General features: G+C 33.4%; 14 protein-coding genes, 2 non-coding genes and 1 pseudogene across 20 annotated transcripts in view; 11 read left to right on the top strand and 6 right to left on the bottom strand.

Annotated features, from left to right (window-relative positions):
* Nucleotides 1-2,238: 2,238 nt before the first annotated feature.
* On the bottom strand, nucleotides 2,239-3,063 carry LOC145619938 (RNA polymerase II C-terminal domain phosphatase-like 4). The gene has a single exon (XM_081674615.1). It carries the CDS (start codon nucleotides 3,061-3,063, stop codon nucleotides 2,239-2,241), a length of 825 nt encoding a protein of 274 aa, XP_081530741.1.
* A 2,066-nt stretch (nucleotides 3,064-5,129) lies between these two features.
* On the bottom strand, nucleotides 5,130-7,455 carry LOC145619939 (RNA polymerase II C-terminal domain phosphatase-like 4). The gene is made up of 2 exons (XM_081674616.1): nucleotides 6,675-7,455; nucleotides 5,130-5,275 (listed from the first exon to the last, which is right to left on the bottom strand). Exons 1-2 carry the CDS (start codon nucleotides 7,453-7,455, stop codon nucleotides 5,130-5,132), a joined length of 927 nt encoding a protein of 308 aa, XP_081530742.1.
* A 3,361-nt stretch (nucleotides 7,456-10,816) lies between these two features.
* Nucleotides 10,817-11,702, top strand: LOC145619940 (putative F-box/FBD/LRR-repeat protein At4g00315). Its single transcript, XM_081674617.1, has 2 exons — nucleotides 10,817-11,512; nucleotides 11,625-11,702. Exons 1-2 carry the CDS (start codon nucleotides 10,817-10,819, stop codon nucleotides 11,700-11,702), a joined length of 774 nt encoding a protein of 257 aa, XP_081530743.1.
* Nucleotides 11,703-15,190: 3,488 nt separating this feature from the next.
* LOC145619941 (coatomer subunit delta-like) lies at nucleotides 15,191-22,206 on the bottom strand (annotated as a pseudogene). The gene is made up of 9 exons (XR_014108175.1): nucleotides 22,070-22,206; nucleotides 19,905-19,948; nucleotides 18,521-18,744; nucleotides 18,030-18,272; nucleotides 17,745-17,913; nucleotides 16,704-17,005; nucleotides 16,052-16,241; nucleotides 15,799-15,951; nucleotides 15,191-15,596 (listed from the first exon to the last, which is right to left on the bottom strand). The product of XR_014108175.1 is annotated as a coatomer subunit delta-like (transcript).
* A 2,105-nt stretch (nucleotides 22,207-24,311) lies between these two features.
* On the bottom strand, nucleotides 24,312-27,463 carry LOC145620985 (putative histone H2A variant 3). Its single transcript, XM_081675724.1, has 2 exons — nucleotides 27,146-27,463; nucleotides 24,312-24,861 (listed from the first exon to the last, which is right to left on the bottom strand). The coding sequence occupies exons 1-2, from the start codon at nucleotides 27,251-27,253 to the stop codon at nucleotides 24,565-24,567; spliced, it is 405 nt and encodes a 134-aa protein (XP_081531850.1). The 5' UTR covers nucleotides 27,254-27,463; the 3' UTR covers nucleotides 24,312-24,564.
* A 1,033-nt stretch (nucleotides 27,464-28,496) lies between these two features.
* On the bottom strand, nucleotides 28,497-31,907 carry LOC145619942 (uncharacterized). Its single transcript, XM_081674619.1, has 6 exons — nucleotides 31,817-31,907; nucleotides 31,459-31,611; nucleotides 31,071-31,241; nucleotides 30,797-30,951; nucleotides 29,728-29,885; nucleotides 28,497-28,922 (listed from the first exon to the last, which is right to left on the bottom strand). Exons 1-6 carry the CDS (start codon nucleotides 31,905-31,907, stop codon nucleotides 28,865-28,867), a joined length of 786 nt encoding a protein of 261 aa, XP_081530745.1. The 3' UTR covers nucleotides 28,497-28,864.
* TRNAL-CAA (transfer RNA leucine (anticodon CAA)) lies at nucleotides 30,246-30,329 on the top strand. The gene has a single exon. It is a non-coding gene; the product is annotated as a tRNA-Leu (tRNA).
* On the top strand, nucleotides 30,462-30,545 carry TRNAL-CAA (transfer RNA leucine (anticodon CAA)). Its single transcript has one exon. It is a non-coding gene; the product is annotated as a tRNA-Leu (tRNA).
* A 5,747-nt stretch (nucleotides 31,908-37,654) lies between the features above and the next one.
* On the top strand, nucleotides 37,655-38,961 carry LOC145621400 (uncharacterized). Its single transcript, XM_081676138.1, has 2 exons — nucleotides 37,655-38,017; nucleotides 38,295-38,961. The coding sequence occupies exon 2, from the start codon at nucleotides 38,301-38,303 to the stop codon at nucleotides 38,769-38,771; it is 471 nt and encodes a 156-aa protein (XP_081532264.1). The 5' UTR covers nucleotides 37,655-38,017; nucleotides 38,295-38,300; the 3' UTR covers nucleotides 38,772-38,961.
* A 4,497-nt stretch (nucleotides 38,962-43,458) lies between these two features.
* Nucleotides 43,459-52,488, top strand: LOC145619278 (phosphatidate cytidylyltransferase 1-like). 2 transcript variants are annotated; one of them, XM_081673944.1, is made up of 13 exons: nucleotides 43,459-43,666; nucleotides 44,901-44,999; nucleotides 45,226-45,479; nucleotides 45,586-45,737; nucleotides 46,885-47,026; nucleotides 48,359-48,515; nucleotides 48,789-48,836; nucleotides 48,934-49,020; nucleotides 51,158-51,286; nucleotides 51,371-51,427; nucleotides 51,630-51,713; nucleotides 51,823-51,933; nucleotides 52,156-52,488. In XM_081673944.1, exons 2-12 carry the CDS (start codon nucleotides 44,949-44,951, stop codon nucleotides 51,910-51,912), a joined length of 1,251 nt encoding a protein of 416 aa, XP_081530070.1. In that variant the 5' UTR covers nucleotides 43,459-43,666; nucleotides 44,901-44,948; the 3' UTR covers nucleotides 51,913-51,933; nucleotides 52,156-52,488. The 2 variants fall into 2 exon arrangements, with proteins under 2 accessions (XP_081530070.1, XP_081530069.1); XM_081673943.1 differs by having other exon boundaries at nucleotides 43,460-43,666; nucleotides 52,151-52,488.
* Nucleotides 52,489-57,743: 5,255 nt separating this feature from the next.
* LOC145619277 (boron transporter 4-like) lies at nucleotides 57,744-64,020 on the top strand. 2 transcript variants are annotated; one of them, XM_081673941.1, is made up of 13 exons: nucleotides 57,744-57,874; nucleotides 58,710-58,833; nucleotides 58,974-59,056; nucleotides 60,791-60,983; nucleotides 61,090-61,228; nucleotides 61,320-61,652; nucleotides 61,768-61,941; nucleotides 62,052-62,147; nucleotides 62,243-62,359; nucleotides 62,444-62,760; nucleotides 62,973-63,252; nucleotides 63,394-63,504; nucleotides 63,634-64,020. In XM_081673941.1, the coding sequence occupies exons 2-13, from the start codon at nucleotides 58,739-58,741 to the stop codon at nucleotides 63,664-63,666; spliced, it is 1,971 nt and encodes a 656-aa protein (XP_081530067.1). In that variant the 5' UTR covers nucleotides 57,744-57,874; nucleotides 58,710-58,738; the 3' UTR covers nucleotides 63,667-64,020. The 2 variants fall into 2 exon arrangements, with proteins under 2 accessions (XP_081530067.1, XP_081530068.1); XM_081673942.1 differs by having other exon boundaries at nucleotides 57,771-57,874; nucleotides 58,727-58,833.
* Nucleotides 64,021-71,234: 7,214 nt separating this feature from the next.
* LOC145621321 (boron transporter 4-like) lies at nucleotides 71,235-76,150 on the top strand. 2 transcript variants are annotated; one of them, XM_081676060.1, is made up of 13 exons: nucleotides 71,235-71,370; nucleotides 72,097-72,231; nucleotides 72,337-72,419; nucleotides 72,574-72,766; nucleotides 72,869-73,007; nucleotides 73,125-73,457; nucleotides 73,589-73,762; nucleotides 73,867-73,962; nucleotides 74,046-74,162; nucleotides 74,245-74,573; nucleotides 74,773-75,052; nucleotides 75,145-75,255; nucleotides 75,685-76,150. In XM_081676060.1, exons 2-13 carry the CDS (start codon nucleotides 72,107-72,109, stop codon nucleotides 75,694-75,696), a joined length of 1,992 nt encoding a protein of 663 aa, XP_081532186.1. In that variant the 5' UTR covers nucleotides 71,235-71,370; nucleotides 72,097-72,106; the 3' UTR covers nucleotides 75,697-76,150. The 2 variants fall into 2 exon arrangements, with proteins under 2 accessions (XP_081532186.1, XP_081532187.1); XM_081676061.1 differs by having other exon boundaries at nucleotides 71,241-71,370; nucleotides 72,101-72,231.
* A 6,257-nt stretch (nucleotides 76,151-82,407) lies between these two features.
* LOC145621583 (boron transporter 4-like) lies at nucleotides 82,408-86,680 on the top strand. The gene is made up of 13 exons (XM_081676306.1): nucleotides 82,408-82,441; nucleotides 82,863-82,982; nucleotides 83,126-83,208; nucleotides 83,343-83,535; nucleotides 83,632-83,770; nucleotides 83,872-84,204; nucleotides 84,392-84,565; nucleotides 84,661-84,756; nucleotides 84,859-84,975; nucleotides 85,094-85,413; nucleotides 85,716-85,999; nucleotides 86,094-86,200; nucleotides 86,309-86,680. Exons 2-13 carry the CDS (start codon nucleotides 82,888-82,890, stop codon nucleotides 86,342-86,344), a joined length of 1,977 nt encoding a protein of 658 aa, XP_081532432.1. The 5' UTR covers nucleotides 82,408-82,441; nucleotides 82,863-82,887; the 3' UTR covers nucleotides 86,345-86,680.
* Nucleotides 86,681-102,911: 16,231 nt separating this feature from the next.
* Nucleotides 102,912-109,726, bottom strand: LOC145621411 (coatomer subunit delta-like). Its single transcript, XM_081676145.1, has 12 exons — nucleotides 109,572-109,726; nucleotides 109,104-109,174; nucleotides 108,345-108,384; nucleotides 106,835-107,058; nucleotides 106,344-106,586; nucleotides 106,059-106,227; nucleotides 105,018-105,319; nucleotides 104,378-104,567; nucleotides 104,124-104,277; nucleotides 103,857-103,919; nucleotides 103,633-103,729; nucleotides 102,912-103,355 (listed from the first exon to the last, which is right to left on the bottom strand). Exons 2-12 carry the CDS (start codon nucleotides 109,104-109,106, stop codon nucleotides 103,266-103,268), a joined length of 1,575 nt encoding a protein of 524 aa, XP_081532271.1. The 5' UTR covers nucleotides 109,107-109,174; nucleotides 109,572-109,726; the 3' UTR covers nucleotides 102,912-103,265.
* Nucleotides 109,727-122,876: 13,150 nt separating this feature from the next.
* On the top strand, nucleotides 122,877-127,498 carry LOC145620311 (putative boron transporter 6). Its single transcript, XM_081674954.1, has 12 exons — nucleotides 122,877-122,980; nucleotides 123,232-123,314; nucleotides 123,629-123,821; nucleotides 123,952-124,090; nucleotides 124,234-124,402; nucleotides 124,603-124,763; nucleotides 125,036-125,209; nucleotides 125,313-125,525; nucleotides 125,738-126,051; nucleotides 126,206-126,482; nucleotides 127,096-127,317; nucleotides 127,475-127,498. The coding sequence occupies exons 1-12, from the start codon at nucleotides 122,877-122,879 to the stop codon at nucleotides 127,496-127,498; spliced, it is 2,073 nt and encodes a 690-aa protein (XP_081531080.1).
* A 4,593-nt stretch (nucleotides 127,499-132,091) lies between these two features.
* Nucleotides 132,092-136,063, top strand: LOC145619943 (boron transporter 4-like). The gene is made up of 12 exons (XM_081674620.1): nucleotides 132,092-132,195; nucleotides 132,294-132,376; nucleotides 132,587-132,776; nucleotides 133,038-133,176; nucleotides 133,294-133,462; nucleotides 133,684-133,850; nucleotides 133,940-134,113; nucleotides 134,221-134,433; nucleotides 134,734-135,056; nucleotides 135,274-135,562; nucleotides 135,695-135,904; nucleotides 136,040-136,063. The coding sequence occupies exons 1-12, from the start codon at nucleotides 132,092-132,094 to the stop codon at nucleotides 136,061-136,063; spliced, it is 2,085 nt and encodes a 694-aa protein (XP_081530746.1).
* A 5,642-nt stretch (nucleotides 136,064-141,705) lies between these two features.
* Nucleotides 141,706-143,274, top strand: part of LOC145621021 (BIIDXI-like protein At5g11420) — a 3,679-nt gene continuing 2,110 nt past the window's right edge. Inside the window, exon 1 of the mRNA XM_081675759.1 lies at nucleotides 141,706-141,815. Coding sequence (XP_081531885.1) covers nucleotides 141,749-141,815 — 67 coding nt within the window. The 5' untranslated portion in view covers nucleotides 141,706-141,748. The remainder of the gene's footprint in view (nucleotides 141,816-143,274) is intronic.

Consider the following 143,274-nt stretch of genomic DNA (forward strand, 5'->3'; position numbering starts at 1 on the left):
CAGTAGAGCAGTGTCGGATATTTGTCACTCGGAAATGGGTGATTTGCTATGGCAGTAAGACACTCATTTTGGACCGGTTTCGTGCATATTTCTCATATTATTGCTGTTTCTGACAAGTCGTGTCCGACACTTGTTGAGTCTGTGTAACATAGTCGGTACCAATCATATCAACTTCAGTCACCTACTTCACACACTCTTCAACATTATTATAGTTTCAAAGTTTAACAATGCCAATGAAAAAAGCAAAATCAGGCAGTAAGATAATTATGATTATTTCAAAAAAAAAAATAAAAAAAGAGAGAAGTGAAGATAAAGTTGGTGCAGTATTTTCTTTTGGGGTAATTGAATATATTGAGTAGTTCCACTGACTACTCACTCTATCCACAAATAAGTCTCTTAAGGTTTTTTGGCTCAAAGATTTAAATTTAGACATGTAGGGAGTAAGACTTTGTATAGATAGTGTAAAAAGATCAACCTTTTTCTTTTAAGACCCACATCACTTGATAAAATTAGGGTGAATATGCCATGTATAGTAACTTGACTTATTTGTGGACATTCAAAATATAGTATATATGATTTTGATTTGTAGACCGAGGGAGTATAACTTGATTATACCGGGTGGGTGACAGGTTTGAGAAGGTGGGTATTGGGGCAGGGTGGGCGGGTATAGGGTGAATAGCTCTTAATTTATGCCTGGTACGTGGCCAATGGCTGGGTATTAATTTCATCTCCTTTATTTACGTCACTAAACAATGAACTCCTGCCCTTAGTGTGGTCTGTTGTCTCTCCTGCCGTTTCCTTGGTAATATGTGACATTGCAATCTTGCATGGATGTGTTTGAAGTGTGATAGGAGTGTAGGAGTCCAAAGTTTTTCATTCTTTTATTTTCAAAAGGCAAAATTGTGATTTTTGTCATTGAGACAGGGACAAGCAAAAGAGTTTTCACACTGTCATAGCCAGATGATGAAGCATCAAACAGATGAACTTAATACATCGGCAGTAGATGCAACTCTTGTACACGAATCGTCAGATGCACCTCCTGCACTCAAATCAGATGAGCCTAATATAACTGCAGTAGAAGTTACTTCTGTATCAGAATCTCCTGTTGAGAGGCCTCAAAGTGCATCGCATCCAACTTTGTTGTGATATTTAAGGTAAGCGTTCTAAGAATCAAAAAATTCTCTCTTAAACATTTACTGTCACATTTACTGAAGTGCCTTGTTCTACCTCCAAATAATTATATAGGTTGGACAATTGAAGAGTTTTGTGTACAGAAACCCGGAAGGATTCAGATTGAGCTAACTACAAATGTGTGCTTGATATGATTTTGGATGTTGAGCACGATATATATATATATTTAGGATGTCGCCATTTGAAGAATTTGCAGGTTGCAACCCTTTCATGATTTCATCTAAGCATAGTTTCTCAAATAGAACATAGGAGCTGTATAAATGCTTTTTTGCTACAAACTTGATCTCTTTACTATTTCTGATTCAATGTAAATAACTTCCTCCTTGAGTTCACAATTATAAATTCTGTTGATCGTAATTATAGATTTTCTCCCTTAAAAATTTCTGTAATGAGTAATGACCTATGTGTCATATTTTATCTATGAAATGATCATTTTGCAATTGAATTATCCAATGATCAGCTTTTGATCTCCAAATGTCTGTATCATTCGTTAACCTCTAAATCTAATAAGATTACTGTCGTACATACAGAAATATATTAATGAATGTGGAGGAGAAGAAAACTTTAATGGAACCTGCTATAAACTTAAAGGCGATCGATATGAGAATAGATCCTCTGATTGTTTTCTTGTACTGTCACAAACATGTTTTATCAAAAAAAAACCCAAAACTTAAAGCATTAAATAACAATACTAAAAAAAATTCAAATCATATACTAGTAATTGACTAATTGGTAAATGAAGATTGAAGAATTCATACTTGTATTATATTATCATAATAGCCCTAATCATATAGGCGCAAATAAATCCTAGTACAATTTTTCTAAGATAAAAAATAAGAAATCCTAATTGATTTAATGAACACGCGAATACAAAAACCCTAGGTATCGGATCATCAAAGGGTCTTTCCAATGCCTAGAAATTTAACACAAGAATTAAAACAACCCATTTTAACAATCCACAATACTTAAACACATTAACAGCACATTAACGAACACATTAACCCATAATTACCCACATTTAGTACTACACTAGCCAATTGGACAGAATCAACAACAAATATCAACTGTCCTGCTTGTCTTCACTTCTGTCTGAACACAAGCCGTACTACTATCTCTCGACCTCTTCTTGCCACACACTGCATCATCATCTCCGCAACCCGAAACCGAGCTAATCAAAACCGCCTTGAGCACATCCCTCACATCCTTCGAACCATACTCCCGAGACCAACCATTGTTGATCACAAAACTATCATCATAGAACAAAGTATGAACCAACATCAAAACCCGAAAAACCCTAGCAAGTTCCGTGTCCACCACTTCTTGACCATCAAACCCTTCCTTGATTGGAAAGTAATCATACCTACCAATTTTCAAAAGATTTCTCTTACAAGATTCCTCCCAAATTTCCTCCGTATCATCAACAATTAAAACAACTTGTTCATGTGACAACACAACATTATCGAACCCCTTTTGCCTCTCCTTCACACAATCCTCCCTCGCAACAATCGAACAATTACTCGGAAACCCGGCTTTAGACACAAGCATCTCGTGCACTTTTCGAGCGTAATACCGACCTCCCATGGTGTATATCGACAACTCGAACATCGAACTAACCAACTTAATAAATTCACGTACACCCGGCCTTAACTTCACCACACATTTACCATTGCAAATCTCATAAACATCCTCAACCGATTTCGTGTTCCTGTCAATAGCTTCCTTCTCAGCAGACGTGAGTTTGTGCATCAGTCTAGAGTGGACTAGGGTGTGGTCCAAGTCAAGGATTAAGTGGAGTTTCTTCGACTTTAACAAGTATTCCAGATTAAAGTCTCGAATACGATTAATCTCACTTTTTGTTGTTGATGAATTCATTGTAATTTTTTGGAAAGATGAAATCTTTAGAATTGTTTTAGGGAAGAAACAAAGAAAGAAAGAAATTTTAGGTTTAGGGTACTTTATAAAGGGAGTCCAATATAAAGATCATATACGACGTATAATAGGAAATTAAAGCTATGTTTTGATTAACAAAAATCTATCTGTAAAATACTTTCCATATTTCAATCCCTAATCCATCTATGCCGCCTTAAATTTTATTACAACCAATCTGTCCTTAGCTTGTGATTTAGATCTTACACGGTTTTCCCTTAAAAAAAAGATCTTACAAGATTTTGTTGCACCGTGTTTTTTTTTTTTTTTTTTTTTTTTTTTTTTTCCTAGACTAGATATAAATAGATAAATAAATTAATAAATTAATAAATAAATAAATAATTTCTTGATATTCAAATTGCGAAAATAAAATTCTAAATTGTACTGTAGATATTATTTTATAGAAAGTATATCATTTTTTTTTTTGAAACAAGAAAGTATATCATTTTGAAAACTAATGTGGAATAAATTTAACATTTAATTTAAAAACTTTTTGTAAGACAAAATTTGTACTTGATAATTGATACTCCCTCAATTCCATACAAAACCTTTTGCATGCACCCGGTTTACAATAATTTTATTGTACATCGAACATTTTACGAAAAGTGATCCTTTTTTCTTATAAAAGTGACCCTTTTTTCTTATAAAAGTGACCCTTTTTCCTTATAAAAGTGACCCCTTTTTTTTTTACAAAAGTGACCCATATTTTCACAAAAGTGACCTTTTTTTTTTTTTTTTTTTTACATAAGTGACCTATATTTTCACAAAAGTTACCTTTTTTTACACAGAAGTGACCCTTTTTTTCACAAAAGTGTCCTTTTTTTCCACAAAAACAGAGTATCAAAATTAAAAAGTTATCCTTTTCTTCTACAATTAGCAAATATTTTCCTCCATTTTCTCTCTCCTTTAATGGTGAAATCAATTATGGTCTGCCTTTACCACCTTCTTCCCAACAATACAATTCAATACAATTATCCTCCATCATAGGAGTATTCACTTTCCTCAAAATTCAACCATTTTTCTTCTACAATTAGCAACTACAGTACTTCTCCCTCTACTTTCCTCCATTTCCTCTCTCCTTCAATCCTTTAATGGCGAAATTGATAAAGCCAGAGAACAACAACCCCTTCGACCTCCTCAACGAAGAACTCCTCTTCATAATCCTCGATCATCTCTCCATTGACGACCACCTCGCTGTTAAATCATTTTCTCTCTCCTCAAAATCATTTTTCTTGGTGATGAAGTTGCCCAGCCCAGCCCAGCCCGATTTACACAAATTTAGTGTAAACCGGGTGTTATTAAGAGTTTATTGTTGATCTTATTAGCAATAATTTTTTTCCAAGACAAAATTGATCGAAATAGAAATTGAAGTGGTTTGATTCTGGTCCCAAAATTTGTCAGCACAAATTTGTCAATGCACAAATCTAACTCTTAATATCTTTAATTAATTAGGAAAAATTATAAAAAGTTGATATGTTGAAAATACATATCATGATGAATCTAACAAGATCTCACATGACTAAATTATTCAATATGTGTAAAGTACAAAACACAGTGAACAACATTGATTTTTATATATCACTCTTTTAATTGTCCCGTACACACGTTGACTTTTATTTTTTCAATTTTAATTGACTTTTATTTTGCATCATATATACCACAATACCACATGTGTAAATGTACTTACATCAAACATCATGGTTTCAATGTAAAGTATATTCAATTCTAAAGTATTAAGAGCATGTTCACTTCAGCTTAATTTCAGTTCAGTTCAATTCTTAATTTCATTCTCTCATAAAAATGTCCACTTCAACTCTATTCAGTTCAGTTCAGCTCCAATCAGTTCAGTTCAGATTAGCTCCAATCAGTTCAGTTCAGCTCAGTATATGTGAATGGGCCCTGACTTTTAATAATAAATTTGACATACACATACAATACATATTAATAATTAGTAATAGAAAAAAGAACACATCTTATTTATCGTACAGGTTAAAACCTCCAAGTCAACCATATTACAATGCATTGTATTTCTTTAAGAATGCAACCAAATTCCAAAGGAGGAGCAAGACCCTTCGAGCACAAATCTTCAAAAATCCGCTTCCGTGGATGCAATGTGCAAAAGGCATGTCTCGGCACAATAGCTTCACAATGGCGATAGCTTCACAAGACATAATATAATTAGAGATTTTAATATTAAAAAATAATTAGAATATCTTATTATTCTACTCCGTATATAATTTATCTGTAGCTTGGTTTCACAAAAAAAAAAAAAAAAAAAAAAAAAAAAAAAAAAAAAAAAGACAGTATGTTATTATGTAATTATCTTTTATTTACCTAGTCAATGTTGTTAGGATTGACTTCCTTATTTTTAGGTTAGTTAGTTATAGTTATTCTTTATTTTGCTTTGTATGACTTAGGCCCTGTTCTCTTCACCTTAAAAAAAATAATATTAAGGAAAAATAATTTCAGTTCAATAAAAATAATTTCAGTTCAATAAAAATAATTTCAGTTCAGTAAAAATAATTTCAGTTCAGTAAAAATAAGTTCAGTTCAGTAAAATTCAGTTTTTTTAAAGAAGAATTATAATAGAAAATCAGTAAAAATAATTTCAGTTCAGTAAAATGAAGTTCAGTTCAGTTCAGTTCAGTAAAAATAATTTCAGTTCAGCAAAATTAAGGTGAATCAAACAGGGCCTTAGTCAACTAGCTAGGGTAACTCTTGTTTGCCTATTAAATAGGCTAATACTTATTAGAATAACTTTACTCCAAAAAAAAAAAAAAAAAAAAAAATAAATAAATAGAATAACATATTATACACGCACGTTGCTGAATAGAATAACATATTATACATGCACCTTGCTTGTTTCATTAGATTATACGTACACAAAAACAAATAATAGTGAAATTTATTGAATCTCCCTCTTTCTAATTACAGCACATTTTTATTTTTAATTTTTGACGAAAACCAATTTTTTATATTACTCAAGCAAATTTGCAATGTTACTAGACTCACTACAAGATAATCATCTTTAGAATATCTGATCTTTCTTTATGCTATTAATTTATTATGTAAATATCTTTTATTAACTTAGTCAATGTTATTAAGATTGACTTCCTTATTTTTAGGTAGGTTAGTTACAGATATCCTTATCTTGTTTTTTATGACTTAGGGTCTGTTCAGTTCAGTTCAGTTTCGTTTCGTTCCAATCAGTTTAGTCCAGCTCTTAATTTCCCACTCACATAAAATATTCATTTCAGCTCAATTCAGTTCAGTTCATCACCAATCAGTTCAGCTCCAATCAATTCAGTTCAGCTCAGTAAATATGAACAAGCCCTTAGTGGGGTAACTCTTATTTGCCTAATTTGAATAATAAAAGTATCAAATCTTGCTTGTTTCATAAAATTACACATACACAAAAATAAATAAAAGTGAAATATATTGAATCTTCCTCTTTCTAATATGCAACAATAATCCAACTTATTTCCTAATTAAATTAATTAAACACAAATATAATTTAAAGAAATAATAAATAGATTCAAGACATACCAAGAATCTACCGATCTTCCTTGTGACCCGATTCAAAATAGTTAACGGCCTCCTCATAACACTTTTGAGCACATCTCGCACATCTCTTTGATCAACATACTTGAATTTGTCATCAAAATAAAATAAATTATGGACTTTCCTTAAAACACTCAAAACCCTAGTTAACTCTTTGTCCATTCTTTTTCCTTCTTTTTTGCTAGGAAAATAAAAATAAGGTTCAATTTCTATTAAATTTTTATGACCACAATTTTTCCAAACTTTTTTTCTATCATCCACAATCAAAATAACCCTTTCATGTGATAACACAATGTCTAAACCCTTTCGTTCCTCCTTTAAGCAATCCTCCTTAGCAATCACGTACGAAAACATCGAGTCACCACCGTCCTTAGAATCGAGTATGTCACGCATGATTTGACCATAGCTTCGCTCGCCTCGAGTATAGATAGACAAATCAAACATGGAACTAACTTCCCTAAGGAATTCACGAACACCGGGCCTTAACTTCACTATAAAACTACCATCAAATATTTCGTACACATCGTCCAAGTTTTTAAAGGATTGTTTCTCCTCGGACTTGAATGTTACGATCTCCCTTGCATGAACTAGTGTGTGATCTAAATCAAGAAGTAAATGGAGCTTCTTGCGGGTGTAAAGGGATTGTAAATTATCGTCTCGAAGACGTTCGATCTCTTCGGGTGTTAGGGTTAATTCCGGTTGGATGTAGGGGAAGGTTATAATTGCGGGATCATCGTTTATGTTATGATCATGCTCACTTTTTGTTTCTGAATTCATGGTAATTTGCAAGTTTGTTTGTTTTTTTTAACTCTAGAATTCTTTGAGGAAGAAAGATTAAGAAAATTAGGTTTGGGGTGTTTGAGCGAGCTGAGCCGAAATTAATGTGATTAAAAGAAACTTGATGCGGAAAACGTGATGGCAAGGTCCAATCAATGAAATTAAAAAAAAAATTAAAAAAAAAAATTAAAAATAAAAAAAAACAATAAATTAGTGTGGACCAGGTCCAGGTCCATTTAAGAATTGAAAAATTTGTCTAAAATAACACCACCTTTGGACGGTCTTTTAATAATACCACGACCTTTTGATTATTCCAAAATAACACCATCTTTCACATGCATTTGCCAAAAATGAAACAAAAAACTGGTAACCTAAGTTACAGTTAATCCTGAGACACGTGTCCTAATCTGATTGGCCAATTTATTTATTTTTTAATTTTTGATTTAGAAAACCTAAAATAAAATAAATAATAAATAAATAACCCCCTTGCTCACCCCCTTCCACAGGCATCCACCACCCCCACCAAGACCACCAACCTGAAACCACCCTCTCCCGCCCCCTTCCTAGTTTCCGGCACCCCTTCTCCTTCCCGGCCCATTTCCGGCACCCCGCTCCCCTACCCGACCCCTTTGTAGCATCCCTCCTCCCCTTCCTAACACTGTTTCCGGCACCCCCTCCCCTTCCCGACCCTTTTTTATTGGGAAGACCTTCGATGATCCGATTTCTAGGGTTTTCGTATTGACGTGTTCATTAAATCAATGAGGATTACTTATTTTTTATTATAGGATTTAATTGTGCGTGTTCATTCCTTCATTATTACTTTCTCTACAACAGTGCATTATCCTAAAATTTTTTATTATAGGCATTATACATCGTACGGTTATACACACACTACGTACATATGCAATAATTTATGCTCAAATAAAAAGAATGTACATAGTAACAATTAACTATCACTATGTATAATGTCAAGTTTTTAATATAAAAATTGAATTAGTAATAAAGTAATTCTAACAACTCTAACAAATATCTTATACAAATTGAATTAGTAATAAACTAAACTAATAGTACAGAATTCATAACCTCGCAAGATTGTACAATTAATGAAGAGTTGTAACCTTGTAATAACCTTAAAAAATTGATATTCTATTTTGTATATATCACCATATGTAACTATTTTTACTCATCAATATATCACTAAGCTAGCTCGGTCTCACTTATATAGGTATGATAAGTTATCGATAATTATTCAATCTCAATTTTCCTTTGAAATAAAAATTATACATAACTTGATCAAATGAGAAAACTAAAACTTCGTGCTTCATAATTAATAATCATATTGAACCAATAATAAGGTAACAACTCAATAATATCTCTAGATTAAAAATAACCTTATTTGGTCAGCTCGACCAAAATCCAGCCAAACACAAAAAGGAATTGAATCGAAACTGACCATTTAATGAATCAACGGATCAACCTTATCTTAATCAAACTGAAATCATCCGAACCGAAATCAACCCGACCCAAATTCATCCGACCCGAAGTTATCCGGTTAAACCCGTTTTAAACCTGATCCAAATTTATCCGAACCGAAAGTGAACCGATCTGGAGTTGACCCGAACCATATCCGACCGGACTCGATAGACCATGACCCGAATTTGACCCAACCCGAATTTGACCCGATCCGAGTTAAAAGGATAATTTTGATCCGAATATATCCGACCCGAGCAGACCCGACCCGAACAGACCCGACACAAACTCCATCCAATTATCCGAATTGACACCTTTACTCTTGTCGTTTCCTATCTATTTTCTCCTTCCTATCACTCTTCCTCGCAACTTTTTGTTACCCTTTCCTATATCTAGCTCATGTTTTTCTGTCAGAACAATTTAGCAAGTTTAATTCGAATCGCCTCGTACTCCAAATTACCTTTTTAAGTAGCCATATTCAATTTATATTTCATCCTTAATCTCATTCTAGACATGGCCTCCTAAAACTATAAAGTTTCATTAGAGTGGTTATTAATTTAATTTTTTTTTTTATTTTTTTTTATTGTTCTTCATTTGTTTTTACGCTGATTCCGAACTAGTCATCTTAGATCTACCTAATTTCAATCATTTCATTGTATAAATATTTCAAATAGCTCGAAAATTTGAAAGTTAGTAGAACAATATTTGAATTTTAACTCAAATTTCGATTTCAATTGAGTTTTTTGAGCTCCATTAATGACGGTTAGCGATTGCGCCATATGCGAGTCCATTGAGTAGTCTACATCGGATCCATGTTCAATCTACTCTCTTATATCCGGATCTATTCGACGTCAGGGAATGGGGGTGAAGAGGAGGGGGTGTTAGGGTGTTCGTGGGGGTTGGGGGCTATTGGGGTGGGCTGTTTTTTTTTTGACTAATTACTTAGTGACATGTGTCACTTAAAAAAAATAGAAAAAAAATTACTCAATGTATAGGTTACCGGTTATAAGGTACTCTCTCCGTCTCTAAATTACATTCCTCCTATCTATTTTTGGTATTCCAAAATTACATTCCTCCTTTTTATTTTTGGTAAGTTTTTTTTAGTAAATCAACTCTCTTTTTCTGTTTTATATTTAATGCTTTCTCACTCATCCTTTCCTAATCTCACTCATAATCCTAATGCTAAATTACAATGAATATGATTGGTTAAAAATTTTCAATTAGGAGCATGTGATTGGTCCTTTTTTTTGTAAAGGATTGATGACATGTCACTCCCGTGTAAGTTTCCAAACATGAATGTAATTTAGGGACGGAGGGAAAATTAATAGAAGAAGATGCCTTATACAGGTAGGATTATTAAATAATAGATGAAAGGTAAGATTATTAGTAACAGAGCAAATATTGGATTATTAGAATTAAATTTTGAAGGAAAAAGTATTCCCCAAGCTATATAGATTCCTACGTGAATTAGGTTGCTTGGCCTTCTATATATATTCTGATAACCCCCTCAAAGAAAAAAATATTCTGATAAAGAGATCAGTGAGACCTTGAGGTTTATTTTACAATATCTGATCCGTTTATTATACGATCTCTGAAACTCTAATCCATTGAACAGCAGTGTTTTGATATTCCTATCTCTATCCTCCATTGAAGCTGCTTTTTGTGGTAAGCTCTGTTTTCCTTTTGTAATCATCAAATATCAATTTCAAAATCTCAATTAACAATTCAAAGTGTTATTTTTAAACAAGGGTTAGGGTTATTTATTGATTGATTGTTCATCTTCTCTATATACTAACTCTCGAGTTGTTTTGCATTATAAATCAATCAATTTGATCATAAAGGCATTGGTGGGTTTTATTTTTTATTGATCCAGAGCAGGTATTGGTTGGGTATGGATCGGAGCTTGAAGAAAGCATGTACTACTGTATTGAATTTTAATAATGACAAAGTGTTGGTTGATAGGCTTACCAATTTGCCTGATGAATTGTTAATTCGGGTGATTTCGTTGCTACCCACCAAGGATGCCGCTGCTACTTGTTCCTTGTCTAAGAGATTGAGGCGTATATTCCCTTTGCTCACTAGCCTCGACTTTGATGTTTCACCTATATCTCTTTGTGTGAAACATCCCTATGCAATTCAAAGTTTCCCCACTTTCGTGAGCTTTGTTGACAATGTACTCCAACCACACAAATCGCGGTATCTTACCAAGTTTAGACTTCAAGTTAGCAGCGGGGACTTTCTTACAGTCTACTTCAAAGGTTGCATTGGTAGTGGGTGTGGTGAAGGTTCCCTCCCTGACTTGAAATCCCCCCAACTAAACGCGTGGATCTCTTATCCATTGACCCTTTGTAGCGGCCTTAGGGAGCTTGACCTCTGTATTCTGGTGAAGGAACCAGGTGACGCGCAGCTGCCCCCAGCTATTTTCACTTGTGAAACATTGGAGGTGTTGAAGCTTGAGCTTAACATTGGTCTCGATCATGTTTTTTCCATGCCATCTTATCGTCTTCCTAACTTGAAATTGCTCCTCTTGACCGTGGAATTCATTTCTGATGATGCCTTTCTGTCGAGGCTAGTTTCAAGCTGCCCTGTACTTGAAGACCTTAGATTTACAACCTATTCGAACGATCTCAACATTATAGAGATCACATCCACTTCCCTACGAAGATTGTCTTTAGCCGTGCCTAAGTATGATCATCCAGAATCTGCAGAAGTTCACAGGGACCTGGTGCTTATCAATGCTCCCAATCTGGAGTACCTTTACTACGCTGATGATTTAGCAAAATATTACTCGCTCCCAATTATGCATCGTCTTGTTAAAGCACTTCTGGTGGTAATTCAGATGTTAGATTATGATGAGTTGTCTTTTCAAGAATCTTTTCAGCAAATGATTAACCTCATTAGACCCATGTCTTATGTTCAACATTTATCATTGTGCGGTTACTTAATGCCGGTATGTCTCAATCTCTATATTTGCCTGAACCAAAATTATCTATTTGGTTTTCTTCCTTTTGGAATAATGTTTGATTTAACCTATGGTTCGTTGTAGGTGTTCGACTATGTTGATGATAAGGTCTTAAAGGATCAACTACCGGTGTTTCCTAATCTTAAACATCTAGAGTTGGGTAGAATTGATTTAAATTGCTGGAACAAAGTGTTGTTGCCCTTTCTTAATTGTTCACCTGCGTTAGAAACACTTGTTTTTGAAGAGGTTGGTGTGTGGTTTTAGTATTATCTTATTACGTACATGGTATCAATTACATATGAGAAATCTAATTATTATAGCTGTTTATTTTGTAGGGATTCAATATGTATGAAGTTCCATCTGTATTCAGTCCTAATACTAGAGAGCAACTGGTGTTGGAACGAGAACGAGAATTTTTTAGTACAGATCATGAAATTCCTGTATGTTGCAGATTTCATCTCAAAAGAATAGTGATAAAACAATACTTTGGAGTAGAACGTGATTTGGTAATAACCAAGTTTATTCTGAGACATGCATTAGTTTTGGAGGAACTAGTCATATACTTATCCCGAGATAGAAATGCAGTTCCATATCAGAATCAGATGTCAGTCGAGAACACATTGAATAATTTACCAAAAGCCTCAGTCACGTGTTCGATTCAAGTATTATGATCACCATGGTCCATGTTAGCATCGATTTATTCATTGGTGCAAGGTTTTTGTGCTTCCAAGGATACTTCCTTTTCTTTGAACTGTTCGTGCTCAATAAAAGTAGCTGCAAGATGGAGTCTAACAAGCTAGGCTACACTCTGCAGATTATTGAACAATGGATTTCAGTTTGACGGTTTTGCACTTACTATATTAATCTTAAGAACGAATAGATATCCTACTATGTAGTCTGATTAGAAATAATTAGCATTTTTTTTCCTATAATTTTTTTTTATAGTGATATAGTGATGAAAAACACATGTAATAGCTAGGTTTGGTATGTTACATGTCTATTAATTACAGGTTTGATGTTAACTTGAGTAGTTGAGGATCTTCTTAGGAGGGCTGGCTATGCTTTGCTCTGCTTGTGCTTTTTTGGGTTGCGTTACCATTATTACTTAACTACATGACTTTTGTTGACTTTACACAAAAATTATAATCTTAGAAAATTTAGTAAGAGAACTTAGCTTTAGCTTATTTTGAGACATACAATTAATAGAAACTTATTAATGATATTAGTTATTAATTATTTATCAAATTAAATACCTTATTATATAACTCCCCCGGAGGCATTCGTTAGCAAGATACATTATTTAATTTTGTACCAACAAAATTTATTTACTGGATTTCCACAAATATTAAAGGTTGTAGAATTCATGTTCATACAATAATACATCGATAAAGAAATTCAATCAATCAAAAATAATTCTAATACAAAGTAGATTTTTTAATCATTTAAATGATTTGTATCTATCTGTATCATTTTCACATTCGTTAGTCAATTTAATTTATACTCCGTACATCATACGTTTGTTTCACACAAAAAAAAAAAAAAAAAAAAAAAAAAAAAAAAAAAAAAACAAAACCTATCATACGTTCTACTCCAATGTATCTCAATGTATGGTAATTGGACACTTTTTTTTTTTTTTTTTTTTTTTTTTTCAGATAACGAAACAGATGAAGCTTTCAAAATTCTTTCCTTTCGTAGCAAAAAAGTTGCACATAATTTTTACAGACAATTTCCTATCAATATTCTACAATGAATTTTTTTTCCTAAAGCTTGCTAACTTGGTTCATTTTCGAGTTTATAATGTATGTGCATCTCATCTTTCTGAATTTCGACCAAAAAATATTGTGACATCCCCCTCCTTACCAATCTGCATGCTTACTTGCATAGGCATGCGATTAAATTTCACATAACTCTTTGATCCTCTTTTTCAAGGTTTGAACTTTCTTATGCAAAATCTTTCTGAATGTCTTTTGTATAAAAGCTATCTTTCATCATCATCTTCGTCATCATTAGCCTTTTCCATCTGCCTTGTACTATGCTTGTGTTTTTTATTCTGAACTAGTACTATTCTCTTGAGGATGAATCTGGAATAAGCACAAGAAAAAGGATTAATGAATAAGAGTTTAAGAACAACTATGTTATTAAAGTACAGGATAGAGTAAAAAACAAAGCAGCACTTTTGGTTCTCACCTGAGGATTATCAAAGCTCATAGCTCTGATCTTGAACTCCCCTCGACAAGTAGCTAAGGGAATTCAAGATCAGAGCTATGAGCTTTGATAATACTCAGGTGAGAACTTAAAGTGCTTCTGTTTTTTACTCTATCCTGTAAACATAGTTGTTTAACCTCTTATTCGTTTAATCCATTCTCTCATGCCTATTCCAGATTCATCCTCAACAAAGTACTCGTTCAGAATAAAAAAATACAAGAACAGTACGAGGCAGGTGGGAAAGGCTACGGTGACAAAGATGAAGATGAAAGTTAGCTTCAATTCAAAAGACATTTGAAAAGATTTTGCATAAGAAATTTTAAACTTTGAAAAAGAGGATCAAAGAAATATGTGAAATTTAATGGCATGTTAATGCAAGTAAAAGCATGCAGATTGTAGAGGAGAAATTACACAATATTTTTTTAGTCGAAATTCAGAAAGATGAGGAATGCACACAGTACAAACTCAAAATTAGTTAAGTTAGCCAGCTTTAGGAATCATTGTAGAATATTGATAGGAAATTCTGTAACAAAAATTGTGCAACATTTTTGTTGTGAAAGGCAAGAATTTTGAAAGCTTCATCTGTTTCATTATCTAAATTTTGTGTCAAATTATCACATATGGGAGATACATTGGAGTCTTCTTCCCTCCATCACATGGGAGTCCAGGCCACATAGATTTATATTGACGAAATAACACTCGATTTGCGACAAGGAAATCTAGGCCTTAGCGCATCAAACATCTATCAATGATCATATTATTTTCCCCCAGCATTAGTACCCTAGGATGCATGGACACTTCACCCTAAAGCTGGTATTAAAGCAACAGCACCCTAATAGATAGAATTTAAAACACAAGTCTACACAAAGGGGTAATATTAAGGCCATAATCTACCACACATTAGGCAATGTTGCCGTTCCTTGAGGAACAAATTGAGTGAACATGCCACCAAATTAAACTTCCTGTTTTGTTTTCAAATAAAAAAAAAAACGTTTAATGAAAGAGCCTAACTCTGTATTTCATTCATACGTTTATTTTCAGGAAGAGAAGATTTTACAAAGCCTGAAAATTTACTTCCAACAATTAAAGTTTTAACCTATTACAAGATGCTATTCAAATATCCGATGTGCTAGTTTCAACCAGTCCTCACAAAGTTGTATAACAACCAATCCTCAACAGTGGGCGACTACACAAAATGCAAAAATAAATCACATGTAAACAATTTAACTACATGCAACAACAATCAAAGCATGTAATGAAAAAAAATCCATTAAAATGCTACGGTGCACAAGCAAAACCATATGACAAATGATGCCAAGATTGTGGATCCATCAGACGACTTGGTAGTTTTCTGTGCAAAGCTGGGTTCTTTGTGAAAATTTGGGAGGAGCTCCACCTTTTAGTGGCAAAATGTTGGTAACCTGCACAATCACAAGAATTTCTGGGATTAGAGTCACCAATCAGAACAAGGGACCACTCCAATACAGAATTTCTGGGATCATATCTGTCAAAGAGATATATGCAGAAGCGTAAGATTCCAGCACTGTAAATATATATTGGACCCCAACAACATGAAAAAACTACAGCAATGCCAGCAGAAAGCCAAATCATTCATGAGTAGGTATACTAACTATTGATCTCATGCTTGACATCATTAGCCAAGATTATAAAAATTACTTAGTGTCATATTAATCACTTTCACTCACCTCCAGTCCCCTTCAATTTGCGTAATATTTGGTGCCTCTCTAAGAGCAGGAAGGGGTACTGAGATAACAACATTTTGTAGATCAAACATCCTTAAGCTTCATACTCAATGCTGACGTAAGTATCACTTCCAGAAATGGAAGGCCAGCAATTGACTGCCATAAAAGATAAATCATGAGAAGATGAAAACCAACAAAATCAAAAAGCCCAAGTGTAGATATTATAGATAAAAGTATGCAAAAGCAATAAACTCACTTGTCAAAGGAACAGCTGTTTCATCTGTACTCTGCATTCTCCACCTTAGAAGGCCAACACCATCTCCTTGGCCAGTGGGAAAAGGTCTGTTAGGATCTTTAAGACCCAAAATACCCTCATTTGAATACAGCTCTTTGTTGATGTTAGGGTGCGTTTTGAACAAGACACTAGGATTGCCACCAGACTCGACCTGCATATTGCATAGCAGATAAATTATATATAGCAGAGAGCATGATATCTGGCATAAATAGTTTAGAATTTACGAAGCATATGCAACTTGAACTACTACTAAATACAATGAACCAGGACTAATCCATCCTATTATGGGGTGTTTGCTTGGAGGACTATAGGCTTAGTTTATTATTTGTATAGTTGTATTCCCAACCGCTGGCATGAGTCTTTTTTGTTGGGGATTGGACGGGGATTAAACCCCACTATCCCAACAGATTAACCATGGGAAGAATCTTAAGGTATTATAGTAGATTAACCATGGGAAGAATCTTAAGGTATTATAGTAAATTTATTACTTATTTCCTAACTTCATCACATGCCAAATTAGAGACTGGGAATTCATTTATGAGATATGGCCTTGAGGGGAAGGTTAAGACTTGGGAAGGCCACCAAGTAGAAAAGTCGGAGCAGAAAGAAGTACCTGAACTTGGATAAAAGCATCTTTCTCCTCAAGAATCTGAAGAGACAGAGTGCCTTGCACATCAAAGTTACTGAGACTTCCATCTTGTTTGAGTGTCACATTGAGCTTCTCCTCCACAGTCAATGTTAGCGGATCAGTAGGAGGTGGAGCAGCAGCCTTAGATTTGCTTAATGTTGGTGGGACATCCTCAACAATCATTTCCCCTTCTGCTTTCAGGGATTCCAAGAATTTGTTTGTTCCTTGTGATTTACCAAGCTTCATACCAGTATTCTGTGGAGCAGAAACAGGAGCTGCTGGACGACCTGATACCACCAATTTAACAAAGAGGATCAGCAGTGGTAGAGTGAAAATCAGGTAACCACTTTACCAAGAATAATAGAACAAACCAAAGAATGCATCATGTACAGGAAACACAAAATACTGGCAAGACCAACAGTTAAGACTGGAATTCATTTATGTCAACCTTTGACATGACAGAGACACAATATCAGCAGCCTATATCAGACACCAAACAACTAGACCTTAATTTATACAGCTGGCATTACATTCTAGATATGTAACAATTGGATAGCCATATACTTCTAATGATGCAATTATTGACAACAAATCAACAAGAGTCAGAAATTATAAGTCAACTTTAAAAATATGAGATCCTCCACATTACATATACTTCCTCCATTTCTTTTTAGTCAACACCTTTTGACTTTCAGCACTACTATTCACATATGTCACTTTGACTTCATTGCATGATTTATTCATAAGAAACAAACATAGTCGCGTGGAGTCTTGTTTGATTCGTCTCAACATCTATTATCCAAATATCAAATTTTTATATTTTTTGTTATACATACGTCAAAGAAATTAATATTTGAAAGTATGCATTGGCAAACATGCCTAAATGAAATATGTCCAATAATTATGAAAAAGAGTTAGTATAAAATACTCATTACCTTCACAAGGAATCACAACCTTACCCTTACCTTGATGATATTGTCAAAAGATTAAGTATTTGAGCTACCAAATAAAGCATCTGAATCATACCTTTTGGCTTGGTGGAGAATGAATCCAGATCAGTTGATGGTCCAAACCCAGAATTACTGCCAAATCCACTAGTACTGCTAGACATGCTCATGTCACTGAAAGTACTTTCCAGTCTTGAAGAACCCATGGATGACATGTAATTACCTTTGTCACCCCTGCTCTTTTCCATCTGCCAAGGTCATACATCGTTTTATTGATAAACCTCCATGAATTCAACAATCTAGTTGCCCGTCTATCACTGATAGAAACAGCATAGAGGCAGGAAGAGGCAAAAGAAAATGATACCTTGTTCTTCTCAATTTCATTAGCTTTGCGCTTCATTATATCCTTGGTTTCATTGATCTTACTTGCAATCACCAGCTTGTGCAACTTCTCTTCATGACTTTCCATCTCACAGTACTGTTTCACCAGTGCAACGGTGACAGTTTCTTTGTGCCCAAGGGCAATAATTTCATCAAAGGCGAATATGAGTTCAAATGCTGCTCTACATATTCCTTCTTCATCCAAAGAGTAAGCATATTCTGGTACCTTTGTATGCTTAAGGAATAACATTCATTAGACAGTAAGATTCAACTAAAATCACACCCAGCAACATGAAAGAGGAGGAGCTTTATAGTACTGAAGGAGCAATAGAACACACAAAAACAAGAATAACAGCAGCACAGACATGCACACAAGTAAGCAAGGAAATTAATCTAGTTTCCAGCAATTCAGTCAACAAAAATTGAAGTAAATTGTTAACTTATAGTCTATGAGGAAGCACATATGAAGGATACAAGTTTAGAAAGCATCCGTAAAGTCTCCAAGTCCTCCAAAATATTACTTTGCTTGTTAGTAACCACAAGCAAGAAAAGAGCTTCAATAGGTTGGTAAACGTATCGGACATTTTCTGTCTCAACATAAGTATGCTGCTTTCCAGTCCCAACCAGCTTAGGAAAGGCAGCAAGGAGGCCTTCAATTCTTATGCGAGTCATGTCCACAAATTGCCTGGAGACAAGAGCTGCAAGGAAGTTGGGAAAAAGAATTAATGCCACTACAACAAAAGTCAGACATAAACACAGAAACAAAGTTTCATCAAATACTCTAAGACTCCCTGCAAAAAATTATGCTTGCAACATCTATTCCATACTATCCACGAACCTTATCCTACGATACCTTCAATAAAACAAAGAACAGAAACTAAAGAGCCCCAAGCATATTTCAGCTATATGCAGGCACTAATTCTAATCTAGACTAAGCATCAATAGTGAGATTCCTCCAAATCTGCATTGATATACAACTAAACTGAAACAAAACACAATGCAAGAACTTCAAAACTACAAAGGATCTATAGGACAGCATACATCATCAACATATAAAAAAGCTCAAGGTGCACTAGAGCAATAAAGGTCCTTCTGCGCCTAAGCGTGTCCATTTGTACAATAAAAACTATAAAATTATTTTTTTATTTTTTTGAAACCAACTATAAAAATTTATTGAAGTGTGCCTTATGTGCTTTTGGTGTGCCTCTTTGGATGCACCTTTCCTATAGCAAAAAAAAGCGCTCTACCCTAACGGCTAAACGCCTATAACCTAAGGCACATTTTTTTAACATGGTACACCAGATATAGTTGAAGACATATAACTGATATAAGTATTTATCCTGATGTGAATTAAAGAATCATAATGTTGAACTGCATGGACTATGGTTAGAAGCAACAAGCAAAGTCAACTGAACCAAGAGTTGTAGAGTAGAATATCAAATAAGAATGTTGGGAATCCAGAATAAATGCACAAAAACAACAGCAAAAAAGTTGGCTGTTGTGTGATTCTTAAAGAGAAATTTGACAATTCGATGGAGGCTGGGTTAATATAACAAACACATATTAAGTGATATAGTCAATATTTAGGAAGAATGATGAAATAAAGCAATAAAATCAGAGGAATAAGCTTAGATATGAATCATTAATAACCTGCAAACCAGTCAGGCACCACTAGAAACATGAGAATTGTGGAAAACTCAAAGATATATAATTGAAAAAGTAATAAAGAACTGGGGTATGTGATGTCTGAAGACAATAGCTTGAACTCCTTGTAAAAAAAAAAACCAAAAATGCAAACAAAAAAAGGCGCATGAGATTCAATAAATGCATATTAATTGAACAGGGACACGTATCTTACCCTTGCCAGATTTACTGATGATGGAGGCGGCAAGAACAACCTGCATCATCAAGAATCACACAGTCAAGGTGCATTCACTGCATTGTACTACTTTAGTTAATTCTGGCTTAATGCTATAATAAGTATGTTATCCTAACCTCATATGACTCGTAATTAAGATTTTGGAACAAAATTCTTCCCATCACATCATGTAAAACCAACTCCAAACTAACCAACATGGCCTATTTACCCTCTTATGTTAAACTGCAAATTATGACCTTTTCACTGAATTCAACTGGCACGAAAATTCAGAGGCAAAGAGATTCTAGCATACAAGCTTTATACAAGATACTTACACAAAAGGATAAAACCATTAACAGGTAATAATCTTAGTAAAGAAAACTGAACTAATAAGAAAAGCAACATGTTAACCATATACTCTTGGCAAGTTTATCAAAAACTGATTAGAATCAGTACCTTGATGTCACACTCAATAGTGGCTTTGAAGAGGTCAGCCCTGAGTTTTTCAGTCCTAGTGAGAGCATTCTGGTTCTCCACCTCGACTTGCAATTTTGCCCCTCTAAAGGAAACAGCCTGTTCTGCCTCAACTCCTGGCACCTGAGCCGACTTTGACCAACCGGCCTTTGGTTGCAAGCCCCCCAAAGTCTGATAAATTAACATCAGAACATATAACATAAGTCTGATCAATTAACAGCAGAACATATAACACGTATAATGTTTCCAAATCAGAATAAAGATTTTTACTAGCACTTTTTTTTATTCTTCTTGTATATTTAAAGTTCAATAAACCCCTGATAAATTAAACACTGAATCTCAGATCGATCTTACTTTCCATAATTTAATAGCTCAAGTCAAATTAATAATATTGAGTAAGAATTTACCGGAGCTTGTGGTAATTTTCTTCCTGAACCTTTCCTACCGGTCATTGGCGGTTTTTTTGATAGTTTCACCGCAAGAAATGGACGCTCTGGCGCCGGTGCAGGATTGCCGTCGATTCGTATTAATAGCAGAAATTCTTGGTTGTCCCAAGAAAGACGAATTCTGAACCCCGTTCGCAACTGCCGTCGGTAATCTTGGACAAACTCACGCCAACCACCGTAAAAATACCGGTAGAAATGGGTTCCGTTGGGGGAGACGTTATACTCAAAGCGATAACGTTTACTATTAGGTGCTGAGACGTTGATGGCCGGAATAATCAGGGGTTGAAGAGTTATTGTCTCTACTCTCTCTGCATACATTGGATGGCAGAACCTAAGAATGCCAGGTCTGATAAACCTCAGATGCATCTTATTTGGAATATGCAGCTTAGTTGAAAAGATAGATGTGTAAGACAGTTGAAGCTCTTCTTCTGCCATTATTCAATGATTAAAGGTGGATTGAAGGACTTAAAGAAGACGGTTCTTGGAGCTAAGTTTGAAGGGAAAAGTAGAGGGAACAGGAAATCTAACGATAATAACGAACTTTGTGACTTAGTGTATTTTTAATACGAAAATTCAACCAACGTGTATTTATAACAAAATAAAAAAAAAAAAAATTGGGGATAGTGAAATTAGATGAAAAAAATAATTGATTCAAGAGTGGTTTAATTTTTTAATGGGGAGTGAGAACGGTTGAATATGTAAATTTATGTGGAAAAACGGAGCAATTATTAGTTATGATAGGATTTATTTATTTATTTTTTTAAATAATTCTTAAATTTTAAATGTAATTGCAAAAAAAAAAAAAAAAAAAAAAATAAATAAATAAATAAATAAAAAAAAAAAATTGGGGATAGTGAAATTTATCACCCAAAAAACCCTTTTCTAAGGGAGAGTCATGAACGACTCCGCGGTTGGCCAACCAATCCGCCGCTCTATTCCCTTCTCTAAAAACATGTGCTACCTACGTATCTTTTTTGATAAACCTTACCACGTATCTTTGATATCATCCCCATTTTTTTCTCTCAATCATTTCCTTCAGCTCTGTTTCGAAGACGACGCCTCCATTTCAGCGGGGTTCTTAGCGGCGATTTCCGGCAAAGATTTCAGCGGCGAAGATTTCTCTCTCCTCTCCTTCATCGTGGTTTAAGATCGGTGGCCTCGTGGGTTTCAAATCGGTGGGTTGAGGTTGGTGATTTCGGTGAGTCAAAGTGCTGAGTTGGTGGTTTCGGTGACTCGGTGTGCTGGGTTGGTGATTTCGGTGTAGGCGTTCTGGGTTGGTGGTCGTGGCCTGGCTGGGTGTGGTCGTAGGTTAGTGGTCGTGGTCGGTGGTTTGATGGCCAAGGCTGGATTGGTGGTCGTGCAGTGGCTGGATTGGTTGTCATATGTTAATGGTCGTGGTCGGTGGTTTGGTCAGTGGTCTGGCGGTCGTGGCTGGGTTGGTGCCTTGGTGGTGGTGGATTTCCTTTTTAAATTTGGGTTGAATTTGTTTTTTTTTTTTAATTACTTGATTAAAACTTAAGCATATACTTAATAATCATGCTTATGATCTTTTTCCTCGGCCTCCGCAAAACCCCCCCAAAAAAAAAAAAAAGTTGCAACTAATGTGGACCGGAGGGAGTAATAAAAATATAAATTAAAAAGTGAAAAAAAAAAAAACAAAAACAAATAGCATTCTGTTAATAAATAATTCGGCTATTTCACCAAATGCCACTAACAAATTTAAAAATTCACCAAATGCCATCGGACTTTTCAGAATTCACCAAATGTCACTGAGTTTTTAAAAAATTCACCCAGTGCCATTAATGACTAACGGCAGTTAACTCCGCTAGTCATTAAGGCTAATTATGCCACGTGGTGGCTTATGATTGGTTGCTTATTAAATTAGTAAATTAATTACTTAATAAAAGACTTATAAAAAAATAAAAAATAAAAATAAAAAAACCACCCACCATGACTCAACCCTAACCACCGTCTTTCACTGCCACCACCATATCCCCGCCTCCAGCCAGTCCCCACCGTGGCGGTGACCATCCCTGAAAAACCCACCCCCGGCCACCCATGCTAGCCAGCCCGCACCGACGACGCAATCCAGCCACCATTCCCGCGATTCGCAAACCCTCTTTCTCCCTCGAAAATCTCTCCCCTCCGATCCCCACCGCCGACGACCAAACTCCCCTCCCCACGCCGGAGAACTCAAATAAGTTCATCCCCTCCGAGCTCCACCCTTTCAACCACCACGCCGGAACCCAAAATTAAAATCCCCAAAAATCAAAATCTAGGGTTTCGACACCTTAAATCCCGAATTCAAAACCCCCTCCACTCCCCACAGCTGGCGTCCATGATCCCTCCCCGCTTCGGCAAACCAAAACCGCCCCTCCCCCTCCCATCTCCACACCCTGAACCACCTCGCTTAAACCCCAAAATCGAAAAACCTTAAAATCGAAATTTAGGGTTTCGTTTTTGGAGAAATCAATTTTGGGGTTTTAGGGTGTCGAGGATGGTGGTTTAAGGGGGGTAAGTGGATGGAGATGGTAGGGGGAGGGGGAAGGGTGGCCGCCGACACCAAAGAGGATGTTGTCGCCAGTAGGGGTAGGGGAAAGGGGTTGGGCTGGCATAGGGGCGGTGGTGCGGTGGGAAGAGTGGCTGAGGTTTAGTTGTTGTTGTTGTTTTTTTTTTTTTTTTCAAAAACTTCTTATTTTAATTTTTTTGATAAATAAAATAATAATAAAGTGAACCAATGATAAGCCAGCACGAGGCATAATTAGCCTTAATGACTAACGGAGTTAGCTGCCGTTGGTCATTAATGGCACTGGGTGAATTTTTTAAAAACTCGGTGGCATTTGGTGAATTCTGAAAAGTCCGATGCATTTGGTGAATTTTTTTGTCAGTGGCATTTGGTGAAATAGCCGTAAATAATTTTTGTTAAGATAAAAAAAAATAAAAAAAAAGCATTCTGTTAAAAAAAGTAGCATTCTTTTTTCACTTATCTTTTATCATTTTGAGCAATTTAGAAAGTTTCTAAATAGCATTCTCAACTCCTTACTCAATTACACTCCAAAACGTATTCTCCCTCCTTTTGTTTCTCAAAACTCTTTCTCTTTCTTGTCCAAAAAATAAATAAATAAATCTTTTTCTCTTTCTTGGTCTCTTTCTCCTTCTTTTCATTGCTCCTTGTTAATATTCAAAACTTATATTCGCTCCGTTTTTTAAATGCATCACTTAAGATTTTGCACTATTTTTTTTCTCTTTCTTTCTCTCTTTCTTTCTTTCTCTAATATGGTTATGCAAATCAAAAGAAGATAACAAGCATAAAAGGAGAAGTCATCCAGAAAAGGAGCATTACTTAATACGAAGTATTCAATAGGTACAAGTATATAACTATACTTGTTTGGCTAAAGCTTGTGATTATACTGAGAATGCTAGTTGCTAACAAGGTAAATCACGTAACAACTAACAATTGATAATAGAATTGATGAATGGCAAGGCATAAATCGAACAGCATAAAGTTATTATGATAGCAAGCTGGGCAACTAAACGGATAATCCACAGAATGAAATTATAAACTACTCAAGTACACCTACAGAACACCAGTAACACAATCACCATCCTGTGGCTGATTCAAACATTTCTTTTAAAAAAAAAGGCACCTACTTAAAGGGTCTCAGTCAGAATCACATCCATTCTGAGGGTTCTGCATGAAACTGCAGATATCTAGCACCAGATAATCAAATAAATAAGGCCTAATCCTTAGATGACTTATTAATGAGAGATTTGTGGATGTGAGGAATAACTCCACCACCAGCAATAGTTCCTTTGATCAGTGTATCAAGTTCCTCATCTCCACGGATAGCCAGCTGCAGATGCCTAGGAGTGATACGCTTCACCTTCAGATCCTTACTTGCATTTCCTGCAAGCTCCAATACTTCAGCAGTCAGGTACTCGAGAATGGCTGCAGTGTAAACAGCAGCAGTTGCACCGACCCTCCCATTTGCAGTTACCCTAGTCTTGAGCAGACGGTGAACACGACCCACAGGAAACTGCACATAAATCAGAAAGATATCTCAGCAAAAAAAATAGCTCACCAATCCTACAACATCAGAAATCATATTATACATAACTGTGCAGCAATAGTTGATGCAAAGAGCTTTCAATATTAGCAGTCAAAGAGGGCTTCAGGTATGAATGTTATCAGCTTTACATGCTAGCAAAGAGCAATAATACAAGACAAATACCCCCAAAAAATGAAGCATTTGAAGTGCTAATTTCAATTAGTAGTGTTTATGAAAATACTAAGCATAAAAATTTAGAGTTCTCTTGAAAGAGTTTTTATGTGAAATAAAAAAAATGTATGTGATATTGCAACATTAGCCAGGAAATTACGATGACAAATTTCTTAGGTATTCTCAACTTTTTGTAACAAAATTTGTCTCTTCATTAAAATAAACAAAATCTGATCACATAATGCACCCATCTAATTTGGCACTATGTCCATAAATATTTTCAAAACAGGGGCATGCCAACAAATCAACACTTAATGACATATCAAGTAAGGCGGGTAAATTTACTATTTACTCCACAGAGAGCTACCAACACTATATTGCAGCTTCACCGGAATTCCCTTAAACTATTTTATTGCCAGCGCCAATTATAAAAGATGCAACAAACAAGTTGAACTTACATGGAACCAGCACTACCAAATATACTTTTTCTGCATAGAATGATACATTTCACAAGAACATAAAAAAGAAAAAAATTCTTAAAACACTAGCCAAAAATGCAATTCACAAAATTGTCAAGGCTAAGTAGCTACAAAATGACTTGCTATTTTGTAGTAAGATACTAATACCAGACCCAGAATGTTTCAACCCAACTTCTTTTCAATTTCTGTTTTTAATTTTGTCAATGAATCCAGTTGTAGACAGTGTCCCCTTCCTACCATATAGCATATGCATAATAAATCATTCAAGCAAGAGCTCTCTCGAAAAATATGACACTATCCAATACAATATTCCAATTCTCACACATTTTAAACTTGTAAAACCTCACTCAAAGGGAACTACTGCAGTTTAGTTGCTGTAAGATTTCAAACACACTTAATCACCATACTATTGAAAAGAAAGTCTTTCTCCAGAATCCAGACATTTTTCTTTTAACCTTTGATTTACTCACTAAAGATTGTTTGCTACTCTATTCATGGCTTCAAGCTCAAGATAAAAATAACATAATCATATGATCAATCTCATTGTCTCACCAAGATAAATGCAACACAAAAGAACCCCAAGTTTCTCTAAACGACACAAGGTCAGATTCATATCACTTTAAAATGTGATGTGTCCTGCTTTTGACAGTATTTTCAGTGTCTAAGATGCACACAACCTTACACTATCCACTATCCAGCCATATCATGTCTTTGGATTAATAGTTGGAGAAAGAACAAAAACCACCTATACCAATTGCAAAAACAAGGAAGTCTTCTTATACACTATGCAAAACAGCACTGTGGACTGAAAGGAAGCAGATGGAGAGAGAAATTCTCCAGATACTTGATCAATTATGAATATGACTAACCAATAACACTCAATAAAAACAAGACCTCATGAGATTTGTCGTCGTATTCAAGAAAATTGAACCTGATATTTGTGACTTTAATGGCTCGATATTGACCAAAATTGATGCTTTAACAAAAACACAAAATACAAAATTCCCAAAGACTAATACAACAACTGACATTATAAATCAGTCAACTAATCCTAACCAAATTCACTTTATTAATGATTAAATTAATCATATAATTCATTCTAACAAATTGCACCACAAATAGCCAAAACCCAAGTGAAATCTCATCACTAAACCTTCATTGCAACCTACAAGCATCCATTTCAACAGCAATTCCATAGACGGTCAGAGACGGTCTCGAATTAATCGGAAAAGCCGAGTTTTAAACTTCACATCACTGAATGTTCAAAGGTTAATTCTACCACAACACTTGCCCCTAAAATCAACACATCCAACAAGCATTACAATAGTTCATACCAGAAATCACAACATCAATTCAAACGGAGCAACTAATGGCAATTAACACAACCCCCACCTCAAAAAGATCCCAAATACAGAATTTCAGAACCAAATTCAAAAACCCAAAAATCACATCAACTAATTTCATGAAAATCATATCAAATAACACAATCACAAGACAATTAAAGTGATTTGAACAAAACCCAAGAAGCAAAATTCCTCAAATTTTGAACAAACAAGCGTAGATCTACAAATATTACATCAAAAAAACCCAGAAAAAATCAGAAAAAAGGGAAAAGAAAAGACCTGAAGACCAGCACGGGAAGAACGAGAAATGGGGGCTTTCTTATCTTTGTCTTTGTTCAATCCGGAAGATTTGCCAGTAATCAAACCCTTGGCTCCTTTGCCTGACATTTTTGGGGTTAATTCAAAAAATTAAGGGGTTTTGGTTTCCCTCCCAAAAAGAAGAAGAAGAACGACTTTGAATTGGGTTTGGGAATTTGCGGAAAACACCCGGATTGCCAAAGTGGATTTTTGGGGAGGAGAGAGAAAGAGATAGAGAGATGGGGAGATTGAGAAGAAGTGTGGGTTTTTGATTTATACTTGGAATCAAGGAGAGAGAAACAAAGAGGTGGGCGAAAAGGAAACAACTCCTTGAGATTTTATTGATATGACTAGGAGTTGACGATACTATCCCTTCCAATACTCTCGTTTCCGAAAGATGTACCCATATTCATACTCGAGTATTCCGTATATTGTTTTGACTTTTAAAGTATTTTTGTTTAGACTTAACTCGTCCGGCTTAATCCGATTTAATTTTTATATTTTTGAGGGGTTTGGGTGACCTACAAATTTATTTTGGTTAAAACTAGCGGGGACTTCAAGATTGGAAAAGTCCAACTAGATACATGGATCCATACATCTCGATCAGAAAAGATTTTGAGGTGACTCAATTTTGACCCGAAAACTCACTATTTTTGGCCCAAAGTAGATTGTGAGCACAGTTTTCTTGATCCAAAAACTTGACCTAAATGAGCCATTTTTTTTGGACAAGGCCCAGGTTGTGATCACCTCTACATGAAGAGCTCTACGGTTTGTGGCCCAGATTTGATGAGTTATACTCTGCACTTTTGCGGTGAATGTTTTTAATGTATTTATTCATTTATATCGTATTCTATTTAAGGTAACCCAACTTATACTGTCTTAGCACTATCCGATCAGGTTTGATGAACTAAATATAGTCTAAGGGCATGTTCACATTTACTGAATTGAGTTGAACTGAATTGAGCTGAACTGAACTGAGCTGAAATGAACATTTTATGAGAGAAGGAAATTAGGAGCTGAATTGAAATGAATTGAAATTAAGTAAATGTGAACATGCCCTAAATGTTAAAATTTCATATTATATTTATATACTCTCTTGATTCCTTTTCGTAGATCTTGTTGCGCATACTATAACATTAAAAACTACGAAGTATTGGTTTGGGTTATTAAAATATGAAACATCAATATTTGAAACTTTAGACTAATACGAATATAACATCTCACATAATTATATCATACGAAATTATTGAAAATCATCTGATAAAATCTACTTATTGATGATTAAAAATATTAGCTATTGTAAATTTGTAATGATGCATTGTCAAGCATAAAATAAGAAATGTTGCAGTTAGTAAAACAAAATAAATACACATTTAATAAGAATTTTTGGTTAAAATTTGACCTTAAAGTCAACACAAGAACATCATTTTGGGGTGTGATTATATAGACTAATTGGATACATATTTGTGGGATTATATAGACTAATTGATTTCATATTTGTTTACATTTAAAAATTAAAAAAAAAAAAATTGTATTCTATACTTCAACTTGTGAAAAAAAAAATAAATAAAAAATTCCTTTCTGCTTGTGCAATTAGCCCTTGAAAAATATAATATTGTGAAAATTTAAATAAGAATTATTCAAAACTATTGACAAAAGATTGAGAGTTATCTCCCATGCTACACTTCTACGTATGAAATTTTATGAAAATCCATCCATCATGATGTAAACGTAGCCTTGTTCTTCGCTAGATGTTCTCCTGCAAATCAACCAAACGGAAAGTACATTAATTTAATTATCACATGAATAGGCTTCAAACTCTTGAATTTAAGAGGGATATACATATACATAGCAAATTAAGGTGAAATAGTGGGAAGAAATCAAGTGAAGAAGACACATGAAACTCTTAGGGCATACAACTGAACTGAACTGGATAGAGCTGAAATGAAATTAAGTTAAACATAACAGGCCCTTCATAGGGACAATAAAGACGAACAAAATCACATATTCATGAGCAGTTTATAATTGGTTTGTACTTATTGGTTCATTTTTGTTGATTAGCCAAACTCGATTTTAATTTTAAAGCTCAAATATTAACCTAGCTAACTTAATGTCTACTCGTCTTGTACACCTTACATATTTTATTAGATTGTTATATATCCTCAACCCCAAAGCCTAAATTATTAACATAGATAAGAGATTTTTATAACAAGACTTAAGCCAAAAACTTTTTATATATCTAATTAATTAACAACATTATTATGTTGCACCAAAAAAAAATTAACAACATTATTATTTGTATATATTATACTTATTGTGGGATCATGCAATGCTTTATATGTCAAGCTTAAGTTCAAGTTCTTGATTTATTAATTGTTATCAAGAGCTCATACATCATTTTAAGTTCAACATAATCTCGATTAAATCTAAATAAAGTCTAGTCATGTAAGAATTGATTTGAGCTCGACTCATGGCCAAACCTAGCATCACTTTAACTTCGTATTTTTTAACTTTAATTTTATTTGTTGAATCGGATTTTCTTAGGTCAAAATTGAACAAATTACCTTGTGTAGAAAACAAAAGCTGCAAATCCAAGAGCAACAAGCCCAACTAAGATGAGAAATGCGATCATCCAGTTGGATGTTCTACTATGCCTTCTTTCCTTTTCTTTGCCTTTGCTCACTACGCAACTTTGTAGATTGCATGTCTCTCTTACTATGGGCTGCCAATTCAAACAAACAAGTTTATATTATCCAAAATCCCTTTGTTTTTAAAAGTTATCGGGCAAATAAATTGATCAAATTATTCTTACAGACGAAATACAATAAAATCTTTCAAAAAAAAAATAATCAAACAAAAGGGTTTTAAAAAATTGTAACTTTATATCCACCTAAACTAACCCAGCCCGTTTCAACGAGTAAACATCACTAAATATCCACATATTGCCACACATTTACAAAATAAACGATCGAAGACTTTTTTTTTTTTTTTTTTATTCTAAGCCCATCACATTTTATTGTTGATGCATAAGGCTAAAGAAGTTTAAATAAAACCATAAAATTACTAAACAAACATAACAGAAGTCAGGATGGCCGAGTGGTCTAAGGCGCCAGACTCAAGTTCTGGTCTTCGAAAGAGGGCGTGGGTTCAAATCCCACTTCTGACATTTTTTGCTTCTAATTAACTTCATACCTTATTAAGTTATTATACAAGTAATACAACTGTATACTTTTTATGAAGTACTTTGTACTCCGTATTAGTAAAGCTAAACAGCAATTAATGTTACACTCTCAACTCTGTCAGGATGGCCGAGTGGTCTAAGGCGCCAGACTCAAGTTCTGGTCCTCTAACGAGGGCGTGGGTTCAAATCCCACTTCTGACATTTTTTTATACTTCTTTGATACTTACACCTAAAATAAGTGAAAATAAGGTAAATAAAACATGTCTTAAATATGATGTAAAACAAGGTAAATAAAACATGTCTTAAATCATATCGTGGAAATAACAAGTTAACAAGCGATAATGTTGATCATCCTAAAAATAATTGCAAGAGAATGAACATACTTAGGCCAATATAGCACATCCAAACTCATAATATTGTGATGAGGAATTTCTATAAACTTAAGGACTCACCTTTTCTTGATTTGAACATTGCTCATCATATACTGGGTAATCAGGGGAAGAAGTCTCCTCAATTACTGCATAACAATCGACTCTTCGACTCCGAATCCCACCATCACAAGGGGCAGAACACGGTAACCACGGTCCAACAACCCATTCAAACACCTCTACAATGTAAAACAAGACTTAAAATGAGCTCTTGTTTACTAGTTTTACAAAAAACATGCTGTATAAATTATATGAAACAACAATTATACTAGCAGTATTACATAACAAATTAATATACCTTTAGGCTTTGGCTGTGAAATCAATTCTGCACCACTTTTACAATACCCTGATGAAGTATCACCATAGACCATATCCGGATAAGTGCAGTCTGCACAACAGACGAATTCGTCGCCATCTTCCACCTTATTCTCACACTTTTTGCACCCATCTTTCACCTTTGTGGGACTTCCTGTCGATCGAATATGTAAATAACAAGCTTCATTCTAATAGAATTATAGAATTATTATCGCATATTCTTCAAAAACAGAATCAATACTAATTAATAGTCACGCATACAATTTTAGCATGACCAAAAAACATGTCACGTTTACTAAGATACAGTAATTAATGGTAAGGTTAATGATTGAATTTCCTAACATTGAAACCGTCAAAAAAATTTGAATTACCGGCTATGCAGCAGTAAAAATGTGTATGATCAGGAGGACAGGATGAATATTTTTTCCCCTGGCATTTGCCGTAGCAGGTGTTTGACTGATTATACACAAGACCTCCACATTCTCCCTTCAACTTATGTAGGCATGTTTTAGTCCAATAGCATCCTAAATTTTCCATAACAAAACAACCAATTATTAGAAATTTATCAGCTAAGCATTAAAAATTAGTACAAAAAAAGGGGATAACATTCATTTGTCACATTAGTTGTACATTACGATATCAACTTATCCTATCAATAGTTAAACACGACAATTAATTCCAGACAGAAGGTGTAAACATTATGAACGGAAAAGGTTAGAAGGGGATTACCTTGGGAGGGAAAGTCCTCTGAAAATGCAACAAAAAGAATAGAGAAAGAGAGGGCTAGGAGGAGCTTCCACCCCCATTTCGCTTTCTCCATTGAAATTCTTTATTTTAGGACCAAAAATTTGATTATTGTTGGATTAAAGGGAACTTTTGGAAGGTGGGTTTAATTTATTAATATTTCTTATTATGTACCAAAATATGGCTTGGTCAAATTAATTACATGTAAGGGGAACTTCCATTAATCATTCATTTTATCATTTTCTCTCTCCGTTGACATTCTTCAACACCAAAAATTTGATTGTTGGTTAGTGGTATTAAAGGGGAATTTTGGAGTGAAAGCTTATTTAACATATTTTAATGGAAAATGTTCATAATATACATAGTAGTATAGTACATTAGTATTCTTATTTGGCATGCACCTAAATAAATATTAAATTATAAGTCGGACGTTATGCATTATGCAACATGGACAATTTTAGACGGCAACGTTGTAGATGTGTGTTATAGTTGACCATGTGTTTGTCACATAAAAATAAACTTCTAAGTAATTAAATTATAATTTGTAATTTGTTCTAAGTCTATCAATTAACCTATAAAAGCGAACCTAAAATGACACTTGTCACAATGTCATTTACAATTTTCCCGCCTATTTTACTTTCCATTTTACGAAGATTCGGTAAGGAAATCATTTTATAATAATGAAAAATATCTTTCTTCCACTTAAAATTCTTAACAATAATAACTCTCCATATAAACCCAACTAATATATTTTTATATTTACTTTTGAATTAATAATATGAGTATAATTTTTTTTATAAAATTCAATACAATAATAACTCTTTAAAAAAATTAATAACAACCGTGCATTGCACGGGATTTGAACTAGTATGTGTATATGACTATATTTCTATCTATTTACCATAATTTTTAGAGTAAATTTGTTGATGTATTGACAACTGTCTTTTATACTGTATCTCCACAACTTAACGTACAATTATCTATTTGCTCATTAATCAATACTCCATATCATGACTCATACAGAGAAGTTGTCATACTTTAATTTAGTCATATATATAATCGATGTATTTTTTTGGTTTTTAATATAGGTGTGTAAATGCAATTTTTATTACAATTATTGGTGTATTTAAATGTTTATTATATAGTCGTATTAAAAAGAGAATTTTGCATTACAATACTAAAATTTACACTTTTTTTTGATTTTTTTTTTTCTAGCACACTTTGAAATTGACCTGAAATCAAACTCAAACCCGTCACATTGACCAAATTTCCACCCTAGCATCCAGGTTAATTAAAGTCAATAATTACTTTTTAACTTCACATAATTACATCAAAGTATTATCCATGAGTACATACGGAGCGATTTCATGAGGGTAAAAGTTCCTCACAAAAAAAAAAAAAAAAATCACATAAAATAAAGTCAATTGTTCATAAACTTGGTTTATATATTATATTTATGTAACAGAATGTAGTGGAAACTGAGTGGTAATTGGTACATGGTTGTTAGGTTCAAACGCAGATTCATATCATGGATTGATTGTGATGAGTTATAGTTGTGGTGGATGTGTCATGTTTCATGCAATGTACTTACATACACATACGAACTTCCATCAAGAATGTGCTAGTGTCATTGTTCAAGTTAAGGTCTCTAACTAATTAAATAGCATTTGGCAAATTCACATTCTCTTTGACATTCCTATCCCAACTTGCATAGTTGTATGTGCTATAGTCTAAAACTAGCTTCTTTTTTTGTTTTTTTTTTTTTTTTTTTGAAGAATAGTCTAAAACTAGCTTAAATCCCATACATACACTAATATTACTAGGATTTGTTTAATAATTATACTTTGACACATCATTAATAATTGGATTTTTTGGATAAGAAATTTATACATGTAGTACATACAAATATTAGCTGTGATATTTATTTTATACGAGTACCTTTTATTACTTTTTTTCGTTGATTAGATTTTTAGATTTATTTTGATATAAGAAGGTATTTCCTTAGTGTTAATTAATGAAATAATATACTAGTACATTTTTTATTTAGTTATCAAATAAAAAGATTTTGTTATAATCATCAAGGGTCATGGGATAGGAATGACTATAGCACATGTGAAGAATATGGTCATGGGATAGCTTCTTTTATAATCATCATCACGAATATGGTTTTTTAAATAAAAAATTTAAAAATAATATTTGGAAAAAACTCCTTGGCCAATTTATTTATTTATTATTATTTTTTTAATCAAAGAATGACATGTGTGATGTGTCAGTTCAATATTTGTCTTTATTATATGTTTATAGTTATAATACGGAGTATAAAAAAAAAGTAATTTAAGGTATAATTATTTCATTGTCACTAAACCCCGTCTTTAATTAATTACCACAACAAGCAAGGATGGACAATAAGATTCAACTTTGAATAAGGGTACTAGCATGCAAATTAGAGTGTAACAATAATATGGCCAATTAACCATTAGTCAAGGGTCAGGGTCTTTCATAGTGAAAGAGAGAGTATAAGAAATAATTTTTTTTTGACAAGAAATAGGATTTCATTGATAAAATAGAGCCAAATGGCACTTTACAATGCAAATAATTCTTAAGAAATCTAAACTTTCAACACAAAAATGTATCACCATAAAGAAAAATACATTGTAGATTCGATCAACAATAGCCTTTATAAAAAACTTCTTTCGAAGCAATACAATTGTGAGTTAGCACTAATTCGGCTTAAAATCCACTAATGCATAGTCGTCGTATGGATGAAAAATACCTGTGTGGTACTCTAGATACTTAGAGAAATTATGAAACCCTAAATTTTCATCCTTTGCCGGACGAATAATCACTAAAATTAATCTTCCAGGCAAACTGCAACTACCCATTTCTAATCTTCCATAAGAGAAGAAAAGAAAATCATACTCCAAACTCCCACAAACGGAGAGAACAAACCCAAAAATTGGGAACAAAACTCTTATAAAGAGAGAGAAAGGAGGATTATTAACAACTAAACAATTAAAAACTAAGGAAACAAAGGAAAATTTTGGGCTTACCATCATCAAAGAGATGATGGCAGCCCCTTACGGCTAGAGAGAAGATGAGAGGTTTTAGGGTTTTTCTTTAGAGAGATGATGATCCTGAAGTACCAAATTTGATACATTAGAGAGTATAAGAAATAGAATGTGAAGATTTTGAAGAAAGAGAGAAAGAGAGTTTGATGACTAAGCAAATTAAAGTCATGATAATTGATAAATGATAATGACCAAATTCAATGCACATTTTTAGTCATGTTGTGAGTCTTGTGACATGCTGTAGTGTGGCAGGAGCCAAGAGGATTTACAACTTTAATTTATCTTGTTTTTGTTATTTTTATGTTTAAATGAGAATGTAACAAAAATTAAGTATGAGAAAGATATGTTAACCAAATACTTGGGCAACTTATATATGTGATTACTTTGTCATAATGACACAACTCACACATGTTTAGGCATGTGTGAGTTGGATGGAAAGAGTGCAAAGTTTAATTTAGATTGATGACCAAAAACTTTTTTTTTAGGGTGCAACATAGGCAAAGCCCAAATAATACATGATAAAGAAAAATAAAGAAAATAAATGAGACCGACATACTCGCACCTATCACATCCTCTCGAAAAAGATCACTTATTTAGATCAGAGGAACATCGAAATAATTATCCTCTCCTCTTGGATGACACCTAATAGCTACGCAAGATTATCCGCTAGTTTATTCCGAGCCCCTCATGTTTTTTTTGACAACAGCAGAAGCAAAAGAAAAACAGAAATAAAGAAAAAAAACTAAAAAAAACATCAAAAGGTGCCAAGGTAGAAAAGCTGCTCAGCATTGGTTAGCTATTTGGTGGGGAAGATTAACCTCCGATCTGTCCACTTTAAGGACGATGCAGTGCTGAAAAGTTCCTCCAACTTTGATAATCTCCTTCATAGTCCATAAATGGTGAATCTCCGAGGGTCTGTTGTTCCTTAATGTGGTGACAAGAACAGCAGAATCAGTCAAAACTTTAATAAATCTATAGCTATTCTCACTATCAATAATAAAAACTATGATAATTTCTACCAATAGAATTAATGACACTATGCTATTTTTGAGTGCATTTGCAACGAGGGTAGGCCATCTCTCAAGTGTCTCTCGAGTCTATTAAAACTGTATAGAAACACAAATTACACAATCATGAAATCTTTCACAAGCTTATGGAGACATGTATGCTCTATGTATCAAGCTTCTTAACATGAATGCATAAGGGCGAAGACATGTGGCTTTATGTGTTCAAATTAAAGTTAATGAGTAATGACATTCAAAAATTGTTGTATGATTGTATCACTCTCAAAATCTAGCTATCACAAATAAGCATTCTAAACCAACATTACTATAAGATAATTTCATCCTTCTAGTATGTCATTATATGCTTCATTGTAGCCGGTCTACAAATTTCGAGGTGTTCATCAATAATGGATACACCAATAACTTATATTTCTTGAACTTTTTTATTGCACCTCAATTTTTAGTGATGATAAATATAATCCTCTATTCTTTATATGACAGAAAATTGACACAGTTCAGCTTAAATGGACTCTCCTTAGGTGAAATATAATGGAAAAAAAAAGAACATATGCAATAAAAGAATTAAGCTGAAGATAGATAATGCGACAATAATAGATGTTGTTTATAAACTTTTTCTATTGTTCGATTCGACAACACCACTTTCATTCCCATTTATTTTCAAAATCCTTTACTTACCTATGATGACATATTCGATGTTTAATAGCATCATTTTGCGATACCAATCGAACATTTGAAATTGATTAATCTAATCAACTCCCTCCTTTTCCACATTACTATTAGTAAAAGGAAAAAAAAAAAATAAGAATCTTAAATAGTGCATAAATTCTAAGAAATTTCTTTTTGAAAGAGAAAGGCATGTTAGGCATGCACATGAAAAATGCTTTGATGCTCTTTAAAAAAGGGTGCTGATATTGCCAAGGCAAAAAAAAACCATTTCCAAGGCAAATTATCTACCCGCTGCCCGTAATATTTGAGAATCTAAATATGTCAAACTTATTAATTCAATAATATACTTTGTAATATTTTATTGCCTATCATGTTGCCAATAACAATTAAATCACTTTATTTTGGCACATACCAAATTGGCATATGATCTTCACCTCCACATAAACTAAATCACTACATATACACACACATGCATTATATTATTCTAATAAGTAATAATCAATACTCCAAGAAGAATCAAAACAATCAAAACTACGAATTGATTATTGCAATAGGTATAAACCAAAATTTCCAACAGCTACAAAAATGGTCCAAATTTTATTAAATTTAAAAAAAAAAAAATTGCATTGGATCATTTATTAAAAAAAAAACGCAAATATTAAATTACAAATGTTTAAAAATAGCAGACGATAAACATAACTAATCCAGAGAGAAATATTAAATTTCAAAACTACGAATTGAAAAAAAAATGCATTTTATTAAATTAAAATTTTATATTATTGAATTTATAAGTATATTACTAATTCAATAATAATATTACTTACCATAAGTAAGTAATTAATAATATTATTAAGGCAATAAAATATTACAAAGTATATTATTATTGAATTAATAAGTTTGACATATTTAGATTTTCAAATACTACGGGCAGCGGGTAAATAATTTGTCTTGGAAATGGTTTTTTTTGCCTTGGCAATATCAGCATCATCACCCTTAAAAAATACAGTAAATAAATTAAATCCCTAATATAATTATAATTGGCGTAATTATAATTATTAGGAAAATTTGACATTTGGTACCAGGCAAAGCACCTTGGTTCACATTTGGTACCTCTTTAATTTTTTTTTTTATTTTACTACCACTCAAACTATCTAACTGTCAAAATAACTACCACTTGGGTGAATCCGTTACTGTTTCTGTCAGGTGGGGTCCACTCCAACGGCTACCTCCTTATTTCTCCTACTTAAATACGATTCTTCATGGTTTGCTTGCTCTGCTAAACCATCTTTCATTAATTGCAGCAAATTGAAACAGAAATTCATCAAATTTAAACACAAAATTCATTAAACAAGCAAATGCGAATTCATTTAGTGTGGGTAATTGGTGATTCTTGGGCTGAAAAGGGAAGGATTGCGAAGCGGGTAAAGGTAAGTTATTTGGTTTAATCCATCAATTCATGCAAGTTATTTTCAATTACTTGCTTAATTAGTACTGTAATTTGTACACAAAACAGATGTGTTGGTTGAAATTGAATTGAGGTGGGTGTAATTTGTACTAATTTTGTGGAATAGAAAATTAGGGTTCTTGAGTGTAATGTTAATTTGGGGGTTTTTTGTTGGTTGTGACTATCATGAAATTGAAATTGTTGGTGTGTTATTATAGTATTTAGTGTTGTAATTTGTCCCCAATTGTTTGTTTTTGCAGTGAATTATGGCTTCGGTGAGGTGTTCTCCCTCAAAATACAAGAAGTGTGATTGTGGCATACCCATGGCTAGGCTAACATCATGGACCAGAGAGAACCCAGGCAGGAAGTTTCTCACTTGCAAGTTCTATGATCCCAAAACTGAAACTCGAGGTTGCAAGAGCTTTCAGTGGGTGGATGAAGAAGATGGCACTGATTGGCAAAGGGATGTCATCAACCAGTTGATCCTTGACAAAAAACTTATGAAGGGTGAGATAACCTCATTGCAAACAGAAGTGGAAGATCTGACAGGACAGAGAAGGTGCCTCCTCACTGAGATTGACAACCTGAAGCTGAAGTGCAAAGCTTTGGATGGTGACAGGAAGAGGTACTCCAAGCATGGGCAGCAGAACAGGAACTGGTTTAATTGGGTAGCTGTGGGTGTTGTGTTCTGTTGTGCTTTGATGATGTTAGGGATGATTTTAGTTGTGCTGAAGTAAGCATAGGATAGTTGTGCTTAAGTTGTGTTGATGTTAGTTAGTAGTTGAAGTAAGCATAGGTTATTTGGTGTTAGTAGTGCTTTTGTAATCTAAAGTCTGCTCAATAGGAGTTGACTCCCAATAATTGTAACAACTTATGCTGTGACAACTTAAGCAATGAATGATAAAAGAAATATTGATGAGACAACAAGGTTAATTTCATTTCATTGCAATGTTAATTTTTCCAGTTGTTCCAAAAGCTAGAGGAATTAATGTACTTAGTCATTACAGACAAAAGATGATTTTCCTAAAAATTGTTCTTTCACTAAAACAAAAGGTAGCAAGGCTACATAATTAAACTAACTAAACAACTTTGCTCTTGCCCTTTGCTCCCTTCTTCACTGGTTCAGCTGTTGTTGTTGTTGATGCTTGAGATTGCTGGGTGGATACAGTAGCATGTTGCTGTTGGTGCTGCTCTTGTGGGAATGACCTGTTGGCAATGCTCCATGGCCCTGCTCCAGCTGCAGTCTGTATGTCAGAAAAAATACAGAGCACAGTTAGCATCCTTACCACAAAAAAAAAAAAAAAAAAAAAGGCAAAACACAAGCAACAACACACATAACATAAGCTTACATTATTTGCAGCCCTTGCTGCCTTTTTCCTTCTCTGTTCCTGCAACCAAGGTGTGTTTAGGACAGGTTTGGTTGATGTCTTTGGCTCAGATGCTGCTGATGCTTCAGGCTTAGGTGCAGCTGCTTCAGGCTTAGGTGCATTCCCACAGGTCTTGGCATAATGACCAAGTTGACCACAATTTTTGCACCTTTTCTGAAATTTGGGTGCTTTAGGCTGTGAGTCTTTGCTCCCAGTTGCAGTCTCTCCCTTTTCAAGCTTCCTTTTCTTAGATTTTGGCCTGCCTGGCATTACCCTTACTGGAGGGGGAACTGGTTGTCTTAGGTTGACCCTACCCCAATGTTTGGGTCCAGGCATAGGCTTAATTGCAGGTTCATAGGCTAGAACATAGGTGGCCCTGCTGTAGAATGCATCCACATAGTCATCTGGGTCCACTCTTTTATCTAAGATACATGCAAATGCATGAACACATGGGATCCCAGTTAACTGCCAGTGGTAACAAGAGCACTGCCTAAGTCCTAGGTCAACTGTGACTTGGTCCCCATTCAGTTTCACCTCATAGCTGTCCCCTCTTGAAATCTGAACAATGCAATATCTAGCAGCTTTTTCTATCCTACCAAAAACCTTCCCCACATAAGGCATGTTCTTTCCATCTATTTTCTCAAGTGCCTGCCACTTCTCAGCATTCCTCTTCATCATGTAATTCCTTAACCACTCCATTTGAGTAAGTATGGGTTTATCCCTTGCATCTTTGATAACAGCATTAAATGTTTCACAAAGGTTGTTCAAAAGCATATTAGACTTGCAAAAGTCAGAAAATGCATGCCTTGACCAATGTTGTGCAGGAATATTTGCTAGATATTCATATGCATCTTCAGATAAGAATTTTATAGACTCCATTGCAATCTCAAAATCAAACTACAAGGCAAAAAAAAAAAAGTGTTCACAACACACAACACACATCATGACAGAGTAGGACAAACAAACAAAGAAATGAAGACACTCACATAAGTAGTTGCTCTTGCTGCATTCCAGAAAAGTTCCTTGAAAGTGGAACCAGTGAACTGGAGCTTAAAGTTAGCCCAGATGTGCCTTACACAAAATCTTTTTTCAGCTAATGGAACAAGATCTTGAAAGGCTTCTAGCAGACCCTACATATGTAAACAACAAGCTAGTTAGTCAAAGTGAGCTAAGTAGTACAGTTTTTGATTATATAGAACAAGTTAAGTACATCACCTTCTGCCTGTCACTCATGAAAGTGAGCCCTAAGCCACCACTGCAGTCACCCAGATCCTTCTTCAAACACTCTATAAACCAGCCCCATGTTTCCTTGCATTCCACCTCAACTGTTGCCCAGGCAAAGGGAAAGATCTGATTGTTCCCATCCTTACCTACAGCAATCAGAATCTGCCCTGGGTAGACTCCTTTTAAATGACATCCATCAAGCCCTATGAGAGGCCTACAGCCTTTGTTAAACCCTTCCTTCAAAGCTGTAAGACAGATGTACATCCTCAAAAAAATTGGGGGCTCTGGTTTGTCTACACCATCAACCACCACATAAACCCCACTGTCTGGATTATACTTTAGCACAGCTTTAGCATAGTCCCAAACCCTTGCATATTGTTCAAGAGCTGAACCATAAATCATCAACTTAGCTCTTGCTCTAGCTAGCCATGCCAAGGAGTAACCTATCTCTATTCCTAGCTCATTAAGGACCCTTGCTCTGAAACTCTTGATTTTCCATGAAGGATTACTCCTCCACTCTTCTACATACCTCTCTGCCAGGTACTCAGCTGACATACAAGCATTCATTTTACTTCTCATGCACCTATGCTGAAGCCTAACCTCTCTGATCTGCCAAGCTGAACTGTTGTACAACCTCCTTGCTGAAACCTTAAAGTCACACTTACCCACATCATCACCACACTGGCATAAAGGTAGTTGGCTTGTCTTTGGATTCCATTCACAATTGCACCTCTTTCTACAAAATGTAGTTATCCTCTTTCCACTATTATGGAGGTAGTAGTACTCATACCTGTTCTCAATAGCATGAGTTCTGAGGGCTTTCCTTAGCACTGCACTACTTGTGAACCTCTGCTTGTCTAAGAGAACAACTGGCTTTTTGAAGTCAGTGTCTTCTCTGAACCAGGGGCTTGGATCTTCTTCCTCATCTGATCCATGCAGACTCCTGAGTTCATCTGAGTCACTCTCCTCCACCTGCAGCTCAAGATTCTTGCACCCTATATCCTTCACAAGCTGATTTAACTTCTGATTTAAGCTACTCTCAACCACCCCAATTAGACCTCTTCTAGTCTGTATATGCCACTGCTCCTGCTCTTCCTCACTCACATCCAATTCTTCTTCCCCAGCCTTCCAATCAATGTCTAAATCACTTAACTCAGATGAAGATGAACCAGACTCTGACCCAGATTGTTCATCCTTGAACAACCTTTTTTTACACTTCCTTACAGCTTTGTTTTTCTTTCTCACCCTATCCTGCTCAGTCACCTCACCAGAAACACCCTTCCCTTTCTCAATCACACCACTCAAAGCCCCCTCCTTCCCAGAAACTGCTACAAACCTAGGGCTTCTCCTACACACAGACTGAATAGGTTTTTTGGATTTTTTAGGTTTCAGTTTCTCTCTGGGTAAGGTAGGTTTAGGTGGCTGACTTTCAGTGCACTTGTTCAACCTTGGGCTCCTCCTAGAAAAAGGCACAATGCTCAAGTCTTGGGCCTTTTTTGAATCAGTTGGGCCTTTTAGTGTTGAGCACTGCTGTGTTTGAGATGGTTGGCTGTGTGAAGGGTTTGAAATAGATCCATTACCAGTTGGAGTTGGGTTTTTTTGAGAAGGAGGGGGTGGGTGTGATCCAGATGCAGATGGGTTGGATGAGGATGGGTTATCTAGTATTACAGCAGGTGGGTGATACCTGTCCCACTCTTCCACCCCCACAGTTTGAAAAAGCTCCACATGCCCCTCACTATGTTTGGACTCTAAGAAGCCCCTAACATCATCATCATTATCAATCCTCCTCTTCCCAGTAACCCATGTCTTTCCTGCCTCCTTATACCACAAACTATAGATCTGAGGAACCTCCCACCCAATATCTATATACCCTTCACTACAAAGATACCTCAAATAACTCACACTCCTCACAAAAGAAACAGGGACAGCATACTTCCAAAACACAAACCCACCCTCATAAACAAAGTATGACTTCCCCCTACGATGCTTTTCCACAAACCCACCAAATAACCTAAGCTTTATGTCAATAGTCTCAACATCACCATCCATATCAGCTACAATTAAATCAAGTCAAACATGCAACACAATCAATTTTTAAATTGAGCAATTAAAGTATAGCAAAGCACAATTAAAAACAACAACATCATAGCACATTACTATATACCCACAAATGATTAGTTAATTGCACAATTAGGGAATATCTTACTGTAAGCACAGAAATCTAGGGTTTAGTTAAACAATTTTTTTGTCAAAATTACCCACATGCACAGCATTATATTGCAATTTCACCACCATTGATGCTTTGTTGGACCACTACAACTGTAAAAAAGGCTTCTTACCTGTCAGACGAATCTTCAAGCTTCCAGTTCAGCAAAGAAGATGACGACTCTTCCAGTTGGACCTCCTCCTTCAATCACCTTCTTACACGCAAACACCCACTAGATCTCAGGATAAGTTAGAGAGAGAAGTACATTGACCAAGTGAAAGAGAGAGAAAGAAAGAATCGAAAAAAAGGGGAAAAAAATTTGAGAACTTGGTCAATTATGGAGGTTGTGAGGAATTAATTGGAGAAGAGAGAGAAAGGGAGAAGAAAGTTACGGGGAGAGAGAGGGAGTAAGAGGGAGGTAGTTAGGTGTGTGGGCCCCAGTAACGTTTCTTTGACAGAAACTGTTATCTGGTAGTTATTTTGACAGTTAGATAGTTTGAGTGGTAGTAAAATAAAAAAAAAAATTAAAGAGGTACCAAATGTGAACCAAGGTGCTTTGCCTGGTACCAAATGTCAAATTTTCCTAATTATTATTATTAATATTTTTTTTTTGCCATAGTTCCCTCCAGAGTGTTAAGCTAACAGCAAAACCGAAAGACCTTTTCATTATCAACCTTTCTTTGTCACTCTCATCACCCAAATCACTTTCAAATGGTTTCGTAAACTCAACATACCAAATAATTTCATTTGATTTTCGTGGGGTTTTTTTGGTATATATATATATTTTTTTATATACTTTAGAAATCTCTACAATCTTTACACTTGTATTTCTCTGGTAAGTTCGCCCGTTTCTTCTAATTTTAATTTAAAATTTAATTTTTATTTCAGATTTTTGTAGTTTTCGACTAAATATTATGCATTTATGCAATTATTGAGAATTACAGTTAACTCCTTTTCTTAATTTTGGTTCTTTTGCTTAATTTCTTGATGGGTATTTTGTTGAATCTAGAGTTTGGGAGATTTGAATTAATTTTGGTTCTTTTGAATTAATTGATTTGACAGTTCGAATAAATGATAGTTCTTTCTTGTGCTTTTGGGTTGATATGATGTTTGTAGAAAGTTCTAGTTTTGGCGACATTGATTAATGAACGAAATGATGAGTTTATTTAAGAATGCTAGATTTTTTTTCTGGGTTTTGACCTTTTTGTTATATTGAGCTTTCTGTAATGATTCATATACTGAAGAAATTAAAAAGTATGGTTCTTTACCTTGATTGATAGCAATGGTACCTTGCATTTGGAAGGTGGGAAATTTCATGGGTTGGTTTTGTTGGAAGGATTGACTTGTTTTAGGTGTGATTTGGATCATGGTATTGTTGTTTATGTTACTTGGACTCGGGTACTTGGGTCGGACAAAAGTAGTATCCAAGTGTTGGACTCAACTAATTTTTGAATACTTTCTATGATTGTTGTCTAAGATGAAGTGTTGAGGATGTTACACGAGTACTTGAGGTGCAATGAAAGTGTTGAGGATGTTACACGAGTACTTGAGGTGCAATGAGGGGTATATGTAGCACATTTATTGACGATTATGAAAACTTGGATATAGGTACACTAGAATGAGGTGTCTTGACTAAAATAGGTATATGGAAATTTTGTAAATGATGTTTGATTAGAATGGACTTATGCTGTAGGGTGTGAAAAATGCAATACTCCTCTTTATGGGCACAAATGTTATGATGTTTGAATTTGTGCTCATGTCAATAAGTACAAAGTTTATAGCTCTTTCTTATTTTCTTAAATTTGTTTGAATTATAAGTCAGCAATATTTTGTTTGCTTACCTGATACATCATTTATTTGAGCACCAAGTTCATGCCTACTCAACATTAGTCTGGTGTTTTCCATCCAATATTATTTCTGTATCAGTTGATGTCTGTGTTGTGCTCCGTTTCTTTTGTTATGTCATAGTCTTCTCAAGCTCTGTAATTTTGGTTTGTCTGGAGATATCGAGCTCTATATCAGATAACATATGCGCCCAATTTGAATGACCTACTTGGTTCCCTTTTCAGGTACTTAGTGTGTATGTGTACTGTTGGTGTTGGTGTTGGTGAGAAGGGATGAAAGTTGGAGTCATGAATAAGCTCAGGCGCCGTAAGCAGTCTAATGAGGTTGGTTTGTTTCTTAAATGTGTTTTCTGAATTCATTTAGATGTACATAAAAATTGTCTTGTTCCAATTTTCATTTCTTTGTACCGGGATTGTTTTTTTCCTTTCTTTCACCTCTTGATTGTTAAACTCATTTTTCTTTGAAATTATCTGTTGAATTGCCTCTATAAGGCTATAAGCCATCCTAACTCATCTTTCATTTCAAAATTGATGAAATATTCCCAATTAGATTCCTGCTGATGACACTAAATCAAATGGGGGGAATTTACTTCTTAATGATCGTAACAAGTACAAGTCAATGTGGATCCGTACGCATTCTACCCTTTGGATGATTGGAGCCTTTGTCCTCATCATCTACATGGGCCATCTTTATATTTGTGCCATGGTGATGCTGATCCAAATCCTGATGGCAAAGGAGCTGTTTAATCTGCTAAGGAAGGTTCGTGAGGATCGAGATCTTCCTGGTTTTCGGCTATTAAATTGGTGAGGGTTTCAAGCTCATAAAATTTAGATTGAATTGCTAAAATCGCATTGATAGCAGATGAATTCATGGCGTTCTAATACTGTATGTGCTATTTTACCTTTTCAGGCACTTTTTCTTCACTGCAATGTTGTTTGTCTATGGTCGATTTCTCAGTCAGCGGCTTGTCAATACTGTCACTTCAGACAAAGTATTGTATAGGCTTGTTAGCATTCTTATAAAATACCATATGGTTATTTGTTATTTCTTGTACATCGCAGGTTGGTCAGCTTTCTTGTTTTGTTTCTTGTTTTGCAAATGGAGACATAATTGATATGTTAATTGGACTATAGTATAATTGCAAGTGTAGAAGGTTTTTCATTGCTACCCTCAAGTGTTCTAGTTGTCTGGAATCTGTCCCTTTACACTGTTTGCTTAGTATATCCTCCAAAAGTGGAAGTATTGTTGTTTGAGACTGTGATACTGTAAGTCTGTAAGAGACATGCATTCCTTCTGTGTTGATGTTTCTAATCTATAAATACTATTCCTTATGTTACTCAGACTTGGTTATTCTTGTCAGACACCTTTATTTTCCAAGTATTGGACTTGACTTTTTGTCAAAATTTTCCATGATTTTAGTTTAGAATGAAGTGTCTAGTGTCTCCATGCCCAAGTTGAGTGCTGAGTATCTGACATGGGTACAAGAGGTGCCATAAAGAGGCTGAGTGACATAGATGTCTAATTTTCTATTTCCTTATTATAATTTTCCAATGTTTTTCTAACCAATTCTGCTTGTATGAGCCTGATTGTATTCAGCCTTCAAAGTATAATTTTAAATGCTTCACAGTTCATATTCAATATGCAGAAGTTAGGATATGCATAAAGAAAAAAAAACCCATAGGATTATGTCTTGGTTTGACTGTTTGCGAATCACGATGGGGGGAGGTTGTACTCAAATTTCTGAAAAGAATGGTAAAAGCATCAGTTCAGATGTTACCCTTTGTCAAAAGAAGTGCTGACCAAAATTTATTTTATGAGGAGTAATAGTTTACTTTAGTCACAACTCACAAGTGGATCTACTTAAATATCTTCTTCTTCTTTTTATTTTTTTATTTTTGATTTTTTTGATTTTTATTTTTATGAAAGTACTTATTTACAAAGTATGAAGTTTGTCAGAATGGATGTCTTTATCCTTGTTAGCCTATTTTATGATGTTTAAGTGGCATATGAATGTTTTACCATGAGAAGTAATTTCAAAGGGGAATCAATAAATAAGAATATTGGCCATCAGATTTGATAATTGTAAATTATAATATATTGTGCTCTGTGAAAATTTACCGCTAGTTGTCTATCCTTTTCATTTTCCTATTTGATATGCATCCTTTATCTGGTAAAAAGTTCCTGAAGTTATGTTGCAATGGACTTCAGGTTTTGTGTGGTTTATTCTCTCTCTGAAAAAGAAGATGTACAAGTATCAGTTTGGCCAGTATGCATGGACGCACATGATACTTACTGTTGTGTTCACACAGTCATCATTTACAGTGGCCAACATCTTTGAAGGAATGTTTTGGTAAGAAAACATTCAGTACACAGTGAAAGATGCAATTTAACTATTTTAATTTCCCAATCTAGGATAAATTACCTACAGTATATGGCAAATTTTCCTTTTTTCTCTTTGGCAAAAGAGTGTGAAGATGAATTGTTCTTTCGTTTTGTATTCTTATCTGAGTTTTCTAAAGAATGGCCTGGTCTCCTTGTGTGACTCAACTTTAACCATATGTGTATGCAAATTTATAAGTGATGACTAAGTGAAAAATCTTACTATGTCAGGGCGTCTTATTATCATTTTGCTTATTGTCAAAAGAACTTTCATGGATTAGATAGACCTGACAAGGCTGACATTTAGTCGAATCTAACAAGATTTTTCACTTAGTACTTTCTTATAGGATCACATATTAAACTAAGCAACAAAGTCACTGAATTTTTCATAGTCAGGTATCATATTAACATATGCAATTAGAAAAGATTTCTTGAGGTCATGATATTTAATTACACGGAACACTTTAAACTTTAAAGGACTTTTAACTTAAATAGGCCCTATGGCGTGGCTTTTACTCTAGACCGCCTCACGGGCCCTAGAGGTTACCGTCTTCTTAGCCTCAAGCATGCCTTTTCATACACTGTGAACAAGCCTTTTTATTTGCTTCTACATCTATTTGTTGTTGGTTTGCATAAGAGTTTTACTCAGAAATAAACATGGAGATTAGAGATTTTGTTACCTGCGTTCTTACTTTAAACTTTAAAGTACAAACTATACTGTGTTTGTATTTCCTTGAAATCCTCTTTCTTTCTCTTGCTTATATTTGTTCAATTGTGCCATTAAACCTTTCCTATTAGAAGGAAGTAGAAGGATGAAACACTGTGATGAGCTTTAGTTTGTGAATTCTGTTTACACTTTTGGATTCTGTGTTTCTCATGAATAAACTATTAGCACCAAAAGGTGAGAATGCTGTATGAAGATTATTTAAACTTCTCTGTCTTTTGAATATAAACAAAACAATCTTCATATGATTTTTATATATTTTCATGCTGTAGTTTGTTCCTGGAATCCTGGGTGTGATGAACTATGATATTCTATGATTAATTAAAAGCCTTTTTATTTGTTAGGCTAAGATGTGAAAATTAGAGGATCTGGAAAAGCCTCTCATACATAATGCTGACTTACTAGCATAAATGTGATTGTGACTTTGACAAGAGATTCTGTGTTATATAGCCTTGTTCTCCCTGCTGATGTATCATGGCTTCTACGATGAATTGTCATCCTTCATTCTTATACACTGCTACATTTTATCTTCTTTCTTTCTGCTGTTGAGGACAATAACTCAGTCTGATATGGTTGCAGGTTTCTTCTTCCTGCATCACTTATCGTCATAAATGACATTGCGGCTTATTTATTTGGGTTTTTCTTTGGGAAAACTCCTCTGATTAAGCTTTCTCCTAAGAAAACTTGGGAAGGATTTATTGGGGCTTCGGTTACAACCATCATTTCAGCATTTTTGGTCCGTACTACTCTTTAAATATTTGCATGCATTTCAGTTTTTTGACCTATTTGGATTGATTTTACCATTTAATTACTTATAACATGAAAGTTGACTCAAGGAAATTTCTACAAGGTGCTATAATTATTTTTTCTTGTTGTTTTGCTGCAAATATAGGACCCATTTAAAAGCATAAGTTAACCCTGTCATAAAGTTGAATCTCCCTTGAGGAGACTACAATGTTCTTTAATTCTATGTCATATATAAATCTGTTCAACCTTTTATCTATTGCAGCTTGCAAATGTCATGGGTCGGTTTGAGTGGCTAACATGTCCAAGAACGGTATATCTTTTTCTTGTTTAGTGGTAAATTTTTTTTTCTAAGAAATAGTAATATGTCTCCTGATTAATTGTTGTATATTTCTTTGTTTTGTATGAAGGACTTGTCTACTGGTTGGCTTCACTGTGATCCTGGGCCGCTGTTTAAGCCAGAGTATTACCACTTACCAGGATATATTGCAAATTGGGTGAGATATGTACACTGTTTTCAGTGTTATGCTTCAAATTTTACTGTACTTAATAATTTTATGTTATTGGTTGCTGTTTTTTGGTTGTCCTAATTGCTAAAGGTGGTTCTGGAGTAACCTGTCAGCTTCTCATGCTAGTGCGGCCTTATAGCCTCATACTGACCAGTGACCACATATATAACATCAAAAGTTTCAGATAACTTGTTCTGGTTTCGTCCATTTCCATGCATGTCTTGAGCAGCAGTATGTCTAGAGTTACATTTCACTTTAGCAATTCACTGACAAGTGCTATCTTGACATTGAGAGCTACTGCTTAGGAGTTCTGTTAAAGATTGATCTTTTTGTGCGGTTGAGCCATCTGAAGTAACTCTTCATTACCACAAAATTTCTACGTTCCGGAATTATTTTTGACTTCAAGCCTAGAGAAATTAACACTTTTTTGTCAGCAATCTCTAAAACTCCGAAGAGAGCTAGACTGTGAGTGATCAGCTTTAACCCAGTGTGCTGTAGGTGTATGTGGATAGTTATTCTTCGAGTTTTGATGAAAGAACCCTTCAGCTAACAATGGTCAACTTTGTTAGTTGATGGTTTAAAAAAGAACTGATGGAAGGAACAGGAAGTGAGATTAGCAGAGGGTGCGTGAAGTGACAATTACACAATCTCTTAAAAAATTCCCGAAGAGAGCTAGACTGTGAGTGATCAGCTTTAACCCAGTGTGCTGTAGGTGTATGTGGATAGCTATTCTTCAAGTTTGATGAAAGAACCCTTCAGCTAACGATGGTTAACTTTGTTAGTTGATGTTTTAAAAAGTAACTGATGAAGGGAACAGGAAGTGTGATTAGCAGAGGTTGCGTGAGGTGATAATTACTGTTATATGCAATAGCACCTGTTCAGAATTATAATTATTGTTTGCATTCAAATAATCATACTTTTGTCCCAGTCAAGCGGGCATTGGACTTGGTCATTAAGGTTCTTGATCCAAGTGTTAGGACTCAAGAGCATCAAGTTACCTATTTTAGGATGTTTCTCATCACTTCCTTTTTGATATATTACTCATGATATCAGACATTTTAATAATCATATACTTGTCCTAGACATTTTATAAAATTTTCTCTGCTGGAATGGAACTTTTGATTCATAATCCAAGCGCAAGAGCATGGATGTCAGGCTGTCTGATTTTTTCCTGATGCAGCCTATTTAATGAGCTATCAATCATGATTACATGACAATTATATCTCCTCGACTTACATGTTATGTTTCCTCTTCCAGGGGAGGAGTGGATATCTGGAGATTGGTGTGTTCTGTAAAAAGTTAGTTTTACATGACTTATTGCTACAGCTGGAAGTTTCATTTGCAATGGAGCTTTGTTTAATAAGATTATCCATCAATTTATTAGGAACACTTTGTAAGAAACTTCCAGGCAAGCTTTGATAAAACCTGTTATCATAAGGGCTCCATGTCGAAATAATCCATCTTATTGTTTGAGTTTTTTTTTTTTTTTTTTTTTTTTTTTTTTTTTTTTTTTTTTTTTTTTTTTTTTGGTGATGGAGTTAAGAAAGCCTTAATGTTTGAATCTTCCTGTCAAGCTATTAAATTAAGATTTCATTGTGCCAAAGTCGGAGAAAGATTAACAAGTGGTATTGAAGCAAACACCTAGTTACCTTGTCAAACTATAATAGAATTTGGGTTGAATAGGGTCTTAAATACTATGCTCTATAGCGTTTAGTATCACAAATGCCAAGAGGCTAATGTGTTTCATCATTCTGTAGTTAAACAAAGAATTGGTACTCCTTTGACAAATAGTATGTTGAATTAATGACAGAGATTTGGAGAGCATAACGATGTTGCTGTCTGTTTTGTAAGGATGACTTTACTGTTTATTTTTTTTCCTTCCTGTTTTAACATCCTTTGTACTCCATATGTTTTATACAATATGTTGGCATCTAAGTATCGTGGATGTATCACAAACTAATATCGTGACAATTACCAACAATGCTGCTGCCTGTGAAGACACTTTTTTTTGGGGGTGGGGGGATTGATAAAGCCTTACTCCTGGCTTACTAAAATTAGACGTTGCTATGAAATATTGCAGGAGATATTATGAATTCAGAATTCATTATCGTTGTATCTTTTGCAGATCCCTTGGAAAGAAATTCCTATCATGCCAGTTCAATGGCATGCTTTGTGTCTAGGCCTCTTCGCATCAATCATAGCACCTTTTGGAGGTTTTTTTGCCAGTGGCTTTAAAAGAGCCTTCAAGATCAAGGTTCAATCGCATTTCTTTGACTTTACACACAGATAGTATAGCCTCTACAATATGTGATTACATCTATTTTCCTTGTTTTCACAGGACTTTGGTGATAGCATCCCTGGACATGGTGGAATTACTGACAGAATGGATTGTCAGGTATGCTGCAAAATATATTTGTTAATCTGTTCTATTTATAACATTATGTATGCATTTTGGGAATTGCATAGTCAATAAATTGAATATTCAAAGTCTATACAGTATCACATGCAAAAACAGATTTAAGTGTTGCAGTCAATTGTGCACCCAAATTTTATAATTATTTGGTATTTAAACACTAGTGTTTTTATAATTTTTTCAGATGGTAATGGCCGTCTTCGCATATATCTACCATCAATCCTTTGTTAAGCCACAAAGCCTCTCAGTTGAGTCTATCTTGGACCAGGTAGTTTTCCCTTTGTTCAGATACTAATCTTAGATTTAAAGAAAGCTTTTTTGTCTGTTGTTAAAAGTTATCACATGAAGTCTTTATACTGACATCATTTCTTTGGTAGATTTTGATGAACCTTACATTTGAGGAGCAGCTTGATCTATACCGGAAGCTTGGAGAAATCTTGCAGCAGAAAAGATTTGGACAATATTAAAATCCATGATATTGCTTTGAGGTTTGTTCTTCTGCCTTCATATATGCTTTTGTAAGGCATTATATGGTCTGTTAACTTGTACGACCCACCATTTCAATGTAACTGACAACTCAGAAGACCGATTGTACTGTGCTTTTCATGTGAGCGTTCGTACTAGGCCAGTGAATCTCTTTGACAGCTTTGCTAGATTACATTGCCTCTGTCCTTATTCTTAATTGACTTCTAACTTCATTTGAAGATTAGCGGGAGAAGCTTTTGGTAATCAGCGAACTGCTATCTCTACTCATGATTATATTAGAGGCTGGTATTTGTCGAGATAGGACACTTCATGAGGGCTTGGCTCGGCCGCTCGGCTCTTCTTTGGAATGTGATATTGGTGGCAGTTGCATTGTACATGTGGGAAGAACTAGGAGTTGTTTTAGTCATTGTACACTAGAGTGTATCATAATCTTTATCTGGAATTCATTTTCCTGATATTTTTCTAAATTAGTGTTGATCGTTTTTAGGGTTTTTTTTCAAGATATATCCTTTTTTTTGAGATATGTTCTTGCAATAACATTCATTGGCCATTGTTGATGATTTGATGTAGTGGTACCTTGCGTTTTGTTTATGATTATGGTTGTTTTGAGGTGTTCATTTTCCCAATTGCTTTTGTTTGCAACCCTGAACTTCAAGTTTTCTGCTGCAACGTTTTTTCTGAAGGAAACTTCACCTGCTGAGCATGGTGCTAGTGACCATACCCTTACCATGTAACTAATAGTAACAGGGGTCTTGGCTCTGGGAGATGAGGGTATTTTCCGTATGAAAATTCCGTATAACCCCTAATAGTAACAGGGGTCTTGCTATGAAATAAGTCAATAGCCCCTAATGACCTAAAAATAAAAAGTATTCCGTATAGTGTTAGTAATAACTAAAAAGTGAAAATTCCATTTTCATTTCATCGAGTTGCTAAGTAAATTTCTTCAAAAAAAAAAAAAAACAAATTTTTGAGAAGGTGGTAATAAAGGGGCAAGAAGGTGGTAACTTTTGATGTTTTTGAAAATAGAAGGTGGTAATTTTCAAAAAAAAAAAAAATAGAAGGTGGTAATTGCTAAAATGGACATAACAGAAGGTAGTAATTGTCAAATTTTCCTTTTTTTTAAAAAAAAAAATAATATTAAAAGGCGTTATATATCATTCTAGATTTCTAGTCTCTGTATAAAAACCAAAATAATACTCTGTATAATGATATACAAATAATAAAAAAAAAAAAAAAAAAATGAAGAAAAACGCATCAAACATTTCAAGAAACATAATGAAACGTATTTACGTATGATAAAGTTAATTTTATAATTAATAGGAAAAACGTTCAGTACTATGATTAAGGTCCTCGGCGTATCTGTCCACCTGATGCTTGCGGAGAACTAAGAAAAAGAGTACATAAAACGAAATAAAATATATGCATACATGCGTTTTGTTATATTTTAACATGTACTCCGTAATTAATTAATTGGAAGATTGCAACTTTACGCATCCTTTTACATTGTTTATGCCTTATGGTTTAGAGTGAACTTTCTTATTAATCTTGGTTGGCAAAAATGGTTATATACATTCGGGTGTAGAAACACTCAAATATATTTTTTTGCTCATGTTGATAATTTATTTTCATTTAATTATTACCATCTAATGGTACTATTTGACTGTTTGCTGATTTCTAATGTAGTCGTCAAAAATGCCTAAAAAATACAAAGAGAGTATTGTAAATAATCATACTCATACTAAAGGTCTATTGTCTTCAACTAATTTCGGTTCAGTTTCTAATTTCCTTCTCTCATAAACAATTTATTTCAGCTCAATTTATTTCAGCTTTAATCAGTTCAGTAAATCAGTATATGCCCTAATTATTGATTATTATTTTTTTTTGATGAATTATTGATTTATTAATCCTATAGTCACATAAAGCCTCCACGATGTACAAGTACTTGTATGTATATAAATTATTTGCAATGTACTCCGTACGAAGTACTTAGTAATTAAATACGGAGTACAAAATACTTCGTATTAATTAATTAAGTGAATACGGAGTATTGTTTAACACCAATCTGAATCCCAGCAAAATACTTGCTAGGAAATCAAACAAGATTTGGACTTAAGTGAAAAAGAAATGCAGTCAACATCATTTACTCCTTCTAAATGGAAGAAATGTCTGACGAAAAGGCAAATTGACCACAAATCACTATATCACGTACCAAGTATTTTAGACCAAGAGTTTAAATACATCTCTTTGGCCTAAGTTAACGCATTCGAGATCACTATTCTACGAATAGGGGATCACAAGATTATTATAAAACTGTCTTATCATCGTAAGTAAAAAAATACAACCACGCAAAAGATAAGTAATTAATAACACCCCTCAAAATAATTCCCTACACATATTTTTTCTCAATAATTTACGTAAATGAAAGAATATATTACTCCATATAATAATACCAAAATTATGTAGATGACAACTATGTTAGGCTCTATTATATGTAACTTATTTTAGGACAAATAAGTTTAGATGAAATTAATTCGAGTAGATAAAATAAATATACGATAGTGGTTTATAATTTATATGAAAATGAAAATTTTAGCATGTGAGACTCAGTGAGATGGAGTGAACTTATTGGATCATCTAAATGAAAATACACAATTTATATTTTTTGAAATGTTCACTTTCACGTAATTAAGATAATTAATGGTTAAATGTATATGCATTAAATGATTGTGCAAAAGTCAGCGAATGAGTCAAACAAATAAGAACGAATATGGTACAATATATATGAAAAGTGTTATAAGCATTAATTACACTCTAGAATATTGTTTAAATTTAATAAAATGCCTATGTATTAATATAAGCGATAATATAATTAAAATGCCAGGCAGGAGTAGTTCAGTTAAAATTTGGTTGATTGACTTTGGTTGTGTAAATTATGTTTTTGAGTAATTGTCCTTTCTTCACAATCGTAAGTGTTTATCTCAGCAAAATTGGCACACTTAATTGCATGATTTACATGAATTCAATAACCAATATACTATATTAATCTACTTTCTTCACAATCGTAAGTACCTCTCTATGTTATTATTGTAGCTAATTTTAATACTCTTTCTTTTGTAAGCTCATTAATACAAGGCTTTATTTACAAGGCTTTTTTTGTGGTTTGAGGCAAGCTTAAGAGCATAATATCAGGTATTTTGTTGTTGCCTCAACTAAACTACTATTTAGTGCCGTCCCTAATTAAACATTATACTAGTCGGTGGAAATTTGGCATGGTGGTGGGCTAATCCCGAATTAGTTGATTAGGATTATTAGGAATATGTTTCTGGATTGTTCTTCAATAGTTACTATTCCGTGATCTAACACAATATATTAATCGTTAAAGTTATGAATTAATAAGTGTGATATCTCATTGATACAGATAATATATATATAAAAAAGGAAATAAATCACCCTTCAAAGTTCTTTTTCAATTCGGTTAAAGAAGAAAAACATTATGTAGGTACATATGTTAGTTTGTGCCCTCCGGAGTGATGATGTTATACACGGGTTTGGGCCGCACCCATCACGGGAGGGTGCAAGTCCACCATTTTACAAGACCGAGGAGGTTCCACCTCAAAACCATATGGTTATGAGGGGAGTAGCCCTTTAGCCTTATATAGTGGTGGTAACTCTTGAATTCTTTCAATGTGTGATTCCATTACCACTATATATATATACTCCCCTCTTTTTTTTTTTTTTTTTTTTTTTTTAGTGTGGGACAAGAGAATGCTCATATATGGATTGTTTATGGGCTCAGTAGATGATAAAATATAATTGAAAATATTCTATTAGGGACTATTAGACTTATGGCTATAAAAATTCCTAAATTCACAATGATAACTCTAAAGTACATTTTAAATTTAAATTGGGTCAATTGAGCTAAAATTTTATTTTTAAAAATTGATGTGGCATCATCATGTGGATTTGAGCATTTTAGCCATATACAATTCATCTTCGAATGCTGCTGATTTAGGTTGATCTAGACGTATTTGGAACCCTACCCTCTCAAACAATCAACATTAATTCACTTGATGACTTGATTGTTTGTAAGTGCACAATCTCCATAATCCGACATATTGACAGAATATACTAATTAATGACATTCTCTTAATACCCACACGAAGAGAAATTCCAATTCCACATCAATATGTATGACATGTTCATTATATAGCTACTCATATATATTTTTGTCTAATAATGAATAGCTAGTAAGGGTTTGTTTACATTTGCTGAACTGAGCTGAACTGAACTGAAATGAACTGAACTTAGCTAAAATGAATATTTTATGAGAGAGGAAAATTAGGAGCTGAACTGAACTGAACTGAACTAATTGGAGCTGAACTGAACTGAATTGATTAGAGCTGAACTGAACTGAAATGAAGTAAATGTAAACAGGCTCTAAGTATCACTAATGACGCCCTAAGTTATTACTTTCCTTAATTTATTGTTATTAAGAAAAATTGACGTCATAATCTGATTTGATAAATGATTGTTTAATAAATGAAACAAATTAAGTACTTTAAAAGTTTGGAATAAAATAAATATCTTATATGTACAAATACAATTTCTACAAGGAGTACGATTGGGAGAATAATAATAAGATTGAAAAGAAGTCTATAATAATCGCTTGTTATTACTAAAATGACATTGGAGGCTACTTATCTAAAACTTTGGCATAATCTTTTGCTTAGAATATAAATAAATGGTGTGATATTGAAATAGTGATTAAGTTTGTTTTATATTATAGCTAACACGATGACTAACATGGATTTGCAAGGACGAGTAGCTAGGAGGGAAATTTTATCAAACCTATAATAATGTAGAAAATGTACATATTTTCTACATCAAACAAGCTCATGCATACATAGTACATGTACTGATGTACTACGAACAACTTGATTAGATCACTATTTTAATAACTAGCAGTCTAGCACCGAGTCCATGACCAATTATTTCCTTGATTTACATGGCTAAATATAGCCCAAATATAAACCACTAACTAACGCTTACAATATTAGCACAAAGCAATATGAGTACAATGCATCACACTATTTAAGTTATAATCAAATGAAAATAGGGTTCAACAAATGTTCCTAATCTAAGGAATACTATCCTACTTGGCTACTTTAAGTGATAGAGTATATTAATTAAACCTGAATTTCAACCATTAGCTTAACTTTTTGGTTGAGATGATGCACTAAATCTCTAACATGCTTTTAGAGCCAACGTGACACAAAATTACAGGTTCAAATCTCATCCATCATCACTTTCAAACAGAATTAGTTTGAGTGATACGGAGTACAAAAATACTGCATATTTTCTTAGCTTAAGATCGAACGTGTTTTCCTAAGAGTGTCAGAAGATTAATTAAAAACCTCCACCGTACCCCTACATATGCACCGATCATCATACCAACAATCCAACAATGTTGAGATATGATTTGACTACCTTAAACTTTAATTATGTGACAATTAATTTCGGACAGATGCATACTAATATAAATTACTATAGATTCTAGAAAGATCCGAGTAAAATGATCACGGACAGTTGAGCTAGTTCCTTCTTCCAAGAAATCTCAAACCAAAAAAGAAACGGAATACTCGAATACTCGTATTCATCCTCAGAATCTACTCTATCAACTGGGCCCCACCTTGCTGCCGGAAAATAAAATTAAAAAAAAAAAAAAAAAAAAAAAAAGCAAATAGAAAAAACCTTTAACTAACTGGGCCACTGGGGCCCACTATGAAGTCCTACGTTACCAGCCTTATGGCGGGTCTTTTTAAACCTCCCATATTCACTTCAACTCTTCTCATTTCTCTTATCTCTAATTTTGTCAAAGTTTTTCCCTCCTTCAACTCTAACGTTTGACGCCGGTGGTATTTTCCGGCGTCTTTCCCTCGATACGTAAGTTCTCTCGCTTATCTCCTGTATTGCGTATATAGAAGTATATATGTACCGTGTAAATCATGTCATATACGATGTATTTAATTAGAAGCTTGTAATATTTGCATGTATGTTTACATATTAAAGAACATTATGAAATATAAATTCTTATTCAAATGAACGATTAGTATAATTTATATAATGTTAGACACTTATCTAACAAATTTTTTGAATTTTGTTTGACTTACCAATTTACCATGCATTTCTTGTTAAAGCTAAGAAAAATGTAAGATTTTACGTTTTAATAAGGTTAATATTTATATGTATGTACATGGGAGACAACTCTTTAGATTTTTTTGCAATGGAAGAGTACACACCTTCAACGGCTTAGCAATAATAATATTCATCATTACCTTTAGTTTTACTTCATATTGTTACTTTTTTTTTTTGAGGAAACTTCATATTGTTACTTAATTAAATCTCTTGTTTACAATTCATCGTTACCTATATTAAATCAGAAAAACATTTTGGAATCATATATAGAGTACTAATAGGTATAAATGATATTTGTATGTATGACCAAATAATATACGGAGTTGTTTAGATAATATGAATATATGATACTCCATGTTTGACTACTTAACTAAGTAACTTTTCTCATTTTACATGTTATCCCGATGATATGATTAATCTTTCAAATTGTTACAATATTGATGCATAAACTAGCATTATATGAACATATGTGCATGACTTGAATTGATAACAACGAATGAAAAACGAAAGATATACGTAGTATATATAATTTAAAATATAATCGTGGATAATTTATCTGATCTATTTTATTTTGAATAATAAGGTAAATATTAAATCCAGGAATTTGGTAAAATGAGAAGACCATTACAAGGAGTTGTAGATGATGTCAAAGGAAGATTGGCATGTTACAAGCAAGATTGGGTTGGTGGTATCAGATCTGGACTTGGGTAAACTTTTTTATTTCTATAAGCCAATATTTATAAGAATATTGTATTTTTTTATTTTAATGAAAGTGAAAATTTGTTTTTTTAAAAAATGATAAATATTAAATTAATTTATAGAATTTATTAATGATGTTGGAGTATAGGATACTGGCCCCAAGTACGTACATCTTCTTTGCTTCGGCTCTTCCTGTCATAGCCTTTGGGGAACAACTCAGCAGAGACACAGGTGCTCTTCCTCTTATACCGTTATTGGACTCATGTTTTCCTAGGATATGAGTAAATATTTTCTTTGTTTCTTAATACATAACTGTACGATATATTGACTTTTATACTTTCTACTCCGTATTTGATAACACATAAGTGACATAACTTTAATATACAATCGGCCAGTTGGCCTTATCTTATATTTATATTAAATATAATTGTAAAAAGTTGAGAAATTAAAAAGAAACATAATAATTAATCGGAAATTTTGCAAAAAACCACCTTTTATAAGCAATTTTTTGCAAGAAACCACCTTATAAATTTTTTTATTGCAATGACACACCTTAATCAAAATTTTTTTTGCAAATCAATACCTTTATGAGGGAAAATGAGGTTTGACCCCATTTTCCGGCGTTGACTACCCCAGCCCCACCCACGAAACCACCTCTCTCCCCAGCCCCACCCACGAAACCACCTCCCTCCTAAGCCCCACCCACAAAACCACCTTTTCATGGCGATGACCACCATAAACACACCCCCTTTTACGGCGTTGACCACCTTAAACACACCCCTTTAACGATGTTGACAACTATAAACCCTCCTCTATAGCCCGAGCCACCCTTCTCCCCTCCACTGTCAGTGTTGTGGGTGCAAATGGCATAGTCAACGCCTGAAAATAGGGTTTGACTCTATATCCGGCAAAAAGGTATTGTTTTGCAAAAAAAAATTGATTAAGGTGTGTCTTTGCAAAAAAAAAATTTATAAGGTGGTTTCTTGCAAAAAAAATGCTTTTAAAAGGTGGTTTTTTGTAAAATTTCCTAATTAATCCAATAACAAATAATTAATTTAGTTTTATCAAAAAAAAAAATTAAAAATAATTTAGTTAAATTTATAATTACTGTACTCCCTCCGTCTCTAAATTACATTCCTCTTTGGAAATTTACACGGGAATTAAGAAGGGAAAGATAAGACAAATAACAATAATTAAATAATGCAATGGGAGGTACAAAGATAGATTAGTTATTACTCATGACATCTCATCAATCCTTTGCAAAAAAAAAAAAAAATGACCAATCACATGCTCCTAATTGAAAATTTCTAACCAATCATATTCATTGTAATTTGGCACAAGGATTATGAGTGAGATTAGGTAAGCATGAGTGAGAAAACATTAAATATAAAACAGAAAAAGAGAGTTGATTTACAAAAAAATCTTACCAAAAATAAAAATTAGGAATGTAATTTTGGAATACCAAAAATAGAAAGGAGGAATGTAATTTAGGGACGGAGGGAGTAGTGTTTTGTAATAAAATATAGTCATTTTTTTATTTTATTTTTTTAACTTTTTTTTATAAGGATAATAGCATATAAGCCAGTAAAAATTTTTTGTTTTTAAAAATAGCATTTTTTTTTTTTTAATATAGTATTTTGTAATAAAATATAGTAATTTTTTCTTTTTTTTTAAAAAAAAAAAAAAAATTTAACAGATAATAGCATATAATGCTATTATCCCTTAAAAAAAAGTGTTGGGCTTTAGGCTGGACCGCTTACTTCAAGTATTTAAATGGGCCCATATAAAAGCCCAACTTCGAGAAAGGTAAACCAAAAGTTTCCGCGGCGCCACTAGACCTAGTCTTGCTTAGTTTCGGACCTACTAGTATGTCGCTTTTAAATACGAATATAGAAATTTGCTACTTCATTATTAACTTTATATGTCAAAAGTGATGTATATAAATATATTTCCTTGTATTTATAGATGGAAGCTTGAGCACTGTTGAGACATTAGCTTCAACAGCAATATGTGGGATCATACAATCATTCTTTGGTGGACAACCTCTATTGATAGTTGGTGTTGCAGAACCAACTGTGATTATGTACTCTTACCTCTACAACTTTGCCAAAGGGCGGTCCGATTTGGGACAAGAATTCTACCTAGCCTGGGCAGGATGGTATAATTTTAAAATTTCTGAACATTTCTTAAGAACATGATGACTTTAATATAAGATTATTTACATGTACAATATTCTTATAAAAATTTGTTACATTATTACTCAGGGTTTGTGTATGGACCGCCCTCATGTTAGTTCTTCTTTCGATATTCAATGTTGCCTCGATCATCAACCGGTTTACAAGGATTGCTGGGGAGCTATTCGGCATGTTGATTACAGTCCTCTTCATCCAAGAAGCTATCAAGGTAGTTTTAATATGAATTAGTTTACTAGGTGAACTTTGTTTTAATTTATTTCATTAAGTTGGTATTAATGTTATGATTTTATTCTATGTAGGGGGCTGTAAGTGAGTTTGGAGTCCCTAAAGCCGAGGATCCTAGTGAAGAGAAATTCCAGTTCCAATGGCGGTATGTAAATGGATTGTTGGGACTCATTTTTACCTTTGGTGTTCTTTCCACGGCCTTAAAGAGTCGTAGAGCAAGATCATGGCGGTATTCTACAGGGCGTATCAGAAGCTTCACTGCAGATTATGGAGTTCCTTTGATGGTTGTGGTTTGGACTGCCTTATCATATAGCGTGCCTAAAGGAGTTCCAGAGGGTGTACCGCGAAGGCTCTATAGTCCTCTGCCTTGGCAGGCTGAATCCTTGTACCATTGGACTGTGATTAAGGTAAGCATTCATTAAGGAATAACAAGTTTATATGATATGACAGTTGAGAAAGTGAAAATTTACTGTTGTAAAATTCAGAACATTTTGTGATGTGTGAAATGTGTTTGAAATGCAGGATATGGCAAAGGTGCCTGTAACATACATTTTTGCTGCCATAGTCCCGGCTTTGATGGTAGCAGGACTGTATTTTTTCGATCATACCGTTGCTTCACAATTGGCCCAACAAAAGGAGTTCAATCTTAAAAAACCTTCTGCTTACCACTATGATATCTTGCTGCTTGGATTAATGGTATGTAGTATGTTCAATAAGTAATTTTTCTTCTCATTTTTATCATATACTATTTCATTGGAACTGATTAAAGTGATTGATTATCTGAAACTACAAAACGCGATTTGTAGACATTGATTTGTGGACTTCTTGGACTTCCACCTGCAAATGGTGTCCTTCCACAATCACCAATGCATACTAAGAGCCTTGCTAGCCTTAAAAAGCAGGTAAGTTTACAACATTCTAATGTTAGTATCAGTCTTGTTAGTACTTTTGTCATTTTTTTTTAGCTTAATACACGTATCTTGTAATCGAATTACAGCTGATAGGGAGAAAGATGATTGAATCTGCCAAGGAAAGCATTAAGAAAAATGCTAGTAGCACAGAGATTTATGGCCAAATGCAACATGTTTTCATCGAAATGGATCAAAGTCCTGATGTAAGCTCTCAAGATGCTCTTCAATTACATGGATTCTCGAGTATTATTATCAATGAATAAAACCATAATAGTTTGTTATTTTAGCCCTATGTAGTTGCCAAGGAGCTTGAAGAATTAAAACAGGCAGTGATGAAGGGTGACAGCCCTGAATCGGACAACAAGGCTTTTAGACTTGATCACATTGATGCATATTTGCCTGTTAGAGTGAATGAGCAAAGAGTGAGCAACTTCTTACAGTCGATACTTGTAGCAGGCGCTTTGTTTGCTATGCCTGTGATCAAGCTGATACCCACCTCTGTTCTTTGGGGATACTTCGCGTACATGGCCATTGATAGTCTCCCTGGAAGCCAATTTTGGGAAAGAATCCTCCTCCTTTTCATCACCCCATCTAGGCGTTACAAGTAAGTCTCACATAAATTAAAATCTTGTTCTAAAACGTCGATTGCTACATTTCTAATACCAATATACAAGTGACTAACACACTAGCTTAAAAATAAAAAGCTGTGTCACAATGTGATTATGAAGAGCGTTAGGCCATGCCCTATGCGCGATCTTTTAAAATGCACTAAACCTTTGTCATCGAATCATGCTGATATAAGTACTTTTGATGCAGGGTTCTGGAAGATGCTCATGCCTTTTATGTAGAATCAGTGCCATTCAAATACATTGCTGCTTTCACACTATTTCAGCTCATGTACTTGGCCATCTGTTTCGGAATCACTTGGATACCAATTGCTGGAATTCTTTTCCCTTTGCCTTTCTTCCTTCTTATAAGCATACGCCAATACATACTCCCTATGCTGTTTCACCCGGTTCATCTGCAAGAACTGGATGCTGCTGAGTATGAGGAGATTGCTGGTGCACCAAGACGCGCTCATAGTTTGTCTTTCAGAGTAAGTATTTTGACAGCTTGATGCTGCAACACTCATTTCTTCTATCAAATCATTTTAGACACATTAATGATGACTAAAATCATACTTCGTATAAGGATAAGATTGTAATCGACTAATCGTATGTACCATATTGGTTTACAGAGGGATGCTCTCGACGATGAGCTTGTAGGAGATGATGGTGAGATATTTGATGAGCTAACAACCAGCAGAGGGGAGTTAAAACTCAGAACTGTGAGCTTTGAAAATCCTCAGGTAAATTTTTTTATTTTTTATATAAAATAAACTCATTCATTTTTCTATAGTTGATAGCACATAGAATAAAGAAACATCAAATTAAAACTTGTTCACTACCTTCACTTAGCTATAATTGTGCATTTTCAGGTTCGCCCACACGAAGTTGTTCATCCAGAGTGAAGCAAGTAGAAAAGATATCAATCGATCATGCATAAAATTTTCGGTATACAATTTGAATTCATAAGTTTGTATGATAATACCTATGATTTCTTAGTTGCAAAATTAAGATTGAGGTTATAACTTGTAAGAATGTATAGGTTAATTTACGGTCCAAAGCTTGATTTCCCTTCGTTATGTGAGTATTTATGTAAACTTTGCTAGGAGGGGCTTATCATGTACCGGTTCATCATGCATAAACTTAATGTATTGCTTTCATAAATTGTTGTTGTATTGAAATTATCAGTGACATCTTGGCCAAACGGTTAAGATTGAGGTTATATTTATATTAAAGTTTTTAAGATTGAATTTTCTCCATTTTATGCTTATTTTTGTATTGGATTTAGTGCATTGTATGACCAAAAAAATAAAAAATAAAAAAAAAATCAGCGTTTTCTTGTGTTTTATTTCTCTAACTAGATGCTCATTTCCTTATGGGCTTATGACATTCTAAGTTGTGGGCCTATGACGCACTTAAGGAGGATTTTTTTTTTTTTTTTTTTTTTTTTTAAGTTGAATGGTGTTCGCACCTATGAGGCTATGACAAAATCAAAGTATTAAATCATCATCTTTCTCGTGTTCGTGCCCTTACTTTCATGGGCTATGTTTAGCAATCTATGATAGTAAGTTTTGAGTTAGTAGCGTGTAACGTAGATTGAGCCATGAGAAACGGTTCATGTCATCATCATTTACAAGACCATACTTGTCAACCCTAGCCCCATCAATCAAGTATTGACAAAATTAAATTTGAGTAGTGATACATAAAACAAACAAAAGAAGACCATGTGCATCCCATCCTTTTTCCTTAGCAGTTGAGTCTACTTGCTTGACTGCTTGTCAATTACATGGGCTCAAAATTGCTCAATCCATTCAAACTTCTACTTCATATTGAGTTGGAAAATTTGATTTTAATAATCCAACCTTTCGCCGGTCTTATTTTATTAATCCCACCTTTCGATAATTTCTGATTAATCCCACCTTTAGGGGTCATCTTATTCTATTAGGCCAACCTGACTGGTTACCTGTTCTTCAGGTAATTTTTTTTTTTTTCAATTTTTTTTAACAAATTAAAGCAAAAAGGATTTTAAAAAATTTAATAAAAATAAAACTCAGCAATCACCCATGACCCACCTTCCTTCAAGTTCCCCATCGATTCCGGCAGCCTGAATTTTCCGGCAACTCCACATATTTCCGGCCAATCCTTCCCCTACCCCATAACCTTCCTTTTCCGGCCAAACTCTCCCCCGTCCCCTCTCTTTCCGTTGCTCTGGCCAACTCTCCATTCGGAAAACCAAAAAAATCTTCCGGCCACTCTCTCCCCCTCCCCTTAACCTCCTTTTTCCGACCTACTAGCTTGGTTCCCCCTTCCCTTTACTTTTCGGCCAACACTAAAGAATCACCGTCCGTCAATCGCAACCCATCGGAACCCTCGTAAACGTTGGAAACCCACATTGGAACCCCACCCACCGAAACCTGAAACTCTAATCCCTAAAGAAATCCCACCCTTCGAAACCCGAAACCCCACCCATCGAAACCCTTGAAACCCGAAATCCCACCCATCGAAACTGAAAAGGGAAACTAGGTGGGAATTTTGGGTTTCGCCAGAATATAAAGAGAGGCAAGGGGAAGATTTTGGTCGTGGTTGGTGATCGGGGTGGCTAGGGAAGTAGGGAAGGCCGACAGGGTCGCTACGGTCGTTTGGGACGGGCGATAGAGGTGGCTGGGTCGGCTTTCATGGAGGTGAGCAGGAAAGAGGGTAATGGTAGGGGAAAAGGAAAGAGGGCAACGGACCAACGGTAGGGGGAAAGGAAAAAGGGATAAAAAAAAAGAAAAAAAAATAATTTCGTTTTTTTTAATAAAATTCAACCAATAATAGGGCGACACGTGGGCAGGTAACCTGTTGTAGAAGGTGGATTACCTGTTGGGCCTAATAGAATAAGATGACCCCTAAAGGTGGGATTAATCAACAATAATCGAAAGATGGGATTAATAAAATAAGACCGACGAAAGGTTGGATTATTAAAATCAAATTTTCCTATTGAGTTTGACACAACATTTGTGAGTTGTGCATATCTTGGCTAGCTAAGAGCAAACACAATGGTTAACCACAATCTTTTGGTTATTATTTATTTTATTAATTTCTCTATCTTCCACCTCACTTATAACCACTTTTATACCCATTTAATAACCAATATATCCCAATAGTTAACCATAACTTTTTGATTATATATATACTCTCTCTTACTTTTACCCAATCTCACCAAACAATCTCTTTCTCTCTCCTAATTTAATCCAACCGGTGAATGACAAATATTAAAAGCAAAAAGTAAATTATTTTAATCTATAACCCAATATTGATAACCAGGTTATTGTCGTAACCTGGTTACTACATTTTTTCCACCAAATTTTCTCTCCCCTCATTTTTTTAATTATTTTTCCACTTTCTCTCTCATAATAACCAAGTAATGTGGTTATCCACTGGGTGTGCTCTAAGTGTTACTCTTAAACTTTGTGAATATCATGTTAACTATGATTGATTTCATATAAAATTTTGATTCAGGTGCAAGTTTATTTGATTTGGGAATATTAGTTGATACGTCAAGAGAATATAGTTTATAGAAAATGATTGTAATTCATAGAAATAAATTGATTTTTATTTTTTTTTTAAAAATATATCAAAAAAATCAATTTGATACATATATAAATCAAAGCCATTTTAAAAGCAAAAATATTGAATGTAATAAATACGTTTAATTATAACGGTCAACAATACTTGTTTTGTTATGAATTCCAAATTATAACAATATATTTTAAGGAGTATTTAGCTATATCCCTAAGAAATTTTTGGACCGAATTTTGTAACAATTACCTAACCTTTGGGATGCACTTCATTTCTTGCATAAATGCATAATGCTAAAAAAATAATTGATGTACCATCTAAATAAATTCCAAAGTTTAATATGTTGCCTAAAAAACACACCATGAAGTTGATAATGCATAGAGACACAGTAAATGAGAAGTTCGGTATCCTTGCCTAATCTTAGGTATTGACGTATATTATCATTAAAACAATATAAATTTAAGATTAATAATAAACATATACTTAAATAATTTCAATATATCAAGTATATAATTTGGCTCTATTATCTTCGTCTGATTCCTATTGAGTTGAGATATCTTTTATATATTTGTATACAATTGCACTTCGAATTAGGGATGGCAATATTAAGTGGATATTCACGAACCCGCTCCACCCGTTATAAATAAATGGACGAAAACCCGAATTAAATGGATGAGAAGCGGGTGACGGATGAAGCGGGTGATGGATCGGATCGGATGTGGATGATACTTTTTTCACCCGCTAACCATCCACCCACCTGTTTAACATATATTATATTTTTTAATCTAAGAATTTTAATAATAAAATATGAAATGTGCAAGAAAATTACTTATTTTTTTGTTGCAAATTAATTTTTCAAACAATATATTGTTATTGTTTCATTTTGTATTAATAAAATAAAAAAATTATTGTACAAATAACCGAAAATTAGAGTTTATGTGAGTTTTTTTCCACTGTAATACTCATCCATTAGTCATCCGCTCCACCCGTTTCATCCGCGGATGATGGACGGACGGATATGGATGATGGGTGAAGCGGATGACGGATGGATGTGGATGGATTGATTAGAGTAATGGATGGATGCGGGTGAAGCTCCACCCGATCCGAATCCGATCCATTGCCATCCCTACTTCGAATATATTAATCACTAGATTAAAACCCGTGCAATGCACGGTTGTTAAATATTTTTTACAATAATATTAATACTACATAAAGTATAAAAAAGATATTCATAAATATTTCATTTGGGTATATAAGGAATATGATTGTCAAAGTGGAAAGAAAATATCATACGGTATAAATAGTTTACTTTTAGATTTTGCCAAAAAAAAAAAAAAAAAAAAAAAAAAAAAGAGAGAAGTGAAAAAGGCGGGAAAATTTTTCACAAGGTTATGACAAGTGTCATGGAAGGATTTGCTTTTAGTATAGGTTAATAGATAGATTTGATAAGATATAGGAATTTATGTTCTTGATAGATCTGCCTCTGCATATAATTGCACATGTTGAACATTAACATTTCTTACTAGCTATAACCAATACTGTAGTAGTTTAGAATATTTTTAAGTGGCCATATACGAAGTATATTTTCTTTTATACTCCATAGTAGTTAAGCACAAGCATAGAGTGATAGAGGTGAGCATAGGGTTAACATGCAAGCTGACATGCCATGTCAACGCGTCTTGTGCAGTTGTGCTTGAGTCATGTATAATCGGTCCACATGTTGTGTTCCACGGTTAGGCCTCCATATATGTTGGCTAATTTGTCAAAAATGAAGTGCGTCAACTGGTCATGCTTTGATGCTCGTGCCAAATCTTGTAATTGTTAGGACCTGTTCTGATTGACTAAACTGAGCTGAACTGAATTGAATTTATTGGAGCTAAACTGAACTAAAATATTTTATGAGAGGAGGAAGTTAAGAAGTGAACTGAAAATAATATGAAGAGAACAAACCCTTATTTATGCTTAGCTCTTGGCCAGTTGGTGTGCCTCTTGCCTAGACTTGGCAATCCTGACCCAGACCCGAATTACCCGACCCACGACCCGAAATTGACCCAAAAACATTGACCCAAAAATAACCTGAAACCCGAAATTGAACCAACCTGACCCTTAACCCACCCAAAAATGGAGTTGACCCAATCTCGACCCGACACCTGAACTGACTCGATCCAAAATTGACCTGAAGTGTTTGACCCGAACAGACTTAATAATCGAAATGTCCTGAACTAAAATTACTTTATAATTGAACTTAAAATGTCTTGTACCAAAAATAAGGGTCTGTTCTCATTGACTGAACTCAACTGAACTGAACTGAACTCAGCTGAACTGAACTGAATTGAATTAAACTGAACTGAATTGAGCTGAACTGAACTGAACTGAACTGAACTGAATTAAACTGAACTGAATTGAGCTGAACTGAACTGAACTGAACTGAATTTCAACGTAAGAGAACAGGCCCTAACTCAAATTGTTCATCTTCAACTGTAGCTAAGCTCATAAATTGATTTGATAGTTTTTATTATAACAATAACAAACTATGTACTCCGTATAAAACAACCCGAACATGACCCGACCAGATTTTGACCTGTCACGAATATGACCAGAACATACTTGACCCGAAATTAACACGACCAGAACATACCCGACCCAAAGTTGACATGACCCGACCCCAACCTGATACCTGACCCGAAGTTGACCCAAAACTCGATTCAACCCGACCCGAATGTTAGCTGACCCGACCCAAATGACCCATTTGTTAGGTCTACTCTTGCCTTGTATAGAGATCATATTACTACGTAAATCAAACCATTTTGTATCGTATTTGATCAATTTGCTCATCAGTCTAGCTCACACCCATTACTACGAGTAGTTTGTACATCTAAAATAGGAAATGAGGCAAACTTTAAAAACAAATACAGAGTAGTTTATACATGTACAAAAAGGAAATGAGGCAAACATTAAAAACAAAATGTTGATGTTTAAAAGTTTTGATGATGAGGAACTTAAACTACAACAAACTCATCTCTTAAAGGTTTTTCAAGTGTGTGTTTAGCTAAGGTGAAATTGATCTTGGAGATGGAAGAAGTAGCTGATGCTAGGAAGACTTGAAGAAGTTCTTTATCCAGAAAGTTATTCACAATAGAAGAAGAGTTCCCTCACAGGAACGTTCCCTAACAGGAACCTGAAGATGGCTGACTAAGATCTTTGGAGGAACTTAGTAAAGCGTAGAGCCCAAGTAAACCTACCAGATCAAGAGCGCAGCGCAGCAATAGTTTAGGTAATATTTTATTTTCTAGATTTATTGTTAAATATGTTAAGTAGGATATGCATGGAATTTATTAGAGGCGTGACAAGATAGCTTGGCAAATTAATTAAAATCGGAAAAGATAAAAAGATAGAAATTGAAAAAGATTTTAACTTAAATGTTTATTTCTTAAAATCAGTTTGTTGAAAAGATATTATGCTTTTTAACTAAATATTTCTATCTTATTTTCTGAAAAGATTTTCTTCACAAAGATTTGCTTAAAAACCGTGTTTTAAGATAAGTTAAGTTTAACTTATTGATCTTTATGATAACCTACTTTCTATACGAGTCATGCTTGTATAAATAGTAGAGAATGAAATGAGTTAAGGTTTTTGTAAGTTTTATGCGTGAAGAATTACAGAGCTTTAATTGTGTAAGTTTGCCAAGCTTATAATCTTGTCATATTAGTTTCGGGTTTCATGCATAGCTTGCCTATCATATACTCGGTGTTTAATTCTTGTATTTGGTTTGGGTTATTTGAGTGAGAGTATTATGTTATCATTGCATATAGAGAAAGCTTCTGGTGAGAAGGGGAAGATTGTACTTGGGGAGTACGAGAGAGTCTAAGTGTGGGACTTAGACTGGGTAAAACAGGGTGCTGTACAGTAGAGAGTTCGTTTAGGAACTGGAGAGTATAGACTTAATTATAATAGGTTGTAACTTGGTGTTTGTCCTATTATAGTGAAAGTGTTTGTGTTTAAAATCCCAAAGGTAGGGTCGAGGTTTTTACTTCTAGTTGGGCACTAGAAGGTTTCCTCGTAAAATACTGTGTGCTTTGCAAGATCCTGTTTTATTCTGTTTTATATTTTGAAAAGTAGTCACTAGGAACTCACTTACAATTCACCCCCTCTCTTGTAGAGTTTGTCTCAACTAACACAAAATTAGCAGTCAACAAAACAATTAATTATGAACAAGAAAATAACCAGCCAAAATTGACTAAGAGCACTCTCACTCATGGGCATTTTTTTGCCCATGAGGAGATTTTAACGAAAACAATGAAATTTTGGCTTCCCACTCATGAGCATTAGAAAAAATGCCCATGGGTAAATCTTCAAATGCCCATAGCAATGACAAAAATTAATTGCTACAGTAGTGTGGGCCATGGTACCAAATCATCAAAAAAATAAAAGAAAAAAAAATAAATTATGTGATGATAGTAATACTTTAGGAGAGAGAAAAATAGGACAGAGAATGGTGTGGGTTTTTTCTTAGCCCATGAGTGTGTGAGAAGTTGTAGAAAAAAATACGCATAAGAAAAAGTGAAAAAGAGGAGTGAGAAAGTGGGTAGAGAGATAATGACATTTTTTTTATTTGCCCATGAATGAGAGTGGTGTAAGAATACTAAGTACTCCGTAGAATAGTAGACAAATAGAGTGATTGGTGAATTTGCATCAAAAAATAGAGTGATTAGTGAGTAGAAACAGAGTAGGAGTGACAGCTAATTAGCTCGTAAAACGCGCACAAATTTGTTTACACTCAAACATGAAAAAAACACACCAACAAAACAAAGCCAACACCACACTCCAAGAATTTCTGTAACTTTCACAGAAAATGGACCCCACTTCCAGTTCATGTACTCGTAATAAAAACATTTGCAGTACTACTGTACAACTCCAAGCGCGGGTCTTTTTAAACCTCCCATCTTACATTATCACTCCTTCCTCATTTCTCTCTCTACATTCCTCACTTTCTAGTCAGAGAAAACTTCCGACACCGGCAACATTTTCCGACAACCTCGTCTTACGTTGTATGTCCACTTTCACTTACTCACTTACCAATTTCTTTACTTAATTTTGTAGTACTTGTATTACTCCGTATTTCTTTCGTCTCTAAATGTTGTTTCTAATTTGACGGCCGTCGGTGGGCGGTCGTAGGATTAATGTATAATTCACTAACACACATGTGATTGATGACTTGATGTGAATGTGATTTTTTTTTTAATTTATGAATTTTCAGGGGAATTATTATGAGTATGACATTTTTTAGGAAGAAACCGTGTATCTAAAAGTTCATCGGATCCTTTTTCATGGAAAGATTCACTTTTGCCTTTTTCTTCTTTGTTCATTTCACTAGCACATGATTTTAATTTTCATTTATAAAAGTATGACTTTTCTTTTGTAACTTTCAGTACGAGTAATAAATAATACTCCGTATTTGTTTAGAATATGCGTGATAAAATTACGTGTCAATTGCTGTATCTTAAGAAAGAATAGATAAGTCAGTAGAGTACAACCTTTAGATCTTGTAATTACCAATAAATATCTTGGTAAGATTTGCAATTCTTGCTGAAATCAACAACAATGATGCATAATATTTAGGTTAATTCATAATTGTTTTTTTTTTTTTAAAAAAAAAAAAACCTTTTCACAATTTGTTAATCACAATGAACTGCCTAAGCTAAAGTACCTCATTTTGATGTTAATAATTTTGTTGAATACAAGTTAAATTGTGTTTTAAATTTCTTTGGATGAAGGTAGATTACAATGTTAGAAGCAAGATTAGGACTTGGGAAAATGAGGCCACCATTACAGGGAATTGCAAATGATATTAATGGAAGATTGGCATGTTATAAACAAGATTGGACTGCTGGTATTCGATCTGGATTCGGGTATTTTTCGGGTTTTTCACATCCATATATGAATCCAATTAAGTGTAACTTAAATTTTGATCAATTCTTTCAAGTATATGATTTTTTCTTAATTTTGGAGTGTAGGATACTAGCCCCAACTACGTTCATCTTCTTTGCTTCTGCTCTTCCTGTCATAGCTTTTGGGGAACAACTCAGCAGAGACACAGGTGCTTACTCGATTACTCGATTTTACTCTGACTCTTCATTTCACCTAAGTACCTGTGTTAGATACTCGACACTTAAAAAGAACGAAAAAAAAGAAGAATTTATAGGTTAATTTTGATGTTTATTGTTTTTTTTTTTTACTACTTGTAAATGTAGATGGAAGCTTGAGCACAGTTGAGACTTTAGCTTCAACAGCAATATGTGGGATTATACAATCTATAATTGGTGGACAGCCTCTTTTAATAGTTGGGGTTGCAGAACCAACTGTGATTATGTATTCTTACCTCTACAAATTCGCCCAAGGGCGGCCCGATTTGGGCAAACAACTTTATCTGGCTTGGGCAGGATGGTATAATTTTAACATTTTTTCGAACATTTCTTAAGAACATGATGATTTTGGTATAAGGTTGATTAATCTTTGAATATGTGTTTTTTGTTTTCGTTTTCACAGGGTTTGTGTATGGACTGCCCTCATATTGATTCTTCTTTCGATATTCAATGTTGCTGCGATCATCAATCGGTTCACCAGGGTTGCTGGGGAGCTCTTTGGGATGTTGATAACTGTGCTTTTTATCCAAGAGGCAATCAAGGTGCTTAATTTAAGTACATATCTGATTATTTGATCAGGCAAACTAAGGAGCTTATGTTAATGTGCTACATTGTTCACATGAGTTTTATATAGTGTTCTTATAATGCTGTTTTTCTAGGGAGCTGTGAGTGAGTTTGGAATCCCCAAAGCTGAGGATCCTCGTGAAGTGAAATTCCAGTTCCAGTGGCGTTATGTAAATGGGTTGCTGGGGATCTTGTTTACCTTTGGTCTTATTTCAACGGCCTTAAAGAGCCGTAGGGCAAGATCATGGTGGTATGGTACAGGCCGTATGAGGAACCTCATTGCAGATTACGGGGTTCCTTTCATGGTTGTGGTTTGGACTGCCATATCTTTTAGCGTCCCTAAAGGTGTTCCAGAGGGAGTCCCTCGTAGGCTCTATAGTCCTCTTCCTTGGCAATCTGAATCCTTGTACCACTGGACTGTTGTCAAGGTTATCACTCGTAATTCAATATCACATTTAATGTGTTGCTGTCTTTGCACCATTGGATCAGTTCTAAGTTGCCAGGATATTCTCTAAGATTATAGTTGGTTTTTAACTTGTGAAATTATTTTCAAATACAGGATATGGCTAAGGTGCCTGTTGTATACGTCTTTGCTGCGATAATTCCTGCTGTGATGGTGGCGGGGCTCTATTTTTTTGACCATAGTGTTGCTTCACAACTAGCACAACAAAAGGAATTCAATCTGAGAAAACCTTCTGCTTACCACTATGACATCTTGGTGCTTGGTTTTATGGTATGTTATATATGTAATGACCTGATTTTTTAAACATTATATCTCAATGAAGTCGATTAGAGTGACTGATACACATCCCATATAATTTGGTTGCTCCATTTTAGACATTGCTTTGTGGACTGATTGGACTCCCTCCATCAAACGGTGTCCTTCCACAATCTCCTATGCATACTAAGAGCCTTGCTACTCTCAAGAAGCATGTAAGTGTGTTCCTGTGGAAATGAACTTGTTAATAAGTTAATTCGTTAATTCACTGACCTTAAATAATGTACACTATTTACAGCTGATTGGGAAGAAGATGGTAGAGTCTGCGAAACAAAATATAAAGAATAATGCTAGCAGTACTGAAATATATGGCCAGATGCAGGATATTTTCATTGAAATGGATCAAAGTTCAGATGTAAGCTTTCAAGATACTAACATGAGATAGTTTATTGTTAAAAAATTGGATGATGTTGGACAATAACATTTTCTTTGTTCAGCCTCGTCAAGTTGCCAAAGAGCTTAGTGAACTGAAACAAGCAGTCATGAAGGGAGACAACAAAGAAGGAAAGGACAACAGTATAGCCAGTACTTTTAGACTTGATCACATCGATGCTTATTTGCCAGTTAGAGTCAACGAGCAGAGAGTTAGTAACCTCTTACAGTCGGTCCTTGTAGCAGGCTCTGTATTTGCTATGCCCGTGATCAAATTGATACCTACCTCGGTTCTTTGGGGATACTTTGCATATATGGCCATTGACAGTCTTCCTGGAAGCCAGTTCTGGGAAAGAATCCTCCTCCTTTTCATCACACCATCCAGACGATACAAGTAAGTTTCAATTGATATACTAAACCTGAAGTACATTCCAAGTGGTCTAATACAAATGATGGTTTTAAGCTTCCTAGATAAAAATCGTGGCACTTGTAAAGTGCAATCTGGAACTGGAAACGATACTTAATAAGTTTTTATGTTAACTTGAACCCTGTATCGAAATCTGATCTGGTTGATTCAAAACCAATTGATGCAGGATTCTGGATGAAGCTCATGCTTCATATGTGGAATCAGTGCCCTTCAAAAGCATTGCTGCGTTCACACTATTTCAGATTGTGTACTTGATGATCTGCTTTGGGATTACTTGGATACCGATTGCTGGGATTCTTTTCCCCTTGCCATTCTTCTTTCTCATAAGCATACGACAACATATTCTCCCGAAGATGTTTCATCCAATTCATCTGCAAGAATTGGATGCTGCTGAGTATGAAGAGATTGTTGCTACACCAAGACGTAATCTAAGCTTATCTTTCAAGGTGATTCAAGCTCTATCCATCTCCTATTTCTCGATCTTGGTAATTATATATATGAGGGCAACAATTTGACATCATTTATTACTGATTTACAGAGAGAAACTCCTGAAGATGAACCGGTGGGAGATGATGGTGAGATACTAGACGAACTAACAACCAGCAGAGGGGAGTTCAAGATCAGAACCGTGAGCTTTAAAAATCCACAGGTGAGAATTATATTTGCTTCCTTCTGCTGTCTATTTCCTGCAAACATTATTTTTTATTGTTTTGAAAGAAGACCGGGTTGATTTTACTATATATATAAACTCCAACCAAAACCTTCCTTTCGGATGAATAGAACACATGTAGATGGGGGGTGGGGGAAAGAAGCATAAGGAACAACATGAAATCCTCGCCCTAGTCCCACCACAGCAAAAAATGCATAACCCGGCCTATCCTAGCTGAAAAAAACTCCCTGATGCCCTGGTAATCTGGTATTGTGCATTTTCATTGATTTGCTAGCTACTTAGTCTGAGACATGTATTCTACTCTAGTTGATGACACATTCTATTTGGGTATGATTGCCTCTTTTCTTAGTTGGGTTGATTAGTGAGAACTATTTCTTATATGAATGTGTCGTACGTGCTAATTTTCAGGTTCATCCTTAAGTGAGAGCTCATCCACAATGAAGTACTAATACTCTAATAGTATAGTAAAAGCAAGCAGGGAAGGTTGACAATGATAGTCAGAAGATATACCATTTTGGAAAAAGAGGGGGATCGGACTGACTTTGCATCAGGAAGCTGAAAACTTAGAAAAACCAAAAACTATACGAAACAATTCATTCTTTGTAGAAATCAGTAAAAATCTGTGCTAGGACTTAGGATGGAGATATCATGTCATTTTGTGAGTAACATGCTTTCCAAATTCTATAGGAGTAGCCAATGACATCTTAGCGAATTCGTTAATATTGAGGTTGTAGGTACATTAGATCCTAAGATTGGATCTCCCTTCATTATAGTTCATTTTTCATGGATTACTGTATTATATGATCAATTCCCTAACAAAAATCTTAAGCTTCCTCTATAAGTCTACTTTTTCTGGTAAACTTGCTTGTTGATTTTCTGAATGTGTTTCTAGTTGTAAGACCCCTAAGAATCTCTGAATGTGTTTTGCAATGAACTGGTTGAATGTCCGATGTGATTTTCTTTTTACAATGTGGGTATGGGTTGCCCAGGCTAAGCTGTTAAGGCTCCTAGATAAGCGATAATATATTCTGTTCGTCTCATTTACTTCTTCATTTGATCCGAAAAATTCTCAAAATACTACCTCCGGTTCAAATTACTCGCAACTTTGGAATATTTTATGTCTCACAAATAATACTCCAAAGTTGCGAGTAATTTGGACCGGAGGTAATATATTTCAGTAAGGCAAGAAAAATGAGATTGAGCGCGTAATACTTAGTACAGTGTTGGACTACTGATCCCTCTCCACATAGAAGCGAGTAATGGGTTGGGCTTGCAAAGACTGGCAACACTTGTTTCATGGGCCTAGTTCTTGCTAAAATCTGATACTTGGGCCTGATGTCTAAATTCTCTGACCCAATATCACATTAGTGGTCCGTGTCATTGCCCTTGAAACATGGCATGTAAGCTGATGTGGGAATGTGGGATAGTAAAGTGAGTTTTATTTGCAACAATACAGATCATCCTATTGTGAGGAGGCGTTGGTTCAAGACCATGCAATAGTTACTCTTATACTACCTCCGTTAATTGTTATTAGCAACTTATTAGGGGTATTATTTGTGAGATATAAAAAATTCCAAAGCTACAGATATCAATTAACGGAGGTAGTATATTACCCCTCACATACATAGTTCAATCAACACACCAATTTTCTAATTCAATGAATACGAATTTAGTTTGAAATATCAATTGCTCTTATTGTAAGTTATTACTATCTCCGTTACATATTATTTGCAAGTTGTAACGAATAGACATTTTCCCTCTCTACTTTATGTCAAATTGTTGCAAATAATATGTAACGGAGGTTGTACATTATATGTTTATATTTGGTCCAAATTCAATCAAACGGCGTATGAGTCATACCAACAACATATGATCTTATTAATTAAAACATGAATATGTATGAATGTCTGAAACAAGGGAACAATTAACAATGCAAATCTCAATGCTGACAAGTTACAATCCGAAAAGAAAAAAGCACTTTGAAGGAAACAACTCAAATAAATAGACAATTTGCTAAAGTCTCTTTTTCTCACAATTCCTTTCACATATGATAACTAGGGTGAATTTGGAAATCATACTTTTTGAGTTGCAATCCACTTGATATATTTCAATTAGTATGCATGTTGTATCACAATTCACAAAAGTTTGATTCAATTGTGTACTACTAATAGTATATTCCTCTATAACATCAATTATGAGGAACAAAGTATGATCACAATAACAACAATTATGGTAGAACAACGATCATCTTAGGTAAATAAAGTTCACCTAGGTCCTACATGCTTAAGTTTTATTTTACCATTTAACATCATATAATAATAATGTTATCTTTTTCGATCGCATCTTCGTTAAAAAAATCCAGCAACCATTCTTATATTAGTACGAGTATTATCTGCCTCGAATAATAACTTGTGTTGATGTTTTACACTTTATGCTAGTTAAGAGTTCAGATTTAGTTTATTCAATACAACTCGCCACAATTTAGGGCATGTTCACATTTATTGAAATGTGAACTGGACTGAACTGAGCTGAGCTAAACATAATTGTTTATGAGAGAAGGAAATTAGGAATTGAACTGAGTTGAACTGAACTGAACTAAACTGAACTGAAATTAAGCTGAAGTGAAGAAGTCCTAACTATGAATAATATGTATGCAAGATATTTTTTTTGCTAAAAGTTGGCTTGATAATGTCAAAAGTATAATCTTTCACGACCCTTCCCATGTAGAGAAACATAAAGATGAAAAACAAAATAAAAATCAAAGTATCAATTAGTTTAAATGAGATACTTTGGAAAGTGGACTAGTTGAGGTCAATTGGTCCATCTTAATCGAAGTTAGTTTTTTTTTTCCCCCCCTCTTTTTTGGTCAGTCAGTCAGTCAAATTCCAATTTTATTGCACACCAGCATTGAATAAAACTGGTACATTACATGTTTTCTTACAATAGATTCAGACTTTAACATTTTTTTTTTTTGGTGGAAGACAACATTTATGATTCACCATCACCGCAACCACAAGAAAAGTAAAACTAAAACATACGAGTACGAAAAAAAATAGGTGGAAATTAATGCAAATTGATAGATTATCTAATACTTGCACCAAAAAATCTATAGCATACAAGGTGATAGTACTCCGATCCATGGAATTAATTCTAATCTAATATATATATATAAAGGGGAGTTTATTTTATTCCCGAGTTTTTAGAGAGCCACGTAGGATTTAATTTTCTTAGCGCGCCACGTAGGAATGTAGGATTATATTAAATAATTCAAATTCCACGTAAGCAAAATTGACAAAATATTTTTAAGTTTAAATGAATTAAATATAAAATATTATCTCTTGATATTAAGAATTTTATCTAAATATGCAACAAATTTTAGCACATAAATACAAAAAAATATATTTCAGAAAATTCAAACAAACCGTGCATCACACGGGTTTCATCTAGTATGTCAATATTATTGTAAAGACGTAACATTCTCATTTGTTTATTTTGTGACAACAATAATTTGTTATTCAGGTATAAGAGAATTAATCATATCCCGCCGATTAGTAAAATCAACTTCGTAAGTTAAAAGTTATTTGACCAACCATTTCATATGTATACATAGTAAGTGATATCGATTAGTAAAATCAACTAATCTACAATCTATAACCTAAAAGAAGGTTAGAGTCCACTTCACAAGATCAAAGGAGGTTTCATCCCAAAACCATATGGCAATAGGAGGAGTAGCCCCTTAGCCTTATAAAGTGATTAACTCTCTCATCTTAAACCAATGTGGGACTCTTACATGTGTTACTTGGTGGGATATACTTCAACAGTAAACATGGTGCTGTGTGTTTAAGTTTGTGCTCATTAACACAATTTGTTCGCGTAAGCTATAGCTATCATGTTGGGAGATAGGAACAACCATATATGGCCAGCTAACTCACTGAATGTCCAAAAAAATGTGATCGTCAATTAAATGGTATAATTGTTATAATCAAATCGGGAATTATACACTCATACAAGTAATATTATGATGACTGTGACCAGTAATAACTGTATACTGAAACAAACATGCAAACTCTATTTGTATATGAAAATGCTTAGGGTGCCTACCCCCAAATTTAGTAATGCTTTATATTCATATGCACCAATTCAATATAATGCACATGATCCATCTTATGTTGATTCTTGTATCATATCAACTTCAAACTTTAAATGGTATCATTCCTTTATTCAGCTAGGATATTTACATTGGGACATCATCAATTTCAAATGTATAATTGCATATTATATACACATACTTCCTCTATTTCAAATTAATTGACACATTTCTATTATAATATTTGTCAATGGATAAATTTAATCGTAAATATCTCTAATTATCAATTAGTCAGTATTTTAAAAGTTGATATTTTGAACGTACACATTGAGAGGTATCTAATAAGATCTCACATGACTATTTGTTTATCTATCTAAAAAATAACAAAATCTAGTCAAAGGAAGAAAGAATTAAAAAAAAATTAAGCTAAGATGAATAACAATGCATGCATTTTCATGGAAAGAGTCTTTTTTGAAAATTCTTCGATTTAGAGAGAATTTTTTATGCTCTACAGGGTATGTAATTATTACTTTGTCCCTCAATGTTTTTTAAGTTTTACACTTTGACTTTTTCACTATTCATAAATGGTTTTAACTTGATTAATTTACTAATATTTAAAAAGCAAATGTTATTGTATGATACATTGTTGGATTCGTTATAAATTATACTTTCATATTACAAAATTTCCTATGATTTTAGTAGCATATAATTAGATAAATTTATGTCAAAGTCGTGTCTCAGCATGCATGTTTGGTTAAACTGTAACACTTATCAAAATACGGAGAGAGTGATAGAAAATTCCAAGGAATTATTAAAATTAGCTAATGCGACCTTTTTTTTTTTTTAGATTTTATTTTTTAATTTTTTAAAGAGCAAAGGTATGTACACGAGTGCTTATAATCTTCTTAATACCAATGATAATTCCATTACCAAATAAAAAATAAAAAAAGGTGTGGTCACACATTTATAAACGATATGATTAAGAATTTTATTTTACCATCAACAACTCTTAGGTTGGTTATGCATATGATTTTCATTTCTCAACTACTTTAATCCTCTTCTCTTATAACAAATGCATGAATATGGAAATTTCCACTCAAGAATAATTTAGTACCAATTTCATGAATATGAAAGTGACCATTTTCATTTCAGCACCATAGTATAGTATACTAGTATAGGCTGCTGATTTTCAACACATTTAAACGTTTGGTAAATGCTAGAGTTGTAGCATTATGTTCACAACCATGAGGTAGACGTGAAATTAAGTAGAGTATATCAAGACGATTACCCTCCTAAACTGTTAGAGATAAACCAATTCGTAATATATAATTTTAATTAACTATAGAAAAAAAATCAAATGATTTAATATAAATTATTAGTTATGATCTTGCAATTTTCATAATTTGTTATTCTCTGCCCATCTTTATTGCTACACATGCTTTTTACTCGATTTTTGGGGAATTAGAAGTGTAGATAATAATAGTTGTGAGGTCTAATTTTATACTACCTCCGTTTCATATTTTTGCAACTTTGTGATATTATTTGTGAGATATAAAATATTTCAAAGTTGCAAAAAATATGAAACGGATGTAGTAGAAAAAGTAGTAAGAAAAAATAATACAAAGTTTGGAAAGTAATTTACTAATTTTTGTTATTCAAAAGGGATAAATGCATACAAATGGCCAACAAATAAAAGTAAAGACTAAAGAGTAGTCTAATTACTTTTTTAAAAGACCCTAGAAATAATTAATTTGTACGGAGTATAAGTAGGGTGATTGAAAGAATACTTTCCATGACATTTCACTTGGGGGAAAAATGAAGGTATGAAGTTTGCGTTTTGGTTATAATTTTCCAATAGACTAAACACTGTAGATTTAATGAAGTTAACTCTAACATTGATTTTCTGTTCTAGCTAGTTTTTAAAGTTTCACAAGACTTTTAATACCCGAACATTGAACAAGTCTACCACTTTTACGTATAATGGACTCTATAACACGGAACATTGTGACAACTATTAAACAAAGTGAATGCTCTAGCAAGACCAAGCCATCTTTAAAATGAAATAATTGAAAGTGTATAAAAAGTTTAACCAATAACTATGTTTCAATTGCTGAATAAAGCATACAAAATTTTTGCTCCTTTTAATATTATACTATAATAGCTTAAATATAAACCAACTACTATCTCCATGTCCATCCTTCCACTCCTTAAACTAATTTAGGACCCTGTCTATTAGAATACCAATTGGAAGAAGCCCCCCATTTATCACCTTGATAAACACAATTGTTTATCAATTGCTACGTAAAATGGTAAATAAATCAACTAAAAAAATATATATATATATAACTGACATTTTTTGTAATAACATCAACAATTGTCAATAAAAAATCCCATATTTTTGTAGTCAGCTCATCGTTAATTCCTACAATATCATTTCTTATCACATACACTTAAAAATCTCATTCATCTTACCTCCTACTTCTACACAAAAACCCTACCATAAATCCACAATTAGCCAAAAAAAAAAAAAAAAAAAAAAAAAAAAAAAAAAAAAACTCCATATGACAGCTATCACTCACAAGTCATAACAAATTACAGTAATAATCTCCAAATCAAATTTATGAAAAAAAAACCATAAATTCCATTCTAAGTACAACAAAATAAGAATCTCCTATGAAATGAGAAATGGGCCCACATTGATACATAACACTAGCAGCGCGGGTCTTTTTAAACCTCCTTTCTCACTTGCTCCTACTCTTCAACGCTAACATCACTTCAATAACCGTCGTCCGACGCTTTTTTCCGGCGAAAAACCACGTCGTAAATTTCTCTATCTCTCTCCTCATCACATCGTTTATTTTTATTTATTTATTATTATTTTCTTTAAAGTCGTTTTTATTACTTTTAGGAGTAAATATTTTACAGCTAGCATGAATAATAAAGATTTCATCATGATTTTATTAAATGTCATTTTATTTCGTTTATTTACATTATTATTGTTAGTATTATATTTATTTTTTTTGGTACAATGTTTTCTTTGGTCAATTTTTTATAGCTTTTTCTTCGGAAAATTTATGGGTATCCTGTTTTTTCTTTAATTTTTTTCTTTCTGTTTGTGTCAATTTTCTTAGTGATTTTGTTTTTAGTATCTTGAAGAATATAGAAAAAACGCGTATCTGATTTTTCACTGATTTTTTGTTTCTTGGAAAATGTTACTTTTTTGTTAAAAAAAAAAAATTATTACGGAGTACCATTTTTGGGGTTTAATTTCTGCAACCCTTGATTTATACCTTCAATGTTGATAGGTCAGATGATTTACTAAGCAAACCCAGTTACATTGTTGAATTTTGGGTAGTTACATTTTTTTATTTCACTTAATTTTGAATAATATTACTGAGAAAAATAAATACTCAGATAAAATAATCATACTTAGTAGCTTAATTGTAGTAATTTTGTTTAACAAAATGTTGAATATTAATGGGGTATCTTTGTTTTTTAGGGAATAACTGATTGGAATTGGTATAATGAAGCAGCCATTTTATGGGATTGTAAATGATTTCCGTCGAAGATGGGCATGTTACAAGCAAGATTGGAGTGGTGGAATTCGATCCGGTTTCGGGTAATTTTGGGTTGTTTCATGTTTATATTTTCACATTCAATCTATATACATACATAAATTGCAATTGCACTTCAGATTTTTAAGTAAATTGTTGTAAAACTTTGTTCTGTTTTTTTTTTTTTTTTTTTTTGGTGGGGGTGTAGGATACTGGCACCAACTACCTATATTTTCTTTGCTTCTGCTCTTCCTGTAATAGCTTTTGGGGAGCAACTCAGCAGAGATACAGGTGATCAATTTTAAGTTATTACGACTCTTCATTTCACCCCAAGTACCCGTGTCTGATACTCGTACACTGGTTAAATGTACCACAGTTAAATGTACACTGGTTAAATGTACCTTTTGTGATTTTTCTATATGTAGATGGAAGCTTGAGCACAGTTGAAACATTAGCATCAACAGCAATATGTGGGATAATTCACTCAATAATTGGTGGGCAGCCTCTTTTGATAGTTGGGGTTGCAGAACCAACTGTGATCATGTACTCTTATCTCTATAACTTTGCCAAAGGGCGGTCGGGTTTGGGAAAGGAACTTTACCTTGCTTGGGCAGGATGGTATGTATATGATTGACATATACCAAGTATGCTTAAAAAAACATGATGTTTGATATGTAGTTGCTGATATTTTAATGTTGCTGTATTTTTTGTCAGGGTTTGTGTGTGGACTGCCCTCATGTTGATCTGTCTTTCGATACTCAATGTTGCTACAATCATTAAACGGTTTACAAGAGTTGCTGGGGAGCTCTTTGGGATGTTGATTACTGTTCTTTTCTTCCAAGAAGCCATCAAAGTACTCTAACAACTTGCTTAACTTGTTTGGTGTTGATACATTCTGCATTAGTACCCTGAAATTTGTGCATTCTGCTTAAACTTTCTTAATAATTATTGTAGGGAGTTGTAAGTGAATTTCGTATTCCCAAAGATGAGGATCCACACCAAGAGAAGTTTCTATTTCAGTGGCGATATGCCAATGGATTACTTGGAATAATATTTACTGTTGGTGTTTTTGTAATGGCCTTAAAGAGCCGTAGAGCAAGGACATGGCGCTATGGTACAGGTCGTATGAGGAGCTTCATTGCAGATTATGGAGTTCCATTGATGGTTGTGCTTTGGACTGCCTTGTCATTCAGCGTTCCTTCTGGAGTTCCAAAGGGTGTACCTAGAAGGCTCTATAGTCCTCTGCCTTGGCAGTCTAAGTCTGTGTACCATTGGAGTGTAGTCAAGGTAATCATTTAATATGCAATCACTAAACTTTTGCTGCTTTTTGTTGGATTTCTAAGTCTGCGTACCATGGGAGTAGGAATTGTTGGATTTCTGATAGAAGTGTTTTGTAACATCTTTGTTTCAATTTACTTAGAATTGCTTCCTTCTACCACTTATCTAAATGGATTTTAGTAAAACTTAAATGCAGGATATGGTTAGGGTGCCAATAGCTTATATCTTTGCTGCCATCATTCCTGCTCTGATGGTTGCAGGGCTGTACTTTTTCGACCATAGTGTTGCTTCACAACTAGCTCAGCAAAAGGAATTTAATCTGAAAAAACCTTCTGCCTACCATTATGACATTCTGGTGCTTGGATTTACGGTATGTTAACTAAATAATCTGTAATTACAATTCCATTACATTGAAATTAATTGAGGTGACCAATATTCGCCTCTAAACTATGTTTTTGTTATTAGACTTTGCTTTGTGGACTACTCGGACTACCTCCATCAAATGGTGTTCTTCCACAATCTCCTATGCATACAAAGAGCCTTGCTGTCCTCAAGAGGCAGGTGAGATGTGTGGGAGTGTAGAATATCAAAGTGATTTATCATATTAAGCAATTACAGGATACAGCAACTTGTATATATCATTTGATTGTGATCTGATGACAGTTGATGGGTAGAAAAATGGTAAAATCTGCAAAGGAAAGCATACAGAAAAATGCTAGCAGCACTGAAGTATATGGTCAGATGCAGGATGTTTTCATTGAAATGGATCAAAATCCCAATGTAAGAAGTTCTCAACATGCTTGCTCATACGTCATAGGAACTTGTTAATTGAAAATAAAATCTGTTGAGTGTAGTACATGAATAGGACCAATGGACCATGATAATTCTTAATTTTCAGCCACATGAAGTTGTGAAGGAGTTGGAAGATTTGAAGCAGGCAGTTATGAATGGAGATAGCAAAGGCGGAAAGGAACACAAAGCTTTTAAACTTGAACACATTGACTACTATTTACCTGTTAGAGTCAACGAGCAAAGAGTGAGCAACATCTTACAATCAGTCCTTGTAGGATGTGCTATGTTTGCTATGCCGGTGATCAAGCTAATACCCACCTCTGTTCTATGGGGATATTTTGCATATATGGCCATTGACAGTCTCCCCGGAAGCCAGTTCTGGGAGAGAATCCTCCTCCTCTTCATTAGACCAGCAAGACGATACAAGTAAGCTTTCCAAATACTTAAAAACTAGAGTATACTCTTGTTTTGTATCTTCACAATTTGTCAGTTTTGAGGTTTCCTCAAAACAGAACAGGGTTTCAGAAATCACTTGTGGTTTTCCAGTTTAAGGCCTTGTTTTCAGAAACAAACATATGAACATTTTGGCACTTGAAAACCAAAATATAGAAACTTATGCTGATGCCAAATAAATTTTTATCATGCTGATTATGATGCTGACAACCTTAATACCTGGTATGCTATGCCAATCTGATTAGGCCTATTGATATCCATCCCATTGAATGCAGGGTTCTGGAAGAAGCTCATGCGTCGTATGTGGAATCAGTGCCTTTCAAGTGCATTGCTGCTTTCACTGTATTTCAAATCATGTACTTGTTGATATGCTTTGGAGTTACTTGGATACCGATAGCAGGAATTCTCTTCCCCTTGCCTTTTTTCATCCTCATAAGCATACGCCAACATATCCTCCCGAAGTTATTTCATCCCTTTCATCTTCAAGAACTGGACGCGGCTGGCTATGAGGAGATTGCTGGTGCACCTAGACGCTCTCATAGCATGTCTTTCAGGGTAAGCAAAAGTTGTCCACCTTTTCATACTTGAATAACTCTTGCATACTTCAAGCATATGTTGGTGACCTTCTTACTTTGATGTCTGTAATCAGGAAGGAGAAACTCCTGATGATGATGAGGGAGATGATTCTGAGATACTAGATGAATTGACGACTAGTCGAGGGGAGTTCAAGATCAGAGCTATGAGCTTTGATAATCCTCAGGTGAGAACTAAATGTGCTGCTTTGTTTTTTACTCTATCCTGTAATTTTATAACATATAGTTGTTCTTAAACTCTTATTCATTAATCCTTTTTCTTGTGCTTATTCCAGATTCATCCTCAAGAGAATAGTACTAGTTCAGAATAAAAAACACAAGCATAGTACAAGGCAGATGGAAAAGGCTAATGATGACGAAGATGATGATGAAAGATAGCTTTTATACAAAAGACATTCAGAAAGATTTTGCATAAGAAAGTTCAAACCTTGAAAAAGAGGATCAAAGAGTTATGTGAAATTTAATCGCATGCCTATGCAAGTAAGCATGCAGATTGGTAAGGAGGGGGATGTCACAATATTTTTTGGTCGAAATTCAGAAAGATGAGATGCACATACATTATAAACTCGAAAATGAACCAAGTTAGCAAGCTTTAGGAAAAAAAATTCATTGTAGAATATTGATAGGAAATTGTCTGTAAAAATTATGTGCAACTTTTTTGCTACGAAAGGAAAGAATTTTGAAAGCTTCATCTGTTTCGTTATCTGAAAAAAAAAAAAAAAAAAAAAAAAAAAGTGTCCAATTACCATACATTGAGATACATTGGAGTAGAACGTATGATAGGTTTTGTTTTTTTTTTTTTTTTTTTTTTTTTTTTTTTTTTTTTTTTGTGTGAAACAAACGTATGATGTACGGAGTATAAATTAAATTGACTAACGAATGTGAAAATGATACAGATAGATACAAATCATTTAAATGATTAAAAAATCTACTTTGTATTAGAATTATTTTTGATTGATTAAATTTCTTTATCGATGTATTATTGTATGAACATGAATTCTACAACCTTAAATATTTGTGGAAATCCAGTAAATTTATTTTGTTGGTACAAAAGTAAATCATGTATCTTGCTAACCAATGTCTCCGGGGGAGTTATATAATAAGTATTTAATTTGATAAATGATTAATAACTAATATCATTAAGTTTCTATTAATTGTATGTCTCAAAATAAGCTAAAGCTAAGTTCTCTTACTAAATTTTCTAAGATTATAATTTTTGTGTAAAGTCTACAAAAGTCATGCAGTTAAGTAACAATGGTAACGCAACCCAAAAAACCACAAGCAGGGCAAAGCATAGCCAGCCCTCCTAAGAAGATCCTCAAGTTAACATCAAACCTGTAATTAATAGACATGTAACATACCAAACCTAGCTATTACATGTGTTTTTCATCACTATATCACTATAAAAAAAAAAAAAAAAAAAAAAAAAAAAAAAAAAAAAAAAAAAAAAAAATTATAGGAAAAAAACACTAATTATTTCTAATCAGACTACATAGTAGGATATCTATTCGTTCTTAAGATTAAATATAGTAAGTGCAAAACCGTCAAACTGAAATCCATTGTTCAATAATCTGCAGAGTGTAGCCTAGCTTGTTAGACTCCATCTTGCAGCTACTTTTATTGAGCACGAACAGTTCAAAGGAAAGGAAGTATCTTTGGAAGCAGAAAAACCTTGCACCAATGAACAAATCGATGCTAACATGGACCATGGTGATCATAATACTTGAATCGAACACGTGACTGAGGCTTTTGGTAAATTCTTCAATGTGTTCTCAACTGACATCTGATTCTGATATGGAACTGCATTTCTATCTCGGGATAAGTATATGACTAGTTCCTCCAAAACTAATGCATGTCTTAGAAAAAACTTGGTTAGTACCAAATCGCGTTCTACTCCAAAGTATCTTTTTATCACTATTCTTTTGAGATGAAATCTGCAACATACAGGAATTTCATGATCTGTACTAAAAAATTCTCGTTCTCGTTCCAACACCAGTTGCTCTCTAATATTAGGACTGAATACAGATGGAACTTCATTCATATTGAATCCCTACAAAATAAACAGCTATAATAATTAGATTGCTCATATGTAATTGATACCATGTACGTAATAAGATAATACTAAAACCACACACCAACCTCTTCAAAAACAAGTGTTTCTAAGGCAGGCGAGCAATTAAGAAAGGGCAACAACACTTTGTTCCAGCAATTTAAATCAATTCTACCCAACTCTAGATGTTTAAGATTAGGAAACACCGGTAGTTGATCCTTTAAGACCTTATCATCAACATAGTCGAACACCTACAACGAACCATAGGTTAAATCAAACATTATTCCTTTTACTACAAAAGGAAGAAAACCAAATAGATAATTTTGGTTCAGGCAAATATAGAGATTGAGACATACCGGCATTAAGTAACCGCGCAATGATAAATGTTGAACATAAGACATGGGTCTAATGAGGTTAATCATTTGCTGAAAAGATTCTTGAAAAGATTCTTGCATCGACAACCCATCATAATCTAACATCTGAATTACCACCAGAAGTGCTTTAACAAGACGATGCATAATTGGGAGCGAGTAATATTTTGCTAAATCATCAGCGTAGTAAAGGTACTCCAGATTGGGAGCATTGATAAGCACCAGGTCCCTGTGAACTTCTGCAGATTCTGGATGATCATACTTAGGCACGGCTAAAGACAATCTTCGTAGGGAAGTGGATGTGTCTCTACAATGTTGAGATCGTTCGAATAGGTTGTAAATCTAAGGTCTTCAAGTACAGGGCAGCTTGAAACTAGCCTCGACAGAAAGGCATCATCAGAAATGAAATCCACGGTCAAGAGGAGCAATTTCAAGTTAGGAAGACGATAAGATGGCATGGAAAAAACATGATCGAGACCAATGTTAAGCTCAAGCTTCAACACCTCCAATGTTTCACAAGTGAAAATAGCTGGGGGCAGCTGCGCGTCACCTGGTTCCTTCACCAGAATACAGAGGTCAAGCTTCCTAAGGCCGCTACAAAGGGTCAATGGATAAGAGATCCATGCGTTTAGTTGCGGGGATTTCAAGTCAGGGAGGGAACCTTGACCACACCCACTACCAATGCAACCTTTGAAGTAGACTGTAAGAAAGTCCCCGCTGCTAACTTGAAGTCTAAACTTGGTAAGATACCGCGATTTGTGTGGTTGGAGTACATTATCAACAAAGCTCACGAAAGTGGGGAAACGTTGAATTGCATATTTGCATAGGGATGGTCCAAACAAAGAGATATATGTGAAACATCAAAGTCGAGGCTCGTGATCAAAGTCGAGGCGGTAACTTAATGCAGGTATGTCTCAATCTCTGAGTTTGTCTAAAGCTAAATTATCTTTTTGGTTTTCTTCCTTTGGTAGTAATAGGAATAATGTTTGGTTTAACCTGTGTTCGTTGTAGGTGTTCGACTATGTTTATAAAAGGGTCTTAAAAGGATCAACTGCCGGTGTTTCCTAATCTTAAATATCTAGAGTTGGGTAGAATTGCTGTGAAATGCTGGAATAAACTGTTGTTGCCCTTTCTTAAGGGCTCACCTGTCTTAGAACTCTTGTTTTCGTAGAGGTTGCATGGTGTGTGGTTTTAGTATAATCTTATTACGTACATGGTATCAATTACATATGTGCAATGTAATTAACATAGCCGTTTATTTTGTAGGGACTCACTGAGAATAAGAGTTTTGTATTCTGTCCGTCTATTAGAGAGGAACTGGTGTTGGAACGAGGATTTTTTAGTACAGATCATGAAATTCCTGTATGTTGCAGATTTCATCTCAGAAGAATAGTGATAAAGAAATACTTTGGAACAGAACATGAAGTGGTGATAACCAAGTTTTTCCTAAGACATGCATTAGTTTTGGAGAAGCTAGTCATATACTTAGCCCAAGATGAATAAGTGTTAAATTAGAGAGGAAAGTGAATAGAATGGCTTGTTTATTATTCATCAATAGGTAGAGTATTTATACAAAACCTAAGAACATAAGATAGGAAACAATCTTTCTAAAAGATATACTTAAATAATATCTTAACATATAATAAACCTAAATATATTATTCTCCTAATAAGATTCATATGGAAAATATATCACACATATTTTCCGATATTATCTCTAACAATATGCAATACCATATCAAAATCAGATGTCAGTCGAGAACACATTGAATAATTTACCAAAAGCCTCAGTCACGTGTTCGATTCAAGTATTATGATCACCATATTCATGTTAACATCTGTCTATTCATTGTGCTAGTAGTAATATTGGTGAAAGGTGTTTGTGCTTCCAAAGAAATTCCTGAAGCAAATATCAGTTGCTTTAAAAACTTTCTTAGAACTGTTTGTGCTAAAAAAAAAAAAAAAAAGCTCCAAGATGGAGTCTATAGGCTGCACTCAGCAGATTATTGAATAATGGATTTCGATTTGGTGGTTTTGCACTTACTACATTAATATTAAGATTTAAGAATGAATGAATATCCTACTATGAAGTCTGATTAGGAAAATTTAGCATTTTGTTTTCTTAGGATTTTTATGTTATAATGATAAATAGTGTGATGAAAAACACATGTAATAGGTTTGGTTTGTTACATGTCTATTACAGGTTTGATGTTAGCTTGAGGATCTTCCTAGAAGGGCTGGCTATGCTTTGCTCTGCTTGTGGTTTTCTGGGTTGTGTTACCATTGTTACTTAAATGCTCCACTTTCGTAGACTTCACACAAAAATTATAATCTTAGAAATTTAGTTAGAGAGCTTTAGCCTATTTTGAGACATAAAATTAATGGAAATTAGTTATTAATGGTGTTTCGTATAATTATCATTTATTAGGGGTACATTATTCATTTTAAATATTGCATGGATACACGATACATTTTTAAATCTTCATACACGAAACAATTTCCCTAAAATGAATTATCAAATGTGTCAATATGAAATATGGTTAAAAAGGCCAAATTCGACCATGAAAACTCTAGATTTAGAGTTTTCATCGTCCGATTTGGCCTTAAAACACCACCTGCGAAACCACCACAACACCGACGAACAAACCACGTTAGAGAGAGAAAGTTTGATTGAGAAAATGAAAGGTAAATCTGAGAGGAGAGGGGGGAGAGGGGACAAATCTTAGAGGAAAAGAAGAAAAGAGAGAAGAAAAAAAAAGTGTGCGGCCAGCCGCATATAATACTTTACCAATCTAGCATAGATAATAGTATATTGGATGCATATCATCTAGTCTAATCTAATCTAATCTAATCTAATCTAATCTAATATATATAAAGGGGAGTTTTTTCCCGAGTTTTTAGAGAGCCACGTAGGATATAATTTTCTTAGCGCGCCATGTAGGATTATAAATTTTTGTTGTAGCCAATTAAATAAGAGATTATTAGTTTCTTTAGGAATAAAATAATTCAAATGCCACGTAAGCAATATTAGCGAATGAAATTTTCAAGGTTAAATTAATTAAATATTATATATTATATTTTAATATTAGAGATTTTATCTAAATATATAACAAAGTTTAGCACATTAATACACAGAAATATTATTTTAAAAAAATCAAACAAATCATGCATCGCACGGGTTTCATCTAGTATAACTAAAATATAAAGTTAAACTTTAGCTAGACCACGAGACAACGACACTTTGCGTTACAACTTTTTGCCAAGTGTCGCGCTACTTTGGATAGATTAATATAGACTTAATAGGATTAAAAAAAAAATTAGTTCATAATTCTATTTTTTAATCAAATTTACATAGAATTGTAGGATAAAATTGTTAGTTTAGATTTTTGTTTTCGATAAATTACCAATATTATTTCATATGTACAAATTGAATTATAATATTATTCAAAAAATATTATATTAGAACTATGAATAATTATCATACATTTAATTTGTATATCATAATATTTGTTGGAGCAAAGGAAATAGTTCAAAACGTACAACATCCATTATAATAAATTCTAATTAATTAAAATAATATACTTTACAATTGAATATAATTTTATTACTGTGTAGACCTGTCATTTGGGTTTGGTCACAAGTCATTTCGAATTGAGTCATTTCAGGTTACGTGTCAGGAAATGTTCATCAACCTGGCCTAGCCAAAAGTTTTGGTTTGGGTTAACCCAGCGACCAATAGGCTTCGAACAATTTTTTATTTAATTTATTCTTTGCTAATTGTTAGAAGTTTCTAATATTTCAGGTTTGCTTTGCTTTTTTATTATTATTATTATTATTATTATTATTATTATTATTATTATTATTATTCTTTTCTTTTCTTTTCTATTATGTATTTAATCGATTATTTTCACCAACATTATTATTAGTCATTATATGCCTACTAGATAGTTTAAATTGTACAAAAACACATCAATTTCTAACTAACTAGATGAAGCTCGTGTGATGCACGGTTTGTTTGATTTTTTAAAATATTTTTTTTTATTAATGTGCTAAAATTTATTATATATTTGGATAAAATTCCTAATATCAAAAGATGATATTTAATATTTAATTAGTTTAAACTTAAAAAAAAATTATGCAGTAAATGATACTATGTTTTTTTTAAAAATGGTACTAGTTGTTTACAAAAAGTGCAAAGTAAATGATAGTGGATTACAAAATATTCTAATATTTAATATAGTAAGTGCAAAAGTGTCAAAAATATTTAATCCATTGTTCTTTCTAAAACAAATTTTAAAAAATTATATAAAATCCATTGAGCATGAACCGTTCAAAGGATTTCTTTGGAAGCACAAAAACCTTTAACCAATATCAATACCAGCATAATGAATAGATAGATGCATGCTAAAATGGACTATGGTGCATGTGCTTCAAAAAAAAAAAAAATGGACTATGGTGATCATAATACTTGAATCGAACAGGTAACTGAGGCTTTTGGTAAATTCTTCAATGTGTTCTCGACTAGCATCTTATTCTGATATGGTATTGCATTTTCATCACGGGCTAAGTAAATGACTAGCTTCTCCAAAACTAATGCCAGTCTCGGGAAAAACTTGGTTATTACCACTTTGCGTTCTAATCCAAAGTATTCCTTTATCACTATTCTTCTGAGATGAAATCTGCAACATATAGGAATTTCATGATCTGTACTAAAAAATTCTCGCTCTAACTCCAGTCTATTTTTTCTGGTAGGCAAATAAGTTTTATCAGCCTTAGTCCCTTCAGACTCATTGTGTAGTCCCTATCAAAATAAGCAACAATAATAATTAAAAACTTTGTAAAACAAGTTTCACTTAGAGTTTCAACATAACCCATATGGCCATATGTAATCGATACACCATGACACCATGTACATAAGACAATACTAAAACAACACACACACCAACCTCTTCAAAAACAAGTGTTTCTAAGACATGTGAACAGTTGAGAAAGTGCAACAACAGTTTACTCCAGCAATACTTTTCAATTCCATCCAGCTTTAGATGTTTAAGATTATGAAACACGGGCAGTTGATCCTTTAAGACATTTTCATCAACCGTATCGAATCGCTACAACCACAAGTTAGCCAACTGGTAAATTCGACAGTTCATAGAGTACAAAAATAGTACTATAATAGCATCAAACAAATTTAGAGATAGAGACATACCGGCACTAAGAAGCCATGCAACGATAAATGTTGAACATAAGATAAGGGTTTAACAAGGTTAATTATTTGCTTGATATTTTTGATAATGAATAAAAAAAATTAGTCAAACTTATTAAGGTCATGATATTTTTGAAAACTGACAACAGAAAAGTGGAAACACCTTTTTCTTTTTTCCTGTATTTGGTTTTTTGTTTTTTTTTTTAAATTTTTTTAAAAAAAACTGAAATCTGAAAACAAAAAACGATGCCAAACATGCTCTAAGTAGTTAAGTTCGTTATTAAGTTATAGCGTTATATTTTCTGATTTCCCCCCGCTTTTCCTTTAGACTCAATCGTCATTTACTTACTTTTACATCAAGAACAATCTTCTTTAAACTATTTGAATTTCTATTCAATTTTTGAATCTCTTTTGTAACATGGAAGAAGAGCTTGAACTAACATACACATCCGTTGCCTGTAAACTTCATATTCCCAATCGAATTCACATCAAATTATCAAACCAGGATGCTGAGATACTGTCATGAGGTGTATATTAATAGAGCGGATAGAGTAACTGTTGTGTTAGGGTTCGTGAGTGCACAGCGAAAGCAATTTAAAGAGGTAGAGGTTGATTAAATAAGTAGGAGAAAGATAAAGACAAAATAAGTAGTAAAGAATTGGACACACAATATTTAACGTGGGAAAAATTATCAAAAAACCCATGGAAGACGAGTGTCGAAAATAAATCCATTATATGAAAAATAGGAGAGTACAAGTATCACCCGTAATTTAGTAGGGTGAGTAATAATTCAACAATAATTCTCATTATAATAATTAAACTCACAAAGGAGTATTACAATGGATAGTGGATTATGTATGGATTATTACAAGGATAATTGTTAGAAAAGGATTTGAATGGCTTCTGTATCTTTTTTTTTTTTCAATTGCATTTTAAGAAAAAATTATAAAGTAAAAAAATTATCATTGTTCATAATTTTTCAAGACCTACACATAGACACCCATATTGATATAGTTTTATATACTTTTTCGAATTTGCTTTTTACTACCTAAATTGCTTATTTTAATTGATTAACTTTACAAACATTAATTAGTTATTTCTAATAATAAAATGAAATATAATTATAATTAAATTAAGTGTATTATTAATACAAATAGGAGAGAGAAAGTGTGATGGTAAACTTTTTTATGTCATGAGTGGATAAATTTTGGAGAAAGTATATTATATTGTGGTATAGATGATGTGGAGGAGTGAGAAAGTGGTAAAGAAAAAGAGATGGTATAAATTTTTATACCAGGAGTGATGATGGTCTAATTTTTCCGGCAATTAACATCGCTACACCTGATCGCAGGCGGTATGGATTCGAATATCATCTATATCGCTACTTTTATCATGGTTGGGACGATTTCGTCGACGATCACCACCAACAATTGCGACCAGGATATAAAATTTACATTTCTTGGCACAATGAAAAGTATCTAATGTTGATACGACCGGTTAATGTTCCACCGGCGCCGGAGCGGCAGATTGTTACTGTGGAAACGTCTAAAAAGCGGCGAAGGACCGATAACAAAGAATCTAAAAAACAAAAACCACAGCAAGCTGGGGTAAATTCTCTAATCTATGTTATTAATTTTGTGCTGAGCGATTTGATCTTTTTTTTCAAGATTTGGATTTTTGTATTTTAGTTAATAATTTGATTAGATTAGAATTTTGGTGATTTGGGTTTTTTGTGTTTTAAAATCATTATATTTGGTTCAATAATGGGAAAATGCAATGTTTATTGAAATTTCGGCATGAGATACAGTGTATTGAATAATGACTTTTAATTGGGGGAACTTCAAAAACAAAATTAGAGGGAAAAAAATGGAAAATATGATCTTAGTGTCTGTATTGAGTAACAAATGATATTCTGATGTTTATAATACTATTTAAAATGTTGTTGCTCATCATCATACATAACCTTCTATTTATAGGCCTAGATGTGAAGGTTGTATAATGTACCCGAAACTTCTACGTTAAACTAGTGTAACACTAGTCTAAATTATTCTAGGATAAACTCTCGTAGATTTTTCTTAAGTAATGTCTATCTGGTAATATTAGACATGCCTTTCAAAAAAAAAAGGTTATATTAGACATAATTCTAGAATTTAGTAATATTACATACTACTAGATTTTTCTAGGATATTTACAATAGATAGTTATTCTAGATTTTTCAAGATTAATATTTTAACACTCTCCCTTAATCTGAATCTTGAACTCTAAGTTGTCTTCTGAACTCGATAAAATAATCTTATTACGTACATGGTATCAATTACATATGGGCAATGTAATTAACATATATAGCAATTTATTTTGTAGGGACTCACTGAGAATGAAAGTTCTGTATTCCGTCCGTCTATTAGAGAGGAACTAGTGTTGGAACGAGGATTTTTTAGTACAGATCATGCAAATCCTGTATGTTGCAGATTTCATCTCAGAAGAATAGTGATAAAGAAGTACTTTGGAATAGAACACAAAGTGGTGATAACCAAGTTTTTCCTAAGACATGCATTAGTTTTGGAGAAGCTAGTCACATACTTAGCCCGAGATGAATATGCTATACCATATCAAAGTCAGATATCAGTCGAGAACACATTGAAGAATTCACCAAAAGCCTCAGTCTTATGGTCACCATAGTCCATATATGTAATATCCCGTATTTTCTAATTAATTAATTAAGAATTATTTTATAAAAAGGGTATTTTAGTAAATTCATTATTTGGAGCCAAAATAATATTTGAATTTTGGCGCTAAATATAAGTATTTAATCATTTGAATAATTAATTATTTTCGGATTTCTAAATTAATAATATAGGTTTAATTATCTTTTTTAAGGTCGGTCCATATTTTATTATACTAACTATTCAAGAGAAATATGTAATATACATTATGTATTTAACTAATTTTATATTATCAAAAATATTTATTTATTCAATTATTTTATTATTATTTTCGTTTTTATATTAAAAATAAATAAATAAACATAATTGTGAAACGTGATTTGATCATGATTTGAAGAGTGATTGTTATCATTTTAGTTTGTTAATTATTATATTTTAAATTAACCTCTAATTCTCTTCTTCATTATCTCATTTTGTTCCTATCTTTCTTCTCCCAACCATATGTATATCTATTTAAATTTTCTTATCTTTTAACCCAACTATTAATCTAGACTCAATTTGATTCAAGTACCTCAACCCCAAAAACTTATCACATTTTCTAGTAATCATATCACACCTTAAGCTCTATCCTTTCTACACCCTAAACACTATAAATAGACCCTTAGGGGAATATTTACTCTTCCTAATGCGCTATGGGTAATTCTTCTCACTTATTCACACCAATTCTCTACTTTTCTTCTCCTCTATTTACACAAATAATCTCGTTTATCTTTGAAGTCAATTTTCTTATAAGGAAGATAAAAAAGAGGAGAGAGAAAATTTTGAATGGAGAAGAAAACATAGCGTACGGATATGCTAAAATCTCCTCAAATCTCCTCATCTCTCTATGTTTTCTTCTCCATTCAAAATTTTCTCTCTCCTCTTTTTTTCTTTCCTTAGGGCATGCTTGGATTGGAGGTAATACATTAAGGGGGTAATAAAAGTCAAACTAAGCAAAATGAATGTGAAAATAGGGAAGAAGGAGATAGTGATGGTGTGATTGTAAGAAAATTATGTAGTGATGGTATGGTGTGAGATGAAGAAAGAAGAATCAATAACCTCATTTTGGGGGTAATAGTTACACTAGGGGGAGGGTGGGTAACTATTACCCTCATTATGAGAGTAATAATTCCTCCATCTCTCTCTTTTCCTCATGGCACAACTAGTTTAATTCATTTGTAAGCACCATGTCTCCTACAACAACACCTCTAATTACTTTTGTTTTTTCAAGTTTGACTTTTATTACCCCCTTAATGTTTTACTCCCAATCCAAGCATGCCCTTATAAGTAAATTTTCTTTCTTACCTCACTTTCCTTCAATCTTTAAACTTGTTTATCCTCCTATTTTGAATATGCTCCACTTCCTTACCATTGTAGCATTCTTCGTCGCGATCGTCACCATTTTCTCTTTCCTCTGTTTTCTACAATATTATGGATTTAGTTGTTATTCAAAAGAGTTAATCAATGTAGGTTAGTTTTTGTGTTGTTCATTTTTAATTAGGTTAGAATTGGGCTAAATTTGTAATTGATTTTTTCTGATTTGATAATTGGTGAGTTTCAATTTGATGAATTTCAATTGACTTTTTGATGAATCCAGTGAATTAGACTATTTCAACTGAATTTTTGAATTTTTATGAATATTAATTTAACTAATGAGTTTTTGTGACAAATTATTGAATTGCTGCATCTTTAAGGGTCTGTTCACATTTACTTAATTTCAGTTCAGTTCAGTTCAGCTCTAATCAGTTCAATTCAGTTCAGTTCAGCTCCAATCAGTTCAATTTTGTTCAGCTCCAACTAGTTCAGTTGAGCTCCTCATTTCCCTCTCTCATAGAATATTCATTTCAGCTCAGCATAGTTCAGTTCAGTTCAGCTCCAATCAGTTTAGTTTAGTTCAGCTCCAACCAGTTCAGTTCAGTAAATGTGAACTGGTCCTAATTTGTTTGTTATGATGAATTTTGGTTTTTTATTAAAGTTGCTAATATTTGTGTAAAATTGTTGGAAAAAAAAAATTGAACACGGTGTACTTTAAAATTGAACATTTAGTAACATAATAATGAACATTATTTTATACATAAAAATGGAACATATTTTAGTGATTCATTTTATCTTTATTTTCCGTTAATAATAATATATAATGAATTTGTATTTATATGAATATAAAAAAATCATTTTCATTTTGATATAATAAATGTTTATAATTTTTTTCTCACGTGTTCATATTTTTTATAATATATTTTTTTATGAAATGTTCATTTTATTTGGTGAGCTCCAGCTATTATGTTATTATATGATAAATGTTCATTTTTAATACATTAATGTTCATAATTATTATTAACATGTTCATTTTTGTTAATAAATGTTTTTTTTTACGTGTTCATAATTATTTTTACACTAAATGCTCATTTTAATGATTATCATGTTTATTTTTAATATTGAATTATCAATTTTTTTTTAACATGTTCACTTTTTAAGTATTGAATGTTCTTTTTTTTTTTAATGTGTTCATTTTTTATTACTGAATGTTCATTTATTTTTACGTGTTCATAATTTTTTACTACATGTTCATTTTATAGGCAGTGGTGCAAAGTGCAATTAAGACTTAATGGTGTCTCATTTGATTTAATTTGGGCAGATATGATTTATATGCTGTTATTTGGGCCTAGTGCACCTATTTTGTGTGCACCATGGAGCATGTCCACCCCCCTAGTTCATTTTGTATAGTCTTGATTTTGAGCTTTACATAGGGCCTGTTTTGATTGACTGAACTGAGTTGAAATGAACTGAACATAACTTAACTTAACTTATTAGAACTGACCTGAACTGAAATGAACTTAATATTTTATGAGAGAAGGATTTAAAGATAAGAACTGAACTGAATTGAATTAATTGGAGCTGAATTGAAAATAAGCTGAAGAGAACAAACCCATTTCTTTCTTTGACACTTCTATAGAAAAAACCCGAAGATTGGTCTCCAAACACATCCCATTTTGACTTCGCTCGTTATCTCCGATACCACCATCTTTTTCCCATCTCCTCCTCGATCTCCAATCTTTTTCCGGATCTCTATTGGGCCCAACATATCACTATTTCCCAATTTAGGCCCAATTTTTCCTTGTGTTGTATAATCCAGGCCCTTAGTTCATTTGAGCACGCTTTGATTTTAGTCGTGGCTATATATATATTAAGAAGTCACATTTTACTGATAACATATCCCCACAAACTTTGTTAAACGAAATTACAAACACTTGCTTCCCTCCTTTTTCCAGAGGGTATCTCTTTCAGTCTTTCCCAGCTTCCTTTTTTGGAAGACATGGCTGATAATAAAAACAAAAGGATCATAAGATTAATTGCAACTGCCATAGAAAATACCAAGTTGAACATAACTAAGGAATCACACGATGAATTCATCATCCCCGGCATGCTGCTTTGGTGTTCGGAGAACTACGTCAGGCGAGCGGAAGGTCTGACCTACAATTTTCCATTGAAAATACCAGCATGTAATAGAGACAAAGATGATGCTGAAGAATATACATTCGAGTACAACATGAATCGAACACTACACCACTTCTGCCGATTCTTCGACGAGGGGTGGAAGAAGTTTGTTAAAGATCACCCACAGCTACAAGCGGGTTCCAAGATCAAACTTTCTTGAGATTCAGACAAATATCTGCTGCTAATCGGAGTACCGGCCACTCCACCAGAAGAACCCGAGCCGGTTATGGAATCAAATAACCCCACTTAAATTTATAAAACAAATATTGTTTTAAATATTTTAAAGATAAAATATTTAAAAGATAAAGAAAAATAAATTATTTAAAATTGAATTATTTAATATGAGAAAAGTGATACATCTATGATTTATTTATTTATATCAATAATTTTATATGTCAATAATTTCCAATATGTTTTTTCAAAGACATGTCCAATATAATCTTATATATATATATATATATATATATATATAAATGGGATTTTTTTCCCAAGATTTTAGAGCGCCACGTAGGATTTTTATTTTTAAAAAATTATTAGAGCGCCACATAGGATTAATATTTTTAAAACGCTACAATAGGATATTATCTTTTGAAATTAGGAATTTAATCTAATATTTTAAAACAAATACGGAGAAAATGAAATATTACGTATAACTAATAAAATAACAAATGTAATTAATCACATAAATATGAAAAATATTTTTTTTATAAAAATAGATCGACTCGTGCATCGCACGGGCTTCATCTAGTATATACATAGTTTCATGTAATTTGTTAATTTATTAATAATTATAATGTAATTCATTTTTAATTTAATTTAAATTCACTTGTATAAACCACTTATAATAAAATTTTATTTTATTTAATTTGATTTCAATTGTATAAAATGCTAGATTCGCTATTGCTCGCTTTCTTCGAACTATGAGACAAATACTTACAGACTTTAGTTCCCACTGATTAACACCGCCAAAGGTTTGCTCAAGTGATTGTAAGTCATCAAACTACACTATTATTATTAGTGCATATTTTCTAGAGTTGTAATTTTCATTTGTCAATGGACTACTAGCTCTTAGAGCAATTTTCAATTTGCCTAATCTCCCATAGCCATCACTAATGAGTTTTTGCTAACATTATTGTTAAGAGTTTTAGGATACCTTGAGCAATATGATATTAGGATAATGTAATTATTATAGCACTAATCTAGAACTGAATAAAATGGTACAAATTTTAACATAAAGTCATTATCTTCAGAGCTGAATGCACCTTAAAGTTAAAATGCTAACCTTGTGACACGTTCTGTTTGCTCTGTGTTTTGCAAAATTAAGCTTCTATTTGGCTACAATATCTTGTTGATTCTTCCTTCTCAACTTCCTATGCTGTAAAAAGACGTGCAAATGAAATGATTTTAAGGCTTAATCCTTATACTGATAAAAAATACTCTAAATTACAGAAGTTGCTAATATCAGACATACATGTGTGAGTAAAAATTTTCTGTTGTATGTCCTTGAGTTACTCCCTGCTTAAATTAACATGCAAATTTTTGGTTACCAGGTTCAAGAAGCAAATAGAAACCTATACAACAACCAAAGAGAAGCAGATGCGATTCTCTACAGGAAGCAAAAGCAAGCTGACGCAGGAAAGACATCAGCAAATGCTGCCTTTTACACTCACCAGCAAGGAGCTGATGCAGACCTCTATGGCAAGAAGAAAGAAGCCCAAGGATATCAACCAAGTACCCTTCTCAAGGTCCTTGATGGAAACTTTGCAGCATGGATGGCTAAGATGAATGGTGACGATGTGCAGGGTTTGCAGCCAAAGATCAGCATTTGGTCATCAGGATTTGGAGGGGCCACCTTAGGGGGTGGAAATGGGTTTGGTGGATCCATGAGAGATGTGGCCGAGATCTACAGCATGCTGCCGCCACTAGTGAAGACTGTCGACGAACAGACTGAAATGTTGCCTCCTGCTTGGCTTGCCACTTTCACTAATGGCAATGATTCCGTAGCTGTAGCTGCCAAGTGAGGTGGCCTTTGTATATGAACTTGATTCATTAGGGGACGGATTATACTATCTAGTTTTTGTCACTAATTAGATGTTAGGTAATTGGAACATCATATTATGATGTACTCTGGTTTGTTTTGTTTGTATGTTGTTATCATGCTTTAGTTATTCTTCAATAAACTCAACTAGATGTTTGTATAAGAAATTTTAAACCTTGAAAAAGAGGATCAAAGAAATATGTGAAATTAAATGGCATGCTAATGCTAGTAAAAGAATGCTGATTGGAGAGGAGGAATGGCAAAATAATTTTTTAGATGAAATGCAGAAAGATGAGGAATGCATAGTACAAACTCAAAAATTAGTTAAAGTTGGCAAGCTTTAGGATTCATTTTAGAATATTTGATAAGAAATTCTGTAAGAAAAAACTTGTGCAACATATTTCCTGTGAAAGGCAAGACTTAAGAAAGCATCATCTGTTTCGTTAGATAAATTTTGTGTCAAACTACCATATATTGATATATGGGAGGGAAAACTTTTCTATACACCCGGTTTTCAGTAATTTACTGTACATCGGGTGCACTTTTATCAAATATAGTCACTTTTGTCAAATTAAGTGTCACTTTTGTCAAATCTATCAATGAAGCATAAATAACTCTTATATATGCTGAGTAACTTTTGTGCGTTTTAGTGTAATTTTTGCGCATTTTATTATCACTTTATAATGGATGTTCAGTAATTTACTGAACATCCGTTTTATTTAAAAGTTTGTGATGTGGAAGATACATTGGAGTCTTCTTTCGTCCATCACATGGAAGTCCAGGCCACATAGATTTATATTGACAAAGCAAGACTCAATTTGCGACAAGGAAATCTTGGCCTTGGCGCATCGAACATCTAACAAATTATCAATTATCATATTATCCCCAGCAACAGCACCCTAATAGATAACACTGAAAACAAAAGACCACCCTATTGTTGCCGTTATTCGAGGAACAATGGTATACTAGAAATTGAGTGCATGCCACCAAATAAAACTTCCTGTTTCACGATTCATTGCATACATTTAATCCATCACACAAGAGCCTAACTCTATATTTCATTCACATGTTTATTTCAGGAAGAGAAGATTTTACAAAGCCTGAAAATTTCCTTCCAAAAATTAAAGTTTTAACCTATTACAAGATGCTATTCAAATTTCCGATGTGCTAGTTTCAACCAGTCCTCACAAAGTTGTATAAAAACCAATCATCAACAGTGGGTGACTACACAAATTGCAAAAATAAATCACATGTAAACAATTTAACTACATGCAACAACAATCAAGCATGTAATGATAAAAAAAAAAATCCCATTAAAATGCTACGGTGCACAAGCAAAACCATATGACAAATGATGCCAAGATTGTGATTCCATCAGACGACTTGGTAGTTTTCTGTGCAAAGCTGGGTTCTTTGTGAAAATTTGGGAGAGGGTCCACCTTTTAGTGGCAAAATATTGGTAACCTGCACAATCACAAGAAAATAAAAAAACAAAAACTAAATCAGAACTCTTCTAGAGTTGGCTCATAAGTTGCACTTTTAGAAAAAGATTTATACATTTCAAGCCTTCTAGAGTTTGGCACAACATTGACTATATACAGAGTATAATAGTGTTCGGTATTTAACATATATTTCAAGCCCAGCTTCAACATTAAAAAAACAGGGGAAGAACAAGTTATCTGGCATAACATTGACTATATACGGAGTATAACAGTGTTTGGTATTCGTCAAAAAACAATACCTTTAAGTCACTGAATGTCTTTGTAGCAGTAAATCGCACAGAGATGGGAAAGAAAGCGGATGAGTCTGCTGCAGGCACAACAAACTCCAAAGCACCACTGCAACATCATAAAAGATCAGTATTCAACATTTCAACTCTTTTTTTCTACCATAAAACATAATTTTCAGTTGCTACATTATCTATCATGAAAGAATGCAGATACTACTCCATAGTAAAATACTCACCTGCGATTAGAGTCATCAATCAAAACAAGGGACCACTCCAATACAGAATTTCTGGGATCATATCTGTCAAAGAGATATATGCAGAAGCGTGTAAGATTCCAGCACTGTAAACAAATATTGGACCCCAACAACATGAAAAAACTACAGCAATCCCAGCAGAAAGCCAAATCATTCATGAGTAGGAATACTGACTGTTGATCTCATGCTTGACATAATAAACCAAGATTATAAAAATTAATTAGTATCATATTTATTACTTTCACTCACCTCCAGTCCCCCTCAATTTGCGTTACATTTGGCACCTCTCTAAGAGCAGGAAGGGGTACTGAGATAACAACATTTTGCAGATCAAACATTCTTGAAGCTTCATACTCAATGCTGACGTAAGTATCACTTCCAGAAATGGAAGGCCAGCAATTGACTGCCATAAAAAAATAACTCATGAGAAGATGGAAACCAACAAAATCAGAAAGCCCAAGTGTAGATATTATAGAGATAAGTATGCAAAGCATTAAACTCACTTGTCAAAGGAACAGCTGTTTCATCTGTACTCTGCATTCTCCACCTTAGAAGGCCAACACCATCTCCTTGGCCAGTGGGAAAAGGTCTGTTAGGATCTTTAAGACCCAAAATACCCTCATTTGAATACAGCTCTTTGTTGATGTTAGGGTGCGTTTTGAACAAGACACTAGGATTGCCACCAGACTCGACCTGCATATTGCATAGCAGACAAATTATATATAGCAGAGAGCATGAAATCTAGCATAAATAGTTTAGAATTTACAAAGCATATGCAACTTGAACTACTACTAAATACAATGAACCAGGACTAATCCTATTATGGGGTGTTCGCTGGCATGAGTCTTTTTTGTTGGGAATTGGACGGGGATTAAACCCCACTATTCCAACACATTAATATCTAGGGAGGGGGATAGGGAGCATGTATTATGAGTGGGATTACTTTATGGGAAGAATCATAAGGTATTATAGTAGATTAACCATGGGAAGAATCTTAAGGTGTTATAGTAAATTTATTACTTATTTCCTGACTTCATCACATCAAGTTAAAGACTGGGAATTCATTTATGAGATATGGCCTTGAGGGGGAGGTTAAGACTTGGGAAGGCCAACAAGTAGAAAAGTCGGAGCAGAAAGAAGTACCTGAACTTGGATAAAAGCATCTTTCTCCTCAAGAATCTGAAGAGACAGAGTGCCTTGTACATCAAAGTTACTGAGACTTCCATCTTGTTTGAGTGTCACATTGAGCTTCTCCTCCACAGTCAATGTTAGAGGATCAGTGGGAGGTGGAGCAGCAGCCTTAGATTTGCTTAATGTTGGTGGGACATCCTCAACAATCATTTCCCCTTCTGCTTTCAGGGATTCCAAGAATTTGTTTGTTCCTTGTGATTTACCAAGCTTCATACCAGTATTCTGTGGAGCAGAAACAGGAGCTGCTGGACGACCTGATACCGCCAACCAAACAAAGAGGATCAGCAGTGATAGAGTGAAAATCAGGTAACCACTTTACCAAGAATAATAGAACAAACCAAAGAATGCATCTTGTACAGGAAACAAAAAATACTGGCAAGACCAACAGTTAAGACGGTGATTCATTTATGTCAACCTTTGACATGACAGAGACACAATATCAGCAGCCTATATCAGACACCAAACAACTAGACCTTAATTTATACAGTTGGCAGTACATTCTAGATATGTAACAATTAAATAGCCATATACTTCTAATGATGCAATTATTGACAACAAATCAACAAGAGTCAGAAATTATAAGTCAACTTTAAAAATATGAGATCCTCCACATTACATATACTTCCTCCATTTCTTTTTAGTCAACACCTTTTGACTTTCAGCACTACTATTCACATATGTCACTTTGACTTCATTGCGTGATTTATTCATAAGAAACAAACATAGTCGTGTGGAGTCTTGTTTGATTCGTCTCAACATTTATTATCCAAATATCAAATTTTTATATTTTTTATTATACATATATCAAAGATATTAATATTTGAAAGTATGCATTGGCAAACATGCCTAAATGAAATATGTCCAATAATTATGAAAAAGAGTTAGTACGAAATACTCATTACCTTCACAAGGAATCACAACCTTACCCTTACCTTGATGATATTGTCAAAAGATTAAGTATTTGAGCTATCAAATAAAGCATCTGAATCATACCTTTTGGCTTGGTGGAGAATGAATCCAGATCAGTTGATGGTCCAAACCCAGAATTACTGCCAAATCCACTAGTACTGCTAGATATGCTCATGTCACTGAAAGTACTTTCCAGTCTTGAAGAACCCATGGATGACATGTAATTACCTTTGTCACCCCTGCTCTTTTCCATCTGCCAAGGTCAAACATCGTTTTATTGATAAACCTCCAAGTATTCAACAATCTAGTTGCCCGTCTATCACTGATAGAAACAGCATAGAGGCAGGAAGAGGCAAAAGAAAATGATACCTTGTTTTTCTCAATTTCATTAGCTTTGCGCTTCATTATATCCTTGGTTTCATTGATCTTACTTGCAATCACCAGCTTGTGCAACTTCTCTTCATGACTTTCCATCTCACAGTACTGTTTCACCTGTGCAACGGTGACAGTTTCTTTGTGCCCAAGGGCAATAATTTCATCAAAGGCGAATATGAGCTCAAATGCTGCTCTACATATTCCTTCTTCATCCAAAGAGTAAGCATATTCTGGTACCTTTGTATGCTTAAGGAATAACATTCATTAGACAGTAAGTTTCAACTAATATCACACCCAGCAACATGAAAGAGGAGGAGCTTTATAGCACTGAAGGAGCAATAGAACACACAAAAACAAGAATAACAGCAGCACGGACATGCACACAAATAAGCAAGGAAATCAATCTAGTTTCCAGCAATTCAGTCAACAAAAATTGAAGTAAATTGTTAGCTTATAGTCTGTGAGGAAGCACATATGAAGGATACAAGTTTAGAAAGCATCCGTAAAGTCTCCAAGTCCTCCAAAATATTACTTTGCTTGTTAGTAACCACAAGCAAGAAAAGAGCTTCAATAGGTTGGTAAACGTATCGGACATTTTCAGTCTCAACATAAGTATGCTGCTTTCCAGTCCCAACCAGCTTAGGAAAGGCAGCAAGGAGGCCTTCAATTCTTATGCGAGTCATGTCCACAAATTGCCTGGAGACAAGAGCTGCAAGGAAGTTGGAAAAAAGAATTAATGCCACTACAACAAAAGTCAGACGTAAACACAGAAACAAAGTTTCATCAAATACTCTCAGACCCCCTGCATAAAATTATGCTTGCAACATCTATTCCATACTATCCACGAACCTTATCCTACTATACCTTCAATAAAACAAAGAACAGAAACTAAAGAGCCACAAGCATATTTTCAGCTATATGCAGGCACTAATTCTAATCTAGACTAAGCATCAATAGTGAGATTCCTCCAAATCTGCATTGATATATAACTAAATGAAACAAAACACAATGCAAAAACTTCAAACTACAAAGGATCTATAGGACAGCATACATCATCAACATATAAAAAAGCTCAAGGTGCACTAGAGCAATAAAGGTCCTTCTGCGCCTAAGCGTGTCCCTTTGTACAATATAAACTATAAAAATTTATTGAAGTGTGCCTTATGCACTTTTGGTGTGCCTCTTTGAATGCACCTTTCCTAGAGCAAAAAAAAACGCTCTACCCTAAACGACTAAACGCCTATAACCTAAGGCACATTTTTTTAACATGGTACACCAGATATATATGAAGACATATAACTGATATAAGTGTTTATCCTGACGTGAATTAAAGAATCATAATTTTGAACTGCATGGACTATGGTTAGAAGCAACAAGCAAAGTCAACTGAACCAAGAGTTGAAGAGTAGAGAATCAAATTAGAATGTTGGGAATCCAGAAAGTGTTTATCCTGACGTGAATTAAAGAATCATAATGTTGAACTGCATGGACTATGGTTAGAAGCAACAAGCAAAGTCAACTGAAACAAGAGTTGAAGAGTAGAAAATCAAATTAGAATGTTGGTAATCCAGAATAAATGCAAAAAAACAACAGCAAAAAAGTTGGCTGTTGTGTGATTCTTAAAGAGAAATTTGACAATTCGATGGCAGGCTGGGTTAATATAACAAACACATATTAAGTGATATAGTCAATATTTAGGAAGAATGATGAAAAGAAGCAATAAAATCAGAAGAATAAGCTTAGTTATGAATCATATAAGAATAGCTTAAATGACTACTAACCAATAACCTGCGAACCAGTCAGGCACCACTAGAAACATTAGAATTGTGGAAAACTCAAAGATATATAATTGAAAAAGTAATAAAGAACTGGGGTATATGATGTCTGAAGACAATAGCTTGAACTCCTTGTAAAAAAAAAACCAAAAATGCAAACAAAAAAAGGCGCATGAGATTCAATAAATGCATATTAATTGAACAGAGACACATATCTTACCTTTGCCAGATTTACTGATGATGGAGGCGGCAAGAACAACCTGCATCATCAAGAATCACACAGTCAATCACAATGCCAGATAAAATATGCAGACAGAAACTTCAATATATAATTTGTCACATCACCTAACAAGCAAGCAAAACCCTGTTTGTCAACCACACAATCAGGCAATCTGATGGTCGGAAGGAAAAAAAAAAAAATCCTCAACCTTTTTTCACTAAATTAATGATGCAAAGGTACTCGATTCCATTTCATTTACCCCCCAATACCAAAACAACTTAAGGATGCACTCTGCAAACTGAAGGTCATGTGCATAATATATAATGCTTCAACTTTCAACAAATTGAAAATAGAATGTGACACAACAAGGAGAAGCTTAACCCCAATTCTAGTGCACGTCGTACAAGAAGGGAAAAGGCAAACAATATAGCTAGAGATCCGAATAATAAGTTATAATACAATGGTCATTCTTGTCTAAAATACATATAAAAGCAATATTACTTGCACACTAAAACCTTATTAGCATTTTAGCAACGGAGCAGTATCGGATGTTCAATAAATTTAATGTGATGCAAAAGTAAACTTCATCTGCTGTTCAGTTGAGTCAAACCGAAACAATCAAGATGATTCGGCTTACTACCATTACACAAACTTCATCCAAAATCACTTCGAAATCAAGCAGATAAAAGATAAACGCAACCCGACACAACATTGGCAATTTCATTTAATAAAAAGGGAACTGCAAAGAATTTGACATACCATGATTACGCCTCACAAAATCCCACAGCTCAAAATCAATTGAAAACGAAAGACAAATTCACGCAAACCTCCTGCAATACAATGTCATAAATTAATAAGCATAATTCAAAACCCTAACAATTAGCAATGCAGAAGATCTATAGCTGTAATCTCTAGATCACACCAAAACAATTGACAAAAACAACTCTATAATCAAATTAGAAATCACGAATGCGTTACAAAACTAACTGATTTACGATGTATTCTCGACATTTCCAATCCAAAAAACCCTAATCAAGCAATTTTGATCAAATTAACACTAAATCAAACAAATTCATTCGAAAATCACAAAATTCAAACAATACAAATCACGAAAAATCAGATCCAATGAAACAATCATAAATAAAATCAATCAAATCAACAATGGTAGATCTCAAACTGAAATCAATTCGGCGAGAAGAATAAAAGAGGAGAGAGAAAATGGCGTACTTGAGATAAATCGAATCCGAAGGTTGAGAAATGGTAGATCTCCGAGCAAATGAGCGAGTGTGGAAGAAAGAGAGAGAGTTTGTTCAGAAGTGATTGTGAGATTTGGAGATGCACCTTTTTATTATTTTGATTTTCATTTCTATTTTATTAATACTTGTATTGTATTGATTACTCAATTAATTTGTTAACTTTCAATTCAAAGAAAATTTTGTTCAATTCGAGAATTTGATTGATTTTTGTTTGTAATATGTGACAGCAAACCGGACCAATGAAAATTGAGAGTATACATAAATTTTTAAAGAATAAGTACTATCCTACCGGTAATTTTATTTGATTATTTAACAAATAAAGCGTTTTGTGTGCAACTGGTTACACCATATGACCATTTGTAAGAGAATAAAATAACCTCTATAATATTGAGTGAGTAGTATTGACGAAGTAACTCGTGTAATATTGACCGAGTAACACTAATATTTATTAAAGCTCCTCCCTCAAAATCACTTTTTCCACTCTCAAACTCTAAGAATTAGGGAATTTACATTTATGGCTTTCTCTCTCTCTCTATACATCTTTCTCTTCATCTTACTTTAATACATGACTAACAAGAGTATATCTATAGTGCTAGGCCTAAAAACTAATTATGCAGACATAATAAACACAAGCCATGTCGACTAATCGCAAATAAAACTTGCAAAAAAACATAGCAAGAGCCTAAGCTTAGGCTGTGCGCCCAGGACGTCTTCCCACTGTGTGTGCAACTGTGCAAGGCCTGCTTTCATTTTGCTCGCTCATTCTTGCTTAGTTTTCTACGTTTGAGCTATGTGTGTGCATCTTCTCTTGCGTGTGCAACACCCATAACTAGTTAACTACCATGTCCATTGCGTCATTGCCATGAACTATTCTCCACACAATCTCGAACCTAACAAAAATAAATAAATAAAAAATAATAGTTTACTTTACTACTTTTGGAAAAAAAAAAACAAAAAAAAAACTTTTTTTTGTAAAAAAAAAAAAAAAAAAAGGCTTTAGGGCTTGTTCACATTTACTTAATTTCAGTTCAGCTTCAATCAGTTCAGTTTAGTTCAGCTCCTAATTTCCTTCTCTCATAAAATATTTATTTCAGCTCAGTTCATTTAAGTTCAGTTCAATTCAGCTCCAATCGTTTCAGTTCAGTTCAGTTCAGTTCAGCTTAGTTTAGTAACTGTGAACAGACCCTCAATTTTTTGACAAATTTAATTTAACATATTAAGTTCCCTTTTAAAAAAAAAGAAAAAAAAATTGTTAAGTGGATGATCAACTAGCGTAGTTGGTTAAATTCTTTAAAGGTGATATTGAAAACCTAGAATCAAATCCTATTTGCAACTTTACTTTTGTGATTATCACCAAACCAGAAGAAGAAGAAAAACTTACGACGTAATACGTAGTATATGTTAGACTTGACTAACTTTTGCTCAAATTTAATTATTTTTGCTAACATTTTTTTTTTGTTTTGTACTCCACTTTGTAGTTGTATTCTCTAATCCCGTATTAGGTTTTTTGTTGTTGGATTAGATTTGTTTTCTCTGTACATTAGAGAATTTTTATGCTCCAATTTTTCCACCTTGGCGAGACGTCTAAAATTTTCAGTGTTTGCTCCCATTCAAAATACTATAAAACGATACATAATCAGGGCCTGTTCTCATTGACTGAACTGAACTGAATTATACTGAACTAGCTGAGCTGAACTAAACTAAACTGAACTAAACTGAACTAAACTGAATTTTAACGTATGAGAACAGGCCCTTACATAATTTATTATTTTTGTTGTTGTTCTCTAATCCCGCTTTTGATTTGATTTGATTTTTTTTTTTTTTTTTTTTTGCCAGATAAGATTTTTTTTTTCCTTATGATTAGGGAATTTTCATGCTCCAATTTTCCACCCCTCAACAAGGCATATGTCTACATTTGGGGTGGAAATTGCACTCTTGCTTTCACATTATACAAAACAACGTATATCACATTTAACAATTTTTTATGATGGTCAATCACATTTTTGTTTGAAACAAACTTCCATGAGATGTTTAATTGATTTGTTGTGTTTTTGACAGAATTTCTGGAAAAACTAACCAAAAACTGGAAAACTTTGAGAGAAAATGAAGAACAATCTAAGGTTAATCAGGAAAATTTTTATTGAAGATATTTTTTGTATGAATATCTTACAGCAAATAAGCCTATTTATAATTACAGCAAATAAACTAGAAGCTTCCAAATTCTGTTATAACAGAATTTGGTTGAAATAACAAACTCGAGCTGACATGGCATAGTGCCAACTCAGCTATTATCACCAACAGCCCCCCTCAAGGTGGGATCTGGATACAGTCCCATCTTGGACAACAAAAGTTGAAACTGAGCTGAAGAAATAGGCTTAGTAAACACATCTGCTAGCTGATGCTGTGTGGGAAGATAAGCTAACTGAATGAGCCCTTCCATGACTTTATCTCTAGTGAAATGGCAGTCTATCTCAATGTGCTTGGTCCTTTCATGAAATACAGGATTCCTAGCAATGTGAAGAGCAGACTGATTATCACAGTGAAGAGTTACAGGCTTCAAATTTTTAACTCCCAAATCTTCCAGTAAATTCACCAACCATGTAACTTCAGAAGATGCTGAAGCCATTGCTCTATACTCTGATTCAGATGAAGATTTTGATGTTGTGCCTTGTTTCTTGGATTTCCAAGAAATGGGAGACCCTCCTAACAACATAATATAACCTGTAATAGATCTCCTAGAATCTGGACACGAAGCCCAGTCTGAATCAGAAAAGGCTTGCAATGTCAGAGTATCTGATGCCTTAAGTAGTATGCCCTGACCAACTGTATGAGCAAGATACCTCAATGTATGATGCAAAGCCTGAACATGTGGCATCCTTGGAGTCTGTAAAAACTGACTGAGTGTCTGAACAGAATAAGACAAATCAGGCCTAGTGTGTGTAAGGAAGTTTAACTTCCCAACTAAAGATCTGTAATGCTCTGCATTCCCATATTTATCACCTTCATCTGCAGGCAACTTAATATTCTGAGGTAATGGAGTCACTGCTTTTCTGCTAACATCAAAGCCACAATCATGTAACAACTCTCTTGTGAACTTCCTTTGACTGAGAATCACCCCTTCAGCTGTATACCCAACTTCAATACCCAAGAAATAAGTCAATTTTCCCAAATCTTTGATGCTAAACTCTTGGTGTAAATAATCTTTCAAATCTTCTATTTTCTGAATATTGTTGCCTGTAAGTATAATATCATCTACATATACTGCTGCAACACATATCAGATCCATCTCTTTACAGATAAACAAACTGTAATCATGCTGACACTTGACAAAACCTTGATTTCCCAGAGCTGAAACCAATTTTTCATGCCATTGTCTTGATGCCTGTTTCAAACCATAGATTGACTTGACCAATCTACACACTTTGTTGCCTGGATTCTCCACACCTTCAGGAACTCTCATATATACCTCTTCCTTCAAATCTCCATGTAAGAAAGCATTGTTCACGTCTAACTGAAATAAAGACCAATGCTTACTAGCAGCCAATGCAATCAAACACCTCACTGTACTCATCTTAACAACTGGACTAAAAGTTTCTTCATAGTCAATCCCATACTTCTGATTAAAACCCTTTGCAACCAGCCTTGCCTTACACCTTTCAAGTGTACCATCAGCTTTCAACTTAACCTTGAAAACCCACTTGCATCCAATTGCCTTTTTTTCTGTTGGTAAGTCCACCAAAATCCAAGTATTGTTCTGTTCCAATGCTTTTATCTCTTTTTGCATAGCTTCAACCCATTGAGGATTAAGTGAAGCTTCTGCAAAATTGAGAGGTTCTTTTATGTCACAAGAATGTGACAAAAAAGCCTTATAAAGGGATGGGTAAGCATCATAAGAAACCAGACCACACCAATGAGGTGTAGAAGAAAAAATTGATTCAGATTCAGCATTGTAACAATGATAAGCATCTAAATATGAGGGTCTTTTGTGAGGTCTAACAGATGTTCTAACATTCTCAGTCAAGGAATCAACTGAGTGATTTTGGATCTCTGTATGAACAGGGTCATTTTGAGTGACAGAAACAGTATCAGGTTGTGAAGTTGGTGGAGAAAGAGAAGAAGAGTTTGGTGTGGAAGAGTGCTGAGAAGAAAAATGGGAAGGAGAAGAAGGTGGTGTATGAGATGGTGTGTGAGGAGGAAATACAGAAGAAAGTGAAAAAATATCAAAATCATCATACTGCTGAGACTGAGAAGAAGTAGCAGAAGGTAAGTAAATTGCATCAGAATAATTGGAAGATGGCAAGTTATGTTTTCTGTAAAGATGAAAAGGGAAATGATTCTCATAAAATGTGACATCTCTGGAAACATGTACCTTATATGTGCCAATATCCATCACTTTATAACCCTTTTGGGAACTTGAGTATCCAATAAAAACACATGGATTTGCCCTGCTATCCAACTTATGTCTCCCAACTTTGCTAGTTGACACATAGCAAAGACAACCAAAAATCCTCAAATGTGACACATTAGGAACTTTAAGATGTAGTCTAAAATAAGGTGTGTCAAAATTGATTGCCTTAAGGGGCATCCTATTTATCAAGTAAGCTGCACTTAACACACAATCTCCCCAAAATCTTTCTGGAATCCTAGACTGTATATACAATGCTCTGGCAGTCTCCAAAAGATGTTTATGTTTCCTTTCAACAACTCCATTTTGCTGGGGTGTATCACTACAACTAGTTTGGATCACAATACCAAGACTTGTGTATAATTTTCTCATCTCACCCTCACACAATTCTCTGGCATTATCAGACCTGACACATTTCACCATAACTCCAAACTGTGTCAAAACCATTTTCAGAAAATCTTTCATGATCTGAACTGAATCATTTTTATTTCTCAACAAATGTATCCAAGTAAAACGTGAAAAATCATCCACAATAGTCAAAAATTGATTACAACCAGAAGGAGTCTTTATAGCATGAGGACCCCATACATCAATGTGAAGCAACTGAAAAGCTGCAGTAGTTTGAATTGAACTCATAGGAAAACTAGACCTAGTTTGTTTAGCAACAGGACAAACTTGACAAATTGTGTTCTGCATACAAGCAGCAACATCACAATTAGGTCTAACCATTTTTATTTGACTAAAAGGCATATGTCCTAGTCTAAGATGCCAAAGTTTTGCATCTTCAACAGTTGACAAACAAGCAGATCCTGAGCTGATGTTCTGAGACAAACTTGATTCTATCACCTTCTTATCACCCACATTGTATAAACCAGATCTCACACTACCAAGAGGAATCAAGTTCCCTTTCTGACATGAAAGAAAACATTGATCAGAAGTGAAATGTAACTCACAATTCATGTCTCTACAGAGCTTATGAACTGAGATCAGATTATACTTGAATTCTGGGACATGTAACACATTCTGTAATGTAATTGAATCATTTAACACTACAGAACCAACATGTTTTATAGCAATTTTACTTCCATCAGGAATCGTGATGAAACTATTATCATTTTCTACTGTTTTGAATGTAGAAAACTGACTCAAATCATAGCAAAAGTGATCAGAAGCACCACTATCTAATAACCACTTCAAATTAGTTTGAGAGAGTAAGCAAAGATTACCTGCCATCATGGCTAGGTTACCCTGCTGTGCAGAACTAGACTCTGCATTCTGAGGAGCTTCATGCTGTTGTGACAAAATTGACATGAACTGATTGTATTGAGAAGCAGGAACAGCACCTCCAGAATTTAACTCAGCATGATTTACTCCAGAAAAACCCTCTCCAAGAGACATAGCAGCAATCTTGTTATCTTTGAAACCTTTAAAACCAGGTGGAAAGCCATGGAGTTTGAAGCACCTGTCAACACTATGACCAGGAATTTGACAATGAGTACAAAAATAGTTTGCACCTCCTCTGATTGGCCGTTTGCTTCCTGCACCTGAGTAACTAGTAAATGTACTAGGAACTGAAGCTTTGTATGAATCAGGTCTGGAAAACCTATTCTGAGCCTGAAAATTGCCACCAAACCTCTTTTTGTCAGCAGCTAGAGCCAGAGATTCAGAATGACCAGTCATATTAGACAACTCCTTGTGTCTTTCTTCTTGAGCAAATAGCCTAAAAGCTTCTGTAACTTTAGGTAAAGTCTGCATCATCAGTAAATTTCCTCTAATAGTAGCATATTGATCGTTCAACTTCATCATGAACTGCAAAACCATTTTCTCTTGCTGCCTTTGAAAAATTTTCTTAGTAAGATTGCAAGTGCAATTGTTACATGTACAGTATGGAAGTGGATGAGCTTCCTCAATAGCATCCCAGATTGTCTTAATTTCAGTGAAAAACTCAGTAACAGACTTATCACCTTGATTCATATCAGTCAATTGTTGTTCAAGAGAATAAACTTGTGCCATAGAGGCATATCCAAACCTCTCCTCCAGATCATTCCAGATTTCATAAGCAGATCTCAAGAACATAACAGATTTTGCAATCACTTCATCCAAATTAAACAAGAGCAAAGCACATACCAGATCATTACATCTTCCCCAAGCATTGTATTCATCTGAACCAGCAGCAGGCCTAGGAATGCTTCCATTAACAAAGCCGATTTTATTCTTAGCTGAGAGAGTCAGCATCATCGATCTCCTCCAACTAGTATAGCCCTCACCATTGAACTTGAAAGAGACAAGTTGAGCTGTATTAGCATCTGAAGGATGAATGTAATACACACTCGAAGGATCTTGATTAAGTAAAAGATTTCCAGAATTTGCAGCAGCCATTGATGAATCTCAAAGAAGATCTAGGTCAAAAACTATAAGCAGACTCTAGCCAAAAAACTGTAATCAATCGAACAGTAACGAGAAATCTAACCAGAATCTTGTTGTTAAGACAACAAATCTATCGAAGATTCGTAATAAAATTTGAGAAATCGAAGCAAAAACGCTTAGAAATCGCTCAACAAATCAGCGAAAAATCCAGAAAACAATCAAGAAATTCAGGAAAAAGAACGAAATCAGGAAGAAATGCGGAAGAATCAGAGAAATGAGCTAAGATCGTAGATCCTGCTCTGATACCATGACAGAATTTCTGGAAAAACTAACCAAAAACTGGAAAACTTTGAGAGAAAATGAAGAACAATCTAAGGTTAATCAGGAAAATTTTTATTGAAGATATTTTTTGTATGAATATCTTACAGCAAATAAGCCTATTTATAATTACAGCAAATAAACTAGAAGCTTCCAAATTCTGTTATAACAGAATTTGGTTGAAATAACAAACTCGAGCTGACATGGCATAGTGCCAACTCAGCTATTATCACCAACAGTTTTTGAAGCTGGTTTTACATATAAACTGAATTACACAAAACAAAGCAAATCGAAAATAACCAAATTTCTTCAATCAACTAGTTCGGCTTAACATGATCGATCTTGAATATGGGAGTGAGTTGCTATCTACCACAATAGATTACTCAAATCAACGGCTTCAACGCCCACCTAAGTGGCGGTGTCCTAAACAAACGCTTCTCGTCTAGCTAGGTGGTAACGTCCATAGTTAATGCCTTAGCAATACCTCAATCTTGGTGGTGGTTTTAAAAAAATACTTATGTTGGTGGTTATAATAAAAATACATTCATGTTAAATAGTGTCAATTAATAATAATTAAATAAAAATATTTTTTAATTATAAATTATTATTTATAAAATCAAATTCTAAGTATTTACTCTGAGATTATAATATACAACAGTACAAGTATATAAATTTACGATATATACTATACCTAACGCTAGAGAAGAGGGAAAATGGGTTTTGGTTGGAGAATGGATGGGCCCTATGCCGAGGGTCTTCTTGCATATCCTAATGTCCATCCATGTGCATGCATTTGAATCTTGCTTGATTAGCGTAGCGTGTTTGCTACTTAAGATCATGGTGCTACATACATGCCTCAATTACTCAATAGTCAATCAATCTGTACTACTGCTAGTAGTTTGTGTACTATGTATCAATTTTCTTTCAGTTTTTTCTAACGTGAGGAATAGGGTGTAGTTTGACATGTACCAGTATTCGGTCTCGATCATCCCAGCCGGTCTTGGACCTAATCCATATGTCTCTTTCATTCGTCAATTATATGGTTTTTATTTGTTGAAAAATAAACCTCCCAAGTATCACCACATGTAAGTATCCCACATTGGTTGAAAAAGAGAGAGTTAAACACTTTATAAGTCTAAGAGGCTACTCCTCTATTGCCATATGGTATTGGGAATTGGGATGAAACCTCCTTTGGACTTGTAAAGTGGACTCTCTCTTAATTTGCAGGTGTGGTATAGACCCGTATTTAACACTATTACTTAATGTTGTGTTAAAAGCCGCAACGATTTTTGGCATGACCAGTAAAGTTTATTTGAGGCCTCTTATGCTACGGTTTCAGTTTGAACCGCAACATATGAGCTACCAAATGCTACGGTTTTTGGTCTGAACCACAACATTATGTGAAGGGTGTAACTGCGTAAGTGTTGTGCTGCAGTGCTGCTATGGGTATTGCCGTATAGGCTAATGTTGTATGCATGGCACAAAAATACAACATTAAGCCCATTTTTTTTAACGCGTATATATATAAGGTCTTTTTCCACTACTCCACTAGTATGAATGTGCAACTATTTTTTGGTAAAATTACTTACTTTTTTGGCTCTCCAATGGTAAACTCGTATTTAGAAGTTTAATTTGATTCATATATTGCAAGCATGTCATTATAATCAAAATCAACCATTATAAATGTTAGTGTAGAAAATGTATCTTCCTTGTCTCTCTCACTTTTTTTTATTTTTTTTTATTTTTATTTTTTATTTTTTATTTTTTTTTTTTTTGAAGTACGTTGTTGGTTAGAATATTCAATTTGATAAGAGAGAAATATTGAGCATGAGTAGAAGTCAATATACTTTGTTAATTCCTGAATTACTAACACAATCAAATATGAAACATTTGCTAATGCACTAGTTTTATAATTATTATTATAATTATATATTAGGAAAATAAAATTAAAAACTGATTGTGAAACTTTATGTTAATTATTTTACACAATAACATTGATTTTGGATACTCCATTAGGAAAAAAAACTAAAATGAGAGTTATTAGTATATGAACAATGCAGAAGGTCAATCAAACGGTATCAGTCATCATGTGATAAGGATATTGGTAGGATCTTGTTGGAATCATCTAAATGTTTATATGTTAGTTCAAAATACGTAGTATTAAACTTTTATATGTACTTTTATATGTTAAACTTTTATATGTTAGTTCAAACTAGTACATGAATATATAAATAATCATACTTTAAAATATGTACTTGATATATGTTCATACTTTTTACAATGACATTCTAGTAAATAATACGAGTACAAAATTTAATTCATCCAGGTTAATCATTTCTATTTAATAAATATGTTAAGTAAATTATAATTCAGTAAAATAAGTTTAAATTGGTAAAACATAGTAATTTTAAATAACAAATATAATAGAGCTTGTAAAAATAAACTTTAATTAGTTTAAATTATTTGTGTTCAATAAAAATATTTTTATTTAAGCAAAAATAATATAAAAAGAACAAGACTTTAGTCATTTTCCAAGGCATATAAGCAAATACCAATAAATCAAGTAGATGTTATGATTAGTACGTAGGTTTTATACTCTGTAAAATGTACTACCTCCGTTTCATATTTTTTGCAACTTTTGCCAAAAATGGATGCTACACATTATTTGCAACTAATTTTTCTTTCCTTTTTAGGTTGTCATTTCTCTCTTTCTCTCTCCTCATCACATGCATTCTTAATTTTCTCTCTCTATCTTACACTCACAAACAAATTTTGCCTAAGAGTCCGTGCACTCTTCAAAGTTGCAAAAAATGTGAAACGGAGGTAGTAATTAAAAATGGTACGGGAATGCGTGTCTAATGGTACCAATGAGCGAGGCAACTAATAGAGTAATTCGTATTAAAACCAATTCTAAGCATTCCCAGAAAAAAAAAAACATTTAAAAAAAAAGGATTCTAAGCGGATGGTTGAAGCATATGATTAATTTTCATAGCTACCACAAGTGTAGTAATCTCGGCCGAAAATCTTCATAACGGTAAACATTTACTTGTATCTCTTCTACACGTCTCTACCACTTGTTTCTCTCCTAAATTACAATTATACTCTGTATATATTACGGCTATAAATACAATCATACAAGTTAATTACAAGTTAATAAAACTAATTATTGAACTTTGTACAATCATGATTTAGCTTAATAAGATGGTTTTAGGGCCTGTTCACATTTACTTAATTTCAGTTCAGTTCAGTTCAGCTCCAATCAGTTCAGTTCAGTTCAGTTCAGTTCCAATCAGTTCAGTTCAGTTCAGCTCTTAATTTCCCTCTCACATAAAATATTCATTTCAGCTCAATTCAGTTCAGTTCAGTTCAGTTCCAATCAGTTCAGTTGAGCTTCAATCAGTTCAGTTCAGTTCAGTTCAGTAAATATGAACAGCTCAGTTCACTTCAACGTTAAGGGCCTGTTCATATTTACTGAACTGAGCTGAACTGAACTGAACTGAACTGATTGAAGCTGAACTGAACTGATTGGAACTGAACTGAACTGAACTGAACTGAATTGAGCTGAAATGAATATTTTATGTGAGAGGGAAATTAAGAGCTGAACTGAACTGAACTGATTGGAACTGAACTGAACTGAACTGAACTGATTGGAGCTGAACTGAACTGAACTGAACTGAAATTAAGTAAATGTGAACAGGCCCTTAGTCAGCTGTTTAACTTTCTATGCCTTTCGAGAACATATATACTATTCAATATACAATATTATTTGGAAATTAAATTTTATTTTTGCAAAGTAAAATTATACGAAGTAGTCAACTGTTCGGCTTTCTATGCTTTCGGAAGCATATACTTTTCAGTAAACGAAATTATTTGATGTTATTTTTTTTTTCAATTGCCATTTCAAACTTGTCAATTGTCATATCGTTAATTCAAAGTACTCGTTTTGCAATGTTTGTGATGAGCTTCATTATAAATTCAATGAATGTTAATTTACTAAATAAAGTGAATATTTATATTCGGTCATTGCACATGTAATCATTTAATTAGTATCCAAAGTTACAACATATTAGTGAAAGTTAAAAAAAAAAAAAAAATTGATAATATTAATGTACTTGTTGAGAGAATTAAAAAACCCCACGGACTATGTTATTTCTAATATATTGAGAATAATTTAGAAGATAATTCGAGTAGTAAATAGTAGTTCCAAACAATGCAAGAACCTTAAAGTTAAAAGAGTTACGGAGTAAAAGGTCTATGAAATTTCAATTCATATGATTTGATTTGATTTTTGTAGTAGATCCGAAATGATAGTATAATAAAACAACGCTTTTTCTTTACGACTGGTCACACCATGTGACTGTTTGTAAAAACACATAGTAAGAGTAACCCTATTATACTAACAGAGTAACCCCTTATATATTATACAATTGAGCACCCCTTAGAAAACAACCCCTACAATAGTGCCCTATATTACTAAGTAACCTCTATAATTGGAACTGGATAACCCTTATAACACTAACCGAGTAATTCCATGTTATTTGGCACATGGTGTAGCCAAAAAAAGTAATTAAGGAGAAGGCGATCAACCAAACGAAACTTTGTACAGATAAACCCGACCCGGATTAGTGGGCAATGCTCCTTAGAAGTGGGAGAAAATAATAATGACTAGTAATGCCGTATGGGGTTATAAATATGTTTTTTTACAACTACGTAGTAGAACTAGTCAATTAAATGAATTTGCTAATAATAGTCCGCTATTAACCTGTTACATATCTGCAGTCTATATAAACCAATGTAAAATCCTTTGCACTCTTCACACTTTCGTTTATCTTCTCCTCAAAATTAATTCCCATCTTCATCTATTTTCATAGTCTTCAACCTAACTTGAGAATTAAGGTATGCATTTTACGTAAGCTTTAAATTTTTTTCTTATCACTTTTATATACCATACAATGCAATTATCTAAGAATTTTGACTAGAGCATAAGCTATTTACAAGTATGACATAAGTTATACAATCGTATGGATATGACGTTGGTTCTCTCTAACATAAGCTATATAATCGTAAGATATGACGTTGGTTGTCTCTATAGATGTATATAAGTATATCAATCAAGCATATTGAAATCGTACGTATGATATGAAGTACAAGTATTTGTTATCTCTATACATATCAAGCAAGTTTGAGGTGCATACATGATACATCTATCGCACTTGGTTAATAATGGATTTACATTTACTCCATTAAGCTTTTTGATTGAAGGTGGGTTTTTTAATTACTTCGAATTATTAACATAATTCAACATATTTGGAAATTTCATCAATTTTGTGAATTCAATATCAACATGATTTTTACGTTTTTGTTGACATTTACAAAGTATATTTTGTCCTTTTTAGAAGAGTTAATGTTTAATCATATTGCATCATTGCATGCATGCAATTTCTTTTACTTCTACTTGCATCAACAATGACGGATATATATAGCTAGGATTCATGCATAGGATGGGCGTAAAAAGTACACAGTAATAACAAATAAAGTAAAAAAAAAATAAAATAAACATAAAATAAAAATGGTGAGCCAAGTCACGACGAGGGTAAGCCCTCACCTAGATTTGTCCTTGTCCATAAGTCAAATTAGAAAAGACTATATGTTGACAATATTGTTTTTCATTAAATCGAAATAGAAGTAGAAGGATTATAGAATAATGTTTTTCAAATAAACACGGTGCATTTATTTACTTTTCTCTTTTTACACAATTCTCATAATTATATGTAGTGTTCATATATTCAAATAAATTGACTTTTCTAATATAACATATATAGAGTTTCAAGTTATATGTGGGTCTACGTACATATAACAGTTATGTACGGAGTGTCTATATATATAATATATTACGGAGTATCAATACTGTTGTGGTAGGCTAGATTGCTAGAAGCATTAGAAGCACACAATTCTTGTGTGTTGATATCTAACACTATCACCAAAAACAGTATGCAAGCATGATTGGTACCCCAAACCTAAGACGACTTATAAAGTGCAAACACGAAATGATGCCATAAATAGGGCTATATTAGGGGTGCCAATGAAACGAGTAGCTTGATCAAGCTCAACTAATTTACTCAAGAAGATTTGAACTCGCAAGCTAATTTCTCTCTATTTAATTTCTCCAAATATTACAGGTGAAAAATGGAGTATATAAAAGCTCCTTTCCATGGTATACGAAGCGATGTAAAAGGAAGACTTGCATGTTACAAGCAAGATTGGGTGAATGGTTTCAAACATGGGATTGGGTATGTTTTTTTTTTCGTTATGTTTTTAACAAGGGTATGTTCAATATAATATTGTTGGTTTCTAGCTTAAAAGTTATTATGTTGTATAATGAATTTAAATTTTATATTATTTTGAAAACTGACAACTAAAAACTATTTAACATTGTTTCTATATTCTTGTTTAAACGTTAGATTAGATAAATCGTTTTAAAAATTAATTTAACTTCTAAAAACTTGTTTGGTTAATCTAATAATGTTTTTAAATGGCGTAGGATACTTGGCCCTGCTGCTTCTATCTTTTTTGCTTCCGCTCTTCCTGCTATAGCCTTTGGGGAGCTGTTGAACAAGAAAACAGGTTAGTTTAATTTGGTTTCTTTAATTATAATCTCTAGTAATTTTTTTGAGTTATTACGATTTCCTTGTACTTTGTAACACATCGCGATATCATATACAGTAGTGTACGTGAAATACATATATACACGCACCTACTTACCATTCAAATAGCTAGGTTATACGAACCTAATAATGGTTATAATGAGATTTGAGACTAAAGTCTTGTGTACAATAAGTCACATGTTCAAAATTACTAACCATCATTTCAAAGTCATACCAATCATATTTTCTAACAACACTAATATATGTCTTTATCTTGTTTAATAACTTTGACAGGAAGAAAAAACCTGAGTTCAGTACAAACTTTAACTTCAGCAGCAATTTGTGGATTGATACACACAATATTTGGTGGACAACCACTCCTAATACAAGGGGTTGCAGAACCAACTGTTCTTATGTATACTTTCTTGTACAATTTTGCTAAAAAAAGAGATGATCTTAACCCTCTATTCTTGGCTTGGACAGCATGGTATGTAATTTACGCGACTTATCATATATATTTATACACTTATATATACATATACATATATATTGGCAAATTTATACACATTTGAATAATTCTACTCAAATTAATTCCTATGCATGATTATGTATTGCAGGGTTTGTGTATGGACATCTCTTTTTTTGCTACTCATGTCAATATTTAATTTGTGTGCTATCATTGATCGAATCACAAGGATAGCTGAAGAACTTATCGAGATGTTGATTTCTGTTCTCTTCATCCAAGAGGCTATCAAGGTACTATATATATACTTATGTGTAACCAATCACTTATATTATATTATTTTTCGTCGTGACTAGATGGTCAATATGTCGTCTTAATTAAGAGGATAAATGTTATATAATTGAGAGGTGATTTTATTGATTGATATTCTCTTTAGGGACTTATAAGCGAATTTCAAGTTCCCAAGGGAAAGGACAACGATTCAAACGTGGCATATAATTTCGAGTGGCTGTATGCAAACGGATTGCTAGCAATCTTATTCTCTCTAGGCTTTATTTACACTGCATTTAAAACTAGAAAAGCAAGGTCATGGTTGTATGGAACAGGTTAGTTCACTAAGTAAATTCATACAGTTTACATATATACTACATTTGATCTGTTTCTTATTATTTGCAACAAAGAAATTTTTATGTTACACAAATAATACCCCTTTGTTGCAAATAATATGAAATTAAGGTGTTAATATAAATGAGTCAAACATAATTATAAGAAATTAACTAACTATATTTGACGTGTTTGCATGCAGGTTTTATAAGAAATTTCATAAAAAATTTTGGGGTTCCTATGATGATATTAATATGGGCTGGGTTATCATATGCTGTACCTAGCAAAGTTCCCCCTGGAGTTCCTAGAAGATTATTTAGTCCTCATCCTTGGGATTCTTGGGATACTTGGACTGTTGCCAGTGTACGTAATCTCTTCCTCTTTCTTATATGTAACTTCATAACTGTAAACATTACCACGAGACATTCTGATATTAATATGAGTCACGCCATTCATTTATTATCACCTATCAAATGAGTCGTTAAATTTCCCAATAAGTAATTAAACTAGCCTAGTAGCTTAGCCTAGCTAGTCATACCTAACTAAATGGCCAAAATAAATAATTAGTGCTTATGATAATATGTGTACTGTTTTGGTGACTAATCTCATAAATCAAGCTGCTTGAAATTTTGCAGCAAATGGGAGATGTGCCCACAAAATACATCTTTGGGGCATTTATACCAGGATCAATGGTAGCAATTCTTTTCTTTTTCGAGCACAATGTCGCTTCGAAAATGGCACAACAAAAGGAATTCAATCTTAAACACCCTTCTGCGTACCATTATGACCTCTTTCTACTTGGCTTGATGGTCAGTCACTCTTCTTACGTAGTATTTTTTATTACAAAATCGCGTTTAGTATGACTAATAACGATATCATAATGCTTAATGTATACATGGTTATGATCAACAGACTTTGGTTTGTGGGTTGCTTGGACTTCCTCCTTCCTATGCTCTCCTTCCTCATTCTCCTAAGCACATTAAGAGCCTCGCCGTCCTCAAGAGAAAGTTTATTCGAAGAAAGATGGTCGAAAGTGCCAAAGAAAGCATACATAAAAATGCTAGTAACTCTGAAATTTATGGCAATATGCAAGCTGTTTTCCTAGAAATGGAGAAGAACAAATCGGTAAGAAGTAAAGTCTAATTTGCACTAAGGCCTTAACCTGTTCACCTTATTTTCACTTATTTCAATCAACTAAAATAAGTTTTATTAAAGTTTAATAACTGTTCTTGTAAATTCAGGTAAATTTATATAAAATAAGATATAAGTGAATATCAAGTGAATAGAACACTACCTAATTAAATTTGTAATTGATAAATTGTGAATTTATTTTGTAGATAAATAGAGTAGTTAAAGAGCTAGAAAACTTAAAGGAAGTAGTGATGAAGGGAGAAAGTGATGGGAAAACAACATTTGATCCTGATAACCACATTGAGAACCACATACCGGTACGAGTCAATGAACAAAGATTGAGCAATCTATTGCAATCTCTTCTCCTTGGAGCTGTAGTTTTCGCGATGCCTGCTCTCAGGCGATTGCCATCTTCGCTTCTTTGGGGGTACATCGCGTATGTGGCTATTGATAGTCTCCCTGGAAACCAGTTCTGGGATAGAATCCGACTTATCTTTGTAAATAAAAGCCGATTACACAGGTGAGTTGTCCTACATGTTTTTTTTGTGTGTTTGAATATGATAAAATTGTCGGACTAATAACTTTGTCTGAAAAAAGTCAAAATTATATGGTTCGTGTCAATTAAGCTAGTCCGCGAGTATGACCAATAATGTTTGATTTGTAAATTTTGGCAGGATTTTGGCTAGGAATCATGCTTCGTACGTGGAAACAGTGCCATTTAGATGGATTTTGGCTTTCACACTGTTCCAATTGACATACTTGCTCATTTGTTACGGCATGACTTGGATACCTCTAGTTGGAATAATCTTCCCCTTGCCTTTCGCTTTTCTTATAATCATAAGGCAGCTTTTGTTACCCAAAATATTTGGGTCACACTACTTGCACGAACTCGATTCTCATGAGTATGAAGAAATCCTAGGCACTTCAAGGCGTATACCCTTCTCTTTCAAGGTATGTTCGTAATGTTGTTAGATATAAATATATAATAAATAACTTTGAAACGTAGTTTTAATGCAGCCTTTAATTTGCGTGTACTTAAAAGTAACATTGAAATTAAAAATGATTGTGGGTTGTGTTGAGTCTACGTGGTTGGGCTAAGCTCATTCGCTATATGCCATGTCATGTTACTGTTTTCAAAAGGTCAGATTATTGGGCGGCTCATGCACGGCCTAGGCCTAGGCCTAGGCCTTGCTAGTGCGGCCATCTTTAAATGAAACTGTTTGTTCACTAGTAATAATGTTAAGACGAAGTCTTGTTATTTGTGTCCAATTTTCATGATTATTATATTATTATTAACCAAAAAGTTAAAGCTTACGGAGTATATATTCTTGAATGAATTATAGCTATGTTCCGAATTATCACCATTTTTTTCCATACATAAGGTTTATTTGATCACTTTTACTGATTGATTACATCTTTTTATAATTCATTTATTTCTTGAAAATGGTTTTACAAATCAAAACTGAATTCTACCGTTTCAAATTGAATTGATTTTATTGCATTATTAAAAGTTATTAACACTCCATATACTTTTTGCTTACAATAATGCTGAATACAATAACAGGAAGATGTTAATACCAATGAAGCCAACAATGACAATAAAGAAGAAGAAGCAGAAGAGGAAATTTCAGATTCTGAATTGTTAGATGAGTTAACAACTCATAGAGGGGAGATAAAGATTAGAAGTGTAAGCCTTCGGCGCTTTCGTAGTGAAAGAAGGGCTCCGACTGCAAGTACAGAGATGAATCTTAGAGCTACAAGTTTGAGACATGACCTAAACTTCAAGGTAATGCATGATCATCTACATATTTGTGATCTCCTCTTATAAATTTATTATTAACTTTATAACCTAAGATAAATTTATTATGAATATAACACATATTTATATGTTTTTATTTAATTATTTATTTTTAACTAGCATAATATTTTTTGTACATGAGCAGGTCTTTCCAGAAAATATTGTATAAAAGCTAAGGAGTGCAAGACAATGGAGAAACCCCTTGGGCCTTGTCAATGGAATCATAGGCTTAATTATTTATTTTTTTTGGGAAGTAAACTCGAACTTTTTAATTTTCTCTAGTCATAATAATTCCAATGAAGGAACCCTACTAACAAATTTTTTCTTGTAAATTCCTCATACGGAATTAGAAATAATTTAAAGGTGTTACCTCAGTTCGGATTTAGTTTTGCAATGATTTGAATATGACTTTTAACATGTCAATTTTAGGCAAAAAAATTTGTAATAATTTTACTTGGCTTGTTGCCTATCATTTTTGTAGGACAAAAAAAATAAGAAATGGAGTATAAGTTATTTCCAAATTTTGGATTGATTAGGTTGAAATGTTGAATAAAAGTGTGATTATTCTTTCTAGTACATGTGATTGGTGAGTAGATAAATATTGCAAGATTGCTTGAGTGACTTTTTTTTTTAATATCTTTTGTCTCGATGATTTTGGGCTACTATTGCCCTTTTCTTTACCTAGTTTTTGGGGATTGGATCTCAGTGAGAAACACAATTTGTTTCTCACATGGCATTTTCATAAATAAATCAATAATTTTATTCAAGTTTATTCAATTGTGGACCCCACAATAATGAAAAAGTTGTTAATTTACTCACAAAAAAGCCCTTATGAGAAACAAATTTTGTTTCTCAATATGAAAAAAAGGGAATTTCCCCTAGTTTTTCAATAAAGGAATATTATGAATTATTATTATTTCTAAAATCCAAATCAACCACAAAGGCAATAAAAGTTACAAATTGGCCTGGAATGTTCATGACCTATCGTATATAGGTCATTACTTTGTATAATAAATTTACTAATTATTTGCATGTTTATAAATCAAAGAAGATAACTCCTCCACCTTATAGTCTATAGATCATGCTTAGCTTGCTAGTTCCTACACATTTTGCAAAATATAATATAAATCATTATCAAAATAATCAACAAGCTCATTGTTAGAGATGATGGTGGCTAAAATTTTAAACTTAAGTTACCTCCGAAATTATTAATCATCTATTAACGCTTACCGTTAAACATCCGCACGCATTGCATCCATTTTGGACCGTCTTTATTACTTAAACGAATGAGACAAATAAATAAAGCCAAAGATTAATTTCATTTATTAATTTTTTCAAATATTAAAGTAATTAATACGAGTAATATGAAGTTGATAATTTGAATCTAGCTTAAGCATGATTCTTTGACAATGTCAATATTTACAGGCATTACAAACTATAATATTAAAATTATACAGCTAATTATATATGATCATCTAGTATAATAGTGTAGTACGTACGTAAATGACATCACATAAATAGCTTAGGAATTTAATATCTTTGAATTGATAAGAGGTTCATCGTTTCAAGATGAGCATTGATAAGCATCTTATCACATATATGACCACTTGGATTTTATGTGTGCACACTCTCGCCTATCACATAAATTGGAACAAATTAATTATCATTAAATGCAACTCATAATGTACTTCATTCCCATGCCAATATGTTTAGCTTCGTCAAACCATAAGAAATTATTAGGTTGCCATTACAATAGGCTCGACCAGCAGCCTGCACCCTGTACTCGTTAATGAGAATGAGAATTATTTAAAAATATATAACATATAGAAGAAGTAAAAAAACCGATTATTACTACATTAAATTAATTTTTTTTAAAAAAAACTTATTCAACCGGTTACAGGTTACTCGAGACCATTTTGAGCGGATTGAGTATAAAGGCAAGATTATTTAAAAATATTCCAAAAGTAGGATCATTTTTCGCAAATGCTAAGATGGGATTAATCCGGACAATTTTTCCTTTTAATTTTAGATGCATCACTTTCTTTTCTAGTTACTCTCCCTCATATCATACTCTCTCATCTCCAAACATTGTGTAGGATTCCGTGTTTTTCTAAAGTGATCTTAGTGATGCATCTAAATTCTAAAAAATGGAGGAAGTATTAATCTTGTATTACATTTCACTTTTATTATTCCTCGGAGAGAATAAACGATACGCTATTATCATACATGTAAGATGTATGCAAGAGGTTGTACTTGACCGTACCTTGATTATTTTGTTAATAACTTATACTATAGTAACTATACCCATGATTAAGGGATGATGATGTTAATATTGTTGACCTCTAGATTTGTTTGATTTAAATGTCAAATAACCATACATCAGGCAGATTCCTAGATAAGACATCTTACCAAGCAATGCTTCATTAACACACAAGAACAAATCTATTAGGGAAATAAAACTAAAATAAGCACAAGTATTAATGTTTTGTCTTTTTTAACCTGATATAAAATAGAGCTGTGTAACTTAGCCAGTTAGCCATGTTGTTTGCATATCAAATTATAAGCGTTGCCTGGTAATTAAAACACAGGCGTGATGGTTCAGTAACCGGCCCCTTAGTTTAACCGGCCTGCTTTAGATTGATTTAATTTGGTCCATTAACATAGTTGTATCGGAGTCAATGTGTGACAAGAAAATTAAATTACAGCTTCATTCAAATATAAGATCAGATATTCGCTGGGTATATATAGAGAGCCAATGTATTGCATCCACTCTTCAAGTCCAAAGCCTCGCTCTTATCCAGGGGGCGGCATGATAAAATATAAAATCAATCTATCAGATCAATCCTTAAAGTTTAACCTTTTGATTAAGTTAGACCATTAAAAATTTAATATAGATTTCAAGTACGAATGAGAACAAGGAGGACACAAGGTATTTGAAAAGAGATGAGACCAAAATTTAGCTAAATGAAGACAAAATTTATCTAGAACATACGAATTACTCCTTAGTGTAGCTAGTTATTTTAGTTTGCTGGCACTATTTCATGGTTTTAACACGTCTTATCATGACAAAATAACTTGCAGAAGTTTGGGAAATTAGATTATTAAATTTGTGTTTTTCAAAATAAAATAAATTATACGAAATACTACTCGATACATAAAATTGTACATTACTTTATCTTATAATGACGATGCAATATAAGACAAATTTGGTTAATTGATATCATTATAATCGTGGTTTAAATAAGATAAAGAGAAAGAAACATGGGAGCTAATTTAGTCATTTGATGTCGGATGGTCTATAATTTATTAATTTATGATTATGAACGTCGACTTTTACCTAAAGGAATGACATTATTGTACACTTTAAATTGTATTAGAATATCCTTTGATTTTATCTTATTTTCTTTCTGATGATCAAAGACTTTGAATCCTATGAAGTTAGAAATTATTTATTCGCTTCATCACGCACACAATCTCTTACTGATCTTTAGAGAAGTTGTTTGGTAACGTATTACTATCTTAGCTATTACCTTCATCTCATAATAAATCTAAAAGAATATTGATAAGCATTATCAAACATTCAAAACACCAATCAATACATAATAATGTCATGTTTAATTACTATGGATGACATTTATTTAATGCTTAGGGTTGTATAAATCATAATCGTTAAAGTAATTGAACTCCATTTGAATAATTTGATGATAATTACAAGAAAACTATCGAGTATAGGTTATTCAAAGTTGTTAGATTGTACAATAGTGTCTTGGAAACTAAAGCTTAGCAAAGTTGTCTTTGCAAAAATTTCTTTAGTATGTGATTGAATTACCTTAATTACAAAGTTACGAGTTTAATAAAATATTACAAAGTTAGAGTCTAATATATTTCACTAGTAATCATAAAGATCACTCTTAGCTTTAGCCTCCTAGTATACTTCCAAAGTATATATGGACAATAAACATATGATGGTAATAACAATTTTATCTCAAAACATTAATTACTACGTATTATTCTTGTCTATCATCATATTCATCTTTATCTTATTACAGCTTTTGCTTACTATATTTATCCATTTCAATTCGCAGTATAAATATGCCGCCCACGTTTCATATAATTAGGAAAAAAAAATATATTGGAACAAATAATGAATTATTGGCTTAATCATGCAAAACAATACTTCCTTAATTATAGAACTTAAGTAATTAAATTGCAAGTAGTTATCATTGACTAATGACAGAAAATCTTTCTGGTGTCCACTAGCTCGTTCGTCTTCACTATATAAAGCAATCTTTTATTTTGCATTATTTTTCATTCATAACTCACAATTAGTCCCTTAAACCTTAGCTAATCTTCCCCCAAGTCCTCGAAATTTTTGATAAGATTAATCGTCCGTGTATTATAGCCTTCAACTTCGCTCCCAAAGGTACACTAACTTCTTTAGTAATCGTTTATTAGCAATGTATTCAGAACGTATCTATGCTGAAAAAAGGTCATTAATTGAAATTAGCAGTAAACTGTTTTTTTATGTATCATAATCCAACTCAAATTACATTTTTTTTTGCATATTCATCGGTATTAAGTTTGATGTTGGACGTTTATAAATTATAACTCGCTTGTATTCAACTCATGCACTAGACTAACTACATTTTCTTGCACTTGTATAGGTAGTATAAGTGTATAACGACGAACATTATTGAATAAATTGATTTATCTTACAAGCTATTTACTCTTCATATTTCATAAATAATATTACAGGCGAAATATGGATGATATACAGGCTCCATTTAGGGGAATTACAAGCGATATAAGAGGAAGGCTTTCGTGTTATAAGCAAGATTGGACGAATGGCTTCAAATATGGAGTTGGGTACGTTTTAATTTGTTACAAATAAAACTTACGAAGTATATATTAACCTTGTTTAATTTACTTGATTAATCTAATTGTGCTTCTAAATGTAATTATAGGATACTTACACCCGCTGCCTCCATCTTTTTTACTTCGGCACTTCCGGCTATAGCCTTTGGGGAGCTTTTGAAAAAGAAAACAGGTTTGGTTTAATTTCCTCATCTTATAAATTTGTGTAATAAATTAGGTCACCGTACCCTAGATTCCTAGTATTGTATGGAAAACTATAAAACGGACTAATGATAATGAAGCTTTACTAAATAGTGTAACTTCACATGTCGTTTGATATTATTAAATGTTTAGTGTTCGTTTCTATATTGTCATAATAATACGAATGTGAATAATTTGATAGGTGGAAGCCTAGGCTCAGTGCAAACTATATCATCGGCAGCAATTTGTGGTGTGTTACAATCAGTAATTGGTGGACAACCACTTTTAATACAAGGAGTAGCAGAACCAACTGTTCTTATGTATACTTTCTTGTACAATTTTGCTAAACAAAAGGATGACCTTAAACCTCTTTTCTTGGCTTGGACAGCATGGTAAATTTATTCAATATTACATGTTTGATTGATTATTTACACGTGGAAGTTACAATATGCATGCAATGACATCAACTCCATCTTTTTTTCGGTTCACTCAATTTGACTTTTACGTTTGTCAATGTACAACTTTGACCATATGAACATACTTCATATTTGATTATACGTACCACTAAACAAGATCGAGTATATTGATATAGTGTCAAAATGAACGGTGAGTAGATTTGTGTTAACATATCGATCTTTAATTATATGTTGCAGGGTTTGTGTATGGGCTTCGCTTTTATTAGTGCTAACGGCAATATTTAACGCGTGTGTTATCATTGACCTATTCACAAGGATAGCTGAAGAGTTTATTGAAATGCTAATAGCTGTTCTTTTCATCCAAGAAGCTATCAAGGTATTATACAAGTCAACTACGAAATATAAAAATTGGAAATTAATTTAGAGTATATTCATACATACATATTCATTCTTCATTAGCTTCTAAGCTAATTGATGGATCTAATTATCACAGGGGATCATAAGTGAGTTTCATGTACCCAAAGGGAAAGACTTAGATGATAATGAAGCATATGAATTCGAGTGGCTTTACTCCAATGGATTGCTCGCGGTCATATTCTCTTTAGGGTTTATCTATACTGCCTTCAAAAGTAGAAATGCAAGATCATGGTGGTATGGAACAGGTTAGTTCAATGAAATCAATTACTTTAACGAACATTAATTAATTATCCACTTAACAAAATATAATAAACAAGTGATAATTGTTGGTACTACTATACAAATTTAGGCAGGCTAGGTGTAAGTCTTGGATGAAATTGTCTCACATATATTTATTGTAATTGAATTTTGGTACGTCCATGTTTCATAAACGTTCAAATTAATATTATTGGCTGATTTTGTGTAGGTCGTATTAGAAATTTTATCGCGAATTTTGGGGTTCCTTTGATAGTACTGGGATGGACAGCATTGTCATATGGTGTACCTAGCAAAGTTCCTTCAGAAGTTCCTAGAAGGTTATTCAGTCCTCATCCTTGGGATACAGACTCGTTGCACCCTTGGACTATTGCTAAGGTAAACTTGATTTTACTCCAATTCAACGTCACACAATTCAAATTAGGAGTAAAATTTGTTTTATTGATCAATCTGCATATATTTTGCAGAAAATGGGGGATGTGCCTGGAAGACATATAGTAGGGGCCTTCATACCGGGATTAATGGTAGCAGGACTATTCTTTTTCGAGCAAAATGTGGCTTCAAAGATGACACAACAACGAGATTTCAATCTTAAGCACCCTTCTTCTTACCATTACGACATCTTTCTTCTTGGCTTAATGGTTTGTCACTATCTAACCCATACATTATGTCTAAAGTTTTTCTCCTAGAAGCAACACATTTATAGTTTCATTAATTATTACTAAAATTAGTGTAACGTTTTTAACAGACTTTGGTTTGTGGGTTACTTGGACTTCCTCCTTCCTATGCCCTTATTCCACATTCTCCTATGCACACTAAGGCACTCGCCGTGCTCAAAAGACAGTTTCTTCGAAGAAAGATGGTCGAAAGTGCCAAAGCAAGCATACATGAACGGGCTAGCAACACTGAAATTTATGGCAATATGCAAGCTATTTTCCTTGAAATGGACATGAAAAAGTTGGTAAGTTTTGCACTACAAAATTTTCATTAATTGCAATCTTTGCTGCTTGTTAGCTTAGTATACATAATTCATACCAAAGATTAGGTCTAAGATATACTCTGTACTAGTATAAGAAAAAATTTAATTATTAGAGCCATACAAAAATAATTACATTAAATTAGATTTTGCTATACATGTGCATTTCAGAACCACGCACAAGGACATTATATGTCTTTTAGGTACATCCAAGTGCATGTAATAACTACGACAATTTTAATGTAGCACATGACAAAAGAAATCTAATTGGGTTTTATATTGTAGACAAATGGAGTGGTTAAGGAGCTTGAAGACTTAAAACAAGTAGTGATGAAAGGAGAAATTGATGACAAAAATGGAAATGCAACATTTGACCCCGAGAAGCACATCGATAACTACTTACCGGTGCGTGTTAACGAGCAAAGATTGAGCAATCTAATACAATCCCTTCTCCTCGCGATTTCTGTTTTCGCGATGCCTGCCCTAAAGCGAATTCCATCTTCACTTCTTTGGGGATACTTAGCCTATATGGCCTTTGACAGTCTCCCTGGCAACCAGTTTTGGGAGAGAATCATACTACTACTTGTCAATAAAAGTAGATTGCACAAGTAAGTCCTACGTAGATTATAACACAAAAATTTTAAAAATCGCCTAATTATATCAAACGTACACTTTTTACGTGTGAACACGCTTAATTCTATTATCCTAACACTTATGCTAGCGAAATGTTACAATTCTCTATCTTTGTGTGATAGAACGTGTTATCATCAATTTGATTTTTATATGACGAGTACTGATTAATGTGTTATATCTATTATTTGGCAGGGTTTTGCAAAGGAATCACGCTTCGTATGTGGAAACCGTACCGTTCAAATGTATCGCGGCATTTACCATATTCCAATTAACATACTTGATCATTTGTTATGGCATGACATGGATACCCTTAGTAGGAATAATCTTTCCTTTGCCATTTTTTCTTCTTATAATTATAAGACATCTTATACTACCAAGGTATATTGAGCCACATTACTTGCACGAACTCGATGCTCACGAATATGAGGAAGTCCTAGGGAATTCGAGGCGTTCTTTCCGTCGTATGTCATTCTCTTTTAAGGTACATACGTTCATAGTGTTATCAAATGTTACATGTACAACTTCATAGTGTTATCATACACACGTACTTACGTACGAGTATATATTTTAATAAGCACATAATGATAATTTGCTAAATTTATATTATGAACAGGAAAATGGGACGCCAATTCACAGCATTTTTGACAATGAAGAAGAAATAGAAGAAGAATTTTCTGATTCTGAAATTTTGGATGAGTTAACAACTCATAGAGGAGAGCTAAAGATTAGAACTATGAGCTTTCGTAGCGAAAGACGGGCTTCGAGTGGTAGGAAAGAAGTGAAGCCCAGAGCTATGAGCTTCCGACATGACTTACCTTTTAAGGTATGTTACAAAGGAATTAATTACTCTCTTATATTTGATATATTTTCCGATATTATCTCTAACAAAATAACACTGCGAGTAATACTCTATAAAGTCTTAAATGACTGATAGTATATACAAAATATTTGCGCTCAGGTTCATCCGGAAGACATTGTATGATTGGAAGAAGAAGAATGTTAGAAGTACAATTTTGACAAGAGTAAATTATATTGATGAATTGATGATCATGAAGACAATGAAAAGTTGAAAACAATTGATGATAACCTATGTTGAAGTTGCCGGGAAAATAATGAAATTTGTTATACATGTACATGTTTCTTATTTATATTTTTATATATTATTTTATTTGTTTTTGTTATACATGTACATAAATTGTATCAATTCTTTGTGTTTGAAATAACACAAAATGTATAAATCCACATTTAAAATTTACATTTCTATAAATTCAAGAAAATCAGATCTTAACTCGAGTAATAGGGATCAGATCCGGCTTCAAGTCTAGTTTTGATTGTGTAACAATGACTAGTCTTTGATTTCGGTTGACATAGTCTAGTTTTGATTGTGTTAAGTTAATTCGAGTATTTGGGATCAGATTTATTTTATCAAGTCTAGTTTTGATGGTGTAGTTATGATTAGTCTTTTATTTCGTTTGGCATAGGGCCTGTTCATATTTACTGAAATGAGCTGAACTGAACTGAACTGAACTAATTGGAGCTGAACTGAACTGAACTGAACTGAACTGAGCTGAAATGAATATTTTATGTGAGAGGGAAATTAAGAGCTGAACTGAACTGAACTGAACTGAACTGAACTGATTGGAGCTGAACTGAACTGAAATTAAGTAAATATGAACAGGCCCATAGTCTAGTTATGATTGTGTTAAGTTGATGTATGCTGTCCCAAAAAAATTTGGTGTAAAACGAAACATCGATAGAGTCAGTTTTTTTCTTGGGCTGGTAATTGGGCCTGGACAGCATATACTTGGGCCAATAGTCACTAACTGCAGCCCAAACTTTCTTATCTAAAGTTCTAAACAAATATGATGTCCTTGATGTAACACCAAACTAGTAGAGCACATATAACCAAACATTATTAAATCTCTAGCTCTAAATTATAATTGTCCTTCGTCTAACGTTCAATAAATGATTTGCATTGTTGACTTGTTGTATACACTATGGATGTAGATGGTTACATATCAATATTAGTTGTACTCGTACTATTTCGAACTACATTTAAGATTTAACACGCTTTGTCATTTCATCATTTCTCTTACATAATTGTACATTAGCTAATTGTGTCTTCTGATACCTCATTTCTATTTGCTATTAGGCCTTTTTACTTTTTTAGAAGCGTGTACGTTATTATTTGTATCATGATGATTTGTCATAGTATGTGAATTAAATGCTCTCTCAGGCCACAATTTTTGCTTGTCCATTACAAATGGAAGGATTTTCAATAATATTGAATATCGCTTTTTATGCTAAAAAAATCAATGATTTTGATCAAAATTTAACCATGACTAAAACATTATTGTAGTTATAGCAAAATTATCCGTTTAAATCATATTATTCTATTGACTATTGTTTTCTTTAATTTGATTGTCACGGTTAGAACATCATGTAGTATCACTATTATCGCCACTTAATAATACAAACAGCTTCTTAATTTTCCATGTAAACATTATTATGTGAATAAATATTTTCATTATTGGTCAATAGCTAAGCTAGTGGGGTATCAGGAAAAAAAATAGTCTTACAACACAGAAAGTTTTCTAGCATGAAATGATTGCTTTAAATATTTTTGGGTGTTTTCAAATTTCAATTGCAATATATTTGAGTGAATAAGGAAATTTAAAATTTTTTCCATTAAAAAAAAACTCCCATTTTAACGCTGATTTGCCAGGTGCTAACCGACCAATGAAGACACTAATTGGTACATAAAACATTTTTTTTTTTTTGAAAGAGTACATAAAACATTTTTAATTAAGGAGTAACATTACTATGTAAAGAAAATTATTTATTTTTTATTAATTTACTTTCTCTGTATTATTACTACGTATTATTTGCAACACTCCTTATTGCATGCTTGTCAATGCACTAATAATATATTAGATTGTCAATACGTTAAAATTTAATTAAAATTTGATATTATGAAAGTAAAAATCGAAGTGAATCAACAAGATTCTACATGACTGACTATATTTTTCAATAGCTATATATCATCAAAATCTAACCAATGGAAATACATAAATAATGCATAAGCTAAAAGTTTGGCAAAGAGAAAAAAAAAAAAGGAAGTATAATATAAAGAGTATAACTATGATTTCTATTGTACTACTCTGCACTTGTATTATTTAATACGTTTGTATAAAAGTCGCTAAATAAAATGGTTTTTTCTTTGTATATTTATAAAGAAATCAATTGTCACAATATTCCAACAAGACTAATGTACCAATCTCTCTTATATATTACCCATAACTACTCATTAGTTCTGAGTGGCTAAGTGGAAGAGATTATTTTTTTTATTTTTTTTTTGAAGGAAAGTGGAAGAGATTATTTTGAAAAAGTAAGTGTCTATATTTTGATCCATACCTTTTTTTTAATTTTTAAACTTTGTTGTCTATATTTTATTCATTTATTTTACAAAATCTAATACAAAGCGCATGTTCAGTTAAACCCATACTTATGTTAGATTAGTTGATATTGATTATAAAAACAAATGTCACAAATTAAATCAAAAATCGGGAAAAAATATACGTAGTACTTAATTATTAGGTGTCAAATGCATAATCGTAGTCCAAACTTCAAGCCGAGATAATACTTTCTTCACAACTCAGTCACCTCTAGCTAGAACATAAAATGCATGTACGTACATAGTTACATATGGCACAATTTATAAACAAACCACCCATAATACATTATTGCCGACCAGAAGGCAGAAAAACAATATGGAGCATAAATTTATAGACATAAAAAATTACAAATAAATAGAAATCTCAATAATTTTACACCAAAAAATTTAATTAAACTCAATAACAACTTCATGTACACACATATACATAAAAACCATGATCTAACACTCCAATGCACATGGAATGCTTAAGAGATTAAGGTCTCTAATTGATTAATTGATCTTTGTATTAATATTAATTATAATTTATAATATAATGTCTCAAAGTTGAATATTAGATAATACCTGATTTATGTTTCGTTCGTATCTGCTATATGTTGACCCCAATTTGATTTTTTCTGAATTAATTAATCAAATAATTTGTGGGATTGATTGATTCCTAAGTTATATTTAATTTAATAATTTTTGGGTTGTATCTTTTGCAATTTCTTAGAGGGTTCACAAAAAAAAATCCAAATTCTGCAAATCTAAACTTCCATGTGCCTCATGCACGTGAAATAGTGACTTATGGATTATAGTCTTTTTTCGGTGATTCATCAATTATATTGCATATTTTGTGGCTATTTCGACATCTCATTGGTTTTTATTTTCTCCTTCAATTATTTTAATTTGATTAGCAATGACAAATCCAAAAAAGGTAATAAAAAAAGTTTACCTATGATGCAAGCTAACTCATTGCTTAGAATCTACTCCAAGTAATCCTTCCTATAACTAATTGATCTGATAACCTATAAATTTTGAATTTTGAATTTGTCATCCTCATTGGTATGAGTTATACAAGTAAGGATCCTCTTAGTCTGATAGTCTAAATTGCATCCCCGGCCCAAATTAGAAGGAAGACGGTTGGCAATATACAATAGATTAAGGGAAGTGGTGCAAGATGGTTAGATTACATACTGTGATCGCGGGTCATTTTATTCTTAGAAAATACAAAATACTTTGTATCTATCAGTCGAAAAGTGCTTTTAATTTGATAGATCATTATATTCTTAGAAATTATTACAACCTTATATCTTTTCATACTAGCTGATGTGTCATAACTCATAGTCTCAAATTGAATAGAATCATGTAATTCTCTTAAAACCCCATACATTGTTTATTGTCTTCTTTATTACTTTCCTATAAAACAAAGTTAGCCCTATTATATTCTTACACTAGTTACACATACAAATATATACAAATATACAATCATCAAAAATTGTACCAAGTTAATAAACATATGGCATTGGACCACAAAATATAGTTAATGTTAAAAAAAAATTGTCAATATGTAATTAGAAAATTAATGACAATGGTCAAACTTATAGAAGACAGATATGCTTAAAAGAGCAGAAGATAAGGATAGTAAGTAGTAACCTAGCCATAACATGTGATTGAGTTTTAATGGTTTTGTCCATTAATTAAATTTTCACCAGAGAAAACCCTGGTTTTACGCCTCTATTATGAAGGATTCCATGAATTATATACCTTGAAATTCCCCCTTCCTCTTCTAGTCATTCCACTTAAGAAGTAACACAACGTTTTTTGTAAGATATTGAGCACAAATTAGACTTATCTTCTGTCTAAACATTTAATTCAACATTATATATAATATCTTAGTTTGCTATTTAAGTTATGGTCTATACAACTAAGGAGGTTGGTTTCCTATATAGGCTATATCCAATTATCCAGTAGTGACCTCCTAACGTGTTATGACGTCTAGAGTATATATATCACCATAGTTCTTTTTTTTTTTTTTTTTTTTTTTTTTTGACAAGAATCACCATATATAGTTCTTGCAACCACAAAAGTTATTCTATGGTTACACCACGTCAACAAAATAATCTTTTCTACAACCCGAAAGATATATATAGGATTTTGAAAAAAATTATCTTAATTAATTAGAATAATATATATGGTATTAATTGAATTTTACATGTAGTTCATGGTGCAATATAATATACAGATTGCAGTGTTATTGTATAATTTTGAAATAATAGAACACATTCCATATCCTTTAAAATTGACTCTTGCCTGTTTACTTCAGTTTAATTTCAATTCAGTTCAGTTCAGCTCAGCTCCAATCAGTTCAGTTCAGTTCCTGATTTCCTTCTCTCATAAAATATTCATTTCAGCTGTATTCAGTTCAGTTCAATTCAATTCAGCTCCAATCAGTTCAGTTCAGTAAATGTGAACAGGCTCTTAACCTGTCATATACAAATCTTTTGTTATTTTACACTCATAAAAAGTGCATGCAATTTAAAGTGTTGTATTTTAAAACTTAATTATTCTATTTAAAGGACAATTAATGAAAGTATTTAGCAAAAGTCAAGCACTTATTTAGCATCCGTCACTAATGAACACGTGATTTTGTCATAAATATCTTAGAAAAGATATCTACTATATATTGTTTGATCTTAGGGTTGCATATATCATAACCGTTAAAAGTCTCTCCGAAACACCACACTATCTTAAAATCACTTCAAAATTCATCAATAATAGATATAAACTTGAACTCCAAACATAAAACTAACTGTACAATGTATTCATAAAGATAAATGTTTACTAGAGCTGTTTTAGACCATGAACTGAGCATGTTCTATAAATTACCTGGTTTCATGTAATTAAGGAAAGATGCTGAGGTGTTTTTTGCCTAACTTTCAACTAACACCAGTAACTGTCATCATCAATTCTGATTAACTAAACAGTTAACAAGTACTACTAATACTTAATTATTAATTAGCTAATTTTTTTAATGAAAAACTACCACTTAATTATTACTGGTCTCAGTTGATTATTGTCAGTCCAAACCAATGGCATTTATGTAATATTCCAATAATATTAAGTCCTATTTTATAACTCAAAACACATATAAACTCCTTGCCACCCCCTCTTAATTTTTCACACACTCAAATCAACTTTCTCTCTCTTCCTTCTTTCTCTCTCTAACATACAATGTCGAAGCTCAATGGGCTTGTAGTGGTGCTACTTCTAGCCTCTAGCATTTGCGTTACATTTGGAGGTATGTTTATTTTATTTATATTTATATTCTTAAGTTTTAATTTCATTCCATTTCAATTCATCAATGCTAAATTGATAGGGATATTAGACTTTATAATAGTTTATGATCTTAATTAGACCTTGTAGCTAGTATATACTTGTATGTTACAAACCAACACTATAACGTATTCTTTTTAGTGAATAAGTATTATTTTGAGTGAAACCATACCAAGTCTAGAACTTGGTACGTCATATTTAACTACAGTATTGAGTTTAAAATTGGATACGTCAATTAAGTTCTGGTTGGTAAGTATAGGAGATAAAGTCTTGTTTCATGTAGCTAGTTAATTTTTCATCTGATCTTTAGGATTAAAGTGTCGATTGTTGTTAATGTAGCCGTTGCTAGTTTAGGCCAATGTAAATGAATGGCGTTCTTAAAAATTGAACATTGTGGCAAAACCTTTGTCCATATTATCTAGAAGCTGGTAATTTCTACGATGAAATAACATTAGTTTAGAAATTTAGGCCGAGAAATATGCAACTACTACATGTTCATCATAGGATGTTCCCGATGAAGTTAAGATTAGTCATCATTTTCTCTCGACTTTCGAGAAAGATTAGGTTGGTTAATGTTGTTGCAATATAGTCTATACTCTAGTTTTCAGCATATTTTAATTAGTTATGCAACTAAATGGGGAGTATTATTATTCTAATTACCAAGTAGATCTCGACTATCAAGCTTTATGGGTGGATAGATCTAACTAGTGAGTTTAATATTACTATTTAGTAACATATAGTAAGATAGTAACACTGTACTACACGTTTTCTTTCATACTCAAGTGACTTTTAATTAACCTTATGTGTGCAAGAGATATTTTATACAAGTATATTATTTTGGGAAACTTTTTACACATCGCTTTATAATAAATTAGTGTGAAAGAGACTCGTTTATTAATATTTAATATGTGCTGTAATGAGCTGAGGGTTGGTTGAGAGAAGGAAACAAGCACATGGAAGACAAATGACAAATGTAGTACGGAGTAATTTTTAGAGAAAAAAAATCTATAAAACCATTTAGCTGAAATCATGGTTTTTATACTATATGAAGTATAGAGTAATATTAACATCATATGTTTTTAATCATATATATATTGGATATATAATTGAGTTTAATGTATAGTAGTCATTTTTCGAATGTTAAAACAATTTTCATTTTCTCATTATAGAGATACACAAATCATATATTACACGAATTGAGAATTAAATTAAAAAAAAAAATAACAAAGCATAAATGTGAATATGATTCGATCTCAATTTTTGAGTAGCACCACGACCAGCCACCCTAACCAACCATATTATTTAGGATCCAATCCAACAAAAATGATTGATTAGCTTACAACACAACATGCGTATAGTTGGAGCAATGGAGCATGGTACCTTGTTATTAGTTGGGAAGTTTTATATATGCAAGCCATGTTATT

This window comes from Chenopodium album, chromosome 27 (assembly GCF_948465745.1).
Source record: "Chenopodium album chromosome 27, dcCheAlbu1.1, whole genome shotgun sequence".
Lineage (NCBI taxonomy): Eukaryota > Viridiplantae > Streptophyta > Magnoliopsida > Caryophyllales > Amaranthaceae > Chenopodium > Chenopodium album.

Bases quoted from the DNA above. Each gene is read 5' to 3' on its own strand.
- LOC145621583 (XM_081676306.1), top strand. From the start codon at position 82,888: ATGAAGCAGCCATTTTATGGGATTGTAAATGATTTCCGTCGAAGATGG. The intron at 84,566-84,660 runs GTATGTTAACTA...TTTTGTTATTAG, and splicing joins TTCTGGTGCTTGGATTTACG to ACTTTGCTTTGTGGACTACT. The intron at 86,201-86,308 runs GTGAGAACTAAA...TGCTTATTCCAG, and splicing joins TGAGCTTTGATAATCCTCAG to ATTCATCCTCAAGAGAATAG.
- LOC145620311 (XM_081674954.1), top strand. From the start codon at position 122,877: ATGGAGTATATAAAAGCTCCTTTCCATGGTATACGAAGCGATGTAAAA. The intron at 124,764-125,035 runs GTACGTAATCTC...GAAATTTTGCAG, and splicing joins ATACTTGGACTGTTGCCAGT to CAAATGGGAGATGTGCCCAC. The intron at 126,483-127,095 runs GTATGTTCGTAA...ATACAATAACAG, and splicing joins GTATACCCTTCTCTTTCAAG to GAAGATGTTAATACCAATGA.
- LOC145619943 (XM_081674620.1), top strand. From the start codon at position 132,092: ATGGATGATATACAGGCTCCATTTAGGGGAATTACAAGCGATATAAGA. The intron at 133,463-133,683 runs GTTAGTTCAATG...GATTTTGTGTAG, and splicing joins ATCATGGTGGTATGGAACAG to GTCGTATTAGAAATTTTATC. The intron at 134,114-134,220 runs GTTTGTCACTAT...CGTTTTTAACAG, and splicing joins TCTTTCTTCTTGGCTTAATG to ACTTTGGTTTGTGGGTTACT.
- LOC145619277 (XM_081673941.1), top strand. From the start codon at position 58,739: ATGAGAAGACCATTACAAGGAGTTGTAGATGATGTCAAAGGAAGATTG. The intron at 58,834-58,973 runs GTAAACTTTTTT...GTTGGAGTATAG, and splicing joins GGTATCAGATCTGGACTTGG to GATACTGGCCCCAAGTACGT. The intron at 63,253-63,393 runs GTAAGTATTTTG...ATTGGTTTACAG, and splicing joins CTCATAGTTTGTCTTTCAGA to AGGGATGCTCTCGACGATGA.
- LOC145619938 (XM_081674615.1), bottom strand. From the start codon at position 3,063: ATGAATTCATCAACAACAAAAAGTGAGATTAATCGTATTCGAGACTTT.
- LOC145621411 (XM_081676145.1), bottom strand. The intron at 103,730-103,856 runs GTGAGTATTTTA...ATGATGTTGCAG, and splicing joins ATTGATGACTCTAATCGCAG to TGGTGCTTTGGAGTTTGTTG. The intron at 103,356-103,632 runs GTATTGTTTTTT...GTGATTGTGCAG, and splicing joins AGACATTCAGTGACTTAAAG to GTTACCAATATTTTGCCACT.
- LOC145619942 (XM_081674619.1), bottom strand. From the start codon at position 31,907: ATGGAGAAAGCGAAATGGGGGTGGAAGCTCCTCCTAGCCCTCTCTTTC. The intron at 31,612-31,816 runs GTAATCCCCTTC...TGGAAAATTTAG, and splicing joins AGAGGACTTTCCCTCCCAAG to GATGCTATTGGACTAAAACA. The intron at 31,242-31,458 runs GTAATTCAAATT...TTCGATCGACAG, and splicing joins TTTTTACTGCTGCATAGCCG to GAAGTCCCACAAAGGTGAAA.
- LOC145621400 (XM_081676138.1), top strand. From the start codon at position 38,301: ATGGCTTCGGTGAGGTGTTCTCCCTCAAAATACAAGAAGTGTGATTGT.
- LOC145619278 (XM_081673944.1), top strand. From the start codon at position 44,949: ATGAAAGTTGGAGTCATGAATAAGCTCAGGCGCCGTAAGCAGTCTAAT. The intron at 45,000-45,225 runs GTTGGTTTGTTT...ATTCCCAATTAG, and splicing joins GCCGTAAGCAGTCTAATGAG to ATTCCTGCTGATGACACTAA. The intron at 47,027-48,358 runs GTAAGAAAACAT...ATATGGTTGCAG, and splicing joins ATCTTTGAAGGAATGTTTTG to GTTTCTTCTTCCTGCATCAC.
- LOC145621321 (XM_081676060.1), top strand. From the start codon at position 72,107: ATGTTAGAAGCAAGATTAGGACTTGGGAAAATGAGGCCACCATTACAG. The intron at 73,008-73,124 runs GTGCTTAATTTA...CTGTTTTTCTAG, and splicing joins TTATCCAAGAGGCAATCAAG to GGAGCTGTGAGTGAGTTTGG. The intron at 73,763-73,866 runs GTATGTTATATA...GCTCCATTTTAG, and splicing joins TCTTGGTGCTTGGTTTTATG to ACATTGCTTTGTGGACTGAT.
- LOC145620985 (XM_081675724.1), bottom strand. From the start codon at position 27,253: ATGTCAGGCAAAGGAGCCAAGGGTTTGATTACTGGCAAATCTTCCGGA. The intron at 24,862-27,145 runs GTCTTTTCTTTT...ATTTATGTGCAG, and splicing joins CTTCCCGTGCTGGTCTTCAG to TTTCCTGTGGGTCGTGTTCA.
- LOC145619939 (XM_081674616.1), bottom strand. From the start codon at position 7,455: ATGAATTCAGAAACAAAAAGTGAGCATGATCATAACATAAACGATGAT. The intron at 5,276-6,674 runs GTAGATTCTTGG...TGTCTTGTGAAG, and splicing joins TCGGGTCACAAGGAAGATCG to CTATCGCCATTGTGAAGCTA.
- LOC145619940 (XM_081674617.1), top strand. From the start codon at position 10,817: ATGGATCGGAGCTTGAAGAAAGCATGTACTACTGTATTGAATTTTAAT. The intron at 11,513-11,624 runs GTACTTGAAGAC...ATGATCATCCAG, and splicing joins GGCTAGTTTCAAGCTGCCCT to AATCTGCAGAAGTTCACAGG.